This window comes from Pituophis catenifer, unplaced genomic scaffold (genome assembly GCF_029215685.1).
Source record: "Pituophis catenifer annectens isolate HBS135680 unplaced genomic scaffold, rPitCat1.0.hap2 SCAF_6, whole genome shotgun sequence".
Taxonomy (NCBI): domain Eukaryota; kingdom Metazoa; phylum Chordata; class Lepidosauria; order Squamata; family Colubridae; genus Pituophis; species Pituophis catenifer.
Genome location: NW_027256886.1, coordinates 54,166,383 through 54,310,561, shown reverse-complemented (window position 1 = coordinate 54,310,561; position 144,179 = coordinate 54,166,383). Strand labels below are relative to the sequence as shown.

Genomic DNA, 144,179 nt, shown 5'->3' with positions numbered 1-144,179 from the left:
AGTGTAGTTTACTGTATTGTACGTTGTGTCTTGTTCTTCAAATTTTGTTGCTTTGAAGCTTGTTTTTAAGAATCTTTTTAATGTAAACTTTGTAGGTGTTTAATAATTTCAGCAAAACTATGTAAGAATATTCTGGCATAACATTTTGCAAGTCTAATGCAATGGCAACGCAAGAGGAGTCATTTCTGTAGGCGTATTTCACTGCATTTCCATAAACTGATCAATTCTCATTCCCTTACCAGATATTGAGCAGCAGATTTGGAAATGAATCTTGAAAAACAATCTCCAGGGATTAGTACAGGACCATGAACTTTTTGTAGTGTTCTAATAGAAAAATCTATATATTTGGTAAGGGACATTGAACAGGGATGATATGGGCATTTTAGCAAGATTTTGCATTGTTGTCTATATGCAAAAGAGGAAGGGGGAAAAAAAAGATGCTGACAGATATTGCATCCAACATGCTCTGTATCTGAATACATCATAAAAAACTATGCTGGGTTAAAAAAAATGCTTTTGCAGAAAGAGCTATTTATGGCATTTTTTTAACCACACAGAAGCTCTGTACTAGAAAAAAATACAATAGGGATATATTTGACTATTAGAATGCCTTAATCCTATTTTGGGTACCTGTGATTTACAATAGCGTTTTTCAAGTTTGGCAACTTTAAGTTGTGTGGACTGGGGAATTCTGGGACTTAGAATTCACACATTTTTAAATTGCCATGTTTGAAAAACACCGATTTACAAGGATTAGAAAAAATATTAAGAGTGACTTCCTTACTGACCTAAATTGTAGATCCACATTGAGGCTTAAGAGGATAGACTTTGGGAAGGTCTGAGACATGAAAAGAAGCAAATAATTGCTCCCATTAAAAAGTTCTTGAACTTAAGTCTGTTTTCCCATATTATACTACCTTTTTGTTTAATTTAGGGGTAGGAAAGAAGCTATCCCTTTCATGCTCGGTCAGGCATTTAATTCAATATAATCGGATACCTGAGATACGTTAGATTGAAATAATGGGAATTATGATCCGATACATATGATGGGTGCCAGGTTTAAAACAATGGATTCTTTGAAAAAGATTATAGGACTTTTTAATATGTAAAACACATACTTTGTAACTAAACTACATTCAGAACTAGAACATCAGAAACAGCAAAATAAGATTTCTTGCATTAAAGCTTATTACGAAAAAACAGTGCAACTCATAAAAGATGCCAGTACTGTAATACCAATACCACCTATAAGCCCTGGCTCACTACAAGAAACAGATCAACTGATGTACATCACAGCTGTAATTATAACTGAAGATCTTGGATGCAAAATCAACAAACGGGGCAAAAAAGCTAAATAGTGCATCACCAAAATGGAAGATCAGGATGGAAAATAAAACCAGCATGCTAACATGAGACGTAAGCAAGCTAGAACAGGAAATGCAAGCAAGCTGAAAAACAACAACAAAATAAGTGCTGTCTCTGTAAAGAAGCTAAAAAAATCAATCAATCACAAGTACCTAGTTAGCTGCTGCAAGAAGATTGCACAGACTGTTTAAAGATAATGGCATGACCAAATAACTTGTGCATTGCAAGATCTGCAAGAAATACCAAGCAAGAACTGATGGGACCAGAGAACAGACAAAATAATAGAAAATAAACAAGCTAAAGTGCTCTGGGACTTTAGCATTCAAATAGAGAAGCATGTATCATATAATACCCCAGAGTTAGCAAACGTTGAGAAGAAAGACTAAAAAACCTCTGTGGACATTGCAATACCTGTGAGATAGCCGAACAAAAGAGAACGAACTGGAGAAAGTTACAAACTACGAAGACCTGCAAAAAGAAGTAGAACAACTGTGGTAAAAGAGAGAAGAAATGGTACCAATAAATGCCTTGGGTGAAAATCCAAAACAACTGGAACATCACTTGAACACCATTGGCATTGACAAAACCAGTATTATTTAATTATAAAAGGCAGTTTTACTTGGAACAGCTTACATCCTGCAATGAAATCCTTCATCCCATCAAATAACAACATCTGCCTATCCCAGGTCTTTGGGAAGGATTGGATAGATGGATAAAGATGGCAAACCCAGTCTTAACATCTGGCTGAAAGCGTGACCAATCAGAGTCATGTCTAAAAGTAAGAAATCTGGATTATTAAGGATATGAAGTTTATAGCAAAATATAGTCAGCAGGTGGCACTCCATTTCCATGAAATTGGTATAGAGCTGCTACAAGGTCAGTACAGGATGAGTTGGGTGGGTGTATAAGTAGAACTTGATGGTGAGAAAAGATAAATACATCTGGTAGTTTGCAGTTTGCTGAATCATTCTCAAGAATGCACATCTAGGGGAGAAAGGTTATTTGGAGACTTCAGTTTTTCTTTTTCTTTTTAACAATGTAGAATCTGTAGTTCATTTTAATTTAGTTTTAGGAAGTATCTTGGGTAGCTATCTCCATGCTACATCAATAATAGAATAGGCTGCCCTATGTAAACACTAGCAGCAAAATGGAAACAGGAGCTGTATGTTTCTATATTTTTCTCTGAAGTCTGTTAATATCTGGCAGTTCAACTACCTGGTTTTTACTGGCATAAGTTTACCTCCATTCAGTGAAGATCACACTTGAAATTCGGAAATATGTTACTTTCGCTATGCTGTAGTGAGACTTAAATGCAAGAAATTTATATTGGTTGTAAAATCTCCATGTTGTGCAATATTCAATGATAGCTTTTTCTTGGCAACAGGTAGGCAGCCTATAGCTTTCCAAATATTGTTATACTATAACTGCCAACAAATGTTATTATTGGCCCTGCTGGCTGAGCTGCTCAGAACTAAGTTCAGCATTATCTGAAAAACACATAATGACCATTTCATGAAAGTAATGTAAGTCAGGGCATTTGTTTTTCTCTTGGTGTCCAATCCACTGAAATCTCTTATCTACTGGAATTAATGCAGAGGATTGAGGAAGACAGAAGAATTGTAAAATTAAGGGTGAGTAGAAACTTTTTCCATTAAAAATATGTCAGAATTGGTTAACTCCACTTCTGTCTGAAATTGGCGGGTCTTATCTCCCTAGAAGAGAGCCATTTTGATGCAGTGGTTAAGGTATCAGGCTACAAACTGGGAGACCCTGAGTTCTAGTTCTGCCTTAGGCACAAAGTCCCTTTCCCTCAGGCCTAAGGAGCAGACAATGGCAAACCACTTCTAAAAAACCTTGCCAAGAAAATTGTAGGGACTTGACCAGCCACTCTCGAAGAATTGGCCAGGATTGAATGGGGATTGAATTGGGGGGGGGGAATCTCTCTAGAATGACTAAGTGGGTCTATGCATATTATTCAATGGTACTAGCACTCTATGCAATAAAGTAATAGAAACTTGTCTTTCTTACAAAAGTAAAACATAAAGGACTGCAACACTTATAGCAAGAATCCCTGTCCAGCATGTCCAGCATTATTTCATGTGTGGCTAGATAGGTAGGTAGGTAAAGAAGGAGGGAGGAAAGAAGGAAGGAAGGAAGGAAGGAAGGAATTTTCTTATTATTCTAGGTAGGCATGAATAGAAATTTGGGATTTTTCAACCTCATCAGGGATTCTGTCCCCAGTTGAACTGATGCTTTTCAGAGCGCCTCAGGCTATTTTCCAAAATAATAAAATTGTAAGATAATTCTGGTCTGCCAGCTTCACCTTCTTAAATGAAAGCTTTAAAAATGCATACCTGTTTCTTGGCAGATAGAAGTTTGTTTTGGAAATTCAGTACATTTAATTAAATGCTGTAATTCACACAAATTATTCTTAGCGAGGAGATAATCAATGCAGCTTCTGTAGAGGGTCTGCACAGATTTTATTTATTTATTTATTTATTTATTTATTTATTTATTTATTTATTTATTTATTTATTTATTTATTTATTTATTTATTTATTTATTTGTCAGATTTATATGCTGCCCTTCTCCCATAGGACTCGGGGAGGCTCACAACAATAAAACAACCCGATAATAGATAAGGATTAAATAATATTAAAAACCAATTTAAAATCCCCAAATCCCCAAATTAAAATCCATGGCAGATCAGGGAAGTTGCTGAAAGAGCCATGTCTTTAGGTCAGCATGGAAGGTGCAGAGGTTGGGGGCCGTCCAGAGCCCGGTGGGCAACCCATTCCAGAGGGTCGGTGCGACCACAGAGAATGCCCTCATCCTGGGGACCGCCAGCTGACACTGTCTGGCCGAGGGAATCCGGAGGAGGGCAGCCCTATGTGAGCGCACTGGGCGGTGGGAGGCCAGTAGGAGGTGATCCTGCAAATACACCAGGCCCATGCCATGAAGGGCTTTATAGGTGAGTACCAGCACCTTGAAGCGGATCTGGAGGACCACCGGCAACCAGTGCAGCTCGCGCAATAGTGGTGTTATATGGGAGTAGCGGGATGCACCCATAACTACTCGTGCAGCCACATTCTGGACCAGTTGGAGCTTCTGGGTGCACCTCAAGGGCAGCCCCATGTAGAGGGCATTGCAGTAATCCAACTGAGAGATAATGAGAGCATGAGTAACCGTACGGAGGACGTCCCTGTCTAGAAAAGGGCATAACTGGCGCACCAGGCGAACCTGTGCAAATGCCTCCCTTGTCACGGCCGTTAGATGGTCCACTAAAGACAGCTGTGAATCAAGGAGGACGCCAAGATTACAAACCCTTTCTGAAGGAGCAAGACACTCCCCTCCCATCAACAGTGATGGGGGAGCTAGATCATGGGACGCCGGCATCCTCAGCCACTATCTTGGAGGGATTGAGCCTGAGCCTGTTCCTACCCATCCAGACCCGTACCGCCTACAGGCACTTAGACATCACGGAAAGGGCATCCCTGGGTTGGTCCAGGGTGGAGATGTAAAGTTAGGTATCATCAGTGTATTGATGATACCGCACCCCAAAACCACGAATGATCTCACCCAGCGGCTTCATATAGATATTAAAGAGCAGGGGGAGAGAACCGACCCCTGCGGCACCCCACAAGTGAGGGGCCTCGAGGAGGATCTCTGACCCCCCCCGTCCAAACAAACTGTATGGCCTGAGAAGTAGGAGGAGAACCATTGTAAAACAGTGCCCCCCACCCCCAACCCCCCGAGACATCGCAGTACGATACCATGGTTGATGGTATCAAAAGCCGCTGAGAGGTCAAGTAGCACCAGGATGGAGGAATAACCCCCATCCCGGGCCCGCCAGAGATCATTCACCAGGGCAACCAATGCCGTTTCCGTGCTGTGTCCGTGCCTGAAGCCTGATTGGTATGGGTCTAGATAATCAGTCTCCTCCAGGAATTGCGGAAGCTGGTACGCCACCACAGACTCAACAACCTTCGCTATAAAGCGAAGGTTGGAGACAGGATGAAAGTTGTTCAGGGAGGCCGGATCCAGGGCAAGCTTCTTGAGAAGGGGACGAACCACCGCCTCCTTGAGTAAGGCGGGGAAGACCCCATCTCTCAATGAAGCATTGATAATCGCCCAGATCCAGTCTCCAGTCACCTCCCTGGTTGCCGCAACAAGCCAGGAGGAACAAGGGTCCAGTAAACGTGCAGGCCTCCAGTCTACCCACAATCCTGTCCACTTCCTCCATAGAAACAGGATCAAAGTCAACCCAGCTGTTACCTCCAAGATCTGCTCCCATCCCCTCATCGGATCCTGCCCAGTCAGAGTCTAAGCCCGTCCGAATCTGAGCGATTTTGTCTTGCAGAAATTGCGCAAAATCCTCAGCACTGCCTTGCAAGGGGTCCTCCCTCGCTCCCTGATGGAAAAGGGAGTGGGTCACTCGGAACAAGGCTGCTGGGCAATTTTCTGCAGACGCAATGAGAGCAGCGAAATAGTCACGTTTCGCCATTTCCATCGCCATAAGATAAGACCTAATATGGGTTCTCAACTGTTCGGTCAGGCTTGGAGAGGGAAGACCTCCAAAAGCCCCCTAGGCATCTCTTCCGATTTCTATATGTATCTACCGTATATAAATATATATGGATATGTTTGTGCTAATATAAATTTTTTGTCATATTTCATTGCAAGGGGCTTTCCCCATTGCTGAGTTGAAGAGCTACAGTATCTACAGTACTTATCCTTTGATCAACAGAAAATTATATTGGCATAAACTTTGCTGCCCATTTCTGATCCTTATGCTGCCTTTATTACCTATGAGGCACCTGAATCCCTTCCATGTTTCAAGGGTAACACATCCTAACAAATGTTATGAATCTCAAGGCTGCTCTTGGGTAGTAGTATTACAATTAAAGGAAAACAGTATTGTAAGACCAGGAAAACTTAGGTCTCCTTCACCTATCGGATGTGGATCAGAAGAAGGCTATATCTTGGAGAAGAAAGAAAAATTATGCCACCAGGGCAGGCTTATGCTATGGTTTGATGCAAGTGAGACATAATATGTACATGACCTCTCACCACCAAGAAGGAATAGCTATCATTCTTGGGGGATGGTGGCATTATGATTGTTTTATATCTTACTTACACAAAGGCCAAACTCCCCAAACACTTAGCCAAGAAAGAACGTAATAAAATGTTAAGAGGGAAAATTCTTAATTTGCCTTTTTTAATGTGTTTATATTTCTGATGCATCCTCTGCTATTGGATCGTCAGCCACAAAATGAAAATGAAAGAGAACAACAGCAGGTTGCTAATTTTGTGCCTAGATATGGAGCTTTCTGAAAGATGGCTACCGTAGGGCAGATACCAGGGGGGAAATCCAAAATTTTTCCCTACCAATTTTGTGGGGGTGGCTTGGTGGGCGTGACAGGGGAAGGATATTGCAAAATCTCCATTCCCTCCCCTCCTGGGGGAAATATATTGCAAAATCTCCATTCCCATCCCATTCTGGGGCCAGCCAGAGGTGGTATTTGCCGGTTCTCCGAACTACTCAAAATTTCCGCTACCGGTTCTCCAGAACCTGTTAGAACCTGCTGGATTTCACCCTGGCAGATACCATTCTAACTCTTTTTTAAACATATGTATCAGATTATCAATCGACCATGTTTTGATGCTGGCTAGTCACGGATTCCCATAGCTGTGTAAACTATGAAGTGGTCATTGGGAGAAGGGAAAGTAATCCAAATGTCCTTTGTGCTTTGTTTACTGAGTCTAGACCAGTGTTTCTCAAGCTTGGCCACTGGATGAGGTGTGGACTTCAACTCCCAGAATTCCCCAGCCAGCTGGCTGGGGAATTCTGGGAGTTGAAGTCCACACCTCATCCAGCGGCCAAGGTTGAGAAACACTGGTCTAGACTAAGAAGATGTTTAGTTTAGGTTCTTATAGGAAAGTTCTCACAGGAGTTGCTGCAAATGGTAGTATCAATATCAGACACCAAACTGGCATAATAGATAGAGTTAAAAGCCACCAGAAAAGATTCTGGGAAAAGAAACAGAGCAATAGAGGAGCTGGCTTACAGCTACAGGCGCTACAGTGTCTAAGTGACAGTTCTAGGGGCTGTTGAAGGTAGGATATTGGACTGTTGGTTTTTATCCAGGATAACATTGGCTGTTAAATTTAAAAATAGCCTGAACTAATTAGGTTTATGGGATTCAGGGTAAATCTGGCATAAGATTTACTGAAACATTTGAGGGGATGTTTTGAGAAAAAAAGAGCTGAAGGAGTACAACATTGTGGGCAAATCTAGCTAGGTAACTCCAGGCTTTGGCTAATGTTGAACACAGTAGAAAATAAAACATTTACCTGTCAGAATGATCAGGCAATCATCTGTCAACTCTTCAGCTGAAAATGAATGATACCACACTGATTAATTATGTAAGCCTTTTTCTTAGACCCAGAATAATGAAAACTAGTTATTAAACCTGAGGAGGTATGCATGCATGTGAGGAATGCAGGTATGTTAACAGAACAACAGAATTAGAAGGTTTTGTAGTTCAACCCCTGTTCAAGCAGGAGACCCTATCCCATTTCAGACAAATGGTTGTCCAATCTCTTCTTAAAAACCTATAGTAATGGACCAGCCATTATATTATATATTATCATGTCATGTCATATATCATAGCGATCGTATTATTATGCTGTTAGATTCCACCATATTATGATAATATAACTTTTAGTTAAAATGTCTTGGAAAAAACACATGTCTAGAGAAAAAAATGCAAAACACATTGTCTAGCTAAGCTTCATTAGGGAACAGAGGGAAATGTCTGATAAATATTGGAAACAATTAACGAAGCTGAAAAATGAAAGTACTTGTCTAGTCTGAAGAGACTTGGGTTATATCCAAGTTGATTATTTATGTCTTTCTAAACTTGCCCCCAAACATCTGAAAATGGTGTAGTCTGGCCCTTCCCAATCAAAATCTCTGTATCCAAGCATCCCCAGTGACAATATCATATCTGGGGATCAACATGCCCTATATTACTTTTATGCGGTATCTGGAGGTAATTTAAGAGGGAAAATACCATTCTAGATGGAACATCTACAGTTATTTTAGGCTGCCTCAGCAGTGGATGGACAATGAGACACAGCTGGTGGCATATGGAGATGTCCTCTGGAAACTGTTAGCAAGTCATCCTTATATCTGGGGAAGAAGAATGTGTGGAATTTGCCCTAAGACATTGTATCATATACAATCACTTTATTAAAATATTTGGGGATGTATACTGTACAAAAGAAGAGGAAAGATGGGATAATTGGGCTCCATCCTTAACAAAAAAAAAAGGAAATGGAAAAAAGATTATTTAAATTAAGTTTGTGTGTCTTTGTATATGTCGTACATACAGATACCCAAATATTTACTACTTTGGTTATAAGCATTCGTAATTCAGTTCCTCTGCTATAGATACAATCACTTCAAAATCTAGAAACACGAAAAGTAGAACAATTTCTGTTTTTAAACAAATGATTACATTGTAGAAATCTGCCTCATCTGGTGCTCATGGTATCTGGTGCTCATGCTCATTATATTAATTACTATGTGATTTGTAAATAAGGACCATCTGTGTGAACTATTGAAACTATTAGCTGTCTAATAAAGACAAAGGGAGAAGCAAAAATGTAGCTAGAGTGAGAACAGAGTTGGGTTAAAAACTTGACTGCGGATTGAAATAGCGACAAGGGAGATATAACAAAATAAGATGTTAGGGAATATTGTGAGCAAAAGATTCTCTGATCTCAATCTTGTTGAAAAGCAGAACTATATGGCTACCCTGATTCCTCTCATAAAGCACTGACTCATTGCATTACAAAGGAAATATTTAACAGAGAAACAGGACTAAATGATAGAAGTAATTGAGCCAAACTACATTTTTTATTAAACCTTCATGTTGTAGCAAACCTCATCTGGGTTTAGAAAATAAACATGGTCAAGCCAATTAAATACTCGAATGGAATGATTGTAGGCCGAAAAATCAGGAGTCTGATAGCAGTTCTTCTAACACATTTTATTGGAAGGCATAAACTTTTGTGAGTGCAGCTCATTTCATCAGATGCATAGACTGGCACAACTAATGCAGGATTTAAATTAAGATGAGATAGGAGGGAGGAGCAGATAGGTTGGCTATGCAGAAGCAAATGGGTTTGTTGAGATCTTCTGGGAATTTTTTGATGTATGTGATTTCAGCATTCTTTCTCTCCTTTGTGCTGGTAAATTTTCTTTTTTCTAAAATGGGTACTTTGAAATGTGTAATTAATTACCTGAGAGATTGAAACGCTGTGATATTGCTTTATTCTTGTTCTGAAGCCTGATATCAAACTGTGTCCATTAATTCTTTCGTATAAAGTTTTACCTAATTGTCTTACATAAAATCCAGAGGCCTACTGCTGGCATATAATGATGTATATCACATTAGAGGAAGGGCTTGCGAAGGCATCTCTAATCTTTTTGATGTCCTTGTTGGGTCCTGTGATGTGCCACTGGTGAAGATATGGGGGCAAATTATACAACTGGATTTATTGCAGGGTCTGGTTCCCATTGTTGTGTCACTGTCCTATTGTTTCCTGTTGTTGATGACAAGCTTCTTCAGGTTGAGTGGTAGTCTATATAAAGCAATGTCAGACCATTTCAATCTCCCAGAACACTCTATGGCAGCACTGGCTGGGGGATTCTGGGAGTTGAAGTCCACCTATCTTCAAGCTTCCAAGGTTGAGAAACACTGAATTAGAGTGATTGTGCTCACACAACATGCTAAGCTATCATTTGTTTAAACATAGTTTATTTAAAAAAACATATACTATGCCATAAGCCATGGTTAACAAATCATAGGTTTATACAACTCATTACACTAAATCCAAGCAAACTATATTTTTATGTAGTACAGAGTGGGTATTTATTCTTTCTCCAGACTGGGTTCATCAACTTGCTAAACCAACCAACCAAATAATATTTGGTTCAGTATAATAGTGGATCCCAAGCATTGACTGGCCAAGATAATTGTGTGAGTATCATGTCTGAAGCGATCTGAATTCAAGTTCCAGCCCAGCACTTTCCATCATCTATATATCTGGAAGATTCAGGAACTAACATTTATAGACTTCCTAATCCACCTGGTGGCTCTAATTTAAATTGCATGGCCTACATCTGTCAAAGCAGAAAAATCATTCCATGTGGCTGTGATTGGGACTATCGCTTATTTTATTTCAGAATTTACTGTATATTGATGCGATGATAGATTGAACGGTTTTATATGATAAATGACTTATAATGATACAGCTCCCATTTGTAACTGTGGCTACAGGGGATTATTTGAGAACATACAGGTAGCCTTAGATTCATGACCACAATTGAGCCCAAAATTTCTGTTGCTAAGTGAGACCTTTGTTAAATGAACTTTGCCCCCATTTTATAACCTTTCTTGTCACACTTGTTAAGTGAATCATTACAATTGTGAAATTAGTAACATGGTTGTTAAGTAAATCTGGCTTCCCCATTGCCTTTGCTTGTCAGAAAGTTGCAGAAGGTGATCATAAGACCCGGGGTCACTGCAACTGTCATAATTATGAGTCAGTTGCTAAGCATTTGAATTTTGATCAGGTAACCTTGGGAATGCTTGAAATGTCGTAAATGTGAAAATGGCCATAAGTCACTTTTTTCAGTGCTATTGTAACTGAACAGTCACTAAACGAAATGTTGTAAGTCAAGGACTACATGTACATATTGGAATTATAGAACTTCAAATGGTCAATATATTATCATACTTGGGTTGAACTAATGCCAGTGACAGTACAGTATTAAATTGTATATATTACATAGTGGTGATTGGACATGGACTTTCTTTTGTTTTGATTTCTTTTATTATCACACTGATCCTTTGATCTATAGTTCATTTATTTATTTATTTTATTTTTTATTTTATTAGGCTTATATGCCGCCCTATCTCCAACGGACTCAGGGCGGCGCACAACAATAAAACCACCATCCATAATGCAAGTTAAAATGCCTAATTGAATCAGATACAATTAAAAACCCGTAAAAAACCCCATCAGTCCACGCCGGGGGACTTGAATAACAAAGTTTTTAATTCGCGGCGAAAAGTGCGAAGATCAGGGGCCAGTCGAAGCCCCAAAGGAAGTTGATTCCAGAGGGTAGGCGTGCCCACAGATAAGGCTCTACCCCTGGGGGCTGCCAGCCGACACTGTCTTGCTGATGGCATCCTGAGCAGGCCCTCCCTGTGGGCGCGAACCGGGCAATGGGATGTTGTTGCTGGCTGCAAGTGATCCGCGAAATAACCTGGGCCATTTATTTAACTGACAATTGCCTGTTTTTACACTCATTTCTGCTTGATCATATGTCCCTTTTTGCAGCCGTTTTTCCCATTGGAAAATGCTTGGTACATGAAATGAAGCCAAGTCAAATCAAGCTCATTGTGGGCCCATCCCTTGGACTTGCTGCCTGGAAATTTTGTGAATTGAAGTATAATGCACAGCTGGAAGTCCCAAACTGGAAGTACTATTTCACAGGATTTTAATGCATTACACTTTTGTTTTTGTTGCTTTGGGGCATAACTGACACAGATTGACTTCCACGGAAGATGAAACTTCTGACAATTTTACCCTGAAGTTTTTCTCTCACTTCATTTCTATGATTTTAAAAGTGGAGAGAGGTCTTATATTTTATATACAAACGACAAAACAAACTGCCTCTCAAAAGAAGTTGATTAGATGAATCATTGAATAGTTGTATAGAAGTACAGGGTTTTCAGGTTTTGGGCATAGATTTTGGATGAGGTGTCTCTCTAAATAAACACTTTGCTGTTCCATTTTGCAAATTAGAGATGCCTTTTGTGTGAGAAGAGTGTTGGTAAATCAAGTCTGAAGTGTATTTGATTGTTGTATAAAATGCCTGATTTTGATAGCATGATACAAGTGGAATAGGCAATATTGTAATGTTACTAAACTATACAAAACCACTAAGCCCTCAATGCCAACAAAAATGTTCAAGTTATCAAAATATAGCTGATAAAAGCTATAATAGCAAGGCAAATGTGCTTTCAAAGATCTTCTCCTTCTAGGATATCTGTACAACATTCCAGTCCAATTTACAGTCCTGGACCTCTTGGTAATCTTTGCAAGGGCTCCCAAATCTGATCCTACCTAGGTTTTAAGAGATCGGCCCATTCATCTATTTTTTTTTTTTTGCCACCAATTTAATACAATAAGTGGTTTTATATATTTATGATACGGTCTGCATATATATATTCTCCGCATTCAAACATTTTTGCAAATTGTCTTTTTTAGTAACACAGAATAATTCTCTGAATTAAACTTAAATGATCAACATTACTACAATACAAAATAATTTGCTTTTTAAAAATTGGCAGTTATGTGTCTTATCCCATTTTTTAAAAAAGTTATACATATGTTTACACAACTTTAGAGACAAGTGCAGCAGAAGGTTCATAAACAAGTAAATTCTCTGGAAGCAATCAGAATAAAACATATATAAGGCCAAATCCTTCACAGTCTTCCTTTATCACTTCATTCCAGGATGCGACAGCCTTCTGTGACAAGAACACTCAGAATTTCTCATTCAGTGTCTGAGGCTGTGAATATAGTTTTCATGCAGCCATCCTTAATATTCTATTTTATTATGTGATATCACTGGGCATTAATTTTATTCTACATTATGGTGGCATAATTGCTCTATTAAAATGTTCGACTGAAATAGTTAATGTGAGAATTATAATACTATACTGTTTTGGAAATAAGCTCTACTAAATTCAAACTTTCTTGTCAGTAAAGGTATTTAAATCAGATCATAACACTATAGAACAGTGGTTCGCAACCTGTGGGTCGCGACCTCTTTGGGGGTCGAACGACCATTTCACAAGGGGCGCCTAAGACCATCGGAAAACACATATTTTCAATGGTCTTAGGAATAATTTTATGGTTGGGGGTCACCATAACATGAGGAACTGTATTAAAGGGTCGTGGCATTAGGAAGGTTGAGAACCACTGCTATAGAAGCTATTTTTGAAATGAACCAACCCCTAGATGGTAGGCCATGCCCACCAAATACCTTCTTTTTCTTTGTATCCAACTGTGGTAGAATTGTTACGATAAAGATCAAGGTTTTCCCTCCCTGTGCAAAATCTACATACGATTCTTCCTCCTACCTTTCAAAGTTAAACGAGAGCCTACATCTCAGAACATAGAATCATAGGGCTGTAAAGGACCTTGGCTTAACATAATCTACATTTCTTTTCATCTGAAGATAAAGGAATTGCAGTCGGTGCACTAATAGTAACCTTTCACGTTAAACAGGGCAGTTTTACAGATGTAAGGTTTTGTTTTTTTTTTTTGCCTGTGAAGTAATAGTAAAATAAGTGGAGTGTGTGGGATCAGAATGGAGCACTCATTGTGGACACCCATTTCCATCTCCTGAGAACAAAACCCAGCCCTCTGATTAAAATGGAACCCCATTACTTTTTGAATCCCTGTGTAAATGACAGCTTTTTAGTAGCACCATCACTATCTCATTAAGCACAGTGAACAGCTGAATGGAAGTATGTTGGTGTTCTCATACAGGGACACTCAGGTTCAGGAAGAGATGGAAATGAAGGATTGGAAATACGTTTTAATGATAAAGGTACCACAGTTATAATAACACGTTTGGGACCTGCAGGGTTCAGTAAAAGGGTTTTTTGTACTGACAGTAAGTGTTATGCTTGTAGTGAGTGAAGCCATTTAGTTTATAATACGTTTCCACTTATAAAAGCCACCATGTCAACTGCTGCTATTTTGTAGAGCAATTAATTATTCTTCTGTGTAAGATGACAAACTGAGCAGTATCATTAATACCTTGATTGCTTTGTAAGAAAGAATAATGATGCCATCTGCTACATGTGGAATTAACCTGATGCCTGCTGTGGCTTCCTTTCTTTCTCTTCAGCTGTGTAAAGTATCTTCTCACACTAAAAGGATTTTGTGCAACACTTGTCATTTAGGAAATGAGGTAATGGGTCACTATGAATGGCCAGGAGGACATGCTTACATCCACGTGGCTTATTTTGTCCTGATAGGAAAAACTGGTCCAATAATTGTAAGCCTATTCAAGAGCTAATGGTTATAGGAAAAGTTAAAAGACGCACAGAAAATGGCAATTTTTTTGCTTTAAAAACCTGCAGAGCCCATGAAATTAGGACCTTACAGAAGCCAGCTGTTGAACTCTAGATAGACTTAATAAAGTTTGATAAACAGCAGATTGTGTTATTTTAGAATAATGAGCCTTGCAAATTATATGAATGGATAAACAAGGATATACAAAAATACGAATAGTGGGGAGTATATAGCTTGAGTGAAGACAAGTAATTTCACCTAACAGATTACCAGGATTCAGACAGTGCTTTTATCTGGAGTACAGTATTCATGACACGTGTGTATCATACAAATAGGAAACCCAAGTTATCCCAAGAGCAAGAGAAACTTAGTTTTAGTTCCAACCACAACAGGTTAGGTTGGACTTAAACTACATCCCCAGTCAGCCATGTTGTGTCAGTACAATTAATACTGAGTGCAAATCCTAGACTCTCCAAAGAACCTGATAAAGTTAATTCTCCCCTGATAGAATAGAATAGAATTCTATTCTAAAATGAAGTTAATTCTCTCCTGATTCATGAGCATTCAGGATAGCGGTTGACAATAAAAACAGATTCTTTGGACCTTCAATAGTCCAAACCAAGAAATCAAAGTAACTTTCAAAATAAAAAATTTAATCAAAGAACTAAATGGATGTAGCAACAGTTCAATAAGCTTTCCAACCCTAGCTACAAGCATGTGAGCAACTTCTTGCTTGAGTAACCCCCGGCTCCTTCCTTCCTTCTCAGTAAGGCTTCACAGTATGAGGAACCAGTTGTTGTCTCTGCCTGGGCTTAGAGTTGAGTCACAGCCAGAGACCATAGAAGGTTGAGAGAGTTTATATTCAGTATACATGCCTGATAAAGGCTATCCAGCAGGTTCTTTCTCTGTAGGCATCAACCCTGCCTTTTCTTCAGAGGAGCTTCTGTGCTTAACAAGCATTGAGTCTGGTGCTGTGGCTTACAAGCAGATTGGTGTTTTCCCTTTACTGCAATCTGCAGCTGCACTGATAACCATCTCCTCAAGCATCCTCAAGCATCTTGTCCCAAGAAGGGATATTTGCAACTGGGCAGTATTTGGCAAAATCCAATAAATTAAGGGAAGATTTTTTAGGAATTAGTTTAAGACCCACTATACAATGCCGAGCTTCCCTCATTACTCAAGTCATCCAACCTCAGCTACCGTGAATAAGCAAAGATGGACAACAATTAAGACATTACATATACAATAGCAGGGCCAATAGTCATTGACTCCATAAAATGTCCCTTTGCTGGCATTTCTGGCTGACCAGATCAAGGTTTACTATTTTTTAGGGATTCAAGGCCAACACCCACTTAATCCAGCTCTGCCTCATTCCCTCTGAACTTTTATACTAGGAGAAAACGGTCTTTGCTATACTAGCAAAGGGTCATTATGTTCCAACTTTATTTAAACCAGGCCAACATATTATGTCCTGAACTCATTAAGTAGAAACTGCTTCAGTAGAAGATACAGAATGACCATTTTTGACACTTTGAACATGCTATCTACTCCCTGTTCCTTCACATGGCTATGCACACATGCACACTGGTGCAAGGACATACATAGAAAAAACAGGGAGCTGCCTTACATGTTTAATACTAATGATGTTCTGATGGCAGCCATTTTGTGGTTCTGCTCATTTATGTAATTTGAAATGTAATCAAACTATGCTCAAAACTCCCATTGTACTATATTAGAAATGATAAAACAGCTGTAATGGTTACAAGTAATGCTCCCAATCAATTCAAGACTTTGAGGATGTGGCTTTTCTCAAAGATCCTATTTTTTGGGTACATCATATCGGCACATTCAAATGTGAAACCAACTCTGAATAATTCTCACGCTTTGGTATAATTAAAGAATAGATATTGTCCACTCCTTGTGTCACAGGTCATGTAAACCAATCAAGCAGGTGATGAACTTCTCATCACTCCCTCCTGCCATTGCTAGGACATTTTCAGCTGACTTTGGTTCTCATGAGCCTTATAGCTGTTATGTCTGGCACTGTAGAGGAAAACATTCTACATTCTTCACATCTGCCTTCCCCATATGCATGGCAATTTAGAAACGAAGCAAACTATGGCTTCAGCTAGAGTCATTTCGAGAGGTGACAACAGCACTATAATAAATGAAACCATCTCATGGTTATTGCATCCCAGTTTGCTCTTATGATAGGCATTTGAGAAATTTAAGCATTTGAAAATGAAAAGAGGAAATAAATATAGTGAAATTTGCAGAAATGACACTATTAAACATTTTGAGGACATTAACGATGGTCTTGTTCTGGATTGTCTGCAAGATTTGGGGATTGGAGGCATGGTCACTTAGGACATCTTCTCCTATTTGAGTGGGCTGTTCCTGGCGATTGTACTGGGACAGGAGCAATTGAGTCTATGGGTACTTCATTGTGAGGTTGCAGAAAGCTTCTGTAAGAGGACCAACATGTTGTATTTTTAATTGTATTAACTGAAGCCATTTGGCATGTATCTTTTATATAATTATTTTCTGTTGTACTCCACATGGATTGTGTCCTGTCTAATGATGCTGAAAATTTATACAATTTCTCTTTAGCATTTTGTGTACAATAGTGCAATGAACATAATGTGAACCACCACTGTTAGAGAAATTGTGTGGACTGAGAATGCTCTCCTCATTATACATAGAAAAGAACTTTTTAACACCTATAATCAACAAATTACCTGAATTTAATTTTCTATGTTTGAAAGGATTATATTTATCTACTTTGCTCTTTGTGTTTTAGCACCTACTGCTCTGATAGTAGGAAAAACATCATCATGCAGAGCTTTAATTATTTATAATAAAGCAAATGCAAGTATGAGTACATAAAATGACAATAGTTTGTTGAAATAATTGAGATCTAGTTATAAAGTAATGTCTTTTTGAAAACCATGGAAGTTCCAGTGGCTACATGGACACAATACATGGTGCTTTCTTGGCACTATTTTCTTCCAGGGTGTGTTTTTAAATAATCCCAGGTTAGTCTGAAACCTGAAATTTATTAAGTACTAAGCAAATCTATCACCCAGACTCAGTTAGGTGCTACTATCTGCTCGGATACCTTAGTTTAGAATCGTTTCACAGCAGGAATTACAGCAAGATATTCATCTTATGTTTCTTCCCTCAGAAGATGTATGGAACTAATTGGAGTTTGGATTCCCTATTAAATAAGTCTATATTTACCCTTTAATTGTTAAGATGTAGATGAATAGTGATCAAAATATATAACTGTTTTGGATTTTGAATGTCTGTGGTGTAGGCATTTTTATTCTGTAATTTTTAAGTTGTGCATGAATAATTTTTGAAATTCAGGATTTACTTATTATACACATAAATCCCCTGATTTTTTTTTTTAATTTTAGACTGTAATTCAGTCAGCCTCTTTTTGTGACAACAAAATTGAAATTGAAAAATAATTAAGAAAATGTATTGAAGAATACAGTGAAGACTATCTAAAATATGAAGACATGAATCAATCCAACTCAAGTTAATATAAAATTAATTTTATACAAAGAACAGTCAGGTTCATATCATTTTTCTTATTATATTTCACCAGTAATTTTTAAGCATTCTGCACAAATAACTTTTTTTTTGTTCTTTATTCCATTATTTTTCACAATTTGTTTTGATCATTTGTATCATACTCATTTGATGTGTGAATTGTACATTGGTTTTAATAGTTGCACTCATTTGGGGACCTAAATGTCTCCATCCATAGAAAAAAGCAATCTGTTTTATTAACAGTCCACGATAGTCCCCTCTTTTTTACTTTTGAAAGTTATCTCATTCTAAGTCATGCAGGAATAAAATGCAATTCCACAAAAACCAAGTCCCAAGCTTGCCCTGAACAATTTTCCTCAATATTATAGAAAAAGAAAATGGCAGCTCTCCAGAGCAGTTTCAAAAGAAGCTTTCCTGCATGAAGGATGAATGAATGGGAAAAAAATTGAAACATCCTCTCACTCACGATTACATTCTTTTGCAGTGTATTTCATTTTTTTATTTATTCCAGAAAGGGGTGCACAAACATAATTTCTATCACTGGAAACAGTCACCTAATATAACTGGATTTTGCTTATTTTTAGCAGCAACATGGCTAACTGAGAGGAGGGTCCAGCTAAATTATCTAACTAATAAAACTGACTTTATGGAATATGAATAAGAGACACTTGACATTACTTAAATAAAGGAATTTATTTCTTTTTCCTAAAAAAATCCCAAAACAAAACAGTGGTTTGATCTAGATACAGCAGCACTGCAATATTATGTACAAGAATTCAAGCAGTCAGAAAACACAGAAGCCGTAGATGTCGGTAACAACCTCAAAATAAAAATGGTTTTCATTCAACAATAAAAAAACCAAAACACCTCCCTGAATATTAAAACCAAATAAACAAAACCCTTTGGATTCTAGAATTATTATCATGATTATTTTACAATATCAACAGCCACTATTTTTTCTATTTGAGAACATTTGTTTCCACTTATTATAAATGTATAATTTGTTAAGTTATGAAAAAATGTTAATGAGAAGCAGTTTATTTTATTTATTTAGCAGACTACAATATGACAAGTGCTTTAAAATATTTACTTCTGAATCTTTTTTAATATAACCCATGAAGTAGTGTGCAAATGTAATTTTTTAAAAAGTTTAGTGTTAAGTATATTATTAATACATATCTCACTATTTTAATCAAGAGTCTGCTATGGTAGTCTATAACTGAATTTGTGAACATATTCAGAAATGCAACTCTCAACTAATATCCACTGCCTCTTTTTTTTTTAAGAGTTAAAAAAATAATAATCAATAACTAATCCCCTTAGCATTGCAAATTATGGCACAAACAGAAATAAAAATCTCTAATAAATAAGCTTTGTTTTGGTCCTCAGCATATGGCACCTGTGTCACAAACATGAAGAATAATTGTTGCAATGTTCAGACATGGAGCATCACCCTGTTTTAGATACATCTGAATGATGTAGTTTTGACATTTTTATAAGGTGTTCCATTCTGACAAAGTCAAGCTGCATGTGAAATCAGGTTGTAAGCCGAGTCTGGTTTGTATGTGCAAAAGAGGAAGAAGAGGAGGAGGAGAAGGAGGAGAACTCCATACCAAGCACCCAAGAATGTAAAAATATTGCTCTTCCAACATACCCCTATTTGGTAAAAAATAACGAATCTGGGACTTTTTTTGATTGTAGAATGTATGACATTCTTTGAATATATTGTGCTTCATCAATGTCCCAATGGGGAGGGAGAACTACTCATAATCCTGTTGAATTGGGAAGAAGAGCAAATGGGCTGCATTAAGAAGATCCCAAGTTCACCCCCAGCATATCTAGTTTAAAAAAGCCAAGTAGCAGCTAGTAGTAAATAGGTAGATGGAGCTCAACTATCAAACAAATTTTCTGGTTTTAAAAAAAGTAGAATTCATTCTCTTCAAATAGATTAATTTTCCTACACAGTGACCAATCCAAGCATCAATTGTACATAGAAAGGGCTAGGATAAATAATTCAGAATGGTGCACCTATCAGTATTTCTGGATGAGGGCTTATAGAATCAGAATAAATAAAGACAGGGATAAATTTTCTATTCCTTTCTTCGTGTACTTATTGATCTTACTATTAATGATGTCTGACTTCCTATTGCTTATACTCTTGGTTACAATAGAAAGGGTACTATTGCACCCTTACAAGAGTTGTGAAATGAAAATCTAGATTGTTAGATAATATTAAAGAAAAATTATTGAGGTTTCCCCAGTCAGATAATAAAAAGAAACACTGCCTAAAATAGCCATTGCCCAAATGACAGCTTGGCCTCACAGAATTTCATATTTTCGTTACTCTCTATATCTTGACTACCAAGGGGGTATAAAATAAATAATTGCAGAATAATTTACTTAATTCATAGACAAATAAGTAACTCAAAAAGTAGCTTATGTTCCATGATTTTTATAAATTAGGTGAGAATTCCATATAGATGCATGAACATTTGTAATGAGAAAAAAATGTTTACGAGTTCCAGTTTGAGGGTCTTATAGCACCCCACAAGCTATTTTGAATATATGTATATGTATATGTGTATGTGTATATATATATATGTGTGTGTGTGTGTGTGTATCTCCCCTATACAAGCTAAGTTGTGCTTTATTGCTGTAATGTAACTGTTATTATTGTTAAGTTGCAATAATGAAGAAAAACACTGAAAGAAAATTCACAGTTTCTGGATGTCTTTTTAAAAAAGGCCCCCCTACCTCAAGTTCAATCTTCTTTCCATCACTTAATTTAATTTTGGTCGTCTTTGCTGAGACTGACAGAATTGTGTTGAGCTTTTGCCTATTACTATCTGGAACTCCATTCCAATTAAATTGGCCTAGGGAAGGAGGAGACCATTATCATAATGAAAAGGAAACGCAGAAGGAAAGTGAAGCTGTAGGAAGAAAAAGGCTATGATGTGATATGCATTTTGACAGAAGCAGGTGAAAGGGCAGAAATACCAGCGTCAATGGATGAAATACCTGCCTTCAGTGGATGACACCGTAAATATTCCTTACTGAGAGGACTCACTGTGTTTCTTTTTCATGGATCACCCAAAATTAAAATTGCTTCCATTTGTATAGAAGGAAGATGAGCTGTTCTCAAGAATGTAGGGAGAAAAGTTTTATCTCTTACTGTATAGAACCCACAATTCTAAAACAAGTGTTTTCTTTTGTAGGTAGATTGCCTAGATCTTCATTTCAGACTAATGCAGACTATTTTTAACTGACATCCATCCCTTGCATCCATTAATAATATTTGTGTAGCAGCCTAACAGAGAAATCTGGGGCTGCTATTCCACTAAGAATTACTCAGAACGTTACACATGCAAAAGGTAAGTACGGCATTGTACTAAGCCATTATTTTTTTCAGAATGCATGATATGCCAGAAAATTCATGCATGCATGTGTAAATACGAAGAGAAGCACACATTTATGTACACTTTCAAAAGCTGGAAATCCAGAGTTACAGAATAGTTGGATTTCCATGAACTGGTGGCGTGAAAATGAAACATTTATGCCCTAGATTTGGGTCCCAATAGATGCCTGATCTTTCTCTCTTTTCATCTGATTTAAATGAAGTTTATAGTATAGAGGCCCTCAGAGCTGGTTTGGTGGGGGGGCATTTTTTCCATTGACTGGGTGTGTGTGGTTTTTCGTGCTGCCTGGATCTCACACGAGCAGATGGAGCTTCACTTGCTTGCCTGGTGTGGTTCCTGGTGATCCGTGGACCAGTGGCGGTCCACGGCCTATGGGTTGGGGTCCCCTGGTTTAGATTATTGATTACGGTTGACCACAAGAATGATTATGGCAGAAAAATCAAATGTTTTTAATCAGGATACAAATGCAAGTGGCTTTTTAGTCTAAAGCTCAAGCCTTTCTTTTTATTGACATTATCTTGGTTGTCATTGATAAGAAATATTTTATACAGATATAGAAGGGTGTGCTACATGTTGAAATACCTCAAAGGAAGAACCCAACATGTTTCATATCAAACACACATTTTTTTGAAAAGTCTAAGTTTATCCTGTAAAAATATGTTAAGAGACCAAAACTTTGGAAACAGGCTCCCATCTTTGAAATACTATCACCTGCAGAAAGGAAGCATATTACAATCCACAATTACATTTCATAAATATTTGTTTAAACATAGCCTATTTACTGGGGAAGGATCATGTCTCCCTGATTTAAAAAGAGATGTAGACATTTCAAGTGGATTCAAATATCGCATGAGATAAATCTCTTTCAAAATTATTGAGTATTCGAAATATTCAAAATTACTGAGCATTTGAAATTCTATCCTCCTTTACTAAGAAAGAAGAGACATTAAACCATCTGAAATTCCACCTTTTAAAATTGGTGTAGGATACTACCCTGTTTCCCCTAAAATAAGACATCCCCTGATATGGGCTTCTGAGCGCATGGCAATAAGGCCAAGCACTTATTTCAGGATTCAAAAAAATATAAGACAGGGTCTTATTTTCAGAGAAACACGGTACTGGTTGTAGTATTCTGGATGTAGATGGTGAACTTTTTTATTGGCATTTATGTAACCTCCATTTCTGCAGTTTAAAGCTCTTAAATTTTCCTTAAATTCATGAGATTAAAGGTAAAATCGACACTTTCTATTACACTGCAAACTATTATTTAAAAAAGAGATTATTTATGAATTAAGTCCAAATAAGAAATTCTCTCTTCCTTCTTCATAAATAAATGTTCAAAGTTCGACTCCCCCAATCAGGGAAAGATAATCCATGCAATTTAGTCATACCTTAGAACCAGAAAGTGGCCAAGATGTTTGAAGAACCTCTAACTATTACATCTTTTTTCACATTCCTAGTATCGCAAAAGGAAAGTGGACAGATAAAAAGAAAATTACATACAGAAGCTCCCATTAAGAGCTCAGCTTCCTGATATTCCTGTGGCCATATCGTAAATGGAAGCTAGAGCTCAAGAAGCTACATCCATGAGAGCAGGAGTATTGGGAAGCACCAGCTGGCATACAGACTACACCAATTGCACCAATTACACTCTTGTTCTGGGATGCAGCGAATACACTAGCAAACAGATGTTGACTCAGGAATCAAATGGGCATTTCTGCAAATCCAGTGTGCATTCAAGAGCTATTTCTCCATGAACTGTGCAAGCCCACTTAAAAATGAAACCAAGAGATAACGTAATGAAGAACAATCTTATTGTCTTCTTGAAGGGAGCTGGCAAGGTCGGACTTCACATGTACTCACTTTTTGCTTTTTTTCTAACAATAGTTATAGAATTTCAGCCCAGGGAAGAAAAAACGATGTGAGATTTTTAACAGGATTTGATTTTTCAGCGAATATAAGAGCTACAAAAAAGTGCAAATAGCAACAATGGTCCCATGATGTTCTGAACTTCAGACATAGCCTTTTGGCCTCTCTAGAAAGAGCAAACTTTGTAGGTTTAAGTTGATTAGATACAAGGCTTTTAACAAAACAGAGGGAAGGGAAGACACTAGTCTGCAGTGTTGCCGTTAACAAAAAAAAAAACAAAAAAAAACACAAAAGTGAAGTTAGTTATAAAAAAAGTATCAACTGAAGCAATAGGAAAAAGGAACATATATACAATTTTCTATATTTACAAAACAAAAAACAATCCCTCTCATTTTGAGACTGGAAATATTGATCACTTTTTCTTTAAAAAAAAACACTAAAAAGTCTTAAAACACATGGCTGTACAAGCTGCTGCTCAGAAAATATACAACCCCAAGTTTGACTTTCATTTAAATACAAATGTACAAAATGTAAACTGAGACAAATTTACAAAACTGTTTGTTTAAAAATAATAAGGACAAAGTTCAGTTCTAGTTAGGATGCAATTTTAAATACGTGCAAGTTGTCAGCTTCCAATTTCTATTGCGGTATCGTACAATGTTGAGTCATAAGACCTCAAGTTCCACCCCCAAAAACAGACCTGAGAGTAAATATCTTCATAAAATGGAAAGCTTCCCTAGAAGGAACAGACAGGAGGAAAAAAAACCTTCCATGGTTAGAAATTGTTGATCTTCTAGCTCGATGGTGGGTGCTCTTCTCATCCTTGATGCTTGATACTCTATCAGTGGAAGGATGCAATATCCATAAGCCAGAAAAAGCTAACTGCTCCCAGTAGAGTTTGAACTGACGTGATTGGAATTTATGTGATGATTTAAGTTGGCCTTTGAGTTTGGAGCGCTTTTGGAATTGTTCTGATGCTGGAGAAATTTTTTAAAAAGGAAGAAAGATGTGAAAAAGTTAGTTTTACCAAATCATTCTAGATGTATCTGCCTGCAATTTCCAGAAAATATAACTATTTGCCTGTGATGCTCTGGATTACATCTGTCCATTTGATTGATATAAAGTATAGAATAAAAAAGGGGATATCACACACTTTTAACTGCATGCCCATTTACAAGAGTTTCTCACTCTCAATCTCCTTAAGCCACTGGGTTCTGAGGAGACTTCTGTTTGGGCCAGGACCTCTTGAGCTACTGCAAATTTATTATCTGGTAGATGCGAAGCATCAGCCTGAAGCATCTTCTTTATATACAAGAATGCCTCTAAATCTCCTATATTGGTGATGGCGAACCTGTGGCACGCAGACCGCTCTCTGCAGGCACGCCAGCTGTCACCCCAGCTCAGCTCCACTGCGTATATGCGTGTACCTCCCGTCGGCCAGCTGGTCTTCGGGTCTCTGCTGCACATGTGTGTGGGGTGGGGTGCATGCACAGGGACGCTTGCATTGCATTTTGGGGCCTCACATGGCACCCCTGCGCCCTATTTTGGCTTCCAGGTTGGTGCAGGTGGCCTTCCAGGCCCAAAATGGGGTCCAGGGAGGCTGCATGGCCCCCCGCACCCTGGTTTGAGCCTGGAAGGCCTTTTGCACCAACCTGGATGCCAAAAACGGGCAAGGGGGGGCGCATGTGGGAGGGGTTCATGCATGCATTGCCTTATGAGTGTGCGCACTTTCAGCATGCGACGACAAAAAGGTTAGCCATCACTGTCTTATATAGTAAACCTGTTTGGCATTCATAGAATCTGCAAATGGTGGCCATTTGCAAACCTGCAAAGTGCCTATTTGTCCTAGCACTGTGGCACTAGACAAGTTTCTTAGTGTGTCTTCTAGTACCTGTATGTTTTATGACTAGCCATGTCTACCTTGCTAGTCAATTATGAATAGATAATGCCTTCTCCTTCCAAATGTTTTACAAATACATTGCCATGTATTCCAACTATGTCATTCAGTCCAAGTGGGATTTCTTAGACCATGCTCAGTTTCATTTTTTGGTCAACAGTAATTATATATCAGGACCTAAGGCCAGAAGAAAAGGTGGTGTTTTAGTTTCTGAATTCTCTTTCACCACAAACTTGCCATAATGAGTAGCTGCAAGCCAACATGATCTGAGGACACAAGCCTGGCCAAAGCTTGTTTTCATCCATCACTAGACTATAATGGTAAATGCCATATGTTATGACAATATTTAGACATTTTGGAATATAGATAAAGATTATTGAATATTTATTTAATAAAATATATGCATTATGAATATAATGCATATAGAAACTCTTATTTGTATACAATGCTTTTAGAAACTCCTACCTGACGTTTAAATATTCGATGTAGCAATCCTTTCTTCGGTGGTTCTGGAGGATAGTTTTTGTTAAGGTCTGGTGAGATAGTACCATTTGGTCCAAATAAGTTTAGTTCTTTAAAACATTCTGTTTCCATCATCTAGTATGATGAAAGAGAAAAATTATTTATTGGAACCCACAATGAAAACCAGGGAAAACTCTAGCCTTATTAGATAGAATTCATCATTTATAAAGATGCAACAGAATACACCTAGATAGGAGGAAGATTGGTTGCTCATTGTAAGATAATCAGTTTTCAAGTTGCGGTAAGTACAGAGGCAGCCTGTAGATAGGATTTTGCCAGACCGAGCACTCTGCATTTATAAAATATTCCATAAACAATTAGAAATGGACGGTTTTTGCCCTCTTTTTTTCACATGTGACATCTGGAATGAATTGCCTCTTACATCTCTGGAATGCATCACCTGCCTCCTGGGAATCCAACTCTTACGACATTCCATCACATCAGGTGACTTTGGGTTAGTCACTCTCTCAACCTACCTTACTTCTTGTGGGGGGAAATATGAGAAAGGAGCATTATGTGCCATGATCTAGGCTCAGGCCTCAGATTCTGAATCTGAATCCAAAAAAGCTGCTCCACATGAACAGCCTGATTAGACACCAAGCCCAGAGTCACATGAGGCCGATCAAAAACAGGCATCACATGGACATTGGCGCAGCCAGGTGAGGATGATATAAAGCCACTGAGCTTCTGCACCAGGTAAGTAGTAGGGAGAGCAGAGCAATATTCTATGAGACTCCTTGCCAAGTAAAGCTGTAAATCACTTGATTAGTAACAGTTAGCTACAGCCTAATTTAAGAGGCAACCCTGACTCTTTGTTGGAAATAACCATTGGATTTATGGTTCTGTGCAATGTTCCAATGAATCATATTGTGTAAGAAACCATTAACCTCTGACTTCTGGACTGGTTGACAATCCTGACCAGGCACTTGGAATCTTGGACTGAAATTGGATTATTTTTCTGTGTGCTCCTATTGAAAAGCCAATCATTTGGACAAGTGTTTTTGTACTTTGCTATTATTATCTTTTGACCTTGAGTATACTGAATTACTACATGAACTGTGTGAGTCAGTACTGAAATCAGAAGCAGGACATAATGTGAATTTGAGCTCCTGAACCACACAAGATACAAATCTAACATAAATGATTACAATAACATACAGTATAACCAATGAATCCTTTTTAAAAAGCAACTTAGAATGTCCTGCAACTTTCTCTAAATTTTGGACACTCTTCTCTACTGTCTTATCGTTCCAATCCAATCACTATTTTCTTCAGCTTGCTCAATCTGATATAAATCTTACATATCAATATTAAAATATTTTTTTATTAAGAGTAGCAAAAATTGTGAGTCTGCAACTGACTTACACAACATATTGGACACAGCAAAACTAAACTAAACATTAGTTGGTCTTAATCCCAATTAACTAACTGTTGCAAATGAAAGCAATAACATCTTTCATTACAGAAAGTTATCGTTAGCTTTTTTTATCATCAGGTAATTGTAGTCCTGTCTGCAAAAAGACGATGTTTGAAATTTTAGAATTGCATATTTTGAAAGAATCACTTTTTGTCTCTTTAATAAAATTCAACTGGTGGTATATCCTTTTAAAGTGCATAGTTAAACATTATAGCAACATATATTTTTTTATTTTAAAATGCTGCTGAATACATCCAAATTGAAGAAATAACGTATTTAGAATATTTCAAGAATATGCTTGACATTTATGAAATTCTGAAAGGCTGATAGAAAAGTGTTTAGGGAAGCATGAGTAAATATATAATTACCTCATTTTGCCATGGGATAGATACAGAGCCTGTAGAAAACTTGGAATAGAAATCATCATCTGTTTGGTCCAGGTTCACTCCCTTGACAGTGGAAAACTGCTCAATGTCCAACACATCTTTGCAGTACACTGCTCTTGGCTGCCCCAGCACAAAAAGAAAGAGTAAGAGTAAGATAGCACCATCATGTGGTTGGTACTATTTGAGATCATTCAGAACATTACTTGCTTTGGGCAAACAGAAGTGCAAAAAGTCCATGCCCATGGGTCAATTGAGTGGGTTGTCCAATACAGTCTATGTCCCCTTTGCTCTCCCTTGCAACCCCTTGCTGCTCTTCCTCCCACCTTCCTCAGCACTTGTATCCACTCACTCACTGCCTTCCTGCCCTTGCACTGACTTTCATCTAGTCCCTTCTGTGCCCTTCCCCCCTTCATACACACCATCTTTCCAAGTCTATCCAATCCTTTTAAGCTTAAGAAAGCTAGCCATGCTAGTTTTCTTAACATTAACTTGATCCTTCTGAGTTTTCTGCTTCTCCTCTCACAGCATTCATAAATCTATACCTTTCTTCTTGAAGGTTGCCTTTTCTTCAAAACAAAAAAAAAAGTATTTTTTGGAAAAGAGAGCTATAACCCTGAGAATTTTGTTTTTCTATAACCAGGGTCCTCCACCACTATTTTTTTTTTTAAAAAAATCCTGTTTTCTTTTGGAACTATTAGAACAGTGGTTCTCAACCTTCCTAATGCCACGACCCTTTAATACAGTTCCTCATGTTGTGGAGACCCCCAACCATAAAATTATTCCTAAAACCATTGAAAATATGTGTTTTCCGATGATCTTTTCCGACCCCTGTGAAAGGATCGTTCGACCCCCAAAGGGATCGCGACCCACAGGTTGAGAACCACTGTGTTAGAAGAATAGGGCTATCAGATCTGCAAAACACAACCAGAAGAGGGCAGCAAAAAGATTTGAAATCTGTATCTAATTCTTTGCTGCCTTCTTTTGGTCCCTTGTGTTTTTGCAACACTCATATGGTAGCTCTAGACTCTAGAGAAAAAGCAGAAATGATTTGGAGGAATAAGAGCAAGCCAAGATTTCCTTGAGAATGGCATACACATTGGCATCTGAAGAAAGCATGGAACAAAGAAAAGGGAGGTACAGTGCTCGGGAGATCATATGGCAGGTGAATGAATGATGCCGTGCTGGGACTTTTGTGGCAGCAGCAGTTGAAGACAGGCAGAGAGGGAACACACTGGTAAGAGGGAATGGAGACTGGGAGGCTAGCACTTAAGACACGCAGAGGTGAGAGTAAAGGCCAGTATGATACACCCCAGCCTTGGCCTAATCACCCTGCATAACCATTCTCACATTCATCTAGATTTTGTTGTGGTTAAGACCAAAACAACCGAGATATTTCAACATTTGTTTCTGCTGAACTAATCCATCCAAAACCCATTTATTAGAAGGCAAACATATCAGGCTGTTCTTTGATATTATCTCTATCATACCATAGAGATTCCTCCCACTCTTTTTTTTAATGGGCTGTTGGATACACTCCAAAAAGAAGAAGCACTGGGCTGCAACATCCATAAAAATAAAAATAGTTTTGGGATATCTATGAAATCTATGGGCTTTTTTTTGAAAATACAGATAATCCTGAAGCTGATGCTTTGCACTATGCTAGCATCCACAGTAATCTTGTTTTAAATTAAAATAATATTTAATTTTTGCTTTAAAATAGAGGGGGTATGGAGCTTGACTAGTATCAACTGAGGTGTCTGAACATTAGGGACCTCACTATTAATGGCTAACAAGTAGTAACTTAACAACTGACATAACTTTTGAAAGCACGCCATAGATGAGGCAGGAAACATCTGAAGAGAACAAGATGTATAAGGCTGCTACAGGGGCTTCATCCAAAACACTGTTATGAAACTTCAGTTGGTGATGGAATCAAAATTATTAGATATCCAAAGTCAAGATATGACCCTAACTCAAGGAAGTTAGACTTCAACCATTGTAAGTATAGATTCAACAGCTTCTCAAGAATGATAGACTTAAACCATTAAAAATAGAGATTCAAGCAGTAGGTCATATGTATTCTCAAGTTCTACTTCAGCTCTGTAATTCTTTTTTAAGCCTCACTTACATCAGGGACGAAAGGGGGCTCCAGCATTCCTGCTTGGAGACGTTTGAAATCCATGCTCTTGAAAAATGGGTGGCTCTTTACTTCAGTTGCACCGTCCTGACATCCCAGCCTCTGTTTCACATCTTTGTTCAGTAGCTGAAAAGATGGCAAGACAATTATCAGAAAATATTTGTTGAACCCTATTGCATGTAGAGAAACCCAAACATTTTCCTCTATATCCTTATCATTATCCCCTATATGGGAATAGTACTTATAAAAAATAATTTGCCATAATAAGATATATATATATATATATATATATATATATATATATATATACATACACATATATACATACATACATACACACACACACATATATATGTATGTATATGTGTGTGTGTGTGTGTGTGTGTGTGTGTGTGTATATATATATATATATATATATATATATATATATATATATATATATATATATATACACATACATACATACATACATACATACATATATTTCTTTTAGCCAGGTTTTTCCTACGTAGCCAAGATTTTTCTACAGCCCAAGCTCAGTGGAGTCACATCCACTCGATTCTGGGCTTTTTTCTTTCTGGCAGCCAGCAGGCCCTGTGCTTCCCTATGATGCTCAGTGAGAGACTTATATAGATCTATTTCTGGCTTGTTAGCCATCATCAGTAAGCCACACCCACATCTCATGTATCCTCCCTGTAAAGGTACAATATCTATTTTCTTACTTTTTCATAGGTTATATGTGTGTAAGCAAATCGCTTTGTGGGTCATCTTTGTAATGAGGCCACTCCTGGTGAGTCCTGTTGAGTAACTCCTGGTGGGTTCTGATTAGATATTAGGCAGACAATAGTTATACTAAGCTGCATTCTCCAAGTCCAATTAAGGTTATTGTTAGGAGATCTGTGATGGTATTACAATTCATAATTAATTAATTTGATATTATTGTTTATTCTAGTGTACTTTATTTCTTATAGTTTCCCCCCCAGTACTGCTCTTTTAAAAATTGCAATAACATTTAAAAAACCTTTTGATTATAATATTGAAAGCAATGTTACAATGTCATGTCAGAGTCCCTGTCCTTTTGGAGCAGGTATACAATGTTGAGACACATGTAGAAAAGGTGTGTGCTTGTATCACAATATTGTGGTGATGCTTTCTTCAGTTTGACCCCCATTCCACCCCCAACCCCCAGTAGACACTGCTGGCTGACACTATTATCTTGTCTAGCCTTGAATATTAATTCATGCTGTAACATACACTATATATAATGTTACAATAAATATTCTTTGTACAATGTATCTATGAATATATTAAAGAACCAAGGCAATATCCTTGCCTAAGTGTTGAACCATTCACAAAGCATTCTGCTAATTTTTATCTAATACTTCCATCATATACTGCTTTTATCACAGTTGGCAACTTTCTATATTTGCAAAAAGCTCAAGCCTTTCCATTTTATCATACAGGACTTAATTTCTCACATTCTTACATTTCTAAGTGACCTTCAGGAAAGAAGTACATACTATGCACTTGTACTTATCAAATTTTGTTTGATAATTTCGTGCTACTTCTGGCATCAATTTAATCAGAATTCTAACAAGCACCCCTCTGGGTAAACTGAACAAATTTATCCTCTGATTTTTTTTGCATCTAGTCTTGTTACCTTTCATTTTGTATAAGGGAGTCATAATGTGTTCTTTCACTTGTCAGACGCAGATGAAATCTTTACACAGGTGCTAAATAAATCACACTGTACTTCATTGGCAACCATAACCATATTTCTGCTATTACATCATCTATATTTGTTTTTAAAGCTTTATGATTTCTTTTTCAGCATTTTGTTCTTGGACACTAACATTTATTTATTCATTATTCATTTATTCATTTCTGTACCAGCCTCTGAAATAGTTCTTCTAGCATTTTCTCTTTCTTCAACTTCATCACCCCCATCCCCAATTTTTCACTTGTCTTTTTTCATGTGCATCCATTAATGTCTTAAGCCAAAACCAAACTTTGAAATATACAGATTTCTTTTAGGCAAATAATTCATGAAACCTTTACATTTTCAAGCCTCTGAATAGCCCAATCACTTTTTCTGCACTCTTATTTCATTCCCAGTTATCTATTCATGTGTCCCAGCAGAATGATTTTTCTTTAGACTTCCGTAATCAGCTAAGTGTGATAAAGCACAAAAGAATTTTGAGGAAAATTGCACAAATTTGTGTAACTTTTCTCAAAAATTTTCCCAGGTTCTTTCATTTCATTATCCTTATTTGCTGGAGCTAAAATGCAACAATTAATTCTTACTTTCACATACGTGTTTAAAAAAGTTGGACTTATACTTACTGAATATATTTAATCATCTTATCAATGTTTTATAAAATTAGTCATATCACTTCTCTATTTTAACTCTAACTGACTGGCTTATTTATTTTATTTAGTTATCATAATCCTATCTTCGTATGCCTAATCTCATATTGTCAATGACCTTCAAGAAATTCCAGCAGAGACTTTTCCCTGCATTACTCAATATGATTTGATCTGCAAACTGTTGGTAAAATGTGTTACAGATTTAAACACATACTGAGTTCCTTATACTAATTTCAAGCCTCAAAAGCAAGATTAATTTATTGAATTTAACCATGGTTTACAGAATTATATCTGATGAATTATTAAGAGTTCCTAAAGTTTTCCAACATTTTATCTCTTACTCCAGAGTTATTGAGAGCCAGAATAAACTGGTGGTGAAAGTTTAAATAGATTGGGAGTAGATTCAAGTCCCACCTCAACTAGAAAGATTACTTAGGGTTAATCAATCAGCCCAAGTTACTTCACAGGATTATTCTGATGGGGAAAATTCAAGGAAGATGGTATATATGAAGAGAAATAGTAGCTTAAAAATCAAAAAAAGAATGAATGATAAATAGATTTACTTGTGAATGCTTTGGCAGGTGAAGGCCAATTATTTTCTGTCATATATCTTTACCAATAATCACACATGAAGTTCTGGACACTACTAGATTTAGATTTAGCAGATCCACCCTGCAAACCTCTTGATGGCGGCAAAGAGACAGCATCTTCAAGAGCTTTGAGGTTTGGATCCGCAGAGCACAAAATTCCAGAGCTCATTAAGGATTTGGATAGCGAGATGTGCAGCATGTAAATTTAATAATAAAATAAACATATCACGCCCCTCCCCCAATTTTTAAAGAGCCACATTGTCTAGTATGACTGGGCATGTTTTGGCTGAAGTGTTTAAACCTCATCTAAATAAAATGTCTTCCAATATTCCTTAAAACCACTCATTATACATGCTTCTGTGCAATCCTGAACAAAATATGTTGCTGCTTTAAAGAGTCATATCCCTTTATTCACCTTTTTTTTTTTTGCCTGGCTGGCTGGCAAAAATATTAGGTGTTTTAGAGATACAACGCTTATGCGAGGTCCAAAATTTTTCCTAATAATTTTCAAAGTAAGCACTGCCCTATGACAGAATCCAATTTATTAAGATCAGAAGATTAAACTCCATGAATAATTGTTAGCTAGGAATAAGCTCCATTGATCAACAAGATGCTTCATCCTTCAGTATGGATTAACACAGTGAGCTTAGAGGGATGATGTTTAGTTGGCTGAAGTGCAGTTTCAACTTTTAAGTAGAAATAGAAATCATTTTGCAAAAGAAAGGTTATCATTTAAATAGGTAATGTGAAGTAGTGGTGGGTTGCTCCCGGTTCGCACCGGTTCGCAAGAACCGGTAGTAAAAATTTGTAGTAGTTCCGAGAACCGGTAATAACATTGGCTGGCCATGCCCCCAAACCGGTCCCCGGCCCGGTCGCTGCTCGCTTACCCCGCCCACCTCATCAGAGGCTTTTTTTAAAAAAAACTTTTAAAAGCATTTTTTCTACAACCTCTTCGGCTGAAAAAATGCTTTTAAAAGTAAAAAAAAAAAAAAAAGCTGGCCACGCCCACCCAGTCACATTACCCCCACCAAGCCACTCCCACAAAATAAGCCATGCCCACAGAACCAGTAGTAAAAAAATTTAGAACCCACCCCTGATGTGAAGATAGAAATCATATATAATACTCATGAATACAGGTAGTCTTTGATTTACAACAGTTTGTTTAGTGACTGTTCAAAGTTAAAACAACACTGAAAAAAGTGACTTCAGGCCATTTTTCACACTTACGACCATTACAGCATCCCCATGATCATGTGTTCAAAATTCAGATGCTTGGCAATTGGTTCATATTTATGACAATTGCTGTGTCCCAAGGTCAGGTTTTGCAACCTTCTGACAAGCAGTCAATGGGGAAGCCTGATTCACTTAACAATTGTGGCAAGAAAAGTTATAAAATGGGGCAAAACTCACTTAACAAATGTCTCATTTAACAACAGAAATTTTGGGCTCAATTGATAGTTGTAAGTTGAGTAGTTCTACTAGTACCTGTAGTAGAACTTGAAAGCCTCATTATTATCTCACTCATTTGGCAGCTACAGTAACTAAGATATAAAATTATTCTAGCATTCAACAAATATCATCATTAATCCTGGAGCTGCATTACATTATAATATTCTGCCAAGTATATACTATTTTACTGGTTTTTATTTCAGTCTTATTACTTGATGGGGTGGGGAGAGGGAATGCTAAAGGAATTTCACTGAGGAATATTAGAAATTAAGGTAGCTCAATGATAATGGGCTAGTAATGTCAAGCTTCATTCAGTAACAAAAATAAACTAAGGAAAAGATGATTGAACTCAACCGGACTCTCTTCTGAGCAAACATTGTGGTTAGACTGTTAACTTCATTGATTATAAAAATGACGAGGAAAACAGATTGAAAGATTTTTCCAGAGGATGTTCACCCTTTGTCCATTAGAGGGCAGCAATAGAAAAGTTAACAATTTCATAAACACGAAATATTTGTATAAGCTTGCAATTTAGAAATCATTAAAATAATGAATTTATGTAATTAGGCCTCAGAAAACACATGTAATAGAAAGTTAACTGCAGTTGGTTTCCTTCAATTGCTTAACCAGATTGTTTTTATAAGCATTCTTCAGTTTGAAGGAACAGAAGCAGGTACATGCAGTCACACTCCAGCCAAGATTTGGCAAATGATTCTGGAAAATTCTCCAGCTAAAATGTTCCCAAGGCTGGACAAATCTAAATGAAAAGGGAACACTAATTACAGTATCCCCGGCACAGCATATTACTGAAGCATTTAGTTTACAAACACCGTTTACTGACGTTAGGAAACATCACAGGAATTTTTCAACAGTGAGCCTTGTTTCTAGAACTTGGATCTGGTTGTGCTTGGATCCAACTGTGAATGCATTCAGTACTTAAAAGCAGGCATGGGCGGATGACACATGGCAAATGGAACAAACCTCTAAGATTTTCCTGCATGTGTCAGTGTTGGCATCAAGGCACCCACAGTTTTAAGTCACGGTCATTTCAGAGGGTGTTGCTGAACTGTGTTTTACTGGAACACAACACCATTCGGAAGATGGCAGCACCGGAAATTTATGTTTCTGGACTGGATGGTAGTAAGAATCAAAAAAGCTTAGGAAACTCCTTTGATTCAGGTTTTTTCACCCCAACATGCTCATCACTGGCCTAAAAAATGAAGCCTTTCATTGGTGAAATTAGTGGAGAGGGCCCTGTTGAAAGATCCCTTTTAATTTATTTCATTTTTATCCCTACCTTTCAAGGAGATCACAGACTCCTTGCACTTTAACCCTGCGGCAACCCTTTGAGTTATACGGTTCACCAGGGAGTTCCATCTGGGTCTCCACAGGCCCAGTCCAAAATTGTAATCGATACTCTACACTGATACTCAAGAATTCCTGTGCAGGATAACTGAGTTAAATGTTGACCAGGATGAAATCTAATTTTGAAATAAAAATTTTCTCTCAGCAAACTTATAAAAAGTTTTTTTTTTAAAAAAAAATTATACAATAACAGTAAACTCCTAAGAACAAATAATGAGTCATGTTAGACTTATTATATAGCAATTCACAACAGGAGGTTTCATAACTAGAAAAACATGGATGTAAAATATCTGCCTACTAGACTACACTATGCAACTGGCTTAAGGCATGAAAAAATGGTAGGTTGTAATTTTCCCCAACTTCTGAAATAAGGGCAAGGTAAATTGTATCTTTACTGAAAAGAGATATAGTGTAGGGCTTCTCAAACTTCATGATGCTAACCATAACCTTAGAATGTATATCTACCTATGAAAAATTCTGTCAGAAAACCCTTGGACAGGGTCTCTGAGTAGGACAGGGCTCCTGTTTTCCTTGGACAAACTGTAGTTTGGAATGTAATTTCTGTGTTAAAATTTTATATATTCAAAATTCGATATCTGACACAACTCAATCCAAAGATCAGGATTTGCCTTCAATGGCTTTTGTGCTCTCAGCAGTAGTTCCTATCATAGCTTCAACCTATTCCTGAGTACCTTCCAAGATCATCTATCCAAGATCAATACACTTTTGCCTAGCCCCAATACACTTTTGCCTAGCACCTTCCCCCCTTATTCTTCTTTCAACTTCCCCATGATGGATGTGGTGCTGTGCCTGGACTTCCATATTCTAGTACTCAGCCCAGTCTTCCAACATTAGATTTTCTTCTTCTCCAAGAATTGATGCTGAGCATAGGTTGCATTCAGAGTATGCAGGTTTACTCCAGAATCCAATAGGATGTCCCAGTTTAGTTCAAGTTTGGCACAGCAACTGACCAATGTTTAATAATTAGAACTGCAGAAAAACAATGACTACCAACCTGCCTTCCATTGAGGATCTATATTCTGCACGAGTCAAAAAGAGGGCTGTGAAAATATCTACAGACCCCTCACATCCTGGACATAAATTGTTTCAACTCCTACCCTCAAAATGTCGCTATAGAGCATTGCACATCAAGACAACTAGACACAAGAACAGTTTTTCCCGAACTCTGCTAAACAAATAATTCCCTCAATATTGTCAAACTATTCACTAAGGCTGCATTACTATTACTATTAGTCTTCTCACCGTTCCTATCAGCCATCTCCTCCCACTATGACTGCATGACTGTAACTTTGTTGGCTTGTATCCTTATGATTTATATTGATATTGTTTCCTGATTGCTTATTTGTATCTATGACTATCATTAAGTGTTGTACCTTATGATTCTTGATGAATGTATCTTGTCTTTTTATGTACACTGAGAGCATATGCACCAAAGACAAATTCCTTGTGTGTCCACTTGGCCAATAAAGAATTCTATGTCTACGTCTATGTCTATGGTACAATGCACCAAGAAAGGAACCTATTGCAATCTATCCTTGGTGACCCTAGTCAAGAATAACACAAGCCTAGCAAGTGGAGCTCAGAAGTGATCTGGGACTGTGGCTACACAAATAAGGTCTGTCAAAGGAGAGTCCCAGCAAATGGATCCCAAGAAATGAAGGCAGCTTGCTTTGAGTGGGAACAAACATGACCTCACATTCTGATGACTCCTAGTTTAATGGTTTAATCTTTTTTAGGCAAAAAGTTCAAAACAGTTCGGTCCTGGCATTTCCAAGTAATGATTGAAAAGCTGCTTAGCAGAAGTCTGAATTTGAGAAAACACTGTAGATAGCACTGAGCTAGATCAGCAGTCTGGCTTGGTATAATTTCAATCATTTAGAATTCATGAAGGCAAGGAAGTAGTTGTAGTGAGAAACATTTCAAAATGTGCATTTTACAGAAGGGGGAATACATCTCATGGAAAGGCAAACAAAAGTCATTGACAGCCTTCACTATTTTAATGAACGAAACACTGGAAAAGAAACTTGTGTAAACTAAGGCTAGTTCTAGAAGGTATCAAAATTTAATATTTGCTAGGGCCTTGATCAGCAAAGGACCTACTACCTCAACAGTGTCACTTCATATGCAGTGGACTTCAGATTTTATAATTCCTACTCAAGGGCTATGGCGGGTTAAAGGCCAATACATCTGTATGACCCCAGGTTTGAAAAACTTTTCCACAAGTAGTCTTAATCATTATCTCGTAATTATCTGATCATTACAATCTACTAATTGATTTTCACACCAAGTGACCTCCTTACCATTTTGCAGATAGACTTTGCCTCTTCAGAGAATTTATGGGAATACACCTCTTCCATCTCCAAGACTCTCCTGTCTACTTCTTCCCGCTTCACCTTCTCTTTCCTTCCTCGAAAGGGTGACTGTCCTGCAATCATTTCATAGATTAAGCAGCCTAATCCCCAGTAATCAGGGCTAAGGGTATATCGCTGGTTATTCAAGACTTCTGGAGCTGGGAAAAAAGAAAAGAGACAATGGAAAAAAGTTCCCTATGGCTATATTGACGTAAGCATGACTATCAAGGCAAGAATGAAATAAGAGATTCCATTTAGTCTGGCCAAGGATCAATTTGATACTAAGAGAGAAGCTTAGTGGAACTTGTTTCACAGGTAATTATAATAATAAAATTAAGCCATTTATGTAGGGTCACTTCCTTATAGTTGGAAACAATTACTATCCATGGTAGTTCAAATACGTATTTCCAGGATTTAAATAGGAATTGAGACCACTGTTTACCCTGTGATCATCTATACCAGAGGTCTTCAAACTTGGCAGCTTTAAGACTTGTGGACTTCAACCAGCATAGCTGGCTGGAGAATTCTGGGAGTTGAAGTCCACAAGTCTTAAAGCTGCCAAGTTTGAAGACCTCTGATCTATACTGTGCAATACACAAGGATATCTGTCAGGTGGTAATCTGCATCATTCCAACTACTTTGCTTTGTCCCGTCAAAAAATATCAGAATGGATCTTTTCAAGGATCTGTAAAGGATATGGATATCATATAAGCTTACCCATAACAACAAGTCTATATTTAATTAGTTTTCTTTATCACACAAGTCACATTACTCACGGGTGAAATGCTACCTGTTCGCTCCGGTTTGGGCGAACCGGTAGTGATAAAACCTATAGGTTCAGAAGAACCAGTAGTTAAAAAAAGCTATCGTTTCTTCCGAACTGGTATTTCTGATGATCAGCTGTGGCGCAGGGTTTAGCTTTGCTAGAAAGCAGGAAATCCTGCTTTCTAGCGAAGCTAAGTCGCGTGCCACAGCTGATCCCCCCCTTGCTTCTACTTACCTTCCCAAGTGTCCTTTTGGTATGTACTGCGCATGCACATGCAGTGCATGTTTGGCGCGTGGCGCACATGCGTGGCCAGCAAACCAGTAGCAAACCGGTTCGGATTTCACCACTGACATTACTATATGTGATATGAAATTACTTTTCTTACACATGGAGTCTGGTACAAGCCACAATGATTTCACACATGCCAAGATGTTATTATGTGAATGATGTGAATTTTACTAATTTGCTTAAATCATATCATGTCCTCATGTGATCATGACAATTTTGTGTTGCCTACCTCATAACGGCAAGCAACTGCATCCCCAGTGTTTGGTAGTGTAGTGGGAAGGGGCTTAAAGGGACTGTAAAAGTGGTCTAAGAGTGCACAAGACCTAACAATCTCACATGCCCATCTCTGATTTAAGTTGAAAATCTTAGTGCCATTTATTTGCAATAATCTCATTTCCTTTTTTTTTCTTTTTAAATACTCTGAAGCATGAGGTTTAATATTTACTAATATTTACAAATACATAATACATGCTAGGAGTTCTATGGACTCTATTTAACATGTCCTTCATCTTAGAGAAATGAAAACTATCAAACATGAAAAAAATCCCTACTTAAAATTTTTCAGAACAATTCCTATATTAAATGTTTTCCACTGCATTCAACCGCAATACGGAGTTTGGTATGAAATATAAATGGACAACTATAGCTATTAGGGGTGGTGGTGAAGGGAGGAAGAATTAAGTCATAAAAGTATCTAGGACAATGGGGTTGCTGACACTGATAGCTCATAAGGTCTAAATGCTGGATAATATTCAAATGGTTCATTAGATGAGTGCTATCTTGTTCTTCCCCAGGCCATTCATGGATGCCATGTTTACTAACAATTCCTTGTTTCATGCACTGTTCTTATTAAATAAATATATTTTTAACTTTTACCAATGCTGAGTGTTACATAAAGCCAATCTGGGGGATGCTGTCTTTGCACTCAAGCAGTTAGGGGAGGACATACAGAGAATTGTGACTTGGTCAAGTGATCCTACATATCAGAGATTCAGCCATCTGTTCAGTCATGCTGAATTGTGACTGCTTATCATGCATGAACAGAGTTTGTTTTTTCTTTTACATTACAAAGTTGAAATCATAGTCTTCAAAGTTGAAAACAACAGACTATTTCAGACCACTCACCCATATAACCAACTGTTCCTACTCGTCCACGGATGGAGTCACCCTCAGGAATTTTAACAGCTAGTCCCAAATCAGATATTCTGATGTGGCCTAAAGTGGAGGTGAAATTTTTTTTAGCATAGGCATGAATCTGTAGAAAACAATTATTTTACTATTAAATACATTGTAAAAACAAATCTAACCATTGCAGAGAAGAAAATAATACCAGTTCTTTGGAGGAACTCATCTGAAAAATTGATCAAGGAAGCTGCTTGATATTAGGGCAGGCCAAATGTCCCTCTGCTTTCAAATAAAAGTACAAGCTTGAACATGAGATGGTCTTAGATAGTAGGGAGAATTTAAAGAATGTTAATCTTGTATGCACTAAACATTAAAAAACCCTTTTTAATGTGTTTAATTTCTTTAAAATTCCCTTGAAAGGATGCCATGCCAGAAGATTTCCATCCCAGAAAAGCAAAACTTGGCTGAAAAACTAAACTGCATTGGAAGTGCGATCAAGATTTTATGTTATTTTGTTCCTTTCAATGAGAACGGAAAAACCCCTGGAATCCTAGCTGGGGAAATAGTGCAGTTGTTAGGAATCATTTATAACATCTAATGTAATTCCTTGTTTGGTGAAAGGAATCTAAGCATATTTAAAATATGGTTGCTCATATTGCTTGACTATTTTAGGGACTATTTCCTAATAATCCATTAAGGTTTGCCCCATAGAGCACACCAACTAACCAATTCAAATTACAATGAGGATTTTCATTATGTTTTCATCCTTCCCACACCTGCTGTTCTCCACAGCAAAAAATGATAATCAAATGAATACTTTGGCCAAGTGTTATTTCATCAGGCTGTTTTCCACTTCTGGTTGTTTTGTTTACTTGGACTAACAGACTTTCCAGGCCTCATACGTTACCTGTTCTTGCAGAGATGGGCAAACTTTTGATGGCTACGGATTGTATTTAAGCAAATTTGGCCACTATGAAAGGGACAAAATCCAAATCTGAGGGTGATACAGTATGTCACACATATGGGCAGGGATAGGATTATACAATTTTTCCACCTGGCTTTCAAAAAAGAAAACTTGAAAAAGGTGGATTTTTATTTTTTTGAAAGTACATTATGGCTAGTAACATGAAAGTAAGTTAACATTATTAGCTTCTTGTAAACCTGTTTCAAAATCAGAGAGACTATACCACCAATTTTCAGCAATCACAGTCAGAGAAGACTGTGGGGACCATGAAGGGGGAAGGAAAAAAGGTTCAGATCTGTTGGTTATATATCCACCCCCATTTTACAGGTCTCAACTGGGGATTAGACCAGGAGTCTTGCGCTTCTCCATTGAGATCAGATCACTTCTGCGACAAGGAGAAGGTTGCCTTGCATGAAGGACTAACAGAGTGATAATATTTATGAGTTTCAAACTAGCTGTAATTCAAATGAAGGCTATATATTTTGCCGTTCATGACTCTATTCAATTCAGAAAGTTGCTGAGCTGATGGATTAATCTGTATGGATATAAATAGAACAAATAATTCAATGTAATTGAGTTGGGGGTGAGTGTTAACTCTGAGGAGCATTTGAAATAAAAAAAAATAGGCAACCATATTTCATATTCGAAGCCCAGCATATTCAGTATAATACCCACATATTATTTCTCATTGTTTAGACTGGTATTAATATTAATTGGTCAAAGGCACGAGTCCTATTGTTTACCCAGGAAGCAATGTTGGTTTGTTATAGGTATAAGGCCAAGAAGTACAAAGCCCATCTTCAGAGAAATGACACACACATTTGGTCACCCTCATTGTTGGATAAGAGAAAATACAAGATTTGCATAAATCTTTTTTAACATAGTTACTATTAATTTAAAATGCTCTTCTTTTCCTCAGCTCTCTCTCTTTTTTGGGAAAAGTGCCATTTTTTTCTCTATCCAAAGTTAAATGTTTATTAGCCTCTTATCCACTTCAGAGAATGATTTGGCTGTGTACAGACAGCTATATATAAGCCATTTTACTGTAGACAAAAATGTTTTACCTAAAGCTCTCAGACTTACCATAATCATCTAACAGGATATTTTCTGGCTTCAAATCCCTGGGAAAAAAAGAGGAAAAAACACTGCTGTTATTTCTTTGGAAATTGCTTTGATAAAATGGAAATTGCAAGTACTTTCTAACCATTTGGGCAGTAGGGTGTCAGTTTACCCATCAAAATAATTCCGAAAGTCAATTAAAAAACATGGTTTTGCAGCAACATGAAAATCACAGCCTACCACAATCTTAGGCCATTCACTTCAGCTGGATGTGACCAATGAGGACACCATGCAGAGTATTTTGTATGTGTTCTCTAGCTAGCCATTGTGGCAGCCGTCAGAACAGCATTTCTCAATCTTAGTCAATTTAAGATGTCTGGACTTCAATTCATTAGTTGGCTGGAGGAATTCTGGGAGTTAAAGTTGCCAAGGTTGAGAAACTCTGTAGATTTGTCTATAATATGAAAACCATGTCTCGATTTCTCTGCAACTGAGAAATTGCAATGGAAACTATTAACTATTTCTGTTTCAGAAATATAGGATGATTGTTCTCTTGAAAGGAGCTATCTTCAGGTTACTCTTTCTCTGTCCATCATGAATGAATTCAGATACAAGTTATAGTCTATTAAAAAAAAAGACTGCACAGATATAGTATGTCTTCTGCAAGATTCTAAGCTGATATGGATACATGCGGTCTTGTGAATGGACAGATATTTCAAAAAGCAGAGCTTTTACGTTTTGTGGAGTTGCAAATATTTCTTTTTTCCTTTCTTGGATCCTTTCTTCAGAATCCAATGCCTGAAATGACTACTCCAATATTAAATATCTACAGCCAAAGTGGGAAAAAGCAATGGATTAAGACCTCTAGCTCTTCAAGGAAGTGTTTAAAATTAGGATGAAAAAGTACATTGAGAATAGTGTTTTATCACATTAATCCAACATGTGCCTTTTTGTTAAACACCAAGAATAAGCCTTTAGTGGTATTTAAAATAAAGCCATCCATTTTACATCCTCATTCCCGTCACATATTTTCTCAGTATTATTTGTTTTAAAAGGAGGCTTGTTAGCACTGGTTTATCTTGTGAAGTTTATCTTGTGAGGTCAATAGGAATTTAAACTAACAAAAAGAAGAGAACCAAAATGTTCTTAGTTCATGTGCCTTTGCTTATAATAACAAATAGTGCACATAATATATTTTGAACAAAAAAAAATTCCCCAGTGATTAATAGAGGAAAAATAATTAAATTTACTTCCAAGTAATGACAAAGCTTAAATCATTTCTGAGAACAATTTAAAATACTGAAAAGGAGAGTTTCAGGACCCTTCCTATCGCAAATTGGTCTGATGGTCAACTTGAATTGTATTCTAAACAATCTTATTATCTTAGAACAAAAACATAATTTTTGATGTTAGGGATATAATTTGTGAAGGTGTACTATCTTATTTAACACACTCACTTGCATTATTTTATTTAAGTAAATTTTTCCTGGGTAAAAGTGAGGTGGTAAAATCACCTTAGGAGTACTTTTGTCAGTTTAGATATAAATACCGGTATATATAAATAAGCATTGCCAAAAACATTACCATTTAAAAACAACAACAACACAGCACAGTGGTTTTAGCAATTCTTGCATTTGGGTGACCTAATGAATGCCATAAACTTTCTCTTGTAAATGAATAATTACTTTCATAGTCAGTTATTCTCATAAAAAGGCAAAATAATTAATCCCTTAATTTCAAGCAGGGTTATTAGATCTTTGGATGCTTCAGATCTTTGCCTCTTTGTTTTATTTATCTTTAAAAGCACCTTTAATAGGTTCCTAATCAAAACGGTATTTAGCACTTGGGCTCAATATTCAGACATTGGAAATCACATGGAGATAGAAAGAACTATGAAGAATAAAGCACAGAGAGAATTTTGCAGAATTGCAGATGTTATCAGAAATTGTTAAGGTTATTCACATTACAATCCTTATGGTGTTAGTATTTTGCAGGATGTGAATAACAAACCCTCCTGCATTAAATAAATAAAGAAAGAAAGAAGCAGGAACAATTGTTTGTCACTTGATAATATCTGAAATGAGCATTTTATGTATGGAACAGTCACTTTTGGGTAGCTTACGTCAAGAACAAAGGCCATGCATGTTTTGTCTGAATATAGATCCAGAGTAGGTGTCAAGACATGACTGGTCTGTGATTGGTCCAAGCAAAACTATTGAGGGATGGGGAAAGTGGGACAAAAGCAAGGCTATCAGCAGCAGTGAGTTAGGGATAGACAAACAAAGGCAACTAGAAGATCGCAGAGAAGAAATTAGGCAGGCTGGAAAATACTTGAATTCAAGGGCAACCATGGTGAGTTATAACTACAGAGGGCCGGGAAAGAAAGGCACTGTAAAAATTTGAGGACCATTAGGTGGTCTACCACCATGCAAAAATTCAAATACAGCCCACCCTTCTCCAAATTGTCCTAGTACCCCTCCTTCCCTATTTCCCCTTATGTCCAAGAAAAGAAGATAAGTGGCCATAAAGCCTTCTAGCTTAGAAGGAGGAGCAGGAGGAAAGGAAAGAGAGGGGAGTTATGTGGTCCAAGTGGACTGTAGCATCTCTTTGACCCAGAGAGGCTGAGAGGCAGAAATCCACTTGAATTCAAGATGGTGGCTAAGGGAAGACAGGGATAAAACTGTTGGGAAAATTGGTAAATGGGCCAGTGCCCAGGCCACGGGGCAGAGGAAGGGAGAGAAGGATGGTGTATCATCCTTGCTCTACTCACCCCATAAGACCCCTCCGGAATTTGTTTATGGCCAAAATCTGGAACAAGCAAAATATTCTGGAATGGTTTGTCTGAATTTTTAAGCCAAAATATATTTGTTTCAGGTTCCAAATGAAACACAATTTCTGGAGTATAAAGGCAGAGGTAATGAGTCCTAGCCAATTTCTCAGCCAGGTACTGAAGACACTCCAATCCCAATATGGACGTTCCTTATGTGCCTTAAACACAGTGACTCAGCAAAATACTGTGCAGATTTTACCTAAGCATATGATCATTAGAGATATAATGATGCAGAAAAAAATGTTTGGGAGATAGGATTGATTTTCCTCTTTTTTTTATTTCATAGCTCACTTGCCATTAGGGAAAAAAAGTTTTTCCCATACTTTAAATTGCAATATAAATAGTTAAAAATCATTTTCATACATTGTTATTCAATCTTTACCCCACCATTATTTATAAAAGCTGCGTCATGGGAATATTATCATTTTTTTTCTTGGTAAGACGATTTTCATAACCGTATATTATTATAATTCCTGTAACCCAGTACTCAATTGTAAATAATTTCTTCCTCCAGAGAAATTGAACATTTTTGCAAAAGAAAAGTTCTCTTTTATCATGACCTTATTTTTTTCTGTTCATTTTTGATTCAGGATTGATCTAGAATATTTTTGAAACATCCATTAATTTATTTAGATTTGTAAGGATAAACTGTGCAATAACTGTTGGCTCAAGACCACACCTTTTGGTGGGAGAGAATTTTAACCGTTTGCCACTTAAACCCTAATCATAAATTCCAATTAATTTGGATGTGGTACCTATGTTGCATTTTTTGCTCTTTTGTTGTAAGGGTATTAAAAAAATAAAGGTAATGAGAAACATATTGATACCTACGTATAGGAACAGGAAATATTATATGAGGATAATAAGAATTTCATTATTTTATCAATGATTAGAAAACAAAAATGGAAGTTAGAAACAGGGAAACAAAAGAAAAAGATTAGTGAAATAAAGAAGATATGTTAAGAGAGAGAAGCAAATATTATGATTATTATGTTTAATATTATCATTTAAATATTATAGAATCAATGTTAATGTAATGAATATTGTTGTAAATTTTGATTATTATTTTATAAAGATATCTGTACCTGGACGACACACTGTTTACACGGCACTCCCATGTAACACCACTCCTGCGCGAGTTGCACTGGCTCCCGGTGGTCTTCCGGGTGCGATTCAAGGTGTTGGTTACTATCTTTAGAGCGCTCCATGACTTAGGACCTGGGTACTTACGAGATTGCCTTCTGCTACCGATAGCCTCCCACCGGCCAGTGCGCTCCCACAGAGAGGGACTCTTCAGGGTACCATCGGTCAAACAATGTCGACTGGCGACACCCAGGGGGAGAGGCTTCTCTGTGGGGGCACTCGCCCTCTGGAATGAACTGCCCCCAGAGATACGGATGATCCCTGACTTGCGCACCTTTCGCCATGTCCTCAAGACGTTTTTGTTCCACCAAGCTGGGTTGGCCTAAACATTAATTTTAATGGGTTGTTTTTGTTTTAATGACGTTGGGGCCAAATTATTTAATATGTTTTTAAATTGTTTTTAAATTTTATATAGGTACTTGTTTTATCTTTGGTTGTGCACCGCCCTGAGTCCTTTGGGACAAAGGCAGTATAAAAATTAGATTAAATAAATAAATAAAATAAATAAATTATATTAAAAAATAAAAAAAAAAGAATTAAAAAAAAAAGAATTTCTGAAAGCATGAAAGAAAATTTACCTGTACACAGTGTTTTCCCTGTGCAGGTCTTCTAAGCCACAAAGAATCTCTGCAGCATAAAACAAAGCTCTTTCTTCTTCAAAGCCTGGATTTCCCATATTGTAGATATGGAATTTCAAGTCTCCCCCATTCATGATGGTTAGAACTAGGCAGAGTGCGTCCTTTGTTTCATAGGCATAGGCTAGATTGACCTGGAATGAGAATTGTTAAACAACAGTTATAGTTCAAGAAATTATTCATGCCCAGAATTCACTCATAGCTCGCATTTCGTGTTAGAAAAGACATGACATCGTTCAGTTAAAAGGAAGAAGAAATGGGATAGAATCCTGGCTATTAAAAAAAAAAAAAAAGACCACAGGGCAAGAATACAGGCAGATATTGCAGGATCCAATCCCACCAGGATCAGAGGTTTAGCCTTATGAGCTTTTGGGCTCGTGCTGGAGCCCATCCTCAATGAAGTTCTTTTTTTAAAAAAAACTTTTTAAAAATTTTATAAACAGACAAACATACAATACATAATCAATCATTCAGTGTATCATCTAGGTACATTTTTTGTGACTTCTTCTTCTTGCTCCTCCGATCTTCATCATTTCTTAATATTTTCCATTCATTTGTTATAACATTCCCCCCAAATTACTCATTTATTATAACATTCTTCCCATATTTCTTGCTTACTATTAATACATTTATCTATCTTCACTCTCTCCTTTCTTCTTCCATTGTTTCATTGCAACATTACCCTATATATATCTCTTCTCTAACCAATGGTAAAATTGTCCCCATATCTTAAAATATTCTGATTCCTCTCTTTCTTTAATTATCAAACTCAATTCAATGAAGTTCTTGGAATGGGTTCCAGCTCAAGCCCGAAAGCTGAGAATACTAGACATCTGGTCCCGGTGATCAACCCAGATTGGATCCTGCAACATCCTCGGACACATATATTTGTCTTCATTCATAGTCGGATATTTTCATAAGATGTGTAAGATGATACTACACACAATACTGCAGATTTAGTTCTTCAGGAAAAAGTTAGGAAATGTATTGATTCAAGATTAAGTATTGTCTTATTTATTACTACAAATTCTTCCAGCAGCACCAGCAGCAGCAGCTACAACTAATAAAAGAGGCTTGGCAGATTCTAGAGTTTTGGACTCTGGTAGGGTCTTGTAGAGAGCTAATAGGAGTATGCATTCCATTTTAGAGTGAGCAGTTTGCAGCACCGTTTTTTCCATAAACAATTATTTTGGAACCACACAGTGCTGTCAAATTCCAGTGAACGATACATAAAAACCCACTGCGATTGCAAAAGTAATAACCGAAGAACTCATACAGAGTTAGCACCAGAAACCTGATCTAAGTCACGATGCAGCCTGGAAGAAGTACAGCTGCATACATTTTGATATAAGTGCCCATCACTGATCGACTTATTAATGAGAGTTGATACCCATTACAAATTTGGCAATACTTACTACAAACTGACTATTGACTTTTTCTAGAATCTGCTTTTCATTTAGAGCCATGGATTCACCTTTCCTCTTCTTTATTCTTTTTTTCTCTAATCTTTTGCATGCATACATTTTCCCAGTTGCTCGTACTTGGCAGGCGCATACCTGAAAAGAGGAAAGTTACAATAGGAAAAAAAAGATACAGGACAAATCATCAGTTAACAGAGCCAAATCAATCTATTTTCCCTACTTTGATTTTAACAAAGTTCTTTTGACTGGAGACTAAACAGACATTTAGTAGGAGGATGAAAGGAAGTCTTCCAATGCAACAGGTCTGGTTTTCCATATTCTTAATTTAGAGAAATAATACATATGACAATCTCAGCCTGGGATACCCTGTAAATAAGGGATGTTTGCACAGAAGATAGCTTGCCATTGATTTAAATCAGGGGTGTCAAACTCAATTTCATTGAGGGCCGTATCAGGGTTGTGTTTATTTCTTTTTATTTATTTATTTATTTAATTTGTATACTGCCCTTCTCCAACAGGACTCAGGGTGGTGAACAGCCACGGTAAAACATAACATATAAAATTTAAAAACAGTTTAAAAGACATTAAATAATTTTGGCCATCAATTTAAAACAACCCGTTAAAACCAATTACAAATTAAAACTGAAAGGATGGGATCAAGCCAGCCCGGCTAGATGAAATAGATGTGTTTTCAGGGCCCGATAAAAAGTCCGGAGGTCTGGTATCGTGCGTATCTCTGGGGGTAGGTCGTTCCAGAGGGCAGGTACCGCCACAGAGAAGGCTCTCCCCCTGGGGGTCGCCAACTGACATTGTTGGACACTGGAGGCAGTGTTGGACACTGGGGGCTGGGGTGGCCATGACCAGCTTGACGTCACTCGTGTTGTGGTGGCCCAAGCACACTGCCAATGAAAGCGTGCCTCCCAAGCTCGGTTTTCACTGGCAGAGGGTTGCAGAAGGCTGTCGCAGCCAAAAGCAGAGCTCAGAAGTCCGTTTTCACTGGCAGAGGCACCGCGGGCAAGTCCTTCGCTGTTTCCAGGATGGCCCTGCGGGCCAAATCTAAGCAGCAGATTAGGCACCAGTGGGCCAGATCTGAGTTTGACATCCCTGATTTAAATATTGGGTGCTACATTTCTAAACATGAGAAGGGCCAAGGCAAAAAATTAGTTGGGAAGCTGCAATAGTATTGATAATAATGAAACACAGTTAATATCATCAGTATTAGTGCATTTAATAATATTTTATGTTCAATTTGGTACATCTCTTTGGGGAACCCACCCAATGCTTGGGAGGATAAAATGTGACTACATCTACTGTATAGCCACTATGTACAGAGATTCCATCTTCATTTCAAATAGTTGAGACCAGAATTCAAAAAACTATATCAGCACAGATAGTCCTCAACTTATAACAGTTTTCTTAGTGACCATTCGACATTACAATGGCACTGAAAAAAGTGATTTATGACCATTTTTCACACTTATGACCTTTGCAGACATGATTTACATTCGGATACGTGACAACTGACTCACAGTAATGACGGTTGCAGTGTCCCAGGGTCATGTGATCATCTTTTGAGACCTTTTGACAAGCAAAGTAGCAAAGTCAATGGGAAGTGGATCTGGGAAACCGGATCCACTTAACAACCACGTTACTAATTTAATAACTGCAAGGATTCACTTAACAAGTGTGGTCAGAAAAGTCATAAAAATGGGGCAAAACTGACTTAACAAATTTCTCACAAATTATGAGCTCCATTGTGGTCGTAAGTTGAGGACTACCTGTAATTCATTACAGAACTTGAAGAAAAAAACACGTCTATCCCTTTCTCACACACCCAATGAATCAAGTTTAAGAACTCTTATACAGCAAGAATGAAATCATGCAATTTCATGCTTCAATTGATCAGATTTATCAGCAGAAAATAATTGACTACCCTTACAAGTAGAGAGTGTGTAAAAGAAGATTTGCTTACCTCTCCAAAGCCACCTTTTCCTAATACCCTGTATTGCCTAAATGTGTTTTTTGTTACTGGTTGTCTGAAATAATAAAGAAAATTGGGAAAAGGAAACAATATGTTTTAATACGTTTTATTAAGCTTCAGTTTTAAAGCAGTTGCCATCCTTAGCACTATTTTTTTTAAAAAAAAAATAAAATTTTCCTCTCCTTTTAACAAATTAACTGCTTGTTTTTCTAAAAGTGAAATATGGGCGAGTATTTTATAACCATTCATTTTGCACAATCCACAAATTCTTTGTTAAAGATCATTTAGCTGTGGAAATGACTGCTTTTCAACCACTCCAAATGTTCCTATTTTCTCATCTGGCCACAGGATACGTCAAGGAGGAGTGGCAACACCTCTCCAGGAGATGACCAGGCTAAACCCGAGAGAGGGAGTCAAGTGCATCATCAATTTCAAGATCCTCCATGCTCACAAGAGATCTAAGACCAGCCCACTTTGAATTCCATTGACCCTTATCTACTACCAATTTGCTTTAACCGTTAGTAGTTCAGATTCTTGCAGAGTGTGTTAACATGCAATAAACCTATTGTCAGCCTCAGCTACTGCATTGGCTACTGATTTCCTGTGGTTAATATTAATTGAAATAAATATTATTTGCTATCTATCTATCTATCTATCTATCTATCTATCTATCTATCTATCTATCATCTTCCTTAGTCACCTTTTGTTCATTATGTTGGATCAAGTTGCTTGATTTCATTCAACCTGGCAACTGAGCTGTCTGAATATGGATTAAGAAATTTAATCTGGAAGACAGCAAATTGGGAAAGGTTGTACTAAAAATATTTTCTGCTTATTCTTTTTCATGTTCCATAACAGATGAAGGCTGTACTGCACTGGAGTTCTGGGGAAGAAATGGCAAACTGAAAATAACTCTGTTAAACTGAAAGTGACAGTTACAGTACAATGAAGAGCCACCGAGTAGACTGGCTCTTTTAATTCCTCTCCAGACAAGGACAAGACTTGAGATTGCCCACAAATGCTCCAGATAGATGGTCCTTGTGAGGAGACCATAAGACAATGGCCTTGAGAAGGTTTAAAGCTCTGGAATAGCCAACTTTTTGTTCAAACAACAGTCAGTGCCTTCAAAAGGGTTCACATACTTTCTTTTCTAATCATTTTAGGAAATTGTTTTTTAGTTATTTAGAAATCACCCTATTTTACAGCACTGGATAAATTTTCTTCTGTTCTTAGCAAAAGAAGTTCTAAACACATGTTTAAGGATTTAATTGTGTTTTCTTTTGGAATAAACAGCAAAGAAATCATTAGAACTTTGATTTTGGAAAGTTACTAAGGATCCAGATGGATTTGAAATAAGATTTTGAAATTAATTATAAGACTCTTTCCTGTGGGAAAACACTTTTGTTTAGAATTTTCTTAAAAATGCAATGACACATTAAAGGTTAGATATTAGAGGGAACTGGAAGGAACTAATGATTACAATTAATGGAGAGGAATGTTTAAATTTGACTTACTAATACAGAATGAAGCAAATATTTTAACATTGGACATATTGAAGGATATTTATGAACAATGAATCTAGAAGTTAATTTTAAGAGTGTCGGCCTCTATAGATAGACTGTGTTTAAAGCATCTTATGAAAGAGAAACCAGTTTTACCTACAAGATTATGAATGATCTGAAAGATTAAAAGAATGACAGGTTAAAAGAATGATATAGAAAATGGTGCTACATTGGACATAGAAAAGAGCCACCTAATTATAATGCAAGGGATATACAAAAAACAAACTAAAGAAATGACCTGGATAAATTTCCTATATTAGATTTACAAAAGAGACTTGTTATAGTCTTGAAGAATTTTGTGAGAAGGGACAAAGAAAAAATGAAAAGAAACCAAGTTCTGGGACATGTTTTGAAAGGACTAAAAATCAAGATTGTTAAAAGTTGAAAATATAAAGTTGGCTTATTTGATCAAGGTTAAAATAATAATGTTTATTTATTTTACCAGTTTTCTGGACTTTTACTGGACTTTTGTTCATTGGTATTGAACAACAAAACTTTAAGATTTGTTTATAGTTAAAAGATGTGATATGGTAAAAAGAGATAATTTGTTGATGATGAATTTCTAAAATGGTTTATACTTATTGTGATGGTGGGAGAAGCCATTTCTTTATACATTTCTTTTCTTTTTCTTTATTATATTATTATTTTTTCAAATTTCTGCACTTTGCATTTTTCTTTTTATTCTTTTCTTTTTTTGCTTTATTGGTTTTATCTTTTTAATTATATCTTTCAATTTAAAAAAGTTTTACTCTACCCACTGTTATGCCACTTACCTTTCTAGCCATTTCCATTGGAGAAATCTATCAAAATACATGCTTTCTGAGTATTCTTGAAAAGGTTCTCCACTTAGGTATTCATGAACCGACCTATTTCAGATGAAAAAGAAAGAAATATTTGACAAGCTTGCTCCCAGATCTAGATAAGCACCCCTGTTTCTCTGCAGACAGGATGCTTAGTTTTAAATCTACTAACTCAAAAGAATTAGAAGAGCATATTTTAGGAATAATGTGTTACTTTTTTATAGAATATTTTATGTATTTCTTTTTTATCTAATCCCGTTCTATTTTTTCTTATGGCTGCCCATCCATTTAATATACATTATCCTAACATATAAGATACAATCCAAGCAATATCAGATTGCTCCTAAGGCCATGAATAATTATATAGTTCTTTTCCATCAAAGAACAAAATGAGAATAGTAAAATTAAAAGACAGAAGTATAATTACTTGTATGAAAGCTTCTAAATTTTACAAATACCTCTGTAAAGCATCCATGAACAACAAAAACAGCTGCTGGAAATAATGTGCTTTTAATGATCTCTCTCTTTTGATATTTTCTTCTCTTAAGGCCCGGCAAATAGCATGGCACTACAAAAGCATCAGCCGTTCTAAGATACAATATTTACACATGGAACTCTAGGGTACAATAAAAAGAAAGTCCTAACTTTGTGAAACGGATAAGCCTTTCTTTGGACAAAAGGATGACACTACAAAAATACTCCTCCTATTTCAGGTCTCTTAGACCTGGAGGCCATTTTGAAACATCTGCATGTTTCTTTGTCTATGTGGATTCCACAACCTAATGATAAAAAAAATTAAACAAGCACTAAAAAGGAGTGACTACAAAACAGAAAATGTGTTTTCTTATGTGCATAAACGAAGTGCATTATGACTTGGAAGTTCAGTCAAAATGTTCTGACTAAGTCGCAGTTCAGTTGAACAGAAACCTCGACTGTCTTGGGTGTTATTATGGTTTTCCAGTTGAGACAAAATCTGGAGGGAATCAATTCAGCACCTTCCTTCAGATCAACTGCTATGCCTGTCTTAGGGCCTGGCATCTCCAGGCCTGTCTGGCCTGTTCCTGTTTTCACCTTCCTTTCATTTACCTGCTTTCATTCATTGTGCACTTCCTGTTTTACTGTCAACATTCCACCCTGGAATATCTTTTGACTAGAACACACATACAGGCAGTCCTTGACTTACAATCATTTGTAAGTAGTGACCATTCAAAGTTATACCAGCAGGGAAAAAAGTGAAGGACTTGTTTCCAGAAGTCATGGGTACTCCATCACTGGAAGTTTTTAAGAAGAGATTGGACAACTATTTTGTCTGAAATTGTATAGGGTTTCCTGCTTAAGCAGAGTGTTGGAATGAAGACCTCCAAGATCCTGGCCAACTCTGTTATTCTGTTCTGTTCTGACTTATGATCAATTCTCGCACTTACAACTGTTGTAGCCTCACATAAACAAAATTCAGGCACTCGGCAAATGGCATGCATTTACAATGGATCCAGCATCCTTGATCATCATTTGTGACCTTCTCAGCTTCTTCTGACAAGCAAGATCAATGGGGGAACTGAATTCTCTTAATGACTGTATGATTCACTTAACAACTGCAATGATTCACTTAACAACCATGGCAAAAAAAGATTGTAAAATTGGGCAGGACTCACTTAACAACTCCTTGCTTAGCAATGGATATTCTGTTTCCAATTGTGGTCTGAAGTTGAGGACTATCTATATCACAAGTTGATATCCAGATAAAACCTAACTTTTGGTCTGGACATGAATCATTCAAAATTATCTGAATCTGTGCCTGGACTGCTTTTCATATTCGTAATGTTAAATTATAACGAGCAGCCTATTTATGAAAATGTATTTACAAAAAAAAAGTCTTACGGAAATTAACAACAAAATAAAATGATCTTCGAATGCCAAAGTGCACTTACTTTACACAGGGTGAGAACAGCTCTTTACATGGGCTGTTTTCAAGTTTTTCCTTTATCTGCTGTACAAGATCTTGACTGGCTTCTGCTACATAAACTGGAGACTATGAAAAAGTAGAGAGAATCATCAGTTCATTATGTAGCAGGAGAAAGTATTTCCTTGACAACCAAATACATTTAGGTACCAAGATATAAGAAAATATACAAAAATAATATTTGTATTTATTTATTATTGAGACATATATGCTGCTTCAAGCTAACAATTCTAGTGAGGTTATAGGATATATTACTAATAAACAAAAATATTCCAAAACCGTCTACAAATAACTAACAAACTTTCCAGAAATATACAATAACCAAATTCAACCCAGCATTCTTTTCTCACAAACCAGAAAAAAATTAGTCTCATAATTAAGCATGCAGTTCTTCTGTTCCTGAAAACTATGAAAAGATGAGGATTTAAGGAAAGGGGAAAAAAAGTATTTTTTTGACACTATAAAAAAGGCAGAATATCTTACAATCAGCCACTGCAATCCTGCAACCATGTAGTTACATTAACTCACATCAGAGAAGAAAGGTGGCAAGCAAAAGAAAATACGTACTAGTGGCAAAATCAAGTTAACATACATATACATATACATATACACATAACACACACCACTTCTCTGTTGTGTATGTGCACATGCCCAGTTTTCTAAATCAGACAACCAAGGATAGTGTAACAAAGCGGATAATTCTGCATTCTTCATGTACAGCAGTTATTATAATACTTGGTTTTTTAAAGATTTGTATTAAGTTCTGATTTCATATTCATGTACAAACAACACGATCAAGATTCCATGTTTTTGCTATGGTATTTCTTTCCATAAAAAGTTGAGTACAGTTCTTCTTTTCATCTTTGCTTTGTGAGTACATGGTGTACTGAAATTACCTACTTTATAGATGATCAAAAACACCGTTTTTATGTACTTTTAGGGAGAGGTGTATGTCTTCATTTACAGTTTTTATAAACCTAAATAAGTTTTCACACTTCACAGAAACTTCCATTCAACTTTCTACCATAAAAAGAAAAAAAAAAAAAAAGCAGAATCCAGGCAATAACTTTTCCCACTATGAAGTCATGAAACAAACAGCATTTTTTTTTAAAAAAATTTTTTTTTATGTAATGCCTGCTTTTTTTTCTTTCTGAGTCAATCTGTGGATATTTTTCTTTTGTTTACAAACATGACTCAACTTTAAAAAAACAAAACAAATAATAACCATAGCATATTATCTAAAAAGAGAAAAGCAACCCCTGGATTGATACCATTATGTGATACTGCTGAACATTTGCTAAGCTGTGTAAATAGAAATAAACTCTTTTCTTTATTCCTTTATTGAACACTTAAAAAAAAATACAAAATCAAACATAAAAATGAGAAAAGAATGTAATGCAATAAATAAACAGGGAACTTAAAATGTCATGAAAGCTACAGCTTTCTAAAATATTTTTAATTATGAGAAATAGTTATAAAGATAAGATATATAACATGACTAATTAAATAACTATTAAACTTAAGCTAAAAATAAATAATGAAATCTATAATTAGTACAACATAAATCAGCTGAAATTGTGCAATGTTTAATTCATTCACATTTAGACATTTAGTACATATTAAAAGTCCAATTTAGGTATCTCGTATAAATTAATATATAGATTCTATGCATGAAAATAAACTTTTCTATGTCGTTGTAGAAAGTTTATTTGCCCTGCTTCATAGAAGGTTTAGAAAACACACCTATCAGGAAACAGAGAAAATAATTCGGAAGGGAAGGGAAGATAAATAAAGTAAAACGCAACTCCTAATCATACATAATTCAACTACCACTAAAACATTTAAAGACATGTTTTCAGCTTTCCACAACCTGGTACTTCCCAAATGTGTTGTCCACAGAGTGCACAAGGGGAAAAATGTCATTATTCACAATCTTAGTAAATGCAGGCATGGCTATGTGTACAAACTGAAACCTTGCCAGCCATCTAAAGTGCCTAATAATAAATATATTTTAAATCATCTTTCCATGTTGACTCTTTTCTTCTTATTATGCATATTTCCTGAAATTGGACTTGTGTAGCCACTCCTACTTTAGCTTGGACAAGGACAAGTAATGTAACTGTATCTTTTGCATAAATTTTATTAAGATTATCATTTTTATTTTGATCAAATTTGAAATGACTGAAATAGGGAACTAATTGTGTGCATGTGTGCCTATGTATCTGAATTTGCAAATAATGAAAATGGAGAAATCTGACAAAATATTTTTTCCCTTCTTTTAAAGCACCTGCTAATAATTTTTTGTGGTTGTAAACCAGAGTTTGCTTTATTCTACAAGAACGCAGTCTAGGGGATGAGTTATATCACTGGCAAGTAATGTTATATTCCATTTCTTATTCCAAGTATTTAAGAAATAGATGCTTTTGAGAAATGGTTTCCATATGTAATTGTGTTTCTGTTGCAGGCCAAATTTAATTAGGTTCTGCAGGAAGAAATGTTATTTAGTCCAACAATACATCACAACATTTCAAGTCATTTGTCATCATTTCAGAAATTGAAGTGTGGTATGTATTGATGGAGAGAGATAAAACTGCTGAATCCTTTCCCAGAATTTCATAGAGAGCTGTAGGTAGTACAGTTCCAATTATAGATCACGGAGAGAGGAAAAAATGATTGTCCACAATTATCTTCCTGACTTTCTAGTATTAATTATTCTGCATACAAAATATTTCATCTCAAATAAAAACAACAAGCAGCATTCTTGAAAAGCTTGGTTCAAGTTAAGCTTGAACTCCAATTAGTACAGTCTGTGAACTATAAGGTTAGGAGAAAAACAACACAGAAGGCTGACTGAGACATCATCAAACAAACAAACAAACCTTTCCCAAAGTTGAAAAGTTCCAAGAATTTATTTATCATTCAGGTAGACTTAATGATAGACACCTTTGACACTGCCCTTTCTTGGCTGGTTTATGAAAATGTTTGTTTTTGTCTTCTGTATTTTCTTTCAATTTTCTAATCTAGATTACAACCCTTTTCTGGAAATTCGAGTAGCCAGACCAAACATTTATTAACTACTTAGGAGATCAATTCAGGTAAGCTCATCATGGAAGATTTACTAAATTCAAACCAGAAATAGTGACATCATAGATGTTGAAAGGTGACATCCAATTCAGCCAAATAGAAATTTTGATACTTAATTTTAATGAATATTTCTATATACTGTAGATCAGGGGTCCCTAATCCCAGTCTGTGGCTGCAGCATGCCAGAAACTGGGCCGCACAAACAAGCAAAGCCCCATCCGTGGGATGCAGGCAGCTTGCAAAACCACACCTCTTCTGGTCCTCAGAAAAATCTTTTTCTCTCCAGTTCCTGGACCACTGCTGTAGATAATTTGGTATTTCTGCCCCATAGGCTTAGACATTATGAGTTAATAGTTTATTATCTGCTGGTAACGGATTGTAATACTTGCAAAGTCATACCTTTCATAAGGCGCTTTCTACTTACTTAATATAACACAGCACACATTGCAATGCTATTTGAAGTGATTTTATCAACAATGTTGATATTAATTAGACTGTGTTATGCTTTAGATTTGAGGGGGGGAAGTCAACAACTCTTAAACCAAACATTTATTTTCCCAGGATTGCTTTACAGCTGTAGAGGGCAGTTACCCAATCGCAGGGAAAAAATGCAGTTGTTTTGAGAAGTTGCCAACCAGTGTTATGTGAGTCCAAAGCACCCTTTTCTCTTGAGTCCAAAGACTGCACAACTATAATATTAACATTCATGTTATACATACACAAAGATCAAATGTCTTAATGTCTGAATTCTCAGAGGAAAATTAGAAACAAAATTGAAATTCCTGAACATTAATTTTTAGCATGGAACATGTGAATTAACTGAACTGGATTAATGAATTAATAGAAGATCTCAATGCAGATTGAAAGCAAGACCGCTAGTTTTCTGAAATCAACATTCATTCCTTTGTATCCCTCCAGCCCTCAAGTGGAGCCTAGTATGCTTCAGTATGGATCCTGCACTGCACTGACCCCTGCACTGAACTGGAGGTTGGCCTAAATGACCTAAATTTGAATTATTTAATATATAATCTGCTCTTTAAGCATAGAATTGTCTCCATTGTTGCCAGATTTTAAAAGTTCATGCCATCAAATTAACTAATGTAATTCATTCAAAATGTTGCTCAATATATTTTACACTTTAAATCTGGAAAGTCTTCTAGGTTAAAATTTGTTTTTAAAACAGTTAAAATGGTTCATTCACTGGACAAAAATTGAAGTTGTAACTCTTTCCAATCTGATATGAACAGCTCCAACAATAAGTACATCTTAAATACAGATGGTTGACATTTGCATGTAGACTATTTTGCACTTTCTATACTTCTTTCTCCCAAAAACCTATTCATTCATGAATTTGTCTTCTAGTGCTACTTTGATCTTGATTTGACTGTCAAGTATTCCTTTGTAACAATAGGAGGTATTCCAGGTAACTGGTGAAGCACCGGCTGCTGCATCTACCAAATTTTTGCACAATGGATGAATACCAAGGACACTTGTCTGTAAGGAAGAAAGAATTAAATTCTCATTTCCTGCTTTCTAAAGTTATTGCGTTGATTCAGAATTTGGCATAAAAAGGTGCAGACCAAAGAATAAATACCCTTCTTTTGTATCATACATCTGTTCTTCCTTAGTGGCTGAAAGTAGGAATTCCCTTTTGCTGCTCCCCAAATATCTTCTTCCCCCCAAAAGTTTTGTACAATTCTAGCTTTGGTTTGCAAATCAAATATCAGTAGGGGAAGCACTAATGATTTGACTCCCCGAATCATAGATATGGCTACAAATTGTAAGCAAAACATAAGTGAACCCATGGATTCAGCATTTCTGGTAAGTTTGCCAATACATTATTTTTAGGGATTTTGTTCTAACAGAACTTCTAAGAGTTTTTCTTAGGGTTAGGATAATGGTTAGGGTTGTTTACAAGGTCAGATGACCAATGCTTTAGTGGTCAAGATTGAAATAGTTCAGCCCCGATACCTAATGCTAGTGCTTTGTGTTATGTCCTGTACTACTTTCAAGACTCTTTTCTTCATTTCTTGGAAGAATAATTATATCAGGCCTAACACTGACTTTCAGCAGCAAGCAACATCCTGGCAAGGGTGAGTCAACTAGTTTATCAAACAAGAATGTGTTCACGTCTCATATCTGCTCATTCCTAAATTATTTCTGAAAAGACCAGAAATCGCATCTTCAGTTCAACATTAGAAATAGGTGGCAGCAAATGGGGTCCTGTTCTTTGGGTTCATTGTTGATACTGTGTGGTTCTCTGAGGTTGGTTGTTTTTTTGCCAACATTTCATTACCATGCTAGGTAATATCATCAGAGCATGCTAGGTAACTCTCATCAGTGCACAAAAGAGCGAAGTTGCTGGTTATTTATATATAGTAACTTGCCTCACAAAAGTGTTGGCTGGGTGTGGTTTCTTCTTTGAGGCTCCTTTGTTACAGTATTATTTCTTCCCTGATTGTTTACCTGATGCAATTTCCTGCTTATCCAGAAACTGGCTGCTAGGAAGAACTTGGGCTGTTTAGCTATATCATCTCCACACCCCCACCCCGTTCTTGGCCCTTGGGCTAAAGCTGGGTGAAACAATTCTTAAGTAGAGACGTCCTCCATAGAACAAGAAGCAGCTTTAAACCTAACAAAAAGTTGAGTTAACCCCTTCCTGCCAACTTCATCTTTGGTGACAATGCAGGAAGGAAGGAAGAAGCCAATATCAGAAGAGAAAAGCATAAAAAAATGATGGTCACTAGCCTTAGTCACCTTTGCTCAGGCCCCATTTATCTATAGCAAAGATATTACAAATTTTTTTTTTTAAAGTTGCTTTTATCTGGATAGCGATATCCCTTCCCCTTTACTTATAAAAATCTTCAAAGGAAGTTTAAGTAGCTATAGATAAGCATCCCAATATGTTAATAATTAGACGAAACTCTATACAAGTTTTACTATTAGAGGAAGTAACGTTAATGCTGCATCACAAAATAATGTGCCAAATCACAGGCCACCTCTCATTCTTGCATGAAAGGAAAAAAAATGGTTCCCATAAAGCAACAGATTGTAGACATGCTCATAACAGCCACTCATATATGTCCATAAATGGGTGCTGTTTACACAGCAATGTTTTAGTCAGTTCTTCAATCTAGGCAGACAGCTTAATTTTACACAGAAATATTCTAAGTGTACTTCACCTAAAAGTAAAATCTAAGGCAGAAAGTGGAAGAAGAGGAAAACAAAGAATGCTTTGTAGGTCTATGGTAAACTCCAGCTTTCCTAGCAAGACTCTTGGGAAAGAGCAATTCCATTGATCATTTCATCCATTCAGGTGGTATCACTCACACTCACTGCTTCTAGCCCATGGAAAGGGGTTATGTTTTTCCAGGGAGAGCTTTGCATACTTGCAGTGGTATAGTCTGTTTCTCCTCAGTCCTACCTACTGGGACAAACAACAGCTGTGCTAGAATATTTAATTCGTGATGCTCTGCAATGTTTTGGATGGAGTCCAGTTTTAGCCTAATTGACTGATACTAGTTTAATTTGAAGGCAGAGACTTGGCTAGCAGATCGAGAGCTTTTCTGCAAGTAGCTTTTTAACACAGCAATTATATTCCATTTACTTTTAAGCCATGCAAGATTTAGAAAACAAACATTCCATGGCACAAGAAAATGTTTTGCTTGTCAAAAACCACAGAAGGAACCACTTTCCCGAGAAAGTATAAGTGTGGGTCTCACAGTCTTCAAGCAAGAAAACCACCAAATCCCTCTGGCCGTAGGACATCCACAGATTTCTGACCAAATGACACATTACAAACATGCCCTACACTATGATCTGCACCAAAAAAGCCACTTCAGTTAAACATAATGAGAGTGAAGAAGCCATAACAGAAGGTGTGGGCTTAACACTTTCCTTGTGAGCTGCTACTTCTCTACTTCAAATTGCACTGACCCCAAGTGTCTGCCCGGAGGGGGCTGAACTGAAGGCTTAACTAGAAGCAGATGCAATCTGCAGAAGTATCCAATTTCACCATATAGTGCATGGATTACAGGAAGGGAAGAACTTTATATGTCCATTTTTCTTTAACTAATCTATCTTCTCTTTTTGATGTTATGTATGGTGGGGGTGTATGAGGGAGAGGAGAGAAATGGGATGGATACTTTGAGGGATGTATATGAAGGAGGAAAAACTGCGCTTGACCAAAACTTTGTGCACTTTCTATCTGCAGTTACTATCAGGACAAGACCTTTACATAAATAGTTCTAAAACTTCCTATCCTGATTTTTTTTTCCTCCTTGACTTTAGTAGCTTACATTAAATCACATTACACAACTTATAATTGATTGCATTTTTGGAGTTTCATTGCTTTCTTTTTAAATGTTTTACAAACCTGTTGTCCAGAGGGAGCTTTAGTTTATTGATTACTTATTTATTGTTATGTCACCTTTATTTTTATAAATAACACAAGGCGGCAAACATACCTAATGCTTCTTTCTTTTCCTATTTTTACCACAACTATCTTGGAGGTGAGTTGGGCTGAGAGAGAATGACTTTCTCACAGTCACCCAGCCAGTTTTTATGCCTAAGGGGGCAATAAAATTCACACTCTCCTGGTTTCCTGGTGCCTTAACCATAGTACAAACTGGTTCTCTCTTCAGAGTCGCAAAATAACAAATAAACCACTACATAAATCATAAATGAGGTGAATTACAAAGGATCCATAACTCAAGACAACACTGTTGAAACACAAGACACAGTGATAGCAAGAACAAGAGCACTTAGACTTATATACCACTTCACAGGGTTTTACAGCCTTTCTAAGTGGTTTACAGAGTCAGCATATTGCCCCCAATAGTCTGGGTCCTCATTTTATTGACATCAGAAGAATGGAAGGCTGAATCAACCTTGAGCCAGTAAGAATCAAACTGCTGACAGTCGACAGAATTAGTGTACATTCCTGCATTCCAACCACTGGGCCACAATGGCTCTTCTAATTATTAATTGTTTCATCTCAGATGTCTAATAAAATAAAGATTTGCAGTCTGAGTAACTCTGAGAACATCACTGGCAAAAAGACCCCATTTTTAGATGTTGGCTGCTATTTGACAATATCCACCAAAATGTTTCAGCTACAAACAGCAAGGAGGAAACAAAGAACAGGGAGTCTCAAAGGTGCTTTTTCAAACTATTTTTTTTTCTTTAAGGAATAAGAACAAAACATTTCGCTTTTCATCCAAGAAGCTTCATTGTGATAATGGGTGGATGGAAAGATATGTCCTTGATGACTGAGAATCTCCACAGACAAACAATAGGGAGGAATAATAGGGAGGAATGTACGGAGAAGGTATCCCCCAGTACCAGGTTGTTTAGATCAGGGGTCCCCCCAACCCCCACTCCATGAACAGGCACCGGTCCACGACATGCCAGAAACCAGACCATGCAATTAAATGAAGCCCATCCGCAGGATGCAGGCAGCGTGTGAAACCACGTCCCCTCTGGTCCACGGAAAACTCTCTCTCCACAGAACCATTTCTAAAAGGTTGGTGGGTGCTGATTTAGATCTGTAAAGGTCGAGACCAATATCTTACATCAACTGAAAATATTAGCCAACATATGACAAACAAAATACCGTATTTTTCAGATTATAAAATGCACTTTTTTGTCTTTCAAAAGGGGGTGAAAATGTCTGTGTGTCATATAGACTGAATATTGCCGAAGCCCCGGCTACCCACTAGCTGGTTTTTTTTTTTTTTTGCCTCCGCACACTCCATTTCTGGGCCTTTTTTTGGCCTTTTTCAGATCTTTCTCAGGCTCATTTTTGGGACTTTTTTCATCCCATTTTTGAGGCTTTTTTGGCCCATTTTTGAGGCTTTTTTCAGCCCATTTTCAAGGCTTTTTTGGACAATTTTTGTCGGAAAAAAACAGCCTGAAAAAAGCCTCAAAAACAGGCCAAAAAACCCTTAAAAGGGGGGCAAAAAAGCCTCAAAAACTGGCAGAAAAAGCCTCAAAAACTGGCAGAAAAAAGCCTCATAAATGAGCCCCCCCAAAAAAAGGCTCAAAAAGGCTCAAAAAAGGCCTCAAAATGAGGCGCGTGGGGGTCAAAAACTTTTTTTTGTTGATTTCCTCTTGTAAATTTAGGTGTGACTTACAGTAAGGTGTGTCTTATAGTCTGAAAAATAATATGCTATGAGCAGAAAGTCAGTATAGAGCAGTGGTTAAAACATCAGGCTAGAAAGTATGAGACTCTGAGCCTAGTCTTGCCTTAAACACAAAGCCAGCTGACCAGTTGATGTCTTTCAAGCCTAGGAAGCAGGCAATGGCAAGCTACTATACTTCCAAATATCTTGTCAAGAAAACTGCAAAACCTGCCCAGCTGGTTGCCAGGAATCAACAGTGACTTGAAAGTGCCAAAAACGAAACATCGAAGCAGAGCCGAAGTTTGGGGGAAGTAATTTTTCATAAACTAAAATCCTAAAGGACAGTTCCATCCAAAATGTTACATTTGTCTAATCTGATAGCATGATGCAAATGTCCTAGACATTTGCAGATACAAAAAAGCACCTCCAGGCTTAAACATTTTCAAAAGTTCTAAACCCAATATTCATCTGTGCAGGGAAGAGGAGAGAGAATGGTAAGGATAGAAATCTCTTTTAGATGCTTTGTCCATCAGCACTGCTTAATATATTAGGATCTTTTATAAGACTCCTGCAACTGCCCCCTGCATATATATGAATGACCACCTAGCTGGACTGGAAAAACACAGCTGCAATAAATGATTACACACATTGAAGTTAAGTGCTTTGTTCACACTCCAGTGCATTGTGAAGTACCATTTTCAAAAGCTTGGCATAGTTGTACTACTGAACCATTCCCATTTAGTTTTATTCATAGTTTGGCCATTTGCATTACATACAAATAAAGGTTCACAGATGCAGTCTCCATGAAAAATGGTATTTATTCATATCTCCCATTGCAGTGAAACAGAATTTGAAATAGCTAGAGTCACGATGCTTCATTTGCTTTAAATAGTTTGATGGATATAAACAGGATCTATGAACAAAATAATGAAGGAACAGCTGCATAAAGAAGGATAGACTCAGTTACAGTGGTGATGAGGGCACAGTTAGAATTGCTGAAGGACCAGATGAGGGATAGGTTGTCATGGGAAAAAAATCTAGATGGTCACTAAGAGTTAATTATCACTGTAATGACAATAAGGCACATAATAAAAAATCCAATTGGTGGAAAGCAACGTTGATGTCATCCAGAAGTTTCCACAATGGTCTGACAGAATTTAAGTCTGATAACTTAGCAACTACTTCTGAATTTTGATTTTAAGGAATACTCCACTGGAGCATCTATCATTTCCACAATAATTGCATTGTTTACCATTTGCTCAATAGCCTTACAGTATCTAAAACAATGAATATTTAAGCCTGGAGCAAAGGAAGAAAATCTCTTCAATTCCCCTTTGTCTGAAAGTGTGGAGCCTAAGAGACGATGTCAATCTTTTTGTTAGGTATGAATTTCTGGGCAGAAGCATGCAAAACCAAGATATTTGTAGTACCTCTGACATGAGTTCCAAAATATTGATAATGCATAGCTAATTTGTGTTCTAATTTGAAGGGATAAATATGCAACACATTAGATAAAAAATGATGTTTTGCCACAAGCTTGGGGAAAAAGAGGGGAACAAACTGCAAGTTTGAATAATGGTGAAAATTATGAATTACTGTACTATAATTGAAAAACTTGATCATTTTTATTAAAGCTTTTTTGTAGAAACAATACAGTTGTGTGCTATTAAAACATACAATTTATGTGTTGGTCTCATATTTTCCCTGAAGGACCTCAGAAGCATATATATTGTATATGAATACTGATTGAAACAAGCTCATCCTGCTCACTATATAACTTAATACTGTGCCTTACAGATTCTTTGGATCTCTGTCAAAAATCACATTTAATAAATATATGTGGTACTATGCCACCAAATATTATTCTGTAATAGTTGTCCATACTACCCTATCTTTGAAATATTGTTTTATTTTCTAAAAAAAATGATGTGTGGAAAATGGCATATGCTATCATCATTTGCCAATTATACATGAGAAGAGAAATAGTCAAAATTGTTTATTTTTGTCTGTTTAAAAATTGTTTCTTTAATACACAATCTGGAAGAAAAAAAGTTAAACTTGCACTTGGCTTATAAAAAGCTGAGTAAAGGCTTGAAAGCAGAGATAGAGAAGACCATGAGAAAGCTACTGATTCTAAAGAAACAGAAACTTAATCAAGGCAGTCTCTTCATTTTTTAAAAATTCTGGAGCAGCTAAGTCCCACTGATAGGAAAAATGTTTAATAATTGCACAGTCTGCTTATAGTAAACCAATGCAAACAATTAGCCCTGCTAATGCAATCTTTGCCAAAAATAGAACAGCAATGGGAATCAGGGGTGATATAAGGGACAAAATCAGAGAGTATGACACTCCACAATCTCTCTCCTTCTCTCCCTAAACATCTGTCCAGCTGTTCCCCTCTTCAGGAATTCAGCTAAATATACAAAAGAGTTCAAACTGCTCACAGTACTAGCTTCATATTCTCTCCAACTTCTGCATGGAAGTGGATATTCTGCAGGAGAGCAATACTTTTGCTTAACTGAACTACTAAAGTCCCAGATCATGTCAAGGAGAGGAAATCAGAGAGAAAAAAGAAAAAGGCTAGAGTGCTCTTGCCATTTTCTGTTCAGTCTGAAGCTTCTCACTTATTCAACTGAATACTCTAAGGTCATATATCATATATCATATCTCATTCCTTAACCTGGGGGGGGGGATAGCTGTAAAACGTAGGTGTTTCAGCTGCAAATTTCCAAGTCAGGAAGTTTCCTATACAATTTAGACTTCTTTTAGAAAAACTAGTGCTAGAGAGGAAAGAAAAGTTAGAGTTGGAACAATGGAAGAACGGGACTAGAGAAGACACAATAATGTTCACAGCATAAAAGGCAATCTCCTAAAGAAGAGAAACTCATACCAAATGTTATTTTTAAGAGGTCTGAAGGACTTCGTAATATTTCACCCAGACTGTTAAGAGAATTCACAGGGTTATTTTTTTTTTTAAAATGGATTTGGTATGATTTAATTTTTTTTAAAAAAAAACCTGTATAAATTAGTATAAAATTTAGGCTGAAACAAAGTATTTAAAGAAGAGAGCATGTCTTATTGATCATAAACATGTTCATGGCTTTGGATCAATACAGTAAGTCTGATCTACTGGCTAATAGGGATGGGATTCCTACCTCTAACAATCATGGGCAATTGGAAACTTGAATAGGATTATTGAAAGGAAGGAAGTGCCCTACTTACTGAGGGAGATGGGACTTGCAGCTCAGTCCCTTTTAAAATTTAGTACTTTGTGTAAGCTGTAATCAAGCATTTATCTGGAAAGCTCTCTAGGTCAACACATTTTGGATTATGTACTGTCTGTGCAATAAGCAACAATGATACTGATGAAACTGTCATATTTCTTGATGCTGTTTGTATTATGTATATCTCTACAGTTATTAATAGATATATGATATAAGGATGGCATAAAGATGGAGAAATGAGTGAATCTGGTGAAAACTGATAAACATTTGCCATGACAATCAAAGAAATAATTCAGGAGCTAGGAATCTGGATGGCCAGAGATTGCAGTTATCCCAAGGCAGAACAGAAGAAAGAGAAAGGGAAAATGGGTAAAGGTGTCACAGAATGAGATACAGGACTCTGTCACACAAACAAGGGATGACCCAGAGAACAGGAACAGAAGCCTAGATGAAATGACTATGAAAAGAGGATGAAGAAAAAGAAAAAAAAGTTATTTCTTTAGGAAAGCAACTTGAATAAATAAAAAGGAGTCATAGATTTTTTTATTTTTATTTTTATTGAAATTTATTATAATACAATACACTGTCAGACAGTATTTCTTTCCTACACAGATTAGATCAATTCTTCCTTGATGTTTCATAGTTCCAAATTCATATATGTATCTTAAAATTTGTATTAACTTTCATCTATTTTTTATTCAATTATCGATCCACCTGTACCAATTATCCCACACAGTATAGTATTCTGTATCCTTTTTTTCATTTAGTTCTAATGTTAATTTGTTCATTTCGGCACATTCTAAAACTTTCTGAATAATGAGTTCCTCTGGTGGTGTATTCTTTCCTTTCCAATATTGGGCATATGCTATTCTCACTGCAATAAGTATATGTATAATTAAATATCTTCTTTTTTTCCCCATATTTAGTTTTTGTATTCCCAGGAGGAATGTTTCAGGTATCAATTCAATTTTTTCATTAGTTGATTTTTGCAGCCAATTTTGTATTTTTCTCCAATACCTCTTCGCTTTGGGACAGGAGCACCACATATGAAAGAAGGTACCTTGGTAATATCCACACTTCCAACATTTGGGGCTTACATTTGGATTACATTTTTGCTAATCTCCTGGGTGCCAGGTGCCATCTGTATAACATTTTATATTGGTTTTATAATATAAATCTTCGACTTGGAATCGAAGATTTAACATGGGACATGAATGTTACTTAAGTACTCAAGTTTGAAAGAAAGCTGTCTAATGAGTCAGGCAGCCTATAAAAATCAAGGAAAGATAAAAGACAAAGCTTTCCAGTTGGGGCTGGAAAGATTACTCATAAGCAAGAGGCAAAGGGAAAAACTAGACCTGTCTGCAATTTGGGGTCAATGGAGGTGGATCAGAGGACAAGCCCCACTCATAAAGAAAATCGACCCAAGGTACCAGCTGAAGAAAGGTCTGAGGCCAAAAGAATAAGGTGTGATCAGCATCTCACTGCTGAGTGAACAAATCGTGACTGGAAGAACTGCTTAGCAGTCCATTTGGATTTGGGTCAGGGCCAGTGAGGAAGAGGTGCAAAAGGAAATGAGAAAAGAAGAGAGGTAAGAGGAGGCTATTCCTTGACATTTTTGCAAGACAAGTAAGATTGTTGAATTGTGTGAATAACTTTGGAGTTTAAAGTGCACTTGGTTTTAAAAAAAGAATCTCCATGGCTGTTGGATGACATACATACAGAGCATGTATTGTTCAAGAAAGCCTCTGAAGAGCTTTGGGCCGAAGGTGAAGAGAATTTGAACTTATTCTTGTATATATATACACTTGGTTCTAGATCGGTATGTTTATTGTTTAATGTAAGTGCAATCCAGATAATAAAGATGTGTGCTCTATTTATAACTGGAAATGTCTTAGGTAATATTGGATATTCTTGGGAGATTCTGCTGGTAGAAGAGTTGAGACACACATTCATTTGAAAGGATAGGAATTAGAAAAGAAATGTTTCCTACCCTATGGCTGATTAGACTTTTCCCCTTTCCCCTTTCATAGCAGTTTCTCTAAATCACAATCTTAAGAACAAATGCCCAAGGAGCTATATAGAAATATAAAATATTTAATATAGAAATATAACTATAAAATATATTTATAAATATAAAATCTTAGCTCAGGTACTAAGGTCTTAACTATAAAGTATGACTAATTCAATCTAGCTAAAGTTCATTGGGATTGCTTTGAAATTGTAGTAGAACAATTTTTTTTTCATTCTCATCCTCAGTTAAGATTACAGGACTATTTTGTTCACAACAGTCTATATTTTATATGAAGAAAAAGACAGTTCAATGTTTGGCCACTTGCAGAGTATGTGTGAAGAAGCAGCAAGCATTTGAGGAAAAATAATTATGGGAAAAACAGTTTATCAATATACATCATCTTGAGTTGTTCCTTTGCCATTCAGAACTACCTTCCTACTAGCAAGGTAGGTACCTTATGGTTTTTTGGGTCTCCCAAACTATAATGGGAAACTCCTAACCCATCATGCATTCTGAGCAGCTGAATGATAGAAAGAAGAAAAGTTACAGATCTAAGCAACATTCCCCATACTAGTAAGGCATGGATGGGATACCATAACATCCGATCTACAGGCAAACTCAAATAAAGATAGAAAGAAAGTACGAAATAAAGATACAAAGAAACTGCTTAAACTTTTATCACCCACATTGATGCTTGGGCTATAATTGGTACTTTACCAATTAAGCATTTCTATCAGCTGACACTGGTAAACAAACATAAAATGGAATCCCCTCAAGATAAGGGGAAAAACTTTCATGACAATAGTGCACTCCATCCCTCATAAAATTCCACAAACAGGAAAAGATCCATACATCCCATAGGGCAAAGAACAACCTTCCTTTTCAGACTTCACAAGTCCCAGGATAGGAACGCTTCAATTTACATATTTGACATGCCTCACAATCAAAGTTCTTTATTACTATAAATATTACCACTCTTAGTGTTATAACTTTGTGGCCTACCTTCAATTGCTATACTCCATGTTAAGCTGTTGAATAAAGCTATCTTCCTTTTCAAACAGCTACCTGGTGTGTTATTTGTGACCCGGTTCATATTTGATCCAAGAACTTTTCTTCCAACAAGATCAAGGATGTCTTTACCATTACAACTATTATAGAAACTTTTCTATAGAATTAATAAGTAGTACTTAGGCCTTGTTTAGGGCTTAGACCCAATGAGAGCTAACACATTTTCTGTGAGCCAGAACTGCCTCTTTTGCATGCCATCCAGAGGTGGTATTCAGCAGGTTCTGACCAGTTCTGGAGAACCGGTAGCGGAAATTTTGATAATTTGGAGAACCAGTAAACACCACCTCTGCCTGGCCCTGCTCCCATCTATTCTCTGCCTCCCAAGTCCCAACTGATTGGGAGGAAATGAGGATTTTGCAGTAACCTTCTCCTGGAGTGGGGTGAGAATGGAGATTTTACAGTATCCTTCCCCTGCCACGCCCACCAAGCCACGTCACGCTCACCAAGCCATGCCTACAGAACCGGTAGTAAAAAAATTTGAATCCTGCCACTGATGCCATCACTTAATTTGCATTAATGATTAAGAAAAGCAATTGAAACGCCAGGCTCTCCTTAACTCATGTAGCATGGACTACCGCCAAGACACAGCAACAGATCTGGAAACTATGCAAACTGTGTCATGTTAGGTTGGAACTACCAGTTAGCCTGCAGAATTCAATGTGTGTCTCCAGGACCTTGGATCACCCTTTTCAATAGTATAGCATTGCTGCATTTCCCTCACTTTGCTCAATATAATTACAGTATTATTTCTGATAAACCAGTTCACATTTCTGGGCAGTCATGTTCATTAGACGATCCAGAAAAGATAACTTGTTAGGTAACAAATTCATTTTTTTCCATATTTTAACAATTCCAAAGAGAAAGAATGTGTTCATATAAACTTTAGCAGTGTTCTTCTTTGTAAGAGTGGGAGCTCCCTCTTTCATCGCTTGTTTTAAAAAGCAAAGGGGACAATTTGTTGTTCTTCCCTGTTGTGGAGGTTAATAAAATCAATGAACTGTGGACCTTTGTCTCTATGAATTTTTACTTTAACAAATGAGTCTTTAAATCATTTAAGAGTAAATGTTTTTATTTACATAATAAAAACATAACAATATCTATACAATTAATAAACAGCACTTAAGTTACTATGATTAATTATCCTGTCAGCTATATATCTATATCTATTCTCTCTAAGCTATGTTATCTATGACTATTTTTCCTCAGAAAAAATATTATTATAAACCACCAGAACTGCTCTTCTAACAGACTTCCAAACTGCTCACAGTTGTTTAACGGAAGATCCTAGAAGAGTTAAGACCTAAGACCAAATAGCTAAGACGAGTGAAGATCGAAGAGCAAAGTGTTTCTGACAAGAATCTCCTTTTATACTGCTAACTATCACAGTTAGGGTAGGACTCGGGAGATTCAAACATATTAGCTGCCGTCTGATTGGTTTATGTATCTGTCCATTCCAAAAGCCATTAATAGTCACAGTTATAGAGAAATAAATTTTCTCTAACATTCCCCCTTCCCACTTCTGGCTAGATCAGTGTTTCTCAATCTTGGTAGCTTGAAGATGGGTGGACTTCAATCTCCCAACACTGGCTGGAGGATTCTGGGAGTTGAAGTTCACCCATCTTCAAGCTTCCAAGGTTGAGAAACACTGGGCTAGATTAAGGTGATATTCTTGTCCTGTTCACCTTCCAAAGTTTCCACGGTTATGTCCCCCCCCCCCCAGAGAAGATAGCAAATAGGTATTCAGATCATAAAACTGATGCAGTTGTTCAATAACTGAAAAGAACTTTGATGGCAGTAACAACTGATACTAATGTTCTATTTAGCAGTGTTTAGTACCTTTCTGAGTCTGTACGGAACGGTAGACAGGGAGCATCTTAACTCAAATTTCTAATCGATTTTGTAAAACAGCTTAGAAAGGAACACAAATAATGATGGCAGGAGAGAAGATCATGAGCTCTGATTTGATTGGAAAAGAAATGGTGGTTTTGGATCTGAGGAACAAGTAAAGGCAACATACTGTTGGAAGAAATATCCATCTGGTTCAGTTCCAAGTGGAGAGAAAGACACTGCAAACATGGAGGCTGATTGGAAAGATGGTTTAATGGTGAAGCAGAACCATCAAACACATTGTCCTTGTGCAGCTGAACACATGGAGTTGAGAGAGAGGGTTATTTATACCCTCTCTTGGGCTTTGAATTTGAGCTTCCTGTTCCGGGGCAAGCTATTGACTACTGTAGGAGTCATAGCTAACCTTGTAGGTTTTCTGAGTCAAGCTTGGTTGAAGCTTGCTGGGTGATTCAATGTCCTCAGGTGATTTTGTAATGCAGTGAGCCCTGCTGCTAGACAATACTATAATGTTCTGGAGGGTCAAATCTTGATTCCTTTAATTATCCTAAACTTGGCAACCATAAGACTATAATTCTTCGCTATCAATATTTGTTTTCCAGCCAGGTGCTTCTTCTGTATTAGCTGACTTTAAGAGTCTTCTTTTGAGAAAGGCTCTTCTTGCCAATATCCTACTTTCACTATAGCCACTCAGAGTTCATGAATGTTGCGTTATCAGGGTTCTTACTTACTTGAAGTATCACAATTCTGTGTGTTTTATTCTATGCACCATTTCATTTCCTATGCACTAAGGCCTTAAGCTACAGCAACAGGGAATGGTGTTAATGAGAAAACTGGTTCAGGCAGAATTTCTCATTCATGAATATGTCACTGGAATCAGGATCATTTGAAACTTTTTTTTTATTTGCAGCAGAACAATTCAATCAGTTCATGGAATAAAAGAGGCTTGTATTTATTTATAAATGTATTGAATTTATTTATGTAGTTTTTTTTAGTGGTACTTGGGTACCATAGATATGAATTTTCAAACATAGCCGGGAACTGTCACTTCATTCTTCTAAGGTCTTGGATATAATTTTCCAGAAGATGTAATATTTGGGTCATTTTAGTGCAGAAACCATTTCTATGCTTCATGCAGAGTGTCTGTTTTGTGTACGTGCTTTTATAGGCATAAGACAACTGAGTGTTATGTGAATTTTTTGTTGAGAAGTAAACTTTCTCTCCAAAAATACTACTGCTACATGAGACAGCTGGCTTACTGCTTAACATGACTACACTGATGTTATTAATATATGACATAAAAGATTTGAACCAAATATTTGCAATGAATTTCAAATGCAACAGTTTTCTTCTTTTTTCTCTGAGTGAGGGTGCCTTTCCCGCTGCCTTGAAAGAGACGGTGGTGAGGCCCCTCCTCAAGAAGCCTTCCCTGGACCCGGCTGAATTAGCTAACTATCGTCTGGTCTCCAACCTTCGTTTCGTGGTGAAGGTTGTTGAGAGTGTGGTGGCATGACAACTGCCCGGGCACCTGGATGAAGCTATCTATCTAGACCCATACCAGTCGGGCTTCAGGCAGGGGCACAGCACAGAAACGGCATTGGTCGCGTTGGTGGATGATCTCTGGAGGGCTTGGGACAGGGGTTGCTCCTCTGTCCTAGTCCTATTAGATCTCTCAGCGGCTTTTGATACCATCGACCATGGTATCATGCTGCAGCGGTTGAGAGGGTTAGGAATAGGGGGCACCGTTCTGCGGTGGTTCTCCTCCTTCCTCTCCGACCGCTCGCAGTTCGTGTTGGCAGGGGGGCAGAGGTCGACCTCGAGGCATCTCGCATGGGGAGTGCCGCAAGGGTCGGTCCTCTCGCCTCTTCTGTTCAACATTTATGTGAAGCCGCTGGGTGAGATCATCCGTGGTTTTGGGGTGAAGTGTTATCTGTACGCTGATGATACTCAGCTGTACATCTCCACCCCAGACCACCCCAATGATGCCCTTGATGTGATGTCTCGCTGCCTGGAGGCCGTGCGGGTCTGGATGGGGAGGAAAAGGCTCAGACTCAACCCGTCCAAGACCGAGTGGCTGTGGCTGTCGGCGTCCCGATATAGTCAGCAGATGCCATCGCTGACTATTGGGGGTGAATCTTTGCCCCCCACAGAGAGGGCTCACAATCTGGGTGTCCTCCTGTATGCACGGCTGTCTTTAGAAGAACATATGACAGCCGTGACCAGGGGGGCCTTTTATCAGGTTCGCCTGATCCGCCAGTTGCAGTCCTTTCTGGACCGGGACGCCTTGCGCACGGTCACTCATGCCCTTGTCACCTCCCGGCTGGACTATTGTAATGCTCTCTACATGGGGCTCCCCTTGAAGAGCACTCGGAGGCTCCAACTGGTCCAGAATGCGGCCGCGTGGGTGGTTATGGGCGCAACTCGTTGTGCCCGCGTGACACCCCTCCTGCGCGAGCTGCACTGGCTCCCAGTGGTCTTCCGGGTGCGATTCAAGGTGTTGGTTACCATCTTTAAAGCGCTCCATGGCATAGGACCCGGTACCTTCGAGACCGTCTTCTGCCACCAATAGCCTCCCACCAACCAGTCCGCTCCCACAGAGAGGCTCTCCTCAGGGTGCCATCAGCCAAGTTATGTCGGCTGGCGACACCCAGGGGGAGGGCCTTCTCTGTGGGAGCCCCTGCCCTGTAGAATGAACTGCCCCCGGAAATACGTAAGATCACCAACCTCCGGGTGTTTCGCTGCGCACTGAAGACCCTGTTGTTCTTCCAGGCCGGGCTATCAATATAATAATTTTAAATTGGGGTATTTTAAATTTTTGGGGTTTTAAACCGGCCAAATCTATTTAATTATTTTAATTTTTAATCATTGTTGTGTCTTGTGTTTTTAAATTGGCTGTACACCGTCCTGAGTCGTTCAGGAGAAGGGCAGTATAGAAATAAAATTATTATTATTAATATTATTATTATTTTTTTTTAAAAAATAAATCTTTACAATATAAATGGAAATTCCTTTGGTTTATTTAAAGAGAGTTGTTCAGAAATATTGCTTCTCTGTTACAGAGAAGAATGAAATATACTCTCAGTGTCTCTTGCAAATACAAGGAACATCACTTTTCTTTACTCAGCTGGGAATTTATCCCTGAAGTCTGCTTCAGCCTGAGAATTGAGGCTGAGAAAAGTTGCTCTTTTCATGACATATTGGGCCAAGCTGACTACATTACATTATATATAGAGAAGAGACAATACCCTAGATATTTAAACACTCATCCGGATTTTTAGTAAACAAAAGTTTTCAAACATTTATTCTCAAAATTTAAAAGAAACCGGTCCTACTGGACAATGATACTAAATGCATGCTATCTTAAGTTTTAAGAGAAAAGGATACAATGGTCTTTTTGCACAAATTAGTCTGTTCCTTATGTTAGCTTTCAGGTTCTCAAAATAAAAAACAGTCTAGTTTAAAAAAGAAATAGGTTTTCGTTTCTGGTTCTCATAATGAATGGATAATAGTAACATTTAGGATTTTTTAGCAATTTAGCAATAGCACTTATATACCACTTTACAGTACTTTACAGCCCTCTCTAAGCGGTTTACAGAGTCAGCATATTTCCCCCAACAATTTGGGTCCTCATTTTACCAACCTCGGAAGGATGGAAGACTGAGTCAACCTTGAGCTGCTTAGAATCGAACTCCTGGAGTGAGCAGTGAATTAGCCTGCAGTACTACATTCTAACTACTGAACCACCACAGCTCTGAATAATATGTTCTTAAAAGAGATATAATGTTGTTCCATGGGCCAGGCATGTCTTTTACTGAAAAGGAATTTAAGCAATGCTCATAGACCCAAGTCATAGTTGAGAAAGCTTAGAGATTCCAGGTATCTAAGGCTTAGCACTTCCTTGGTCCACTGCTTCTGACACTGAAGCTACAAGCAAATGAAAATAACAAATAGTCCATTTGCTAATATCAAACTAACTCATAAGAATCTGTGTTCTGCTGAGATTGCCACCTAATGGGTACAGATTCACACGTATATTTCGTTACAAGTATCAAGATCTAAGCCAAGTTGACTAATGCTCAAATGTCTCTTAATTATTTGAACCCAGTTTAAGTATAATGACCCCTTCATACAAGATGAAAGGGAGCATCTGAACTGAAAAGGATGATGGTGACAAAGCCATTGCTTCAGTCTTGAGGAAAAGTAACTGCTAGAACTCATATGTGGCTATGAAATGAAAAGCGGTGTATTTGAATAGGAAACTTTCCCCAGGAAGCTCAAACAAAGCTTTTTGTGATTAGAAATATCATCTTCATTTGTAAGCTAACATTTAAAAAGTAGGAAATATTTTCTTTAAGAAGGAGACTTAAATAGTCTACTACTTTCTCATTTACTGACTGTTTCCCAGGCTGTGTTTACATGGATACAGTCTTGCATAGGAATGATGAATGCACTGACCTGTGCGTAGCTGAATAGTAGTGAGTACACGGGGAAAGGACAGTTGTGCCACTAGATGAAAATACCAAAAGGGATGAAAATAAATCTAAATTCTGCAGACTACATTGGAAGACCACCATTTTATTAATAACTTAATTATTGTTCAGAAAAATAACCCTACCATACTAATTAGATTACCTATTTCTAGATAAAATGGCTAGCTTATTGACAGCAGTTAATTTCACAGAGAAGAGCATGAAATAAACTGGAACCTACTTTTATAGGAATTATTAAATTTTCTTCTGTGAAAGTGGAGAGAACCACTGACAGAGAATTCAGCCTCGTTTTGCACATGAAAATATATCTATAATGGGATTGCAGCTAAATTAAATTTGTTATGAATGTTCCAAGGTCTTTTGCTTCTTATTATAATGTTCAGATAAATTTTATCACTGTGAAATACCTGGGCTTCAACAACATACATTATTGTTTAACTCTGTAGGTACTGACTTCAATTTGTCTCAACAAGGAGTTCTACACAGCAGAAGATATGTGATTCTGTTGAAAATTGCTTTGAAGAAATATTTTATGTCTACTTGAAACATCCTCATTTCTTTTAGCTCTGTCATACGTTAAATGTTAGAAAAAGCCTACTTTTCAGATTCTGCACATATATATACAAACTGTATACAAACACAGCACCTGAAAGACAACGCCAGGCTAAAATGACTTACTGGTACAGCATCTGTTGATGGTACATGTGGAATAGAGATGTCCAACCAAGCATAATCAATCCTGGATAGTCCCACAGATAATTTTTAAAACATTTGTTGCAGAGCTTAATACTATTGAGAAAATATTCATTAGACATAACAGCAACATAAAAGATTTCAAGTGTTCCTTACCCCTGGGATGAGATATTTCATCACAATTTCTTTGCCTTTCTCTCCCAATTTGTCATCTGGAAGTACTTCATATTCTACCTAGAAAAAAGATGCAAAATGATAAATTGTGCTTCATATTTTTCACATGCATAAATATGAATGCTCATGTATTCATATACTATGTATAAATATTGATATACTTTTTCGGTGGTTGTAAATAAAAACCACATAGCACAAACATTGGTCCCCTCAAATACACCCATGATAAAGGAACAGATCTGTATAACGGTATAAAATATTTTACAAACCCCTGTATTTCTTTGCTCCTCATCATGCATAAAGGTATATATGAGGAAGGACCATAATAACAATAAATATACTTTTCAACTGTTTTGAATTTGTATAGAGATGCCATATCTCTATACAAGAAGGATCAGGTAGCTTGCACTATGAAAAACTCTACCTGATGAGACATGCACTCTCAAAATACTCTTCAGCCTTAAAGGTCAACTGTCTGCTGAAATTTTGGAACAAACTTAGGTAGACAGAAAAAAGCTAGAAATGAAGACCCAAGTGGAACCTCTCAAACTAGCCAGGATCCATATTAAAGGGGAACCAGTTTATCCTATCTGCATATGTTCATTCATGTGTGTATTTATATGTTAATATTTAAATTAGTTAAACTGATGTAGTTTTGATATTTTCAGTCTAAACATGGTTATAATTCCATGGATGTGTGAAAAGGATTCTCAAAGGTTAGAGTCTCCCAGATAAATGCCAAGCCAATTACTTCTTAATGACAGACAATGAACTTTGGCTCTGCAAAAATATACATTCAATGTGGTATGACATAATATAATAAATCATATTTGATAATTAATTGTTTTAAATGGTGAACCAGCACTTTTAGCAATCTAGTGCTTTTGTGGGTAGAGATTTTCCCACCAATGCTACAGACCTATTTTAAAAAGGGCAGTTCACTATTTGAAGGCATCTTCTTTTGAAAAGGTGTCCAAAGTTTTATTTAAAAAGTATATGTAAAAAGAATAGCAGAAGTCTTGAAACTGTTCTTTAACTTACTATATTTCAAATAATTAATTTATTTCTATACATCTAAATGCAAATTTGACAACTTTGCCCTACAGAATTCATGCTGAATCATCTTTATGAGAATAATTTCAGCTTTTAGGAAACATGGTAGCAATTCTTATTAAATTTACTAACGGCTGATTTGAATCTAGGACATATTTAAGAAGCAAATATTCAGAAAAATTAAGATTTGTAAACATGGAGAAAATTGTTTTAAAAACATTTCCCCCAGTCCAATCTGGATCCACACATTCCTTTTCTACATCCCTTCAAAAAAAATTATTGATCTAGAAGTCCATCCTTCAACTTGGTATCCTCAAGATGTTCAGGACTTCACAGTGGTGTCCAAATCAAACCACTGTGATACCAAATTGATGACAATGATGCAACCTCACAAATGCCACAATTAAGTATTAGCATAAGGATGTCTGATTCAGGTATGGAAATTGTGACATTTGCGTGATTATGTCTGTATGAACGTGCCATTCTTTGTCCATCCTCCCAACAGACACATTTATTTCATCTTCCAGGCATTACTGATCTTACTATCTAGGAATCAACAAACATCTCAGGATTTATAATGTTCAAAAAGAGTTTTAAAGATTTTGTTTTTTCATCTTCATAAACTACATCTAGGGCACTCCACAGTTCATGAAATTAATGTAATTCATTAATGAAGATCTAAGATCCTCACTGCTTTTTCAAAGAGGAAATACACACTTTGTATTCAAATCTAAAGCTGTTTCTGTCATCAGATCACATGGGAAGAAGGACAAAGCAACTGGGACAAACCTTCTGAAGCTGCCTCTTCAAAGTGATTTGATGAAAGGCATTTCATGTGCACTAATGCACACACTACTCCTTCAAATATTTTACTTAGATTCTTTAAAATGCGCAGCACTTCCAGAAATAAGTCAATATCGAAATGAAGGCCACTGAAGTCAAAACAAGGATAGAGAAAACTCGAACTGCATTCTTCAAAATGAAAAAGGTCTTCTGCAGTCACGACATAAGCCTAAGATTGAAAATCAGGCTTGTCAGATGCTACATCTTTTCTATCCTGCTCTACGGAATAGAGAGTTGGTCTCTGACAAAAAGCCACTAGAAGCATTTGAAATGTAGATTTACAGGCGGCTGTTACGTATAAGAAGTTGGGTTGACAAAATCAGAAATGAGGAGGTGATAAGCTGCCTGGGAAAGCCAAGGGAAACCATCAAAACCATAAAAAAGCGAAAGTTAGAATATTTTGGACATGTGATACAACACCCAGAAAAATACAGCATACTTCACTTAATCCTATAAGGAAAGATTGAAGGCAAACGAGGTCCCGGCAGATGGAGAGCATCATGGCTTCAAAATCTAAGGGACTGGTTTGGACAAAACTCAGCAGAACTTTTTCGTGTGTCTGTTGATAAAAATAGGATCGCCAATATCCGAAGACAGATATTAGAATTAGAATTCTTTATTAGCCAAGTGTGATTGGACACACAAGGAATTTGTCTTAGGTGTATATGCTCTCAGTGTACATATGGTACAAGAAGAAGAATAGAAATGAAATTATTCCTCCTCCATCGACCGATTCAGGTTTATAAAAAATGCATTATGTGAAAAACATTCAGGAGAATTAGATTCCTGATTTTGCCAAAGAGAACTCTCATGACTACCTGAACAGTTGATGGTCCGAACAATGTCCTTAGAATATCATATCACCTTCATTTCAGACCATGAAAATGTTCTTGGTGGCAGAGTAAAACTGTTCCTCTATTCCCCAGAGCATTTCAGTCCACTGCAAATGAGGTGCGCTTTTTTTTACATCACCTCAAAAACGGACCTACGATGAACAAGCCATTCTTATCATAATATTATCTCAGAATATTTTAGAAATCAGCAGTACAATTACATTTCCCTTACTAAATAGCCACTATGAAATAAACTTTCATACAGCACGATAAGCATGCTTTAGATAAGAAACACATGACTGTTAAAATAGACATGACTATGACCCTTCCATTCCTATTAAATGCAAGAGGATGAAGCAATTAAATACCCATAAAAGTCAGTACAAAGAGACTTGCAGTGTTCTTTCATAAAATTTCTTATCCATTTAGATTTTATCAGGCCACAGGTCATGTTCCCCTTCAAAGCACCAATAGACAAGAATGTTTATAGCATCTTAATGATGCTTTTTCCATCATCCCACCATTATCACCCTTTGGAACTCATTTCAAAGATTAAAAATCATATGCATAAAAGAGCTATTTTTTAAAAAAAGCTTAGAAAAGCTGGAGTCTTATCTTCAACTGACACAATTCATGACTGCTGCAAAGAGAGAATAGCATGTGGCAAGGAAGCTGAAGTCCTGCTGATATACAAAATATTTTTAATCTAAAGAGGAAATATTTCTACTTTAGTTTCTATGCATTTCTATACACAGAGGCAGAAGAACAGCCCTTGACATGTTTTTATGACTTAATCCAACACAATTCTGGTCCTAACCATTATGGCTCAGTATATTTCCCTTTGCCACATTTTCTATTTATTTATCACTTGAAAAGATATATTACTTTAGAAAAAAGTGAATAGTTTCCTCTAAGAATTGCTTAATTATTATTATTTATTTTGGATGTTTTAATTCCGCCTTTATTATTTTTATAAATAACCCAAACTGGCAGACACATCTACTACTACTACTTCTTCCTTCTATTTTCTCCACAACAACAATTCTGTGAGGTGAGTGGGCTGAGAGAGAAAGTCACACAGCTGGCTTTCATATCTAAAGTGGGACTAATTAATCCTAGAAACTATACTATTTAGTAGTGTATATTGGAGGTGGAGGCCCTTTGAGAGCTGTATGCAACTAAATTTCATTTCAATGTATGCTGATTAGTGTATATTCAAAGTGACAATTAAGTTATTCTAAGTCTAAGTCTATAAAGGAATAAATTCACAAACTTGATAAAGTGCATTTGTTCAGATATTTTGTAGTCTTAACAGCAGAATATGGCAGACTCCATCAAAATTTCTCCTCAGGTTCAACCCATTTTGGTTGGGAAACTCCCATGACATGTAATGTAACTTTGCCTTATTGTCTTTTCTTCCAGATGATTAAAAAAAAATAACAACCCACAAGGGTTTATGTTATATAAACTGGCTTCAAAAGGTTGTTTCATGTAGCGTATCATTCAATATCCAGAGATTTTATGAAGAAATAAAAGCTATTCTGGAACAACCAAAATAGAAACATTCTGCAATAGTCCTCTTCCCCAATTCCTCCCAAAGCAGAAGTATTTCATTAAAAAAAATGGGGGGTGGGAGGGGGTGGGAAGAGGATGATGAACCTGCTAAAATGTTCTTTACCTAACTGGACTAAATATTGTTCTTTTTGGAGGATCCAATCTGAGTCACCAGGACCACTGCCATTTGATCCCTCCACTATGATGTTTCATAGTGCCACAGTGTCATTTTGAGAAAGTTCATGCTCTAATACAGTGTCCATGTGTATATATGGGTGTGCGTGTATGTTACTTTGTAAGTCATAAACCTAAAAGGTATTCTAGAATGCTTGGATTTCCTGTCCATGTAATGATTTATGGGAGGATATAATGGTCTTCTGGCTGTCTGGATAATGGCAATATTAGTACTCACAATAGAATGAAGGAATAGTGATGTTTATATTGTGCTGTATCGAAGTTTCATATACACCAGTGTTTCTGAACTGTGCAACCTTAAGATGGGTAGACTTCAACTCCCAGAATTCCCCAGCCAGCTGGCTGGGGAATTCTGGGAGTTGAAGTCTACCCATCTTAAAGTTGCCACATTTGAAAAACACTGACAGACACTATTTCAGTAATCCAACAAACTGCAAAGCATTTACCTTTAAGAGAGTGGCTCAGCTAAATAGACTGAGACTTGCCTAAGGCTACCAACAGAATTCACAGAACAGCTAATCAATGGACGACTTCTGGTTTGAACTCTCTGAATGCTACATTTATTTGCTTGAGTAAATTCTACTCTGTTTAGTGTTTTAGTTTACTCCAAGACTGAGTGTGCTTTAATCAGTGTCCCACAGGTAATGCTATATAGGTACATATTAGCCAAATTATGCACAGTTATTCGACAACATTATCACTCAGTGACCAGCCATTGAAAAATTACGAAAAAAAAATTTGCTTTTCAATTGCTTTCAAATTCTGCTGAATTATTTTGATTTGCTTTCTCAGGAACCACAGTAGAAAAAGGCTTTTCTTCTGAACCCCCTCAGCTGAAACTCTTTGCCAGATGGGATCGGAAGTAGGCCTCTGCCGCTGGAGCAAGAGGGCCAGGCTAGTCCCATTGGGAAGAGATAGCTCCTCAGTTGTATATTGAGCATGAAGGACTAAAGGCTTTGACAGAAATCAAATCAATAAGTGCAATATAACAGGTAGTCCTCGACTTACAACAGTTCATTTAGTGATTGTTCGAAGTTACAACTGCACTGAAAATAGTGACCTATGACCATTTTTCACACTTACGACCATTGAGTATCCCAATGGTCATATGATTCACATTCAGATGCTTGACAACTGACTCACATTTATAACGGTTGCAGTGTTCAGGAGCCATTTTGTGACCTTCTGACAAGGAAAATCAATGGAGAACCCAGATTCACTTAACAACCAGTTACTAATTTAACAACTGCAGTAATTCACTTAACAAATGTGGCAAGAAAAGTCGTAAAAGGGACAAATTCACTTAACAAACTTTTCACTTAACGACATAAAGTTTGGGCTCATTTGTGGTGGTAAATTGAGGACTACGTGCATAAGTGCATAAGTGCACCAGTGTGCCTAATATTGTCCTAATATTCCTTTTTACTCTTTTCATGTATTCAAATTATGTTTATACTTTATACTTTTATACATTGCTGATACGTATTCAGACACAAGTAAACATGAAAACAGAAATATACATATACACAAGCATGGAGATAGAGGAGACAGTTTAACAATGGAACTACAAAAGCTATGCAGGTACAATCTATGGAAGAACAAAAAAATGAAGGAAAACTCTGTACCTGCACAGAGAGACCCACAGGTTACAATCAACTCTTGTAGCATTAAGAAAAACCAACTTACCACCGAATCAAGAAACTTAATACAGCATTCCAGCTCCAGGCGAGTCTCGCAGAACTGCCGAAAGAGAAATCTTCCTATTGGTTGCTTGTCACATAAACTGTAATAATCTCTCTCTGGAGGAAATAAGAAGAGAAGGAAGGAAAGTGAAACACAGGAGTGCTTTTTACATCTGGTCCAGTTTGGGAAGGCTGGGTGTATGATTTAACTTTTTTTTAACCTTAAAAAGTTCAAACCAGTTATAATGATGCAAATTTAAAAATTCATAAAGGTATGGTATAGAAGTCAGTCAGTTTTACTAGAGATCATACCCTGGTTGCAGAGAAATTAGTATGGGATTTAATTAAACACATTCCAATAATTTTGATTTTACTTTATTTTTTCCCATTAAAGGAAAAGGAAAAATGCATTGTTTCTGGCTCTTACAATTGCAAAAACAGGCTTAAAAGTGTACGGATGAAACCTGTTGAAATCTGAGAAACAAGACAGGAAAGCTATCTCAGAAGGGTTTCCAGTAGTCAGAAAACCTTAGAGTCCTTTATAGCTACTTGCAACAGTACAATGCATTATGCCTTCCAAATGCTTTTCCACCATCTACAAATGTGTGTAGTACAGTTAGTCCTTGATTTAGAACAGTTCATTTAATGACCATTCAAAGTTAAAGCAGCACTGAATAAAGTGACTTATGACCATTTTTCACATACAACCTTTGCAACATCCCAATGGACATGTGATCAAAATTCAGATGGTTGGAACTGGCTCATAGTTATGACGGGTCCTGTGTCTGGGGTCATGTGATCATTGTTTGCGAAGTTTCTGACAAGCAAAGTCAATGGGGAAACCAGATGAGATTACTAATTTAACAACTTCAGTGATTCATTTAACAACTGTGCCAAGAAATGTCATAAAATGGGGCAAAAGTCTCTTAACAAACGTCTCACTTAACAACAGAAATTTGGGACTCAATTGTGGCCATAAGTCGAGGATGACCTGTACCTGATATTCTACCAACTGTGCTCTAGTGCTATTGAGATGCTGCAACAGAATAGAACTACCAGTAAATAAGCAAAATTATAATTGCTATGATATGCCTTGTTTTCCTTGAAAGAAAGTCAACACTAGGATGAGATTACATGGGCATTTTTTTTAGCACCTAAAACTGATCCATGTTTAGTGAATAGTTGGTTCTTTAAAATAATGGTCCATGTTTTAAATATTTCATGGGCTGAGACTGGAGTATAGAAAGTGCAGCAATAATGGCCTACAGCAGGGGTATCAAACTCATGTCATCACATGTAGTATCGTGACCTTTTTCCCCTTTGTTAAACCGGACGTAGGCAAAGGCAGCACATGATGCATCTGGACCGAGGGCCGCGAGTTTAATATCTCTGGTCTACAGCAATGCTTCTCAACCTGTGGTCCACGGACTCCTGGGGGCAAAATGTTATCCCAGGGGGTCTGCAAAGATTTGAAGAAATGATTTAAATCTTGATTTAAGTTTTGGGGGGGTTGGGAGCATGGTCTGTGGGCCACAAAAGATATTTAAAGGGTGGGGTCTGTGGTGAAGAAAGGGTTGAGAACCACTGGTCTACAAGATTTAGAACACAGTTCCAGATGTCCTGGGAAATCTGGATATAGGAGAGAAAAAAAACAATGTATCATCAAAACACCACTGAAAGACTTGTACAACTTGACATCTGCTGCTGAAGCATCTGGACTGCAATAACAGAATACTCCAGTGGGCATTGTTCTATTTTGATAGCCCTTCACTTCTACTATACCATGTTTTTTTTTTTTTAAGTGCTGTAGCCTTTTTAAAAAGTGCCCTGAATTTCTTCATATTCAAAGGAGCTTCTGGTAATGGTAATGACGGCAAGCCTGAAAAAAGGCATATTAAAAATAAACTGAGATAAATGCAAAAGCAGGCATTCTAAATCATCAAATCCTTGGCAACGTTAATTTATCAGAACAGAATGATCTTGGTGGCAATCTTTTTTTTTTAACAAATCCATAATTCCTGCTGTCTTTTAAGAAGCACAAAATGATTTCAAAGTCTTCGTGCTTAAAAGGAAGGTAAAATGAAGTAAATACAATGGTCTATAGTTCTGGGATGATGTATATCAGGCCCATGAGTAATTTGCTGGAAAATACATGTTTATGAAGTAAGTATACAGAGAATTGTTCCAAAGGCACTTCACATTTTAAGTGTTAATAAGAGATATTCCTGATGCTAAGAAATATATTTTTATCCCTCATCTTTTTTGAAGGACCATTTGAAAAACTGAAAAGGACTTCACATACAAAGTACTTGAGACATGAGATGAGGTTTGAATTTGATGCATTAGCAAGTTTCAAGATTAATCTTGAAAATACTTCGGTAACACTGTAACAAATAAGAATAGCATGTTATTTCAAAATAATTATGTGAAGACATAGAATGAAATTTTTAAAAAAGATATGTCAAAATGGGACAAATTACAATTGTCATGTTGGTAGAATTTCTCTGATTAAAGTCAATGTTTTAACTAGATTGTTATTTTGTTCCAGACAATACTTATTTTGAAAATTGATGTACCATTTAAACAATGGCAGAAGATATATCCAAATTTGTATGGAGGGAGGAAGAACTTGAGTTAAACATAAAGTGCAACAAGTTGCAAAGCAAAGAAGATGATAAGACTTGGAATCATATTTTGTTATCTGTTGTTCAGTTTGGATGGATTTTGTTAAGGAATAGAAGGTTATTGGTTCTATAAGGCCATAATTTGAGATTTGGATGGCACCAGTACCAATGGAATGGTAGCTAAGGTGAATGTAGTTTAAAAATCATTATTAGACCAGCTATACTTGAAGAGTGTGGAATAAATATAAACGTAGATTTTTGCTTGACAACTCCTTTGTAGCTTTCTGCCCAGGAAGCATTTTATAGATGAGAAATGACAAGTAAATATAAATTGTTAACTTACCATGATGTATTAGAATTTTCTTAACGGATTGTAAAATCAAATGAAAAGAAGATTTCATGTCAATGGTTTTTAGAAAGATTTAAAGTGGATTTTTATTGTAAACTGCCCAAAATCACTTAGGTGAGATGGGCAACATAGAAATTTGATATATAAATAAAGACTTTTATGGTTACGAACAAAGTAACACTGTGTTAGAAATAGAATTATGTGCTAATGAACATGTTATTGTTAAAATTTGTGTTGAAATATGAGACTGAAGAAAAACAAGTAAGTCTGATGATAAAATGACAATTGAGACCTACATGGTATCATGACTGAGAGGCTTTGAGGTATCAATTGGCCATCAACTGGCTGTATCCATTTGTTCAAAACTCACCCAGTCCTGAGTAGCCTTTCTGCCTCAGAAAGGTAAGCTTGTCACACACAGCAATCCACTTGCACTTTGATTTGTCAAGTTCACAAGCAAATTTACAGCTGCTTTTATGGAGATGAGTTAAACATTCAAACGTAGCTGCCTCCATTTAAATACAATAATGACATGCACTGATCCACCTAGCTTTTAAAAGGATGAAAGCTGTTTCCCTTCAAATACTATTCTGGAGACTCTTTAAAAAGGACTTATCCACTGTTTGATTTGAATCAATAAACATTGCATATGCTGCCATTAAATGTTAGACTAAGAGGTGTAGCTAGAACCTCAACCATTGCAAGTGAAGTCACTAAGAGAGGATAGCAAGAGTTCATTTTGCGTACTGATAAAGTTTAAGCACAAAGGATCATCTCGGTATTCACTTCTCAAAGAAATTTAAGCTCAGTGCTCATTATTCCTTGCAGAACACCCACTGTATAAACATGGCCGGAATCCAAAAAGCTACTTTAGCAATTTTAAGGCTCAAGCACACCTGGCAAGATTTTGACTTTTGATTTTCTTTGAAATACACATCTTTATGTTTTAATGCAAAATGATTTTGAAAGATGTCTCAACGCCAATATGGAGTGAATAATTAGTGTTGATGTTAATTTCTCTTTATTTGCAAGGAGAATAATCTAGTCTTAGTATCTGGTTTCAATCTAATAAACAAATGCCATTTTCCCTTACTCTCCAAGCCAATGCAGCCAGTGGACTAAATCTTGCTATACAATCTTTTGCGTTACAGTTATTGTGAGAACCTATTCATAATAAACTTTCATTTTTTTTAAAAAAACCTACCAAAAAGGGACAAATAATTTCCCCACAATTGGTAAATTATGTGACATAATGTCAATCCTGAGTCTGAATAACCATATAGAAATATTTCTCCATGACATTCTGTCCCTAACCTGGTCTTTCAAGTCCTTCAAAAGTGCACTTATAGCTTGTCTTCTCCCTCTCTATTCCTCACAAAATATCTCAATATTTATTTCATACAGTGAGAATGTGATGATAATCTTATTACATAGTGATATATACGGTTTTCCCTGTGTACTTTATAGAAACAAAAGTTGGATCTTGAGGAAAATCAAAAGGTTGAAAAAGTATTGATGCTTTTGAACTAAGGGTGGGATAATAATACTGTGGATAACTTAAAAACCCAACACATAGTCCTCAGACCAAATCAATCCAATGTGGTGGATCCAGGAGAGATAACCTTCAGGGCAGAAATGATGCACCTCAAATTATCATATTCAGAACACTTTGTATGAAGTCATGGCTTTATTGAAAAGTCTGTAATGTTGAGAAAAGTAGAATGAAGTGGAATGAAAGAGGGCAACCAGAGGAATGAAGTGGAATGAAAGAGGACAACCAGAGCAGGTTGATTAGGGGCCCTTGTGAAAAACTGGGACAGTTGTGAAGGGCCACTGCCATTGGCTCAGCCCCTGCAAACCCCTTCCCCCCCCAACATAATCATTCCTCACCACTGTCCAACCTCTTGTTGCTCCTACTCCCCTGCTGTCACCAGCACGGGACAGACAGGGACAGCCGAAGTGACCCACAGGCCGTAAAATGATCTCTGTGGTTGCTAAAAGTTGATACTAACTTAATGGTCTGTCAATTGTATCACTCAATTACATAACAAAAATATGTGTTCCCAATCTCCCAAGCAAACATGCCTGGAGAATAACATTGCCTAGATATTCAGTGTAACAGTTAGTTGATTTTGGTACTAGTTTAAATCCCAGAAAACTGGCTTATAAAATTTGGTATCTTTTATAAAATACAATAAGAAATGTGATTCAAGTAGCAAAGGAGAAAAAGGCCTTCAGCACTTTTCCTTCAACTTGGTCAGAGGCCAATCATGAGAAAAATCACTGAATATTTTATGGCATTTTTGAGGAGCAACAAGACTGACATTCTGTTTAATGGTATATGGAAATAACCCAGATCCAGCACCTAAAGTGAAGGGAAAGAAGGAGGAGAAGGAGGAGGAGGAGGAGGAGGAGGAGGAGGAGGAGGAGGAGGAGGAGGAGGAGGAGGAGGAGGACGACGACAGCAGGAACAGTTGCGTGGTGTTGTGGTGGTGTTGTGGTGGTGTGGTTGTGGTTGTTGGTATGCCAGTTTGGAGAAGAATGGATGTAGAAAGGTTCTGGAACTTCAGTATCAGAGTGCTCAATGCCTGGAATGCACTACCTGTCTCTGTAGTTTCTTCCCCAAACCACCAAAACTTTAACCTTAAACTGTCTACTGTTGACCTCACCCCATTCCTAAGAGATCTGTAAGGGGCATGCATAAGTGCACCAGTGTGTCTACTGTCCCTGTCCTAATATTCCTTTTTTACTTACTCTTTTCATGTATTCAAATTATGTTTATACTTTTATCTGTTATCTTATATATGCTTGACAAATAAACTTATGATTATGATTATGATTATGGAAGTGAGTAGAGTTACAGTTTTCTAATCCAAATAGGAAACTGAAAGCAACCCAAGGGAAAAGGAGAATTGGAGGAGCTCACTCCTGATAGTAAAACAGAACAAACTGGGACTATTACCCAAGAGTCTGCAGGTGTCTGACTCAAAAAAGGCCAGGGAGGCTGGATGTGTCCTCTGGAGTATGGGAGCCCACTGAATCGGGTATTGGAAAAAGAACCCTGTGACTGCAAAACATGAGCAAGGGATCTGTAGGGTCCATTATTTTCATTGCTACGCAAATTTATGCTATAGATATGTGAGGCAACGCGTTACCTTTGGGATGGAAGTGTATATGCACATAAAAATATGTGTGCATGATGAAGAGAGAGGCACACTTTTCACACCAAGAAGAACAGTCTATTATTTTACATAGGTTTATATAAAGTTTGGATTAAAAAAGATAGTAATTATGCCATTGTGGGACATACCACCACTACTGTACTGGTGCAGAAAGCAAATTCCAAAAGAAGCTTTTATGAACATTTGCATTTAAATAAATCTCATCAATGTTCAATTTTCTATCACAATACTGAAGACCATTACCTATTTGTAGAGTTAATCATTTGCCAGAGCTTGTATATTAAATTGCAAACACTTCCAGTTAGTTCTACAGAAAAAGAAAGGGTTTTTCTTTCATTCGTTCAATTGCATAATTCAAAACTGTCTAGCATCGTTTTATAATACAGAATTTTAGAATGGAAACTCTGACAAATCTTCAAAAAAGTCCCTGGAGTAATTGCAGCTTTGATGCATATGACTCTGGTCTAATTAATTAAAATATAGATGCAATCAAGATCTGACCACAACATTCTTTTCAATTGCTATTTAAATCTTGCCAGTTTAATTTCTCTTGCTTGTCAGTTATATTTCTTAGAAGCAAGTGAAAATCATTTCCCATCTTTACATATAAAATGTCATTGTTTGGTTTTAGACAAACTTTGTTTTGCATATCCAACAGTTTTTTTTTTCTTTTTGTTATATCTCCCTTCATTCAGAATTTTATTCAGGATGGAACCATTCCAAGAAAGTATTGCAAATAACGTTCCTATGTCTTACAGTGAACTATGCTACAGTGTTGCCCACAAAACCCAGTAAAAAGGGTTTTCCACAAACATATGACAGAATTTTCCCCCCCTTTTAATGCAGAATTCCATACACACACAAATGTTTTCATACAAATATTTGCATCAAAATATTTGTCTGAATTGTTTTTGCAGATTTTGCAAAATAGGAAAAAGAATTACTGCATGTTTTTAGGCCCACTGAAATTACGTTATTTCAATTATGTTTTTATGTTATGTTATGTTAGTTCTTTAACACTTCTATTATTTGTTGCAGAATAGCTAAGCAATATCAGAGTGAAATTAATAATTAAACTGAAACAAAATTGGAAATTAATACACAACTCAGACCAGACACCTTTCTGTTAGAGTTAATGGATAAAAAGTACTGGAAAAATCAGATTTTTTTACTTTTATATATGGCAGCAATATAACTTTAGCATGCTCAAGTTACTTTAGCTATGGAAAGATAATTTGGTTTAATGGTTAAGATTCCAGGCTACAAAGAGGGAGACTGTGAGTTCAAGTCTCGCCTTAGTCAATGAAAGCCAACTGGGTGACTTTGAGTCAGTAACGCTGTCTCAATCCAACCCACTTCACAAGATGGTTGTTGTGGGGAAAATAGAAGGAGGAAAGGCATGCTGGATATGTTTGCTGCGTTGAGTTATTTTAAAAAGACTTTGAGAAATTTACAATAGAGGAATGGTTAGTAAAGATAATGGAACTGGCAGTGATGGCTAGATTAATGGCTCTTGTCAGAGAAAAGTCACCAAATGAATTTATCTACAACTGGAAGTCCTCTTTGTAGACTTTTTGTAGAAGATGGGGGGGGGGAATCAAATTGTTTTGTTGATCATTAAAATTTGAAAAAGAAAAAAAAACTTTTTTTGGGGGGGAAATGGAAACAGTATCATAGTGTTAATCAAATAATTCAATGTGTTATATTGTTGTACGAAGTTGTCGGGAAGCATTATTTGAATATATGTTTGGTTTTGTTTTCTTTATACCTTTCTACACCTCTATTTCTGTTTCCTCTTTATCTTTCTTCTTGTTTATTTTTACATGTATTTTTAATAACATTTAATAAAATTATTATGAAAAAAACATGATCATTATTTAACATTTCTACAATTATTAGCTTTCCATTTGTTTTGTTGGGTGTAAGGGAAACAAACACATACCTAAAATGTATCTGTGATATCTGATTAAGTTGAAAACAAATATACAGCCCAATAAAGCCAACTAAGTGCATTCATCATAAAATATAGTTTAAAACTGGCTTAAAATGACCAATAGTCTCCGTCTGTTGAACCTCAGGAAGCAATAAGCTGTATAATTTGGGAGAAGGTCTGTGCAATTTTTTTTGGTCCTTCAGATCTCTCAGCAGCTTTTGATTATTATATCAACAATAGCTTCTTGTTGGAGATGGAATTGGCCTCATAACCTCTAGATTGTATCAGAGATTTTGGACAAGGTTTGGTGGGGGGGAAGCTTTTTCTGTCTCAACACTCTGACTCTGGAAACCCCTTCCCCTGGAAACCCACAATGGCATCAACATAATAAGCTTTTCAATAGAAACTGAAGATTGGTTTACCCTTGCATTTAGAACTTAAAAAGTTATAACTTAGCCTTGAAAAATATGCTCTTATACCACACTTATTGCTGCTCTAATATTTTCAAGTACTGTTTACTATATTTCCTTTGTTAGTTTTATCTTTTATAATATGTACTGTTCTGGCCTGAGAATTCTTACAATTGTATGCAATATCTAAACATTTTAATTTAAAAATTAAAATTAGAGACACTATGAAATTGGAGATTCTTGATAGAAGAGATGCATAGGTATGATGATTCTTATACGTCGATGAACAGTGAGTTTATTTTAGCCACTTGTATAGTTTGATCTTCTCACATTCATCCATTTTTCTTAAAAAGCAAGAGCTTCTTAGATTAAAACTTCTAGAGCAGCTGCTTTCAAAAAAGTGAAGATTGAGTAATTGACCATGCCCTTAAAGTGCCAGCAATATCAAAGTAGGAAATATAATCCACTTCAATGTATTTTTTCTAATCATGAGTTACAGGATGCAGGAATGGTGGAAAGTATTATATTTAGAGAATGCCTATTGCAAATTTATTTTAGCAAGCATAACGCTATGATAGCAAAAAAAAAAAAAAAGTGGATACATAAGGAGAATTGTTCCAACCCTAATAAATGGAAAGTTTCTCTGGCATATGGAAGCTTTGGTTTTGGATTGCCTAACTACTGTAGCAGTTCAGCATGAAAACCAGTTCGGTTTGGTGGTTTATTTATTTATTTATTTTATTTTATATTGGATTTCTATACCGCCCTTCTCCCTGAGGACTCAGGGCGGTGTACAGCCAGATTAAAAAACATGCAGAACAAATATTAAAAACAATTAAAAGATATATAAATTTGGCCCAATTAAAACTCATTTACCAATTAAAAACGTTTAAAACATTTGAAAACAGTTAAAAATTTCATCTTAAGGCATTAGGCTAGAAAGCAGAAGACTGTGAGTTCCCACCTTAGCCATGAAGATCAGCTGGGTGACCTTGGGTCAGTCACTCTCTCTCAGTCTAACTCACCTCACAGAGTTGAAGTTGTGGAGAAAATAGGAGGAGGATATTGCATTGAATACATTTGCTGCCGTGAGTTATTTATAAAAACAATAAAGGTGGGATACAAATAAATAAAATCTAATATTGTTTGTCATCAGGAAGAAAGGAATATGCAATCAGAACAGCAAGTGTGCATGGAATAGTATATTTCTTCTAATAAATATTGGCATCTAATATGGCCTTCCTCTTTTGCTTTTGACAAATGGCTATTGCCATTTGTGAAATGTCGGGGGGGTGGGTGGGGGCGGGATAGGCTAAGCAATGCCTGCCCACCATTTTTATGTGCACCTTTGGTGAAAGCTAATCTGTTTGACTAAGTCATTTCGCCTTGGACATCTGCCTTTTAATTCTCTTTGCTTATCTAAAATTCGAGGAAGAAAAAGATTAAGTGTGCTGAAATGGCTGAATCTTCTCAAGACGAACAATGATTCATTGTCTCCTGTTTCACGGACTCATTCAAGGATATGAAAATTACTAATAATGCAAAATAATGTAGAATAGTCTAACTACTCACCCATTATATTGCACAGCTGCTGCCAGCAGCAACCAACATGATTTTAATAAACAATATTTTCAACAGCATTGAAAACATTGTTTATTAAAATTCCCACTTTGATCGTTCTCAAAATTGTCTCTCTTTGGTTGAACTGAGCATTTGAGTACATTTAGAGGCCAGTTACAATATAACCTCTAATATACACAGATGGTCATGATCAGCAAGCTACTGCAACTCTGCTTCTCTCAAGGATAATGTACATTAGTTTAGAGGTGGACAAGATAGAATGAAGGGGATAAGAAAAAGGAGTCCTCTTTCCATCTCAAATACATTTATTTTATTTTATTTATTTATTTATCTATCAACAAGTACAAGGAAACAAGTATCAGTATAGACATAGACACGGACACATGAAAAAAATTGGCACAAATAAAAGGATATAAATAGGCAAAACAGCCATAAACACATAGAATGATTACATATAAATGAGGACAGTAAGACAGGGACGGTAGGCACGCTGGTGCGCTTATACAGGCCCCCTTAGGGACCACTTAAGAAACATGAAAGGTCCACGGTAGATAGTTTAAGGTAAAAGGTATGGAGATTAGCGAGACTAACAACAGGATCAGGTACTACTCTACTGCAGAAGTCATATTTCCTACAATCAAGTTTAGAGCGAATTACATTGAGTTTGAATCTATTGATAGCTCTTGTGTTATTATGGTTGAAATTAAAGTACCCATTTACAGGTAGGACTTTTTGGTAAATAATCTTATGACCTAAGCATAGGTCGGAATGCAGATGGCATAGTTCGAGGGTATCCAGGCCTAAAATATCAAGTCTGGTGGTATAGGGAATTCTATTTCGAGCAGAAGATTTGAGTACTCTTCTAGTAAAATATATCTGAACCCTCTCTAATGTATTGATGTTTGAAATACAGTGTGGATTCCAGGCAGGTGAACAGTAGGCAAGTATAGGTCTGGCAAAGGTTTTATATGCCCTAGTTTGAAGTATAGTGTTACCAGAGAGAAAACTTTGTAAAATGAGATTGACAACTCTTAATGCCTTTTTTGCAATGATGTTACAGTGAGCGCTGGGACTTAGATCTTTTGAAGTGAGTACTCCTAGGTCCTCGACAAAGTGTGGATCAACTTTTAGATCGTAGCTGGTTTTGAAACAGCTATGAAAAACACCTCTTTAAAGAAGTAATTAAAGAAGTACTGCTATTGGGGTAAATGAAAGTAGAAATAATCAGGGGTGTCAAACTGGCAGCCCTCGAGCTTGATGTGTCACACGGAGGCCATGCCCACTGCAGCTCTGCAAAGAGGAAAAACGTCATGAAACATCATGTGATGACAATGTGATGTGGTGAGTTTGACACCCGTGAAGTAGATAATGGTAAAAAAATATATATGTGAGGTTATCAATTTCCCAACAGTTCACTGTATATCTCCCACCAACACACACACACACACACACACACACACACACACACACACACACACACACAACCATCATCTATCAGGAATAAGACTGAAATATCAGTTTTAGAAAAATAATAATGGGCCAATTTTTTGCATTAATGAGAAATACCCAAATGAAAATGTGAATATTAGATTTTGACAGTACTCAGAATTTTCTAAAATAAAGGATCACAAGCAAAGGTTTTATTATACATTGCCTATTCCTAATTTCCAAAGGATTTTCAGGAGTCTTCTACAACCCCAAAATTCGAAAGCATCAATGTTCTTCCTATTCTGCTTCTTCAAAGTTCAACTTTCACTTCCATAGAGTGTCACAGGAAGCAATTCTGATCTCTGTAGCTTAAGACACATTATGATATTTGTATATTTTCTCCAAGCGCTTTATGGCACCTGTACCAAGTGCTAATCTGCAGGGTATTTCTCAACTGCTTGTTCCTTTACTGTTAATGGTTGATCCTAAAAGGCAAAAGCAATCCACACTTTGATATGTTCATTATCAAGTTCTAAGGCCTTGACTTCTCTTCTTGGCAATTTCCAGAGTTTTTTCTGACATCCAGTTTGCTTTCTTTTCTTTAATTTATTTTCACATTCATCCTTAAGGCCTTTTTAAAGTTCATTCTATAGTATCTCTGGCTCTTTGTCAATGAAGTTTAGCACATCAAAGTGTGTCCTGATGTTCTCCCTGAAAATAGTGAGTATATGTTCAAGGTCATAGTGTGTAAACTTTCTTCCTCTTTAGCTTAATTTAGAGTTTGCACATGAGCAGTTTATGATTTCTTCCACAGTCAGCACCTGGCCATGTCTTTCATGCTATAATGGAGCTCCTTTGCCTCCTTTTAACAGTAATATAGTCAATTTGATTTCTGCATACCTATCTGGTGATGTCCATTATAGTGGCATCATTTTTGTTGTTTGAAGAAAAGTGTTAGCTACGAAGAAATCATTGGAATGGCAGAATTTGATAAGCTGATCTTCTGCCATTTCATTCTCCTAAACCATACAATCCAACTATATTTTCCCCTTTCATATTTCCAAATTTGGTATTCCATTATCAATCACACATAGTATCTCTTGCTTGCATATTCTGCTGATTTTGAATTGAACTTGATCATAGACGTCATTAACCTCCTCTTCTTCTGCATCAGTGATTGGAACATTAACTTGAATGATAGTCATATTAAAGGGTTGCCCACAAAGCTAATCAATATTATTCAGCATTGATTACATTGTACCCAAGTACTGTCCTTGCTATATCCTTCCTAACTACAAAATCAACAGTAGTTTTATTGGATCCTGCTAGGAGTAGAAACTTTTGGCACAGAAGGCCTGGGGAGGTAGAGTATCTATTCTTGTCAACATGGAAACTGTAGATTGTTGAGCCCGCTCTGCTTTTGTTTTGTTTAATTTTAATTTTTTTTAAAAAAAACTTTTATTTCACAGTCAACATACATCTTAAACAAAAAATCAATCATTCATATATATATATATATATATATATATATATATATTCCCCCTCCCTTCCCCCCTCCCATCCCAACCCCCACCCCCCTCCCCGGATTTCCCAGAACAAGTACAGGGTAAAAACATTTAACAAATCTTAATGAAAAACCCCACAAACTAACTATCTATAGATTTATCTATCACTTGTACTTTAACTCTCCTTGTTCAAAACAAAATATAACTTTTCTTGCTTAAAGGTAGTTAATCCCAATTAATTCAACAATAAACAAACAATTTAAAGCCCTTGAAAATATATTGAAAAATCTATAGCCTTGAATTTAACATCCAAAAGGAAATTTCTCATTTAATCCATTACTTAAAATAATTTTTAGATATAATCCATCCAATCATAACCAAAGAGATCATATCCTTGTTCACGTTTATATAACAGTTGAAACATCCAGTCATTTAACATCCAAAAGAAAATTTCTTTTTTAAAAATCTGTTTTTGTAACAGTTGAAACACCCAGTAATAAGTAAAGAAAAAATTTTTTCAAAACCAAACAAATCATATCCTTAATAAAAATCTTGAATACCAATACAATCATTCACCATGTTATCCTGCCTAACAAAGAGGAATAAAATTCTTCCACTTCCATTTCCCCCTGGTTTTTTTCCTAGCCTTCTTCTTCCGCTTTATTCCACCATCTTTTATTTTTACAAACTTTTGTGTATTCAACTGTAATTTTATCTTCCAATTCTGTGCAGCTCGCAAAGATCCTTTTAAGCAACACACCTCTTTAAATAGGATTAAAAGTTCATTTTTGTAAAGAAATTGTAATGTTCCATTTCTAATCCTTCTTGATATCTTGAAAATCCAAGCTTCTCCCAGCACTTTTCCTCTCATCTGCGTCAAAACCTCTGGATAGATCTCTCTCCATATCTCCGGTTAACCTCCTTCAAGTCCATCAGTTTATTCATAGTTTGAAAAACATCCTTTCCATGTTCCTCAGGCACTTTTTGTTCTTCTTCCTCTTTCAACATTGCAACTTTGTTAGCAATTTGAGTAATAAACTTCTCAAAGATCTCATCCAGTCTTTCCATAAATGATTTTTGCCATGCATCCACAAAATCCACTGTCAGTATTTGTACACTTGCTGAATTATCTGCTGAGAAACCTCCATTCTCTTCAAAAATCTTTACTTCTGCCATCTTTTCTTATGCTGCAAACTTCATTCAGCAAAGCTTCAAAGTACTGACAGCTATAACGACCTTAACAAGCGCAAACAAGCTTTAACAATTACTTTCTTCTTAAGCTTCCGTTCTCAATCAGCGCCATTTTGGATCTCTTTAAAGCTTTCACTCAAATCTGAAAGGAGTCATTATTCATCAGAGTTAAAGAAAGAAAAATACTTGCGAGAAGCTCTCCTGTTTTGTTCTGCCTGCGTGAAAATCAATCCTTGAAATCACTTGTTTCACAGGGATGGTCGCGATGCCTTAATCCGTCAAAGACAGAATACCGAGTCTGGAGCTGCTTTCCAGGCATTTGGGGAGCCCTCACCCTCTGTGCCTCCAGGGTTAACCCTGGAGGTTTTGGGGGGCTTTCCCTATACACCTGAGCACTCACCCCCACTCTCTTTGCCCGAGGGAGAAGTTCCAGCTGCCAAAACAGCTGATTTACGCTGTTTTGGCGGTTTTACAGATCCTGGGAGTAGCAGCTCGCAAAGGAGCTGCAGCGGCGCCGGCGGTGCCAGTGGAAGTCCGTTTAATTTTAATTTTTTATTTTGTTCTGATCCACTGTATTTTTCTTTTTGTGAGTTGGTTTTTAATTGTAAACTGTCCAAAGTTGGGAATTAGATTAGTTTAGTAATGCAATGTAATGCAATGAATATAATATCTGAAATTTACCATAAAGGTAAATGGTAAGCAAAATGAGAATTATGTACAAAAGCTATAACTTTCTTGTATTGAATATATAAATATAAGAAGTTGAGCTTAATTATAGAGAATAAGATTTGGTCTTTCTAACCTAGGGTAGTATAATCTGACAGAATAACAGTCTCTAATATTGTCTTAGCTTTGTTTTCCATGTTTTAACTGAAAAAACTAGAACCCATCTGAATACAGGTTACATGTTTTACAATTACAATATTTCTTGTTAAATGAAATCCATTCCCAACAGGGTGGGAATGTGTAGTTCTCCAAATTTTAATCACCGTAACTTCCATATTTGCACACTGGGCATGCTGGCTAAAACTAGCTTGGAGTCTAACTTTTCCTTTAAGTGAAAGTTTACAAAAATAAAGAATACTGTGAGAACTTTTATGAGGCTTGCAGGAGTTCAGAGCAATTCCAATCATTGTGATCCAACAAGGTCCTAGAATTTAAAACAATGCATTTTCTGGCTCAGCTGCAGTAGAATCCACATTATTAAAAAGTTATCTATCTTTATTCAATAATCAAAATCACAGATATTGTGGACAGTCATCCCCCATTAGATATGTTTCGCCCTACCCCTTCTTCTGGTCTCATGTGATCTAATAGGTCCATTTTGGCTACATTTGGCAGGGCTTAAATTAAAGAGAGTTTTCTGCTTCAGCAGGAATTGAGTGGGCACTCAAAAACTACTTGAGGGAAGGGATTTTGGAGTAGACAGGACAGTAAAGCAATGGAAAGGCAGTACCAATGCATGCTCCAGAAATTATGCCTTTTGTTAGAACTTATTGCCTCCTGCAGTAGTGTGTTAGTCACCACAACAGCCTATGATCAGGGTTAGAAGAATTGAAGAAAACACTTTAAAACTTGATCACATATAATACCTCCTTCACAGCCTATAATTATTTTTAAAATTACTTTTATTATGTAAACTAATAAAAAAGGGCAAATACACACATTAGCATTAAAGGATCAACCGAATTGAAAAATTAATAAATGAAGCAACCAACAGTGAACAAAAATGGGGAAAGAAGTTTAGAAATCATGTTATCACAAAATTAATAAAAAATTGTTCATATTGCTCACAAACCTTCTCTTCTCATTTTATGAAATAAAAAGTAATTAAATCAATGAAAAATAATATAATGCATACCAAGTAGAGATTTCCCTTTTTAATGTTGAATAGTTATTATTTTAGCCAACCTCCATCAAGAAGCCACAATTCTTGATGTCTTGATAGATTCCAGATTTTGGAAATATAAGGATATAAGCATCCTTAACATCAGTGATCCAGAAACGTACTAACAATCGCAAATCCAAAAATTGGCCAAGACAAAACCATATGAGTTAATATTCCAACTCCTGAGTTAAAGCACCAACAGCAAAGTAATTGTAACCAAACACTTTCAACACTTTCCAAAGGATCCTCAACTCTCTATTTTAAGAAATATTCTATTTTAGGAACCACAGATAATTCCTAAAGAAGCTTTAATCACTGTGGAGGTTCAAAAGCATCAATTGTATCATCTTTGTAGCTATCAAAGGCGATTTTAATAAAGGACAACTGAATGTCTGGGATCTAGATAATTTCAAAGATAAGCAGATTCACCATGTAGTCAAAATATGAATTGGAGGAAGAGACTACTTCATTTATTACTTTGCGAAATTTTTGCGGTTTTGTGGCCCAGCTGGGGGGAAGAGGGGAATTGGGCCCCCCAAGCATGAACAGCTTAACTCACATGAGCAGTGAGCTGGTATGCACATGCATGAGTGCCTACCAGTCTGCTGGTCACACAAGTTGAGCTGAACATGTGTGCATGCGCCAATCAACCACTCTTTTAGCCCAATTTGCAAATAAGCCATGGCCCAGTAGTGGGCTACAGCCCAGGGGTTAGGAACCGCTGATCTAAAGGGAGAACATAGATTGGCTCATGATGTTTTCAATGTTCGAAGCAGTGAAAACAACTCACACATTCAAACACTTAGAGTGGAAATGTTCTTTCATGTCAACAAGATCACATTTTTCTTCCACGGACTTATTTCTCTTGAACGTGTTTGATTTAAAACGTGTTCCATTAAACTTTTGTACTATGCTACTATGTAAAACCTTGGTGGACTCATTTTTTATCTGTTTGGCCAAAATCAATATGTGATTTTTAAAAACTTGGAAGCATATAATTATCTTCATTATTTGGATCGGCTAAAACAAAACTGCAAACTGCTTATAATAATACATGCAAAATATTTCTTTCCACTTGGTTCTCCAGACTAATAAGCTATTGTTATTTCATCAGGAATTATTATATTTACAAAATTTATATGGCTAACATCTTGGTAACAAACAGACATGTTATGTGTTTTTATTTAGCTGTACACCGCCCTGAGTCCCTAGGGAGAACGGCGGTATATAAATTTGAAGTAAAATAAATAAAAATAAAGTTGCAAAAAGCAATATAAAAACAATATGCTAACAAGGTAAAGTTAAAATGTATCAGAGGAAGCCAAACAAATGAGGAATCACAGTGGTGAAATGCAGCTGGGTCTATCTGGCTGGGGTGAACCAGTAGTGCTCCGCCCACCCACCCGGAGGTCATCATGTCCCATTTTTGATATTCTATGCATGTGCAGAAGGTCCTGTGCATGCGCAGAGGTGTCGCACGCGACCAAAGTATTCGTGCACGCTCTCATTTGTGAATCAGTAGCGAAGGTAAGTGGATTCATATAATACAGTCGCAAAACAGAAAAGGCAGGTCTTAACAGTCCAATCTTAACTGTCTTCCAGAAGGCCTTTAAAGTCAAATTAAAAGCCCATGTATCAGAGATAAGCAAGTAATACTTTATTTCAATAAGCCTAAAAATACAAGTACAACCAATTCAAGTTAACTATGTCTTTACTAAAAAATAAACTAAAAATATGAAGCAATATTTTAACCTGTACCTATTTTGGGTCTCTCAAGTATAAGTTTCAACCTTGTGCCAAGTTTCAGGGACCGCTTTTGCAAAATGCTGACATTTGAAGTCCAAATCTCATTTGGACTTCTCATTTCATTGAGTAATGAAATGAGAATGATTTCACTAATATTTTAAATTAAGTATATTCTCTCCCCCACCTCAGTTGCTTATCGGATTTTTTAAAAATGCATGTACAATTTTTACTAGGATTCTGTGGCAGAGATTTGAGAAATGAAAAATCAGATTTTAAATCTCTAGCAAATTCTGAAATGAAAGAGAACTGCCTGCTTACGGAAGATACAATTAATAATGTACCACATGAAGTAGGTCAATGAAAATATCAATTTTTAAAAACACCTGGGTCTGGGTAAAAGAGCTCTTGAAAGACTAGATCAAGGCGGGCCAACAATACAGCTTCATTTTTATAAAAATCTTCCTGCCTTCCAGGGTATTTGCTGCAGAAATAGACACTCAGCTTCAGAATTCAAATATTCATTAACTCAGTTTCTTCCAATTTGGTGCCCTCCAGCTGAGCTTAAACTACAGCCAAAGAATTGTCAGCCATCAGGGTCAATGCTCACATCAGCTGAAGACTTCTGAGAATTGTGTTCCAACAACCAGACAGCCCAAGGCTGGGGCAGGCTGACATAAGTACTTACACCACCAGTGTTAACAGAGATTCATATCAACTAGGCATCTCACTATTTTAAGAATAATTGTATTTAGCATCCTTTCAGAGAAAATATGAAAGCAAATCTCATCCAAACACTCAAGAAATAATTTGTCCAAAATACTTGTTTTACTGCATAAAGAAAAGCACCCAGACAAAACCCCCAATGTCTTGGCTTTTTCCAGAAGATCTACAGAGAATAAATTGAACAGACCACAATTGATTTGTTTTGCAATTGTAAAAGGGTAACTGATCCCAATCATCCATAGATGTGGTACAGACCATTGAGTGACATTTCTTGTGGAGTGAAATTAAAGTATATCCCAATTTTCTCCTTGGACATAGTTGGGACATGCCCTGTAAGAAACAAATAAAGTGTTCACTGTTCCTTCTCCCTGAATTTTTAGCTCCTTGCTGAAATGATGTTCTTATCTGAACTCACTGACGCTATGACGACAACTCTGGAAGTCAGCTCTTAAAGTGAAGGAAATGAGGGTGTTGGGAAGGTTGTCACTTTCTTTTCTGCCAAAAAGCCAGGAACATTTTCTCCTCCATTTTCCACAATCAGCCAAACCACAATTAAATCGCATGTTCAAAATGTCAAATGCAAAAAGAAAAAAAAAAAACCCTGCAAAACGATATTCATTGTACCAATTTCAGATATTTTGAGTTTTGCAGTCTGTTCTACTTTTCAAGGGATCAAATCGGCCCATATGTCTTGTTTTTTTCTTCAGACTTCAAATACTTTTTAAAAAGAAAATGCTGCTCTATATTTTTCAGCCCCATTTTTCTTGTAGGGGAGCAACTTACAGGGCTAATGTTGATCTATAAAGCTCTCCAGAGCTTGGACCACATTCTCACATTGGAAACAGTCTACCTGGGAGAAGATGCTAATGGCTCCCCCTTAGGAAGCAGAGAGGGGCTAAAACTCAGAGATGCTTTTTTCCCAGAGACAATGCTGCTTCTTTGGAGTAGCCTCTGAGTGGACTTTCAGGCTGATTCCTGCTGGGACTTCCTGAAACAATCAAAATGTCTAGAAGACATTTGGCCTATGATTTCATCTTATCTGGGTTTATAGATTGTTTTTATTATTTTGTTTGCATTCAATGCTTTATCTAATTAGATTGTGGAGTGTTTTCATTGTGTGTTTTGTTGTGTATTTTTATCACTGTGAACTGCTGATTGGGATTTCAGCAGCCTCTTAGATGTGACACATCGACAGAAAGGTAATCTTGAAAATACTCATCAATTTCTGAAAAACCCATTTATTCTGTTCTGGCATGGGTGACTGTCCTGACTATATTTATTTTAAGTAAAAGAGTCTCCAAATAAGAATACTTTTAGAAAAAGGATACATATGAATCCAGAATCATGATGCTGCGGGCATCCTGGGAGGATAAGTAATACACAGGAGTTTTGTTTCTGTTGGATCATTTTCCTGTTTTATTGTTTCGTGGTAGTTTTATAGCTACTGCTTTTACTGTTGTTATGAGACACCCAGAGTTGCTTAAGATGAGTGGCCAGTTAAATCTTTTAAGCAAATAAATAAGAACATTCATTTAATTTATACTCTGAATGTGGGAAAACAAAGGTATTGAAACAGGTATAACTATACTGCTCAAAAAAATAAAGGGAACACAAGCAGAAGACATCCGAGATCTGAATGAATGAAATAGCCTTATTAAATACTTTGTTCGTTACATACAGTAGTTTATACACTTCTCAAACAACTAAAGAGAACACAAAACTACTGTATGTAACGAACAAAGTATTTAATAAGGCTATTTCATTCATTCAAATCTCGGATGTCTTCTGCTTGTGTTCCCTTTATTTGTATTTTGCTAGTTGTATTCAACTTGGCCTTTCACTTAGTGAAAACACTTCTGCCTATGGAAAGCTGTTGGTGCTTTTAGTCCTCTACTGCTGCCCTTTTGTACTTTATCTTATGAGATTTTGTGATTTCACACTTTTCCAGACTAATTTTTCAGAGGAATAGCAACAGGCAGCAATGCATAGGACATTCTATAGGACATACCTGCTACTAATGTAAAACCATAATGGAGGAACTCTGTATTGTGAATTCAACAACAAATGTAATCTCAAATGTTTATATGAAACTGAATATATTATCATTGCCTTCATAAAATCGGTGCAAATAAAGTATAACCTCAACATTCTAAGAGAAACTATTTCAAAAATGCACAAAAAATTCTAGCAAACAAAACTGTCTGATAAACCAGTGAAGAGATTTGTGGCACACTACAAATTAAACTTTTGTGGATTACAGTCATGGCCAGAGTCAAATAGGTAAGACATAAGTAAGTGGTTCCTTTAATGTTTCCAAAACAGTCAGGTCTGCCTTTTTAGAGCTTAACTTTTGTCTACATTGAAAAGCGCCTACCTTTGTTTTCAAAATTAAGGACAGGTTCAACCATTCCATCTGCACATAGATTACTGCTGTTGGGAATTTTAAAGAATGTATGTGCAACCTGAACATTCAAAACAAAGGTAGTTTTTTGTTAGCCAGCTAGAAGTGCTCCCTATGACCTTTATAGAGTTGGATAAACAGCAGGAAAGCAATACAAACTATCAAGCATAAAAGAAACTCAAAAGGGCATACCAACACAAGTTGAAGCCAAGGTAACCTTTTAAGCAGTGAAGATGGTAGATCAACTAATGGTGAAGCAATAAGAGCATTCTGAGATATTGGAGATGATCAGAAGACAAAATGAAGAGAAAATAGAACTACTGAAGAAGTGTGAGAAAGTGTGAGGGAATTATGAGTTTGACTCACCGAAAGGGGAGGGCGATGTCAAGCCATTTTAGAAAAATATCTTGAGTTCTAGGAAAGTGTACTGGCTTAGTTTTATTAGGATATTTATCTGTGATTGCTTCCCTTTTCCCAAGAATAAGACTCATTTAAACCCTTTAAACTGAGTGCAACAGTTACACAATTACATCTTGTCTTTTAGAGTTGGCTCTGGATTTGTTAAGTCCTGTAGTTTTGAGCTTCAATTAGGAGGACACAAAGCACATTTTTTTCTATATTCCTAGAGCTAGACTGAAGAGAGAAATCCTGGTAGAAGAATGTAAGAAGAAACAGAAAGTCCACATGTTGTCAGATCTTTGAGATAGGCCTGATCAGGAAAGAAACAATGCAAGAATTACAGGAATTCTCTATTGTCGTAGGGTATAATAAAAAGAATCTCAAAAGTCTGCTGGCATTTCTTTCTGCTCTCTTTTATACCAAACAGAACAGGACAGGGGCTGGTGGTGGTGAAATATGTTCCTTGTGTTCCTTCTTTCTCAGGAGTGAGTTGTCTTATCATTCTTATCATTTTCCTGGTGATAAATGCTATCTCTGCATTTATCTACTTGAAGATGCTGCACTGTCAGTCCTATGTGATGGTTCTGAATACTATAAGGCTTATGAAATTGTATAGATGTTATAGAATTATCCTGTTAAGTCTAGGAAGATTTGGTTTTCCCACTAGAATTAATTTTAAGTCTGTTTTCCACCTAAGATCCTATAATAGCTCAGTTGCATTATATCCAGTTTGCAGTTTTTAAAAGTAGTTTGGGACCATTGCTGGAAAGTGAGATATCCATTAAAACAGGGGTCCTCAAACTATGGCCCGCAGGCCTCATTTGGTCCACTGAAACTATTAATCCAGCCTGCACAGGACCACGAGGCTGCCCTGCCCACATTGCCCGACCCACCTACTGGCCCCCACCCTTTGGCCGAGCACAGGACTTACTTTCGCCCCATGGGTTGGAACTGGAAGGTAAGGCCAACATTTTTGGCCTGCAGAATGTTTCTGGAGGCGGGGGAGGTAAAACATGGGGTGTGCGGACGCCCAGGGAGTCCAAAAACGGGCCCATTTCTGGCCTGCAGAATGCTTCTGGAGGCAAGAGAGGTGAAAAACGGGAAGCGTAGATGCTCCAGGAGGCCAAAAACGGGTCCGTTTTTTGTCTCCCCCATCTCCAGTAGCACTCTACAAGCCAAAAAGGGGGTGCATAGAGGCCTCCAGAGGCATCTGCATGCCCCATTTTTGACCTTCCCCGCCTCCAGAAGATAGACACAGAGAGAGAGAGATAGACACAGAGAGAAAGAGAGACAGAGACAGATAGAGAGAGAGAGAAAGAGAGATAGAGATAGAAAGAGACAGAGAGAGAAAGAGAAAGAGAGGGAGGAAGGGAAAGAGAGACAAGACAGAGGGAGACAGAAAGAAAGAGATAGAGACAGACAGAGAGATAGAGAGAGACACAGACACAGACACAGACACACACACACACACACACACACACAGACTTGTTGATTGTAAGCTCCTTGGGGCTGAGAAGAATTGCTGCAAAACTGAGTTTCCTGAAGTGGACCATTAGACTCCAACACAACTGAAAAAATGATCTAGTAAAAGGGCAACATGCAAACAAAAGTGAATAAAACACCCCCCGGAGCAAAACAAATTAAAGTTTAATTTGTATGCATTGTTTAATGGACTGCTAAATTGGCCACACCCACCTAGTCACATAACCACTAGCCACACCCATCCACTCAGTCTGGTGCCCAACAGTCTGAGGGATCGTGAATTGGCCTCCTGTTTAAAAAGTTTGAGGACCCCTATACTATATTTATAAAATGTATTAAAGTTTAGTGGACAATATGCTGAAAACTCTGGCAAATAAATACTCCCAAATAATTTCCAAGAGGGATAAAGTTCCCTTTGGCATTTATGATATATGCACTGATGCAAAATTCATTATGTGCAACCAGCAATATTTTCAGTTAAGGTGTTTTTTGAGCAATCACATCTCATTCCCAGAATCTTACGAGAGAGCCTAGTGTGGCACAGTGGTTAAATGTCTATGGAAATTCTCAATCATCCAGGTCATGGTTGTCCTAAAGGTGCTTTTCAAAAGGCAACTGGACTCTGTTTTTTTCCTTCTGAAAATGTTTCACTTTTCATACAAGAAGCATCTTCCGTCCTGATTGAATGGTGGGGAATAGAAAGAGTCTATTCTCTTTGCAGTCATCTGGTTGTCATCTGAAGGTAAGTCATTAGCTCTCTGAGAGTTGTTGAGACTACTTGGAGATTTATCTGTATCCTCAGGATCACCTAAATCAGAGTGCAAATGGGTGTGTGGAGTCTTCTTGGGACTATTGGAAGAACTATGTTGAAGACAGGATATAGATGGTATTGTATCCCTCTCCCTCTGTTGAGAGAGGGATGTTCAATTTTAACATAGATGGCCTCTTTGACCCCTCTTTTTTCTCTGGGACACAGTGGTTAATGTGTTGGGCTTGCATTGGAGAAAGTTTTCTGGTCTGCCTTTCGCCATGATTTTTAGCCAATTGTTTCTCTCAGTCTAAAGTGACTAAAATGGCTCAGGTAGCTGTTGTGGTGAGGAGGAAGGAATGTTTTGTAAACTGCTTTGTACACTGCTTTATGTCCTGAGGGGAGTGTGGGGTCGCAGTCTGATAATAATAACAAGGATTCAGAAATTTTCATATTGTAGTCCCGTTCTCTCATGTTTTTCTATGGCTTCTTCCCCCTTTTTTTAACTTACTGAAAAGAATCAAAATAGTTGTGCAATGTTTCTTGACTGTGCACGTCTCCATCTGGAATCATCCAGTAGTTCAAATGCAAAAACAAAGAATAACCTCAAGACATAGCTTGCTTCCAGTTCCTTTTGCCAGTTAACTTGCTGATAATCTCTATCTAAATATGTCGCTTTCAGGAATGCATTTCTAATTAAAGCTCCACCCCAAAGCCCTTGACATGAAGCTTTCTTTTCAATGTTCCATAATAGAAACTTACCAAAATCCCAACTGTATTTGTAATCAATGTTTGAATGTACAACTTCTAGCTATTGTAGACATCCAGAAACTGTTTAGTTTTCAGTAATGCCTCTTGCAATTTTCTATTTAAATGATGTGAGATTCTTCTCACAGTTAAAAAAAAACCCTCACTAGTAAATGCATTATTGATTCATATAATATAAATTATTTTAGATTTTTAAACTTTAACTTACAGGATGTTTTGTCCCTTGAAGAGAAATTTGTGAAGTCATTTGGCAAATTAAATTGGCAACCAATCCCTTAATTATATGAAATAGAAAAACCTCAATACCACATTGGCTTTAATGGGAATGGGATTAGGAACTCTCCTCTAGGTGTGGTCCTTTCCAAGCCAAGGTATAATGACACATAAGAGCAGAAAACCCCAGAAATGAGATAATCAAGAGAGAGAAAGCGAAAGAGAGGAATTGTAATACCAGGAACTGAAATGTATAAACAGGAATAAAAGTCATTGTATGTTTTGGTCTCTAATTCTGGTGCACAATTAAACATTTTATTGACTTATTAAGCTGACTTTGTTACAGGAAAAGTTCCATCAAGGAATTTGTGAAGTTTCTCGTATCTAGCTGTATCTTGTTCAAGGTTGACAAGAAACTAGATCAAAATCTGCTGGGGATAGGACGGTGGGTAGTGGAAAAGTACAGGGATATTTCCAGGGGTGGGCTGCTGGGGGTTCGCAGTGGTTAGGGAGAACCTCTAGCTAAAATTCTGTGCAGTTCAGAGAACCCCCAAATCCCACTCCTGGCTGGCCCCGCCCACCCCTCCCCTCTCCTCCCAGGAGTCCCCATGCGGCCCGTTTTGGATGCAGGTAAGTGCAAGGCATGCGTGGAGGCTCAGGGAGGGCGAAAAGCGGGCCTACTGGAAGTTTGGAAACAGCCTCCAGAGGGCATCCAGAGCCTGGGGAGGCGGTTTTCGCACTCCCGGAGGCTCGAGGAAAGCCTCCAGAGCCTGGGGAGGGCAAAAATGCCCTCCCCCACTGTGGTGCAGGAAGCCAACTAGGCCATGCCCACTATGTCACCCCCACATTCCTTTGAAGTACAGCATATTTCACTAGCCAACCCACTCTCAACCTTACCACTATCTTTGCCCCTCTATCACCTCACCCACCTCACTGCTCCTCTCCCAAAGTGCCACATTGTACCAGCCCAGCCATATTTATCTTCCCAGCACCTGGGCAGCAACTGGGCAGAGAACCCCTTGCTAAAATTTTTGAAGCCCAGCCCTGGATATTTCATTAGACATGGAAGAGATGAGATTCTCTTAGTTTTGTCCAAATGTCAAAGGCATAATTTGACCTAGGGGTCAACAGGCAGCACACCTTACCAACCCCTAGAGTTTTTTGTTTATATTATTCTATGTGTGAAGGAAAAGATTTGTATGCTTGTATGCAGCTGTGGCCTCCAATGACGTGCATAGAAAGTAAAAAGATTTGTACACGCATCTCCAAGTGGCAAGAATATAGTGTCTCCACCAAAGTTGGCCCAGCCCTGACTCCCCTGTCTTTTGGGAAAACTTGAAAAATCTGGTTTTTCCAGCAGTTCCTCAGCCAAGGTGAACCCCTATAAGCAGTATGATACTTTTATTTTGTTTACTATTTTTATGATATGTGTGATTTTGGCTTCTTTCTGTTGGTTATCCATGATTTGTTGTTACATTTTTGCACTGGGGTGGGGTGAGGAAAGGAGAAAGAAATAATTGTTGAAATTGTAGTTGACCATAAGAAGGATTTATTAATTGCTCAGTCTTGCTAGATAAGCCCCAGCAAATAAAACTAAATAACTATAAAAGCATTTTTCTGCCCCAATTTTAACTAACAGAAGGACTTGGGTACATGTCACAAAATGTACTGTACCGGAGAGAACATTTGAGATGTATAATGATGTTTTTATGTCACTTTATTACATCATTGAGAGCCAGTTGGGGTAGTGGCTAAAGCACCAATCTAGAAAACATAAGACCATGAGTTCTAATCCTACTTTAGGCACAATTTTCTTTCAGTCCTAGGAAGGAAGCAATAGTTAGCCACTTCTAAAAACTTTGCTAAGAAAATTGCAAGGACTTATTCAGACAGTTTGTGAAAATTGGACACAATTGAACGGAAGAAAAAAACTATTATTACTTACCAGGTTATGATTCAACATCTGCAGGACCGGAGGTGGACAGAAATAAACAGGCCACAAAGAAGAAAGTCTTTGCAGCCCAATGACTATTAAATGATTCAAGATCTTGTGGTACTACCAGAAATGAAAGCCAGGGGCCAAGATTCAACACATAACTGAGCAGAGGTATAATTATAGAAAATATTCTCTAAGCCAATGACAGGCCCAAATCCAATAATGGCAATTTTTCCAAGGTTTTTTAATTGTTTCATACCTATAAACAAAATCTTGCCAGACTTAAGACTCTACTGTCCCCATCTATATAATATACTCTGTCAACTTATTAGGGAAGGGCTGCCTTCATTCCCTCTCTCACATAATATCTGGACCGAGCTGCCTCTTACTCCTCTGGAATGTACCCCCTCCCTCTTCACTATATCCCATAATGGCCAGAATGAGCAATCCCTCTAGGATTGGATAATCTTTTCATCAAGAAATCAAAATTGCCCCAAATGCAAAAAGGAACTTTCTAATCACTGTCCCAAAGGTGTTTTTTCAAAAGGCAACTGGACTTCGTTTTAGGAAAAGCAAAGTCTACTTGCCTTTTGAAAAAGCACCTTTGGGACAATCATGACATAGATGACTGAGAATCTCTATAGACATTTTTCTAATCAGTACTATTTTTATGTCTCGCAAATAAATATTAGGACCACCACATGGTTCATGGGACTTCCCAGAGGAAACGAGATACAGGGACACAATCTGGAGAGAGAGCAAAATAGATTCTGTAGAGCACGGGTCCCCAAACTCGGCAGCTTTAAGACTTGGGGACTTCAACTCTATGCTGGCTGGAGAATTCTGGGAGTTGAAGTCCCCAAGTCTTAAAGCTGCCAAGTTTGAAGACCTCTGCTGTAGAAAATAAGAGATAAATGCAACAAATATGCAAGAACCATTGCTTAGCAAAGATGGTTGAAAATTGGGAAATCCTGGGAAGTAAGATAATATTCAAAAGCAGCTTAGGTAGATTTCTCCCTAAGTCATAAGTATAAGGAGGGTAGTCAAGCACAATTAAGATTCTGTTAGTATAACCTTTCTTAATAAAATATGATTCTAGTGGAGTTGATTTTCTCATCTAATTTACCTACTGTAGTCTGTCAGATCTCCCAGTGCAAATCTTTTCTGAAGAAGCTATTATTAATAGCAGAAAGATACATATAGAGACCATACTGTACCTTTCTTTTTTGCCTCTGCTATTTGCAAGTTGGTCGTTGTTTATTTAGTTAAGTTGACCTTTATTAATTTATTTAATAAATTATTTATCAGGCCGCCTGACTCCCAAATGACTCTGGGTGGCTTACAATTAACGTCAACATATCAAAAGAATACAACAGACCAGAACAGCAAAATACAAATACAAATCACATCAAAGTAAAACAAAACGAAGCAGAACAAAAAGAAGCTGGCACAATTACTCTGTCCCTAAGGCCTGGAAAGACAAGCAGGTCTTCCATAATTTTCTGAATAAAATAAGAGATACAAACGTATCTTTCGAACTTAATTGAATGACAGTTCAATTAATTATTTGCTAAAAGCCCTCTGTCTGAGCACAGTGCACAGTGCACAGTGCAGAGTCTTCTCATCTGAAAGATAATATGAAATAATGTTACTGGTTGTATTACCCAATAAGATTGTGATAGACCCTGAAGCACCCAACTGCCAACTTTCTATCCTTTTCAATAATAAATATTGTGTAGGCTGGTTCTGTATCTGGGCTACAACTGGGCACAGTAGTGTATGCAGAACCCTGTCTAGATTACCATTAGCTAATATAACATACTTTTCAGAGTATGAGACATACTTATTCCCCCCCTAAAAGAGGGTGGAAATATTGGTGCGACATATAGACTGAATATGGCCATTTTTGGCTTCCCAAACCACCCTGCATGTCCCATTTTTGCCAAAAACAGGGCTATTTTTTGCAAATACAAGATGCGCAGAGAGTTTGGGAGGCCTGCAAAGTGCTCCTGGAGGCTGGGGAGGGCAACAGCCAGATGTGCAGAGACCGAAAACTTTTTTTCTTGTTTTCTTCTTTGAAATCTTCGTGCGTCTTATACTCCGATGCATTTTATAGTCCAAAAAATACGGTATCTCATAATCCTTTTTTCCCCCTCCCCTTAAATAAATGTCATTATACTTTACCTTGCCATTATATTTCTTGAGTTGGTTGGATTATGATTGCACTTATTTCAAATCAAATCCTAGTAGGACTTCAAAAAGTATTAAATTCACAAGTTAGAATAAACTGTTATAAAGGTTTATAGTTTATAATAGTTCTTACGTATTTATCTATAGTTATTTAGCTTAATTATTTGTAGCATTCAACTTTGTAACATGTTTTATAGTTTTTTTTCTTGGCTTTTTACTTTAAATATATATTATTTAATTCCATGCAAATATGTGCGTGCGTGCGTGTGTGGGTGTGTATATATAAAATAACAAATGTTATTTTATTCATACAATATTTTACTTTTTCTACCTTTATATTGGAATTATTGTTATTTATTTTTCTTTATTTGCTTTACGCTGATCTACAACCAAATTAAAAGTAGCAAGAAAGCAAATAAATAAGTAAAACTGTCTTAAAAGGATGTTTCCTATGGTACCTTGTGATTGTAATATATTTTGGAAGAAATTCAGCAGACATAATTATATTTAAATAACACGTGCCTGGGAATTCACTGCGGAAAGTTTATGACTTTCAAACACAAATGAAACCAACTATGTAACTCAATAGTGGTAGTGCTGGGCTTTGATTGCACAAACATGTCAAACACGGATGATCTAATGCTATGTTTTGTGGGAGATTTGCCTATCCTTTTGAAAGAGCAACAGCTTGTTTGTTTTTCCTCTATTTTGCTGCTGCAAATATAGTCATCCATGGATTAAGCTTTGTGAAATGAATTATATTAAAAGAATGTGGACTGAAATCACTTGGACTCATTTCCCCTGTGACCCCGTAAAGTCCTGGAAGCTGTCGAGTTCAAGCATCCTCTTTTCACTTTCAGGTTCCTTTAACTAAGTTTTCTGCATATTTTCTGTGGTGGTATGAAGTGGGGGGGGGAGCAAGAAAGTACATTTCCATCCTCTTGATTGCTTCCATTGCAATCCATCCAAATCTTCAATGGCAGAAAATACATCACATATCATCCAACTCTAGGACAGCACTCAAAGAAAATATATTTCAGATTCCAAGATTTTAAGGGAAGAGATCCAAGAATAGCTAAATAATAATAACATTCAGTTATACTAATCCCTACTTCAACTAGTATGGAAACTGCTATTCAGTAACGTAGGTATTTCAAAATATTAAGAAGGTACTGTGAACTTTTGCTAGAATTGCGAATGCTGGAGAACTGGTGAACTATTTTTTGTTCCAAGTGTAATGTTTAAGAAAAAGATGATTGTTTTTGACTGGATGGAAAGCTATAACTTGGGAGGGATAAAATTTTATATTTCATATTATTCATATGAAATAATGAATTTTCATATTATTATTTATGCTTTGTTTCTGTCTGTGATAAAATCAAGATTTATTTAATTTCTTTCAACCCACTTCCACTCAGAAACATCTTTCAAAGTGAACACCTTACACCAGGGGTGGGGAACGATGACCCTATTATGCCTTACGGACTTCAACTCTGAGAATTGGCTCAGGAATTCTGGGAGTTGAAGTCCACAAGTCAAAGTTGTCATCATTCCCCACTGCTGCCTTACACCTCTGACTAGACTAGAGTTTATTAATCAGATACCAATTCTTGTGACATACAGACTTTTCTTGGTGAATGTTGTGTTATAAATCTGTCCATTATTTCCCAGTTTAAAATGCTTAAAAGCAATGCTGCTTTTGGAGTGAGATCATCAAGTCAAAACAAATACAACATATACAAAATTCTGGAATGTGGCTGAAATGATTCCTTCTTTTCCAAAACTTTCTCAGGACAGCTCAGAAAATCTGCTTCCAGTCTGAAGGATAAAACATAGGTCCATAACTAATAGGCAATCAGAGCTTGCCACAAACATCAAGGATTAGAAGACTTCACATACATCAAAACTGCTTCCAGATGAGACAAGTGCTTTTATTCCGGGGGGGGGGGAGGTTTGCAATGAAGGAAGCAGACTACAGACATAAGTACAAAAACCTGTTTCCACTACTGCAGAGGTGGGGAATGATGTTTCGTTTATGACTTGTGGACTTCAAGTCCCTGAGGTAGCATTCTGGGAGTTGAAGTCCACAAGTCATAAAAGGGCCATCATTCCTTACCCCTACACTACAGAATTAGTCAATGGTACTAGCTAGTGACCGATTCTAAACAAAATATATTTTTATGACAGCCAGAGAGGGTTTTCTTTTCTTTTTTTAATGCCATGGAATTTATTTATTTATTAAACAGATTTATATAGCCACCCAATTCACACAAGGTGACTTCGGGTGATGTACAACATAAAAAATCCACAGTTGAAATCCACAGTTTAATGCACCCCAAACCCCACCCCCATCCCATGGTGGCAACAACACAATCAGACATATTTAGAGATCAGATTACAATTATCTTTGATCATCTCATTGACATTAAATTTGCATTTTCTTCTCTGTTCATGGTGTTAACGTACTCAGAAACCAACCACAAGAACTTAATTCCTGCTAATTCAGGATATCTTTTAATAACAGGCCATACGTCTTTCTGAACGTTTCACAGGAAATAACTATAAACTTCAAACATGGGTTTGTTTACTGTTTTACTTCAATTAATAAAAGTGAGGATATCCATGCATGATCATAACAATGCTAATTGAATTTTTCTTATTTTCTCAGTCATAAAAGTAGTGACCTGACCAAGAACAACCCTGAGGTAATATATCAGCTGGAGACAATGAATAGAAAGCAAGCTGCAAAACTAATAATGAATGAATAAACATTCCCCTTTTTGGGAAGACCAAGAACGTTGTGATTTGATGGAACTGATGAGATCTCAAAAGAATGACAGTGAGAAATTAAAAACAAACAGACACCGCAGTGTATGAAATGATTTATGGAAAGGGTAGAAGCAGTTTGCAAGGACAGAAAAGTGGACTAAATGGTGTTGCTATAAACTAGATATGGCTACAGTTTCTGCACGTGTCGTGTCTTTAACATTTTTTACCTATTACTTTCTGGCTGCTTGACTGTGTTTTCTACGTGTGTGTGTGTGTGTGTGCGCGCGCATTAGATTTGTATCCCACCAAATCTAAAATCAATTCTAATTTATTCCATCCAGAAGAGCAATTAGATGTAAAAAGCTTCAGTCATCTTTCTGACCTTATTTTAAATATATCTCTTGATATATTGAGTGGAACTCGTAACTCAAGTGTTTAGTGGCATATCTAAATCTTAGTCTAACTCATTATGGGCATCACTGTATAAATGATTATATTTCTTGATGAACTATTTGGAGTAATGCCAGCCATTCGTGCACGGTAACTGTTCCAATATTTAAATTTCTATAAACTCCACCCTTTCATCCATGATCAAAATAAAGCAGGGAGAACTGCTGTTGTGTGGCAGTCTGCAGGCTTATTTATATAAATAAATATACGAGTGAAACAGAGCAGAATAAAAAACTTGAAACAATGCAAAATAATATACAAAGTTAAAATTCATCCCCCAAGATGGACACTTAAGGAATTACTTGGATTTTAAAACTTGGTAGAAAGGCAATTTTCACTGCTTTTCAAAATGCTATGAGGAAGGGGTTGGGTGAAAGTTCCAAATGTGAATGCCCCCGCCCCCAAAAGATGCTTATGTTGTTTATGCCGCTTATGTTGAAAGATGTGATCCATGACCTGCAAACAAGATTGCCGGGCTGGAAAAAGGGAGCCAAATTGCTGATCCCCATTTTCCTGGAATTGCTACTGAAATATAATCCTGTTATATTTCTCTCTGCCTATCATACTGGAAATTGATTCCTTATTCTCTTGATCTCCCCTGATGGTCTTTCAAATTCCCAGTTTAGAACATCCCACCAGGGATTTCTGGTACCTCCTTCTCATCATAGCCACAGTCCAACATTTCTCATATTCTTATGGGTCCCCTCTCAATTAGGGCTCATAGATTGAGGGTGGACCTTCTTGTATTCTCATGCTGATGCTGGGTTCCTTAAGGGATTAAAATATGGTTCCCAATTGTTCCCGATCATCAATAAATCAGAGCAGAAGAAATAGAGAATCATGGTCAGCCCAGATCTGCAACGACTTCTGTACATCTCCAGACAGAACTTTTACATGGCAACAGGCTTCATCTGGAGCAGAAAGCAGTGGCTCCAACTGGGACACCATGGGCTTGCCGATTGCCAGCCCAATGAAAGTGACAAACATTTCTGCTTTTCTTAGCCTTTTCCTGGTCAAGGTCCAAACAACAGTAGATGACAAGAAATGAGATACATTATGGCGCAGTGGTTAGAATGCAGTACTGCAGGCTAATTCTGATGACTGCCAGGGGTTCGATTCTCAGTGAGTCAAGGTTGACTCAGCCTTCCATTCTTCCGAGATTGGTAAAATGAGAGCCCAGATTGTTGGAGGCAATATGCTGACTCTGTAAACTGCTTAGAGGGCTGTAAATCACTGTGAAGCGGTATGTAAGTCTAAGTGCTATTGCTATTATGTATGAGATTCATACATAAGTCTCAGTAAAAAGATTTAATGCAAGGAAAAAGGAGTTACAGAATATTGGACTCTATATCCCATGTATCAGAGAAAACATTAAGGCAGAGTCTCTTGGAGTGATTTGATCCTCTCTTTCAAAAATTCCTAATAGTGACTCACTTAGGAGATAAGGCTGGAATGTCCATCTGGTTCTTTTCTGCCATTCTCAAATGTTTGAGAAACATTTTTCTTCTTCCATACTCAACAGAATTCTATTACAGCCTAACTCTGTGTGACAAAAATTGCAGAGCATCTGATTCCTAGCAATAGGTGTAGAGGTTAACAATGGACATCCCGAGTACCATTTCCCTCCCTTCAGTGGGGAAGGGAGGAAGATCTTCTCTCTGGGCTTGGCAAGATATGCCAAAAAGCACAAGCCTACTTTTTTAAAGTCGATAAAAGCAGTTTGATGTTGCCAGAGATCCTGCTCTTCAAACACCTCAAACACTGTGACATCTATTCCCAAAGAGCCATGTAGAAAGATAGATTATTCCATAGTCCAAAATTTCAGTGATATATGTGTAAATGGAAGTAGAAACCCAACTGTTGAGAAAACAGAGACAGACTGTTCTGTTTCATCTAAAATTCCAGAAAAAAGCTGTTCTTCTGTGTACCCCTCTCTTGTGGCATTTTACACACACCAACACATATATGTGTGATCACTCAACAATTTCTTTATGAATGGCAAACCATATTAGCCCAGGGCATCCATTGTTGTCCTTAATACACAGGTTTCTTTGAAAAAGTAGCATGTAAATAAAAATATGACAATACAAATAGTAGGTTTGTACAAAATCTACTAGTATTTCAGGAACTCTCCCAAAACATGATAATCCATTCAATCTGGGAATAATGCAGTAGTTTTCTGGAAGTTAATCCTCCAAGTCAGAAGCAGGAGATTTTGCATATGCGTAACAATGCATCACCTAGTATTTTTGCATTATTACTTACAGTAATATTAAAAAGTTTAAAAGTTCATTTTGAAGGCTATAGATTTTGCCCAATTTAGTAAAGTTTCCCATATTAAAAAGCTGTCTGGTTATAAGAAAGGCTCTCAAACCAAATATTTGAAAAACAAAAGCAAGTTTGTACCTATTGTTCTTCGAAGATCTTCACACTGGCTAATATGAGGAAACTTCAGGATTTCCTTCCATTTTTTGCTTTTACCTTTGCGCTTTCCTCCACCTCCTGCAGGAGAAGAAAGGATTCTGTTATTAAGTTTGTTATTATAGCCAATTCTCATTTTCCTTATACCCTGCCTCTCTCCAAAACACATACGCTCCAGCTGTTTTTTGGTACATTCATGCATGTACATGTTTTACAATACCCATTGTTTTCATTATCATAAACTGACTGATGGGGATTTCTAGGACTCAGATTATAAAGATGTGCAACAGTTACTGGGCAATTGTAAACACTTCCTCCTCTTGTTCCAAAAATAAGCAGGACGGCCAGTTGCTGCACAGACAGCCATCTGTATAACAGGAAGCAGCCATATGCAGAAAAACTGCGCTCTGTGTGTGTGTGTGTGTGTGTGCGCGCACACCCACCCACACACACACACACATATCTATTTGCCAGTCAAACTGGGAACATCATTCAAAGTCTTGTGCCTTCCTTATCTAGTGAACAACGAGGAATCTCTTCCACTTGATAAACCCCCTTATACAACATTGATACCAAAGTACAGACTGGACTGCATAATTGTCAACCAACTCCAGAAGCCTGTTTCTGCTTATCTACAACTTCAAAAACTTGGTTGTAGAAGGCCAATTAGTGTGAGCAATGATAAGCAGCAGTAACACAATCTTTGTACCTTGTTTCACTTCAGTATCATTTCTAAATTTCATCACCTCTTATAGGCATCATACAGACTAATATGCCACTAACTCCCTTGTGCCCAAAGCAACGGCATCTGGCAAAGACAGTCTCTAGCATCATCTTTTCCACAGGACATCTTTGCATCCCACATAGAATTTATAAACATTCTTGGGAAATAAAACTGGAAGCAGCCCAGTGTTAGAATTAATGCATATTTGAAAACAAAAGCATAATTTGCAGAACAATCCATGAATATCAATTAGCAATCAGAAGACACAAAGAAACCCCTTTAATCTCACAACACATGGACAGATTCAACCATAGTTATAATTGGGAAACTGTGAGCATCGTAGACCAAGCTAAATCCAAAATTCTTGAAAGCTTGGTATTCAGACAAATCATCCATCAATAGACAAATAGAGAAAAATCACATTTACACACCATTCATAGGAGACAATAAAAAAGGTAAGAATACTGAAACACATTTTCTCTAGCAGTTAAGCACCCAGCTAAGCAAGAATTAAAATGAGACAAATAACCAAGCAGAATACCCTAATTACCAATGACAAAACCATATCCCAACCAATACTGGCAAGCTATTGTATATAAACAGGGACACTCAAAAGTACTAATGATGTTACAAATTGGGTAATTAAACATCCACAAGCAAACAATCAAGAAAACATCAAAGTCTCCTATAAAAGCAAAGTTAAGGTACGGTATCAGACAGCATTCCAGGGAATTGAAGGGAGTTGGGTGGTGGAGGAAGAAAAATTTAACTTGAATGCCTTTCTCTTAAAATGACTTTTGGGAATTAACACAAATACTATGGCAGCTATACCGTTACTGCAGGATTTTGTGTGTATATTCACAATATACTGTTAAAGTTTAAAATGCCAGAATTAATGTATTTATCAGCTTCCAGCTTGAATTCAGCAAAAATCACTTACATGCTCAATGGTAACGGATCCTGATAAAAATCTTTACTGGTACCAGGAAGAAGCATTTGAGTTTCTCTATCAACACAACTATAATCTCTCTCTCTCTCTGTGTATGTATAGTATATAAGGAAAAGAGGGAGAAATTTCTGATCCCATACACTTAGATGATACATTCTTTCTTCAGTAGTTATTGGATGTTAAGTTTTCAAAAAAACAAAGTATTAGAACAACAAATGGTTGTTTTTCCTTGTTTATCCTTCAAACAATGCCCAATTTAAAGTATTGCTAAAGGAAATAGAAGACTGTTGGAGCAGAATTTCTCACCAAAGAGGAATTACCAGAAAGAAAACCCATATCTGCTTATCTGTAACCTCTAAGCAAGCCACTTCCGCTTGCCTTCAAAGATAAGTAGATGCACATGGAAGGACTAGATTGATACAGTTAAGTGGAAGAATTAAAGGTAAATAACACTTTAATAGTAATAGTAACCCATGTGCCCAACCAAAAGGCTAAGTCCAACATTATGCACATATGAGGGTTGCTGAATAGTGTTCATCCTTTAATGTTTAAATGATGGTATACAGACCTAGTATGTAGACAGCTAGACAAAGGTTTTCTGGACCACAGTTACCACTCCACCATCTAGGACAGAGGTGGGGAACTACAGCCCCTTTATGACTTTTGGATTTCAATTCCCAGAATTTCTGAGCCAGCCATGCCAGCTCAAGAATTCTGGAAGTTGAAATCCGTACGTCATAGAAGGGCCATAGCTCCCCACCCCTTCTCTAGGATGAAGCAAAGTGCTAGCACTGTATTCTACTTTAGATTTATGTATAAAGACATACTCAAATTTGTTCTGAATTTCTTCTTTACATTTTGACCTATTAAGTGTTCACATCTTTAATCTTATTTTTCTTTTCAGTATCACATCTTTTTGTTCTTTCTCAGTGCAATCTCTGCACTTATTGTCTGTAGCCTTTTAATGAAAAGAGGATATAATTCTGCCTTGTCCTACATTTCCCAATTTGTTTACCATGGCACGACCCATTAAACACCATCACACTGGTGCCTTTTATTATTTTATTAAATTTGCTCTACAGCCCAGTAGCCAAATCTCAAAAGCTAGTTTATAAAAAAGAACATTAAGTTGTAAATTGCCAGAAACATTCTAAAACATAATGCATCTTTATGTATCTAAAAAAATTCTCAAATAATAACATGGACATTTTAACAAACAATAACAGATATTTTCAAACATGATAAAGAACTAAAACTCCTAGAAAACACATATATACAAATCTGTTTTCCTTAAAAAAAATTCACACTATTTTGACTTCTATCTTTTTATTTTGATTCTTGATTTTATTCAAATTTATTACATTAAAAAAGATATTTTAGGAAATGCCTTAGTTACAAGTCTAAAAATTCCGCTTTAGTATCCTTTCTTTTCTAACCTGGGATCTTGTAAATATATTAGTTTTATTAACAGGGGATGGTTGGGGTTGTAGTTGCAATTCCTACGGTAATATTCCTAGGGAATTTACTGAGCTGGATAATCACTAGAGCAACAAGCAACAAGCAACAAGATTTATCAAGTTTGGCAATCTGTAAATTCTTTTACTTACAGCATCAAGGAGAATATGAAACAGCAATTACAGGCATTAAATGAAGAGGAATAAAAACAGTTTGAAGTAATTATTGCGCAAATGAATGAAGCAGAATCAAAGAATTGTTACCATGAGACACAAATACTCTGCGCAGAAAAGATGCATACAAGCAAACCCAAACTATGGTGTTTTTTTAGAAATACATTTCTGCCAAGCTCTAAGGGAGAAAAAAGGCAGAAGCGTTCCCTAGTTACAGCGATGATTGGTGTACAATTCAGCCAATGGCTTCTCCCTTCCAGTTCCATGTCCTACAAGAAGAGCATCTCTTGATGACTCATTTGCTTGTATCCAAGTGCAATATAGCAGCACTCTCTTCCCTGTGACGTCTTTATGTTGAGGTTTCCAATCAACTGCTTTAATCTGGCTGACCTTTCCAGTTTTCAGCCTCTGTCTTGAAGCTATCCTCGCTTGCTTCAAATGCAATTAGGCATGATGACAGGAATATATGTGTATATACGTACGTGTGCGTGCGTGTAAGAACACGAGGCTATGAAGGACATTATGCACCAAAAAGGTAAGACCAGGTAAAATGGCCAAAACAAAAGCTAAAATGAGATTTTCCTGATTGCGGAAGGGTTCAGATGAAGAATTCTCCTTGAACCTCACTGGGTCTCAGTGAATCCACTCACTGGATTCCCACTAGTGGTCTTGTTAACAAAAATTGAAAAAATCATCACCCAGCATGTACCGTGTTTGCTATTTAGTTGTCTGGGAATTTTCTGGTTGAACATATGTATATCTTATGCTCTTACAAGGTTCAATTCCTAAGCTTCTAAATAAAAGGCTCAGCATTTGGACAGAGCTCCTTGTGTCCTGTTTTTAGTCATTGATACTCAATAGTTTAGAGCATTATGAGAATCTACCATGCAATTTCTACTGCTTCATTTTGGTCCCTAGGAAGTAGAGATGGATATTTGAGGTTATGTGGGAATACTCCGAATAGCAGAACAAATCTGACTGTTGCTTAGTTAATTAAGTGCAAAGGTCTGTGGGACTCATGGCTTTACATTAAGAGTAAGGAACCTGATTTAGCCCATTTTCAAATGTTAGGTTGAACAAGTCATAGCTAAGCATGGGAATGTGAGCAAAAAGCCAAAATACAAGTGGCAATAAAGAAATATGCATGGACGTACACATTAGCTCTGTCCTCAACTGTGGCATTTCAATCTGTGCACATTTCCTGTGGAAATCTGTAGGAGATTTATAAACTTTCAAGCAATCAAAACAATCTTCATTAAACAGAATTCCCAACTGTTGTAGGCATGTATCTATGTACATTCATCTGAACATACAGAGATGCCCTCCTGAAGAGCTTTATGTGAATCGTGAAGAATGGAGCAGATAATAGATCAAACTGATTTACAATGTAGTCTGACATTTATTGACCCACTTTTAAATCGCCACATATTCAGAAGATTGCTATAACAAAGTGCATATCATTATAAAATCTACTTGCATGTAAATTACCAAACCACAGATCATTCTTACAAAATAAGAATAATTAAGAAATGTTTCTAGCATCATTGGATCAGTGCATTTGTTATATGCTACTGCCTAATAAAGTCCACTTCTGTTCTAAGGCATCACATTGATTATGGCCATCAATTAATTGTTGACTCGTAGCAACCATATACATTTCAGATATTATCAAGTAAATCATTATGCTATTTTTTTTTTCATTCTTATGGTGCCTCTATAACCGTGTTGGGTCAAAATTACTCCTTTTACATGCCATTGCTATTAATATGAAGTGTTACGTGTCAACATGGAATATATTCAGGAGCTAAGAAGACTATATTTTAGATGAGATACTGTTGAAGAACAAGAATATACAGCATATACATGGTGTTTTGGGTGGTTAAAGTAAAAGCTAAATCAATTCTTTAGGCAATGCTACATGCCACATGTACTATTTTTAGGACATTCAAGAAAAAAACAACACCAAATGCCGACAAAAAGTAGAAATGCATATTCTATCCATGCCTCCACCCCCACCTCCCTGGCTCCCTTATAGTTACAAGGAAGAGTTTAAAGTGGCAATATACTGTTCAATGTGATACAGATCAGGAACTGTGTTCAGTTAAGAACTCCTTGGTATTCAAATAGCAAAAGAACTTATTTTTGTTTCATATACCTGAACTCAAAGTACTAAGTTTTTTTAAAAAAATTGGAAGATAGCATGCAATCTGTACTGATATTTCTAAGAGTAAATAAACTTTGATTTTTACCATCCCAATATTACACACACACACACACAGAGAGAGAGAGATGTTCATTGTTTGTAGTCTCTGATCTTCAGGTTAAAACAGCATTAGCTTGGTAGTATAATAGTAGTAGTTCTCATTACAAGGGTAAGTATATGTCTGACACTAGATAAAGGCTAAGATCCTCTGTAAATAAAAACTGCTTGAAGATTGACAATGAACAGATGTTCTGGTGCAATCTTTCCCTGAGCACAGCAGTTAATGATGTGAAGTCAGAGGTCATGGATTTAATTATACAATGAATAACATTGATTAATGGCTGTTTCCTCTCTTCTAATGTTGTTCACATAAGCCATGATGCCATGTACTTACAAAATAATGTCTGTATGTTGGAAAATAAAGTGGATAGGTTCCTAACCCCTTAAGGAAAATGAGGGATGATATCTTGATTCCTTAAAAGCCAAAGACATTCCATTAATGCTAGTCAAAACTGAACACTATGTCAAGACTGGATTAACTCTTTAGCGGCATCTAAAACATTACTTGAAATCCTCGCCTACCCCACCCCCCATCAATAATCCAAGTGGAATTTCTAGACAAGATACTTTAAATAATAGTAATTCCAACTTTCATAGACAAAGCTGTTATCTGGTTATCTAGATTTCTTCTTTTTTTTTAATTTAGCAAATTACTGCCTTAATTATTCTGGGCAAGGACTTAAGTTTATTGAAGATTGGGAAAGTGACCCTGTTAATTGTCCTAATTCCTTATGAGACCTTGGTACTATTAATTATCACTTCCCTCTTCTATTGTGGTTTGCATCCTGGAAATAAGGATTATTAATTTTTTAAAGTCAGTTTTTTAATTCTAATTACAAGGGTCCCATAAACATAGAAATGATTCTTAAGTACCAGATGTTCTGAGCACTATTGTAAAATAACCTCCAGATTTGGTTTTCAACTGTTAAACTCACTTAACAAATTTCTCACTTACCAACATAAATTTTGGGCTCAATTGTGATTGTAAGTTGAGGACTGGCTAATAGAATCTTTTATCTAAGACTTTCAGAGATAGCTTACACTTCTGCTTATATACTTTCATAAAGAGATGAACAGAAAACACTTAATGTAACTGAGGAATGTAAAGGCAAAGGCATCTTTGTGATTAAGCACACAAAGCAAATAAAGGTTTGGGTGCCAAAAGAAGTACTGTGGGCTCAGGAAGAGCAGTCCACTCTGGAAAGACAACAGCTCAGATTTCCCTTAATTTATCCTAATTCCTAACCCATTAAGTCCTTCTTGGGCACAGCAGCAGTGAGGGGATTGTAGCTGTGTCACGTTGATACTGATCGGAAAAGATGATGCTCTTCAAAGTTTCCCAAAAGCATTTATAAGAGCTTTAAACAAATCTTTAAAGAAGCTTTCTCCTGCCTTTAGATGTGTAGTCCCCCCACCCTCCACACCTTTGGACAGCTACAACATATAATTCATACCCAATCTCTTGAAATAACAGTTCTGCTTCTTAGTTGACCTGAACAATATTTGGAGAGTTGTCTTGGAATTTAAACATTAATCCTATCATTAATCTCTTGGGTAACACATCATTTTAAATGTCATTAAACATTTAAACATAGTAAAATTTTCCTGTCAAGAAAATTTTGTTATAGCTCTTAAAACTATGAAAATCCTGTTTTGCTTTCTAAAAAGAAAGAATTTTGGAATATAGTTGTTCAGAGCAGCATGCAGTACTCTACACCTGCAGAAATATGGTATTTTTGCAGAGCACACAGACTCCAGATTTCCTTCCTGGAGAAGAGCCTGGATGATTTTCTATCCTCCTCCTCCTCCTCTGCGTAGACATTCTGAAGATGTTTTAAATAGAATTAAATATATATTCTTGAATTACATTGAATTACTGCTTTTATATATTTGTTTAATGTTTGCACTCTACTATATGGATTATGCATGCTGGCACAGACACACCTTTGGTGATGAAGAAACATTTTAAATAAAGATAAATTGTGTGGCTCCTTTATTCTTGGCCAAGGTCTAATTGTAAGAAGTTGGGGGAATGCAAAGATTTAGTACAGCAATCTCCAAAGTGTGCCTCCGAATTGTGCCAGTGAATTCTGAGAGCTCTGAATGTGAGCCAAAGGAAATATACTGAATATGGATTTATTTGACTACCTTATGCCAAGTTACACCTTTAGAGCATTAAGCTCAAGAGTACAGGCTCTGATTGGTAGGAGCTTTCTAGGATCTCCATGAGGGAAGAGGCCTCTCCAACTCCATCAGTAGGTAATTCTTTTTCCTGAAAAAAATACTCTTTATCAAACCAGAGATACTGCCTGCATGCCAAACCTGTGTTTACCATTGAATTATGAGTTATGCATTACCACTGTGTTATATGTCAAGTATTCAACTATTCATTAGTTTCATGCATGGGATTACGCCATAAATCTTGGAATAAAAGAAAATAGTTGGGTTCCTACAATACATTAAGCCAAAATAAACAAATTATGTTCTGACTTATTACAATTTGTGAGCTGCCTTCTTAGAGGGTAAGGCCTGCTGTGTTTGCATGCACTGGTCATGAACAAATGTGGCTTTAGGATTTGGCTTGAAAGAGCCTATTTTTGGACATAATGCTAAGGAAATCATGAAAGGCATTTCCATGGTTTATTTAGCCACTTTGCCAGAAAAGCCAAGCCAGGAGTTTTAGTTCTGAATAATTCAGGTCTTACAATCTGAACCAGACAAAAATGGAACAAGAGGGAGAGGCTAGCATCAATTTTATTTACTTATTTTAAACTATTTTAGTTTAAAATAGTTGGCTTTGGAATCAACATTTTGAACAACCACCTTTTTTTTTTTTTGCCATATGTGCAATGCTGAAATCTTGTCAATCTATTAGATTTGTAGATTAACATTTATCTAATGAGCTCAAGACAAATGCTGCACAAAAAATTATACTGTCCTTGTACCAAAGTTGTGAAGAAAATGATAACTTGAGCCAAAACGATGTAAAATAGTTAACCTGCTAATCAAAAGTAAATTGGAACTAATTTATTTACCACTATCTGTACTGCCTTGGCAAGATTTGAGACTATTGATATAAATTCTATGTAAACAGAAGTATTGTTAGAGATATATACCTAAGGGTCTTTACTTCACAACCTCTGAAAACAGGCCTCCTGCAGAATCTTTTCAAAGTCCAAAACGAAAAATAAGACTACACTGTCCAGTACAATTCACTATCTTTGAGTAAAGCACTAGCCAAAATAATCAAGTTAATAATGTCACTACGATCCAAATAGAGTTGAATGTTTGGTTCTGTGAATTCAAAAATATCTAGTTGAAGAACTGCCATTAAGGCAATTTGTTTGTTTATGTATCTCACTTTTATTTTTGTACAAACTCATTATTATTTTTACAAATAACTCAAGGCAACAAGGCCTTGAGTTATTTGGCAACAGAAATATCTAACATACCTTTCTCTTCCTATTTTCCCTACAGCAACAACCCTGTGAGGTGGATTGGTATGAGAGAGAGTGCGACTGTTTCAAAGTCATCCATCTGGCTTCCATGGCCAAGGCTGAACTTGAACTCCCTGTCTCCCACTTTCTAGTCTGGTGCCTTAACCACTAGACTAGACCAAACTGGCTTTCAGTTACTATAAATAATACATTATTTATACATTATACATTACTAAAGAATTTTAATCTATTAATATTTTTCTAGATTCTGTCTCAACCTTCTTTTAATGGAATAATTAGTTCTACTTAACTTGCAATAGAAAGGTACATACCAACAGCAATTTGATTTAAACAACAAATTCCAGAACATCAATAACTCATCCATTATTTCTAAACTTTGTCAGTTTTAATCTGTTGGTTGGGGAATTCTGGGAATTGAAGTCCACACAGATTAAAGCTGGCATGGCTGAGAAACACGGCACTATTGTGATTCTTAAGAGTTGAGAAACAGCTTTCCCATGATTTCAAAATAATTACATTAGGTAGAATAAATCGGAATCTTTCAAAAAGACAAAAGTATTTTCTTCTCTCAACATTTTTCATGAAGAAAGAAGATAATGTAAACATGGCTAGCAAGAATAACAGCTGCATCATGAGCTCATAACCAAGACCATTACATTCTCATGCATTTAGAAAGATATTAATCCAGTGGAAGATTCACAAATATTTTGCTTTTGGCACAACTATACAGTATTTAATATGCTGAAGGTTAAATAGTTTGTATAACAGCATCAATCTCAAGTTTCTATTTATAAGTAGTGTTATAAAAAGTTTTTTGGAATAAATAGCTCCTTTTTGTAGACGTTGTAGAGATTTACTATTATACTATTATTCTACCATTACTATATTTCAAAATATAGTTTCCATTTCACGGTTTTAATTCCATCAAATTACAAAACAATAGGCCAACTCAGACAACTCTGAGAACACTTACAAACTGCAGACATTGAAAATTTGCATTTAAATTGCAAATGTTAGTTAAATTAAAATTAAAAATTAAATTTAACTTTACTCCCGAACTAATTATTTCTCTATATTTGCTATTCTACAATTCTTTGGGAATTGGGTATTATAGATTGTGCATGTGCTGTTCTTCTTATAAACATGTTAGTCTAGAGCAGAGGTGTCACACTCGCATCTTCACGGCATGGCCACGTGATGTATCACAACTTTTTTCCCTTTGCTAAACTGGGCATGGATGTATCACAACTTTTTTCCCTTTGCTAAACTGGGCATGGGCATGGCCAGCACATGACGCATCTGGCCTGTGGGCCGCGAGTTTGACAGCCCTGGTCTAGAGCCATGCCTCTCTTTCCCCCAATGTATCACACAATTGGTTGTGTCTCCAACTTTCAGTTCCTAAGTCTGAGACACCAGATTCAAAAGAACAGTTGTCTAAACCAAGTGATTGGATGAATGCATAGATGATTATTCAGGAATGCCAGGCACAACCAAACCCACACCTAAGAGTTCAAATTAGCTACTTTATTGCTCAATGCCTATTTCATAATAATCTTCTGAGATTGTGAATCTTTTTGAACTTTTAAAATTTCTACATAAATATGACTTAGCATATTATCTGTTCACCATGTAAATCCCAACATTACCTAAGCAACATTACCTAAAGAGAATCCAATTAAACAAATGAATCAAAAACATACTTGTTTGTTTATTCAATGAGTAAAATGAACACATTCATTCTTCATTTAAAAAAATGATCCAAAGCTACCAAGGACTTGTATGGAAAACAGATCATGTGATAGGTCATATTTAGGCAGAAATACTGAACATTTGAAAAGGTTCTCAAACTCTTAAGTACCACTGTAATTCTCTGGAGGAAGGCTTCTAATGGATATTTTCAGTTAAAATGACCACTGGGAGGCACCATGTCACCAGATTTCTCGTTAAGATTCATTGGATGTGGATTCAATTACCATAGAAAGTTTGAACCCTTCATTTATAAGAGAACCAAGCAGGGGTGAATGCTCCCGGTTCGGACCAGATTGCCCGATCCAGTAGCGATGGTGGCGGGTGGTTCGGAGAACTGGTAGCAAAAATCCCTGCACCCCCCAACCATGCCCAGCTGAGCCACACAATCATCAGAGGCTTTTTTTTTTTACTTTTAAAAGCGTTTTTTCTACAACCTCTTCCGTCGAAAAAATGTTTTTAAAAGTAAAAAAAAAAAAGCCTCTGATGATCACGTGGCTCAGCTGGGATCGTCAGAGGCTTTTCAAAGCAATTTTTTCTGCAACCTCTTCGACCGAAGAGGTGGTAAAGCATTTTTCAAAGCATTTTTTTCTGCAACCTCTTCGGCCAAAGAGGTGGTTAAAAAAATGCTTTGAAAAGTCTCTGACAATCCCAGTTGTGTTGCCTGATTGGCAGAGAGGCTTTTAAAAGCATTTTTTTCTGCAACCTCTTTGGCCGAAGAAGTGGTAAAAAAATGCTTTGAAAAGCCTCTGATGATCCCAGCTGGGTTGCCTGATCAGCAGAGGCTTTTCAAAGCATTTTTTCTGCAATCTCTTTGACCGAAGAGGTGGTAAAGCATTTTTCAAAGCATTTTTTTCTGCAACCTCCTCGGTAAAAAAAAAAAAAAATGCTTTGAAAAGCCTCTGACAATCCCAGCTGTGTTGCCTGATCGGCAGAGAGGCTTTTAGAAGCATTTTTTTCTGCAAGCTCTTCGGCCAAAGAGGTGGTTAAAAAAATGCTTTGAAAAGCCTCTGACAATCCCAGCTGAGTTGCCTGATCGGCAGAGAGGCTTTTAAAAGCATTTTTTTCTGCAATCTCTTCGGCCGAAGAGGTGGTTAAAAAAAATGCTTTGAAAAGCCTCTGACGATCCCAGCTGAGTTGCCTGATCCTCAGAGAGGCTTTTCAAAGCATTTTTTCCTGCAACCTCTTCGGCCGAAGAGGTGGTAAAAAAAATGCTTTGAAAAGCCTCTGACGATCCAGCTGTGTTGCCTGATCGGCAGAGGCTTTTCAAGCATTTTTTGCAACCTCTTCAGCTGAAAAGGTTGTAGAAAAAATGCTTTGAAAAGTTTTTTTTAAAAAAAGTTGGCCACGCCCACCCAGTCACATTTCCCCCGCCCCACCAAGCCACACCCACAGAACCGGTAGTAACAAATTTTGCATTTCACCCCTGGAACCAAGCCTTAATGCTTCAAGTATGGAGTAAGGATAAAACATCTGGACCTGATATTGCAGAGTTACATTGCTATTTGTGGGTAAACTCCTCAAAGAATTTTAATTTAGCAACCAACATAATCTGCTTTACAGCCATCCCACAAGGACTAGAAATTGAATCCCTCCAATCTGGAAACAACGGCAATCTGGATGAAAGATTTGTCCCTGGAGTAGAGGTCAGATGAGCAATTAGATGGCTGATAAGGCCACCAACTTTTAATACATAAGCAGTTAGTCACATCCTGCTAATCTCTGATCTTTGCCAAGATTCTGGTCAGGAAATAAAGGGCAGAAACATAGGTCCAGTCCAACAAAAAGAAAATGTAAGTAAGAAACTAAGAATCTATCCTATCATTCTGCAAAAAGATAATACATTGTTTGTTTTTCCATGATGCAAATAAATTGTCCCTGGGTTAACCTTAATAGAATTTGGTGAGGGTGCAGTTTATATTAGTGAGCAGCCATTCTGGTATAGCTGAATTGATCAATGAGAATTTGTCACTTCTAGGCATATGGATTGCCAGGATAAAGATGGAGTGATAAAAAGACCAATGCAAATCTATACTTCAGGATGAAAAGGGGAACAGACTTTGTGTCATTCTTTTTGTTAATGTACCAAACTCTCATTAAATAGCCTCGTCTTCCAAAAGCCAACATATTCAAATTTGTTGATGTGTGTTGTTACACTACCAGTTTGGATCAAGCACATTGGATGTAGAGAGAGAGATGTGAACTCTCTAGCTGGATATTAATATTAATTGTAAGAAAGGCACACCTCCAGTGAGATAAGACTGAAACATCTCCAGGGGAAGTTTAGTTTGCACACAGAGGAACTAAGAAGAGGACCTGCCCTGGGAGAGTAGAAGTGATTAATGGGTATGAAGGGCAATTGCCAATTATGTCCTGCGTGAGCTGCAGTGGCTCCCGGTGGTCTTCCAGGTGCGCTTCAAGGTTTTTGGTTACCACCTTTAGCCATGGCGCTCCATGGCTTAGGACCTGGTTATTTACGGGACCGCCTACTACCACCAATAGCCTCCCACCGGCCAGTACGCTCTCATAGAGAGGGGCTCCTCCAGGTGCCGTCGGCCAAACAATGTTGACTGACGGCCCCCAGGGGGAGAGCCTTCCCTGTGGTGGCACCTACTATCTGGAATGAGTTCCCCCCGAGATACGGAGGATCCCGGATCTGCGCACCTTCCGCCACGCTCTTAAGATCTTTTTATTCCACCAGGCGGGCCTGGCCTAATCTTTTCCCTCTTTTTAATTATGCAAATGTTAATTGGTTTTAAATGATTGGGGTGTTTTAATTTGTCTGGGCCAAATTGTTTAATTCGATTTTACTTTGTTTTTAAATTTTGTATCTATGTATTTTTACTGTTTGGCTGTTCATTGCCCTGAGTCCTTCGGGAGTAGGGCAGTATACAAATCAAATAAATAAAAAAAATTTAAAAAAAATGTCCAAGATGGACATAGTAAATGCTGAAGTTAAAATCTTAGAAGAATAAATGGGATTTGATTCCTGTTAGGCAGATTTTATGTTCAAGCAGCTGAAGTGTACAATGTTATGGCAATAGTAGGAAAATGTTCTTCTGGTGGTATATTTTGCTACCCTTATAAATTGTGTAATTTGTGATGGAAGAAAAGGGAAAAATGCTCATGATTGATCCACAGCCTACAACACTGCAAGCATACAAAGGCTTGGGCTTGTGATGAGACACCTCAATTTAGGAAGATCATCAATCCTGCGCTATGGAGAAGACAAGTAGTAAAAGATGAAATTGGTAAATGGATTCATCGACCACAAAACAAAAGAAGAACAGTATAATATATTGTATAGATGTGAACATGCTAATTCCAGAGACAGGAATCACATTCCTTTGTGGCTGAAGTATTGAAAGGAACAATGATCTGCCATAGAAGAGTGGCCAGTGAATAAGACACCGTTTCAGTGATAGGTTCCTCCCGGTTCAGCCCAGTCGGTAGCAGTGACAATATGACATCACCGAACTGGTTCTCTTTGTTCGGGAGCTGCCTGCCCCCGCATTATTACCTTTTATTTGGCCCCGCCCCCAATCTATTCACTGCCTCCTGAGTCCCAGCTAGAAGGAAAAAAGCTGTTTAACTCTTGCTGCAGGACTTCAAAGGGCCGCCCTATAGCTGATCAGTGTTAAAAGGCAGTGTGGTGGTAGACCAGTGCGCTCCAAAAACAAATAGGTAGACCGGAATGCTCCAAAAACAAATGGGTAGACCGGTACAGCTCTGCAAGCAGTTAAAAGTCTGGTAGACCAGTACCTCTGCTAAATCCTAAAGAATTGTCACATGACCATCAAAGCACCCCACAAAATAAGCCACGCTCACAGAACCGGTAGTAAAAAAAATTTAGAACCCAGCCCTGCACCGTTCAGACAATGAGTGAGAACTCAATTATTCTGATATGGTTAAAGAACAGGATCTCACTTGATTCTTGAAATGGATAAAAGGACAGCTTGGACAAATAGATCTCGCAGGACATCTGTCTAAAACCTTTCCTTCCAATATTAAAATCTGTACCTGAAGAACAACCAGTGAGGATTGGATGGAACAAATTGCTAAGTTTATTAATAGTGGGACTAGATGTGGTGGAATTGTAGGAGACTGTTGTGAAGAAGAACTCAAGGCTTCTACAGCCAGAACTGACAAGGCAATTGTACTTTTCCCAACTTGGTTGGCTCTGAGCAAGGCATGGCAGGCTCCTTGAAAAGCTTTGAATCCTTAGTAGATGATTTTCTTCAAGCTGATAATGGTGTAATACAGACCTGAAAATGAATGAGCTGCCAGTTACTTTTTGGGAATAGTAGGAAACCTGAAGGAAAAGCAGGGAGTTATAATAATTCAGTCTGTCACACTTAAAGCTTGCTCTAAAGAGTACAGAAAAGAAGAAGAGTGATTGTGATGAATCTGTTTAGGAAATATCTGGAAAAACAAACTCTATTGCCTAACCTTAACCAAAGCAATAAAGATGCTTATCTGACCCCTTTGTAATACTGGCACCTGCAATGAAAAGGCAGGATGCCCATGAAGAGGTTTTTTTTTAAAAAAAACTATGTTTAAGTTTCATAAATATAAGAAAAAAATGAAAGAAACTAAAAATATGTTCGAGATGGCATCAACCACGTGGGTTGTGGGCTTTTGCAGAGCCTGTTTAGAGCCTTCTAAGTGTATAGAATCATTTGGTTGGAAATCGTATCTGTGACTGGAATAGCTCTATAAAATTCTAAATAGGGTCTATACAGGATTATATTTCAGATGTAGGTATTACAAAAAAATGCAGGTATCATGATGAAAAATCTGTTTTCATTATTTAGAAGAAAATCCTGGATTTTCATTATTTTATGATTGAATAATACAAAAATAAAGTTTCAAGGACAATAGATTTTTCCAATTTAAATCTGAAGGGAGAAATGCATTTCTCCACATTTCTACTTGCTTATCACGTATGATTCTTTATGACATAGAAATTCCTGATGTCACAGTAGCCTCACAGTGAGTGGATTTTAGTTCCAAAGCCATGCCAATTCTCAAAGATATATTCAACAAAAGGGGGGACAGTGTAAACAAGCTTGACAGGCAGTTTGCTTATATCTAACCACTAATTTTAAAGAATAGTAGGGATTTAAAAAAAACTGAAACAAAGATGACAGACTCATACATTACTTTTTCCTTATTTCATTAGGCCTGAGAAAACATTCTTACTTTAGTTTTTGTGATTGCCCTGGCTTAATTTAGAATTGAAACAGCAATGACTTGGAAATACTTGTAGCCTTCACTTCCAGCGTCCCCAGCTCACAACTCACACTACTGAAATTCAGCAGCAAAATGGCCAAACTGAATTCAAATATATCTAATTACAGGAATGATAATAATTTGTCTCCAACAGGTCTCCCATTCTCATTTACAAAAACGTTGATCATGTTTCCCTTAGACATTTTCCTACAACTATCCAGAAGATTGGAAGGATGAGTTGGGGCCTCAAGCCCTCAAAAATTTCCCACCCCTGCATTAAACCACACATCTTATCTTTAGAGGCACTAAGCATGCAGTATGTTTTGTTCAAATTAGGTATATGTGCATTCATCAAACCTCATAAAGCTTGACAGGTCTTGGCTCTGACTGAAATTCAGAGCTGAATGTATATGTAATTCATTCTTCATCCCACAAAGCATGAGAATCAGTTCCAGTTTTCCCCTATACTCCCTGCCAATAAAGGGAAAATCAAGGAGTACTAGGAGGAAAATAGACTTGAATCATAAAAAATTCTGAATGCTAAAAACCCAGTAGAGAATTGTTAACTTTTATAATCTATGCTCAACTGGAATTACAGATCCAAGAAGAAAATCTCAAATAAGGCATGTGCAATGCAGTTGTACATCTAGATCACACAGCCATACTAAATAAAATATATTTTTTTTACAATTGACTGAAGATACTGTCTTTCATTTAAGGATTTCAAATGTAACATTGTCTAAAAATAGCTTCCCAGAGCTCTGATGGTTGATCTGAATATAGTTCGATCTTTAGGGCTTCAATTTAAATGCCAAAGGTCGCAAACACATTAAAGCAAATATTGAGCTTTAATGCTGACAGATGTGCTATTCTTAAAAAAACAAAAGCACACAGCAGGTTGGAATGAATAGAATGTTTCGGCACAGTCTTCAATCACAAAACAAAATATTTTCTTCACTAGAATATGCGGCAAGATCACCAGAACTAATTAGCTACATCTACAGGGAAAAAAAAACAAAACTTAAGAGGTTATTTTAATCAAGAGTATTTAGTGAATGTTTGACCTTCAAAAAAAGCATCCAAATATAGACAATGCATGTTCCAATATGATTGTTGTGAGTTCTACCAAGAAAATCAAACACGTAATTACTTTTAAAGGGAAAAAAAAATCCTTTACCATTTTGAAAACATTGGATAAAACTCTGCTGACAAGATCAATTTAGACTCCAAACTTCTCTTATCCTTGAGAGACAGTATATCTTGCTGACGTCAATAGAGGCCCTGCACACGTAGGGAGGTTGGCATATCAAAGACAAGATCTGCCATGCAGATCCAAGTAGGGAATTTGCTCTAGGAATTGACAAGCCTCTGGAAGGTTAGATGAATTAGCCATCTCTGAATCCCTGAAGAAAAAACAATATGCAAACATGAGGATAGACTCCTCTCCATCTCTACGTTGTGTCTTACCATTGTAATACTGCACTTATTCTAGTCTGCTTAATCAGACAAACCACAAGTTTTTAAACATATGATGTCTTTTCTAATGTACCTGATAAACCATGGCACTGATGGTTGATCATCAGAATAATGTTACTGAGTCTACGCTATCTGGTTTATCCATGGCTGGAGACAGAACAGAAGTGGGTTTTTTTCCTGACAGAACCAAAGGTAGTATGATAAATATTGTTACTAATGAAGTATATATTTATTTATTTTGATCTACTGTCAAAAGTGAAGCTTTTACTTACAATCTGAAGAGCTCTGTCATGCTGAATTCTATCTCACTTGGAAGACTTGGGAAAATTATTTACAAAACAGAGAGGTCAACAGACGGTCTTTTCCATAATATTAGAGATGTTCATGGCTACATTCACCATTACATAGTTCACAGTTTATAATTTGGAATGGGTTAATAAACTGTGTTCAGACAAGTCATAATATAAAAATTGAACATTTGAATATGACAAATGGACATTGTGGACTATTTTTTCTTTTAAAAATGGGAAATGGCCAATGCTGGCTTTTTAAGATGATATACTGTATTGTGAAATCTATCCATGAGATTCATATTAAACAAACTTCAAAAATGCCCCACTACAATAGATCTCATAACACTATTAGAATTGGTAAACAACTTGCCTTAATTAAGGAGGGGAGAACTTACATTTTTCAGATAATATCGGTTAAGACTCCTGCCTTGTCTAACTGGAATCCAATTTTATATCATATCAAATAATTCACAAAATATTTTGTGTTTAGAATCTAGTAATAACTATGTATTACTAAAAAAACAAAAATGGCTTTTTTCCTTAGTGTTGAAATGTTCCTTATTGTTGCCAGTTAGAATTATAAGAAAGAAACAAGGGGTATTACTCACATGTAAAGAAATATTCAAACAACCATTAATTGACAAGAGTCAAGCCATATCATTGTAATCCACATTCAGAAACTCTCACGGCAAACCAAAAGAACTTTGACTGTTTATTAGCTGGTAAGGTTATTACTGTTGTTCTGCTCTGAAGCCACAGAGGAAAATAAAAAAATGAAAATTGTGCATATTAGTGAAAGAGAAACATTGGAACAGGGATGTTCAATCTTGGCAGCTTTAAGACCTGTGTGCTGATGATTTCTGGGAGTTGAAGTCTGCAAGTCTTAAAGTTGCCAAAGTTGGACACCCCCCTGTATTAGAAGTAAAATAAAATATATAAAGAATAAACAAAGGGAATAATGTATTGTTTTTGTAATTGTGTGCAATTACATCTGAGCTAGGTGAGCTTAAGAAAATTTATTACAAAGAGAGCTGCCCAAACTTCCCTCAAGGCTCTTGTTTGAGTCTGTGGTTTTTGTCAATGACGGGGCCTTTTATTTGGTTGAGTTGCCCTTGAAATGCTCCTGAAGCCAGCTGAGTGTACAGCCAGTTAAAGGAATGAACCACTAATCCTCACCAACCAGAAATTCCTCCAGAACCCACAGGGATTAACAGTGATAACATCTCTTGCCATGTATTAAACACTGAAACAAATAAACATAGACAGTTACCATATTTAAACAGATGCAAGGACAGATGCAATCTGCTGGAATAGCTTTATGAGCACATATACACAAATACATACATGCACACATATATACACAAAAAAAGTGCATTTCGCTGGACAGCACTCAAAGTGTGATATATCAGGAATGGAGTTAGGCAGCAAATTTTACAATCTTTCCAAGTCACCATGGCTAGGCTGATTTTGCATACTTCCAGTGAATCCTTTCTGCCTTTATTTTCTACAAAACTTGTAGAAAGCAGAGGCTTCTCAGATGGGCTATAACCAGAGTGCTTTGCACATAGAAGTATATCAGGAGTAAGGGTAAGAATAACATGCTACCTGTTAATGAGTACTTTAACTTTAACCGTAATAACAAAAGGGCTATCACTAGATTTAAACTCAATGTAATTCACTCTAATCTTGATTGTAGGAAATCTGCAATGACTTCTGCAATAGAGTAGTAAATGGCTGGAACACTGTACCTGATCCTGTTGTTAGTCTCTCTAATCCCCATACCTTTTACCTTAAACTGTCTACCGTGGACATTTCACGTTTCTTAAGAGGTCCCTAAAGGGGTGTGCATAAGCGCACCAGCGTGCCTACTGTCCCTGTCCTACTGTTCCCATTTATGTGTACTCATTTTATGTGTTTATGGCTATGTTTTGCTTATTTATATCCTTTTATTTGTGTCAATTTTTTTTCATGTGTCCATGTCTATGTCTATACTGATACTTGTTTCCTTGTACTTGTTGACAAATAATAAATAAATAAATAAATAAAGATGGTCCAGCTGCCATTACTGAACATTTTATCAGGAAATCCAGCTTCTAAATCTGCCATGGGTAAGTACACAGCAAAACGTCCTAACCTGTAATATCATATGGAATTGAAACAGAAGAGGGTTTCTCATAGCAGGGTCACTTCACACATCATGCTAAATTATTTAAGTATATACATATTATTTAATATATTTAAGTAATCATAATTATAAACTTATAATACCAAATTGCTTACAATCAACAATGAAATAAATAAGAGACTTTGAAAGGTGGAGAAATTTAAAGTAATCTTGGCTAGAATAAATTGCAGCCATCAATTTAATGGACTTCCTACCAAAAATAAACTATCCCAAATTGTGCCAATCAGAATTTCAGAGAGAAATTTATAAGAATGGCAACAACCTGTCAATAAATTTCTGTGGGGTAGAAAAAGATCAATAGGCAAAACAAAAATTTCTATACAATTTCAAAAAACTATATCATAAAGCAAGCTCCTTGGCATGGATAACAGATAAAATCCCCAAATTGTAAAATAGGAAGTTTGGAAGGACTTCATAGATATTTATGGTAATAGGGACACAAAAGATACAAATTTAAAAGGACACAACCATAGACAAAATTTGATAAAAGCATGCAATTCCCCAAAGAGAATAATAAGTCCAACAATCTCACCTTTAGCTTTCCCCACAAATTCTTTTTATGTTGGAGGCAATTACAGCAGGAAAAATGTAATTATATATGCAGATATGGTTTATTCAGACTCCAAAACATATTAAAGATACAACAAGAACTACTCAGTGAAGGCTGAAATATAACTTGCTTAGAGTACATACAAACTGCTGGAAGGATAAATTTGTATCTCAAGAAGAAAAGTAGGGATATTTAAAAAAAGACAGAATTTGAAATGCTCGAACAAAATCAACAATACCTATTAGGGCATATAATTTTGTACTTATACATGATACCGAGACAGAAGAAAGAGAAAACTGTATGACAACATTGATACAATCTGTAAAGGAACTCTTATAACAATGGAAAGAATTATGGATTAAAAGTTTACAATGTATATCACATTATAATTTAAAAGAAAATTGGTACAAAATGTTCTATAAGTGGAATACAATTCTATCAATGATATCTAAGACATATAATACAGAAATAAATGCTGAAAATTTCATGAAACATAAGGAACATTTAATCACATGTAAAAAAAAACAACACCCAAAGTTTGTAAAGATAAATATAGTACAAAAAAAGGGATTTAAATCTGAAATGAAACCACAACTTTTCTTATGGGATATAACCTCAGAAAAACTCAACAAGAAATATACCGTAATAATAATTTAATGAGATACATGCTTACAGCAGCAAGAATAATTTTTTCTCAATACTGGAAGAAAGATACAGTTTTGACAATATCTGATTGACTTAAAATAGGTTAAACTTGAAGAATATGCAGCAATGAAAAACAGTACATGTACACAAAAGAAGTCTAACAAAATTTAAACAATAATTCTTATACACACAATATATCACACAACATGGCAAATAAAATCACTTACAGCATGGCTTCTAAGGGGCCTTAAATGTTTATAATATGGCAGTTTTTTCCTCTAATATTATGTCTGAAAACTTTGTCTTAATTATATCTGAAAAATGAAATTTATGCTTGTGATATTGTAAATTGTAATTAATATAGGATGTGTCTTTCCTTTTTTCTCTATAACTGATTTCCAAATTATCTACACAATAGACTGTTCATAGCTTTAATTAATACTATATAGATATAATTGTATTGCAACAATATAATGCATCAAAATTAGAACAATGTAACATAAAAAGAAAAAAGAATGCAAAATGAAAATAGTATAATAAACAGATTAAAATAATTGTTAATTTCAATTTTAAAAAGAGAGGGAATTAAAAATAAAAAAAAATCTTTGAACAATTCAAAACAGCATTTTCACAAGAAAAGTCTAAGAGAAGAAAGGTGCCTTTAAAGATGTAATTATAATCACCTCATGAATTTCAGGAAAGAGTGCAATGCACCATTGAAAAATTCTACGACAAGCCAAAAAAATGTACAATGTGGTTCTTGGTCCAGGGACAAGGTTCTTTCCCAGTACTGACCCAGCCTATAACAAGAAAGGTAATACTGTACACTGAGAAGTCCAGTTTAAGCCATGTATTTCCAAAGGAAACCTTGTATTTAGTTCAACAGCTACTTATCCCTTGGTGTTGATGCTTCAGCAATAGTATTACATGAGCACTGCCAGGTGCGCCATTCTGCACCCTCTTTGGCCTCCAGACTACATGCAAGGGCAGCTCCATAACGTAAGAGCATTATAGCAATCAAAATGTGAGGTACCATGTAGTTAGCATGTTGTGCGCCTGTGGTTTGTAAATGAAAGTTATCACAGTGTGAGAAAGCCATCCATAATGTGGTGTAACTGGAACATTGTTTAATCAATAAAAGTATTACAGTTCAATGGGGGGTTGTTTCCATAAGTGCATTTGTTCAATTATTTTTCTGCAAGTTTATGTTTGCATAGAGTTCTAAAAAAGTGAACAAAAATAACACATCCAACCTGCAATTGGACAGTAGCATACACATTTGAGCATATTCTTTCATACCATTGTTGATGAAAATTTTTATAATCACCTACTGTCAGGTTAGCATATACAGGTAGTCCTTAACTTATAACCTCAATTGAACCCAAAACTTCTTTTGCTAAGTGAGATAGTTGTTAAGTGAGTTTTGCACCATATTACGACTTTTGATGCCCCAGTTGTTAAGTGAAGCACTGCAGTTGTTAAAGTTAGTCACATGTTAAATGAATCTGGCTTTCTCATTGACTTTGCTTGTAGAAGGTCACAAAAGGTGATCACATGACCCAGGAATACTGCAACTGCTATATATATGAGTCAGTTGCCAAGCGTCTGAATTTTAATCATGTGATCATGGGAATACTGCAACAATCATAAGGATGAAAAAATGGCCACAAGTCATTTTTTTCAGTGCCATTATAACTTCGAATGGTCATTAAATGAGCTATTGTATGTCAAGGACTATCCATAATGTTGTGCTGTCATAATGAATCTGTGTATTGCTTTATATTGCACGTCTGATAATTCCTTGCTGGTTGTACCTGATGAGAGTTGAAATCCATATGCTCAGAAAGGCACCTGGCTGTCTAGTCCTTGCTTAGAAGTTAGACTAGGAGCAGAGAGTCAAGTTCAAATTTCACTCAGGCATAAAAGTTTACCACATGAAGTTCTACCAATTACAGCTACATCGCAGAATTGTTCTGAGGGCACAAAAGAGGACAAAATAGAACCTTGTAAACCACAATAAGGTCCTTAGAGGAAAAATGGCATATCATCATCATCAACCAATATCATCATCAAAATCCCATTTCTGTTTGCTTTTACATCTTCCTTTATAGATCACAACAGATGTTTTGCTACAAGATTTTTGTTTGGCAGCTTCTCATTCCTCAAAACCACAAGAATTTTGGCCATGATACTTTAAAGTGTTATGAGTGAGCTCCCTTCCTCACTCAACCCTATAAAAGAATAACAGAATAACAGAGTTGGAAGGGACCTTGGAGATCTTCTAGTCCAACCCCCTGCTTAGGCACTACACTACTTCAAACAAATGGTTATCCAATATCTTCTTAAAAACTTCCAGTGTTGGAGCATTCACAACTTCTGGAGGCAAGTTGTTCCACTGATTAATTGTTCTAACTGTCAGGAATTTTCTCCTAAGAAAGTTCTAAGTTGCTTCTCTCCTTGATTAGTTTCCACCGATTGCTTCTTGTCCTGCCCTCAGGTGCTTTGGAGAATAGCTTGACTCCCTCTTCTTTGTGGCAACCCCTAAGATATTGGAACACTGCTATCATGTCACCTCTGGTCAGGGGTAGGTTTTACTTATCTTTACTACTGGTTCGCAACAGGATTGTGCGCGTGCCTTTTGCTCACGTGTGCTACCCCACCGGGCAGTGGGCGGGGCCTCTCACCGGTTTTACTACTGGTTCTTGCGAACCGGTCCGAACCAGGGGCAACCCACCACTGCCCCTGGTCCTTCTTTTTATTAAACTAGACATACCCAGTTCCTGAAACCATTCTTCATATGTTTTAGCCTCTACTCACCTAATCTGATGCTCTTCCCAACACCATATTAGTAAATTCTCACTGAGAGCTTTCACTGTGCTCATTGTGAAAGCAGAAATTCTGGCTATGAAAAAGTCACTGTTTTGTTTTGTAGATAGGGAGACAAAAGTCTTCAGATGTCTAAAATCCATTAAGTGTAGCCACAATGTCCAGTGTTATTAGAAACCTTTCTCAAAATGGAACAACAATGACGTTTTCTTTAACAGTGACACTGGTTTGTTTTAGGCATGTAAGATTAAGCTTTATTACTCTCTTATACTAGCCCTTACATTTATTGTTGCAATAAATCAGAAAACTTATCTGACCTTTGTTAAGACCACACTTATCTATTTAGACAAAGAATATTTATACTGATGAAAGGGAGAATCAGCCATACCAGTGAAACAAAATCCATTCCTAATGTGAAAGAATTCTGGCAGGACTGGAAGAGTGTCAGAGGAAAAAAATCTGACGGGGGAAGGGGGGATATGGGGAACTGGAGTTAGAGGATAAACAAACGAGAAGGATGAAGCTCTGTTTTCACAGAAAATAAGAAGCTGCCTAATTTGGATCAGAATAATTAGAACTGCAGAAAAACAATTGCTACCAACCTGCCTTCCATTGAGGAACTATATACTGCACAAGTCAAAAAGAGGGCTGTGAAAATATTTACAGACCCCTCACATCCTGGACACAAATTGCTTCAACTTCTAGTGTCTAAAACGACACTATAGGGCACTGCACACCAGAACAACTAGATACAAGGACAGTTTTCCCCCGAATGCCGCCACTCTGCTAAACAACTAATTCCCATAACACTGTCAAACTATTTCATAAGGCTGTATTACTATTATTCTTCTCATCTTTCCTATTACCTATCTCCTTTTTTACTTATGACTATAACTTTGTTGCTTGTATCTTTACGATTTATATTGTTTTATTTAGTTTTCTAATATGATTTATGTTAATTGCTTATTTAGTATCCTATAACTACCCTGTTTTCCCCAAAATAAGACATCCCCTGATAATAAGCCCAATTGGGCTTTTGAGCGCATGGCAATAAGGCCAAGCACTTATTTCAGGGTTCATAAAAATATAAGACAGGATCTTATTTTCGGGGAAACACGGTATCACTAAGATAATCTTATGATTTATGATGAATGTATTTCTATGATGACTATGATCATGATTTATCATTTATAGCTTTTGCACACTGAGAACTTATGCACCAAAGATAAATTCCTTGTGTGTCCAATCAATGAACACTGAACAAAGAATTCTGTTCTATTCTATATATTTTTCCTTTTCCTATTCCTATTCCTGGTAGAGGTTCTCTAACACAGCATCCCTCAAACTTTTGGGTACCAGGGACTAGTGGTGAAATGTAAAATTTGTTACTACCGGTTCTGTGGGCATGGTTTGGTGGGGGGATAATGTGACTGGGTGGGCGTGGCCAACTTTTTTTTTTTTACTTTAAAAAGCATTTTTTCTACAACCTCTTCGGCTGAAGATGTTGCAGAAAAACATGCTTTTAAAAGCCTCTGATGATCAGGCAACTCAGCTGGGATCGTTAGAAACTTTTAAAAGCATTTTTTTTTCCTACAACCTCCTCGGCCAAAGAAGTTGCAGAAAAAAATGCTTTTAAAAGCCTCTGATGATCAGACAACTCAGCTGGGATCGTCAGAGGCTTTTAAAAGCATTTTTTTTCTACAACCTCCTCGGCCGAAGAGGTTGTAGAAAAAATGCTTTTAAAAGTAAAAAAAAACAGCCTCTGATGATTGCGCGGATCAGCTGGGCATGGGAGGGGGCAGGGATTTTTGCTACCGGTTCTCCGAACCACTCGCCACCATCACTACCAGATCGGGTGATCCGGTCCGAACCAGGAGCATTTCACCCCTGCCAGGGACTGATTCTGTGGAGAAAGGGTTTTTTTGTTGACTGGAGGGGGCGTGGTTTTGTGTGTTGCCTGCATCCCGTGGATGGGGCTTTGCTTGTTTGTGGGGTCCAGTTGCTGGCATGTCGCAGATCGGTGCTGATTCACAGACCGGGGTTGGGGACCCCTGCTCTAAGACTTCAGATAAAGGGAGCCCTTCTCCCCTAAAAGTAGAGTAATTTTCCTGTGTGAAACCAGTCAGTTTTGCAATGAAAAGCTATAAAATTCATTTATAACTGTCCAGAGATTTGGATCTAATTTCAAAATCTATTCTTAAATTGGACTCAATCCCAGCTTGAAACAAATCCTCACAACATCCTATGACAAATGCTAGTAGCTGATTCTACATATATGACTTAATTATTCTAATATTATATTATTCTAATATAGAATAATATTCTTATATTATTCTGACGATGAAACATGAGGGTTTATTTCCTATTCCTATGAGTTACTGTATACCTTGTCCATCAGCACTGCAGTATAAGCACTATGATTTTGTTTTTAGCCCAGACATATAATTACTGTCCACATTTTATTCCTTTCCAAAAAATGTTAAGTCATATTCAAAACTTTCAATTCAATACAACCTGTAGTGGCAAAGATTTGTTTACTCCAACTTCTTCATGAGGTATATGAGGCACTGATCTATGAT

At 36.8% G+C, this 144,179-nt stretch overlaps 1 protein-coding gene across 1 annotated transcript; it reads right to left on the bottom strand.

Moving 5' to 3' along the window:
• Positions 1 to 24,256: 24,256 nt before the first annotated feature.
• GRK5 (G protein-coupled receptor kinase 5) lies at positions 24,257 to 117,761 on the bottom strand. Its single transcript, XM_070944871.1, has 15 exons — positions 117,611 to 117,761; positions 83,293 to 83,405; positions 77,111 to 77,188; positions 54,383 to 54,483; positions 52,428 to 52,520; positions 50,084 to 50,147; positions 48,106 to 48,246; positions 46,634 to 46,824; positions 42,107 to 42,144; positions 40,060 to 40,149; positions 37,830 to 38,038; positions 29,729 to 29,863; positions 27,583 to 27,720; positions 25,741 to 25,872; positions 24,257 to 24,355 (listed from the first exon to the last, which is right to left on the bottom strand). Exons 1-15 carry the CDS (start codon positions 117,759 to 117,761, stop codon positions 24,257 to 24,259), a joined length of 1,773 nt encoding a protein of 590 aa, XP_070800972.1.
• Between the last annotated feature and the right edge of the window lie 26,418 nt (positions 117,762 to 144,179).

Bases quoted from the DNA above. Each gene is read 5' to 3' on its own strand.
- GRK5 (XM_070944871.1), bottom strand. From the start codon at position 117,761: ATGAGAATTGGCTATAATAACAAACTTAATAACAGAATCCTTTCTTCT. The intron at 77,189-83,292 runs GTAAGTTGGTTT...TCTTTTTTCTAG, and splicing joins TTAAGTTTCTTGATTCGGTG to GTAGAATATGAAGTACTTCC. The intron at 25,873-27,582 runs GTAATTATATAT...TCATCATACTAG, and splicing joins CTATCCCATGGCAAAATGAG to ATGATGGAAACAGAATGTTT.